At 39.5% G+C, this 142,166-nt stretch overlaps 12 protein-coding genes and 2 pseudogenes across 26 annotated transcripts in view; 7 read left to right on the top strand and 7 right to left on the bottom strand.

Moving 5' to 3' along the window:
- Window positions 1-2,449: 2,449 nt before the first annotated feature.
- Window positions 2,450-4,303, top strand: LOC103703158 (U-box domain-containing protein 27-like). The gene has a single exon (XM_039130716.1). The coding sequence runs from the start codon at window positions 2,741-2,743 to the stop codon at window positions 4,031-4,033; it is 1,293 nt and encodes a 430-aa protein (XP_038986644.1). The 5' UTR covers window positions 2,450-2,740; the 3' UTR covers window positions 4,034-4,303.
- Window positions 4,304-8,210: 3,907 nt separating this feature from the next.
- On the bottom strand, window positions 8,211-12,108 carry LOC103703159 (probable serine/threonine-protein kinase WNK6). 3 transcript variants are annotated; one of them, XM_008785909.3, is made up of 8 exons: window positions 11,910-12,108; window positions 11,591-11,759; window positions 11,423-11,460; window positions 11,070-11,297; window positions 10,753-10,973; window positions 10,012-10,169; window positions 9,367-9,829; window positions 8,211-9,267 (listed from the first exon to the last, which is right to left on the bottom strand). In XM_008785909.3, the coding sequence occupies exons 2-8, from the start codon at window positions 11,681-11,683 to the stop codon at window positions 8,453-8,455; spliced, it is 2,016 nt and encodes a 671-aa protein (XP_008784131.2). In that variant the 5' UTR covers window positions 11,684-11,759; window positions 11,910-12,108; the 3' UTR covers window positions 8,211-8,452. The 3 variants fall into 3 exon arrangements, with proteins under 3 accessions (XP_008784131.2, XP_038986643.1, XP_026658816.2); XM_039130715.1 differs by lacking the exons at window positions 10,753-10,973; window positions 11,070-11,297; window positions 11,910-12,108; XM_026803015.2 differs by lacking the exons at window positions 11,423-11,460; window positions 11,591-11,759; window positions 11,910-12,108 and having other exon boundaries at window positions 11,070-11,306.
- Window positions 12,109-18,035: 5,927 nt separating this feature from the next.
- LOC103703160 (PH, RCC1 and FYVE domains-containing protein 1-like) lies at window positions 18,036-27,292 on the bottom strand. Of its 2 annotated transcripts, XM_008785913.4 has the most exons (10): window positions 26,809-27,292; window positions 23,459-23,545; window positions 23,100-23,189; window positions 22,817-22,903; window positions 22,600-22,719; window positions 20,520-22,302; window positions 20,212-20,441; window positions 19,985-20,131; window positions 19,036-19,574; window positions 18,036-18,677 (listed from the first exon to the last, which is right to left on the bottom strand). In XM_008785913.4, the coding sequence occupies exons 1-10, from the start codon at window positions 26,854-26,856 to the stop codon at window positions 18,512-18,514; spliced, it is 3,297 nt and encodes a 1,098-aa protein (XP_008784135.2). In that variant the 5' UTR covers window positions 26,857-27,292; the 3' UTR covers window positions 18,036-18,511. The 2 variants fall into 2 exon arrangements, with proteins under 2 accessions (XP_008784135.2, XP_008784134.2); XM_008785912.4 differs by having other exon boundaries at window positions 20,212-22,302.
- Window positions 27,293-33,032: 5,740 nt separating this feature from the next.
- On the bottom strand, window positions 33,033-40,171 carry LOC108511147 (zinc finger BED domain-containing protein RICESLEEPER 2-like). Of its 7 annotated transcripts, none has more exons than XR_005513599.1 (7): window positions 39,678-40,171; window positions 37,535-39,248; window positions 37,194-37,443; window positions 37,023-37,105; window positions 36,862-36,914; window positions 33,814-33,913; window positions 33,039-33,668 (listed from the first exon to the last, which is right to left on the bottom strand). XR_005513599.1 is itself a non-coding variant. In XM_026803017.2 (5 exons), the coding sequence occupies exons 1-4, from the start codon at window positions 39,929-39,931 to the stop codon at window positions 37,032-37,034; spliced, it is 2,292 nt and encodes a 763-aa protein (XP_026658818.2). In that variant the 5' UTR covers window positions 39,932-40,171; the 3' UTR covers window positions 33,920-36,914; window positions 37,023-37,031. The 7 variants fall into 7 exon arrangements, 2 of the variants coding, with proteins under 2 accessions (XP_026658818.2, XP_008784138.3); XR_005513597.1 differs by having other exon boundaries at window positions 33,041-33,668; window positions 33,814-33,864; XR_603420.4 differs by having other exon boundaries at window positions 33,041-33,668; window positions 33,814-33,864; window positions 37,027-37,105; window positions 39,678-40,170.
- Window positions 40,172-41,967: 1,796 nt separating this feature from the next.
- On the bottom strand, window positions 41,968-50,027 carry LOC103703162 (annotated as a pseudogene).
- Window positions 50,028-56,904: 6,877 nt separating this feature from the next.
- Window positions 56,905-57,720, top strand: LOC103703243 (vacuolar iron transporter homolog 4-like). The gene has a single exon (XM_008786025.3). The coding sequence runs from the start codon at window positions 56,943-56,945 to the stop codon at window positions 57,561-57,563; it is 621 nt and encodes a 206-aa protein (XP_008784247.1). The 5' UTR covers window positions 56,905-56,942; the 3' UTR covers window positions 57,564-57,720.
- A 401-nt stretch (window positions 57,721-58,121) lies between these two features.
- LOC103703163 (autophagy-related protein 13b-like) lies at window positions 58,122-67,021 on the bottom strand. Of its 3 annotated transcripts, XM_008785918.3 has the most exons (5): window positions 66,797-67,021; window positions 64,832-66,437; window positions 64,534-64,712; window positions 59,454-59,863; window positions 58,122-58,349 (listed from the first exon to the last, which is right to left on the bottom strand). In XM_008785918.3, the coding sequence occupies exons 2-5, from the start codon at window positions 66,296-66,298 to the stop codon at window positions 58,324-58,326; spliced, it is 2,082 nt and encodes a 693-aa protein (XP_008784140.2). In that variant the 5' UTR covers window positions 66,299-66,437; window positions 66,797-67,021; the 3' UTR covers window positions 58,122-58,323. The 3 variants fall into 3 exon arrangements, with proteins under 3 accessions (XP_008784140.2, XP_026658819.2, XP_026658820.2); XM_026803018.2 differs by having other exon boundaries at window positions 64,832-67,021; XM_026803019.2 differs by lacking the exon at window positions 58,122-58,349 and having other exon boundaries at window positions 59,120-59,863; window positions 66,797-67,020.
- Window positions 67,022-73,089: 6,068 nt separating this feature from the next.
- Window positions 73,090-73,955, top strand: LOC103703244 (RING-H2 finger protein ATL78-like). The gene has a single exon (XM_008786026.4). The coding sequence runs from the start codon at window positions 73,107-73,109 to the stop codon at window positions 73,764-73,766; it is 660 nt and encodes a 219-aa protein (XP_008784248.1). The 5' UTR covers window positions 73,090-73,106; the 3' UTR covers window positions 73,767-73,955.
- Window positions 73,956-76,093: 2,138 nt separating this feature from the next.
- LOC103703164 (cytochrome b-c1 complex subunit 6-like) lies at window positions 76,094-86,827 on the bottom strand. Its single transcript, XM_039130714.1, has 5 exons — window positions 86,692-86,827; window positions 86,453-86,497; window positions 85,626-85,710; window positions 76,520-76,609; window positions 76,094-76,352 (listed from the first exon to the last, which is right to left on the bottom strand). Coding segments are annotated over exons 2-5 (210 nt in total). The 5' UTR covers window positions 86,455-86,497; window positions 86,692-86,827; the 3' UTR covers window positions 76,094-76,319.
- Window positions 86,828-91,706: 4,879 nt separating this feature from the next.
- On the top strand, window positions 91,707-94,636 carry LOC103703166 (actin-101-like). Its single transcript, XM_008785920.4, has 5 exons — window positions 91,707-91,853; window positions 92,756-92,840; window positions 92,931-93,324; window positions 93,405-94,018; window positions 94,233-94,636. Exons 2-5 carry the CDS (start codon window positions 92,781-92,783, stop codon window positions 94,296-94,298), a joined length of 1,134 nt encoding a protein of 377 aa, XP_008784142.1. The 5' UTR covers window positions 91,707-91,853; window positions 92,756-92,780; the 3' UTR covers window positions 94,299-94,636.
- A 1,749-nt stretch (window positions 94,637-96,385) lies between these two features.
- Window positions 96,386-97,688, top strand: LOC113462472 (annotated as a pseudogene).
- A 2,297-nt stretch (window positions 97,689-99,985) lies between these two features.
- Window positions 99,986-115,595, top strand: LOC103703167 (VAMP-like protein YKT61). Its single transcript, XM_008785924.3, has 6 exons — window positions 99,986-100,351; window positions 105,594-105,691; window positions 108,994-109,098; window positions 109,864-109,929; window positions 114,703-114,789; window positions 115,373-115,595. Exons 1-6 carry the CDS (start codon window positions 100,138-100,140, stop codon window positions 115,421-115,423), a joined length of 621 nt encoding a protein of 206 aa, XP_008784146.2. The 5' UTR covers window positions 99,986-100,137; the 3' UTR covers window positions 115,424-115,595.
- A 468-nt stretch (window positions 115,596-116,063) lies between these two features.
- On the bottom strand, window positions 116,064-131,898 carry LOC103703168 (ubiquitin carboxyl-terminal hydrolase MINDY-3-like). Its single transcript, XM_008785926.4, is given in 8 exon segments — window positions 116,064-117,173; window positions 118,153-118,224; window positions 121,222-121,407; window positions 121,504-121,627; window positions 127,103-127,257; window positions 128,529-128,607; window positions 131,147-131,303; window positions 131,306-131,898. Coding segments are annotated over 8 exon segments (1,872 nt in total). The 5' UTR covers window positions 131,589-131,898; the 3' UTR covers window positions 116,064-116,357.
- Window positions 131,899-135,533: 3,635 nt separating this feature from the next.
- Window positions 135,534-142,166, top strand: part of LOC103703170 (exocyst complex component SEC5A-like) — a 24,155-nt gene continuing 17,522 nt past the window's right edge. The window contains exons 1-6 of one of the 4 annotated variants that reach the window (XM_039130713.1): window positions 135,534-136,046; window positions 137,572-137,720; window positions 138,312-138,409; window positions 140,060-140,254; window positions 140,370-140,497; window positions 140,611-140,769. In XM_039130713.1, coding sequence (XP_038986641.1) covers window positions 135,639-136,046; window positions 137,572-137,720; window positions 138,312-138,409; window positions 140,060-140,254; window positions 140,370-140,497; window positions 140,611-140,769 — 1,137 coding nt within the window. In that variant the 5' untranslated portion in view covers window positions 135,534-135,638. The remainder of the gene's footprint in view (window positions 136,047-137,571; window positions 137,721-138,311; window positions 138,410-140,059; window positions 140,255-140,369; window positions 140,498-140,610; window positions 140,770-142,166) is intronic. The other 3 variants (XM_039130712.1, XM_008785932.4, XM_008785931.4) reach the window with 3 other exon arrangements.

Raw genomic sequence — 142,166 nt, 5'->3', positions numbered from 1 at the left:
AAAATTTATCAGGACCGCCACATGCATAGATGTCATAATTTCATTTACAACCTCGAGTGACCTTCTTCAAGTCTTTGGATTTAGCATCTACTTTCCCTAGAACTAGAAAATAGAATCATATTTAAGGTCTGACTAAGGGTTACCATGGGTGCAAGTAACGCAATCAAGGTTCAATATTTTTACTTTTGATGCAAACACCTTGCTTTTTCCTAGTAGCAATTTTGACGGTAAAAAGTCACTATAGTGCTAACAGTGCACGCCCCTCATCAAGTTAGCTAGGGAAGCAAAATAGATGTCACACCTAAACCTATTGAATAAAGAAAAAATCATGTCCAGAAGAGTCCGACCTGCATAAAATTACATACGTTTTCAAGACAATTTTATTATGTTAGGTTCTCACGTAATAAACTAGTAAGGTTCATGCAAATCCCAGACTCGCCTAAACTAAAAATAATAGCATGCATCTTTGACAGGGAGGAAGGCCAACAACTGAATATTATCACCAATCAGTTGCAAGTAAACAAGATATTAACACAGTAGCTTTCAAAAGGAAGATTAGAAAAAAGTGTTAAAACTAGTGGCAGCTAAAGGTATGTAGAATAATGAGCGTCAAGAGATGAAGAATTTTCTAAGCAATCAATAAGTGGGACAGTAGAAATCAAAACCATCATCCGGGCCAGTTGTATAAGTACTAGACGACTTGACTGACCTGTCCTCCGTTGAAAGTGCTCTACTGTTGGTAGTGAAACCTCCTGAATGCTGGTTGAACTATTAACGTTCTATACACAACAAGGAAGGTCCATTGCTTTGGAAATTTAGCATATATAGTTGTACGGTTGACCATATGTCCTGAATGCAGTACTGAACACGTGAAGTGAGAGATTGCATTCAGATTTCTGGCTAATAGACTGAGCTTGAGGCAAACAATTATGTTGTGTGTTTTCTAAACAAACAAACAAAAAAAAAAATTGTTGCATGACCATTCAACAATCAAAATATAAGATGAGATGTAGGTCTGGATTTAATGTTTCTAACGTTTACTCCCTTGATTTTTTTCTTCTTTTAAGGTGTCAATAGCTTGCAAGAGATAAATACGGTGTCGGCTTGAAGAAGAAATATATCAGTTATAACAAGAAAATGCTGCCTTCCATCTGTTCGCATGGTGCGACACCTTAGTGAAAGTGAGAGTTGTGCTGTTGATACAGCAGTAAATTGTGTGGCATGACTCCATATGAGCAATAGAAAGATAGAATCCTAGCTAAAAAGATCTACATTTCTAGCATGTTCCACAGATCAGAAGAGAAAAGTACTTGAATAATCTCAGAATAAAAAGTTACATGGTGATCAAATGCCCTGCAAACTAAGCAAGTTCTATAGCGTGGGATAGATATGGAGCATATGTGGACGATCAAGGTTAAGTTTAGACTACCAACAAGTTTATCCATGTTGTCTTTCATGTGAGAAGATACGAAATATATCAGGAAGAATATTAGAAGAGCATGGGTCTCCACAGATTCTTCTCTCCTTGTGCATCCTTGTGGAAAGACGTAATGAGTGAAAGAGCAGCAACAAGAAGCAAGATAGGAAAAAATTACCGAAAGAAATAAGGAGGAGTGGAAGGGCAGCAACCACGAACCAGTAGGCACAAGTAACGTGCAACTCTCTTCAACAAAGATTTGGATGGGAGCCGATCGACATGGTGGGCTCCCACGCACATCCTATTCAATGCTTTCCACGGTCTTCCCCCCACGACTTCACTTATTCTTGCGTTGAAGGACGAACACGGAATGACGGGAAAGACCGGCAAACCTCGCCTCCCTCCACCTTCTCCTCTTCCCCTACAATGATAGCCCACAGGCCCCACACTAATGTAAATATTGGCTGCACTCATAAGAATATAACACAATAATAACTTAGGCCCATCTCTCCCCCATTAGTAATAACAATTAATATTTTTTTTCATGAATACTGAATATTTTTTCAAAATTAATATTTGCATATATATCTCCGTAAAATATTTATTTTACTATTCTAATTTTTTTATCTTTATTTTTGCATATATATATATATATATCCACACCATCTAATGCTGTTAAAAAAAAATAACAGTTTTAAATTAAAATGACTAAAATATTCTTAATGAGCAGATGTACAAAAAGCAATATGAAGAACAAAAAAGTAATTTCAAAATTCTACTTTATATTTAATTAAAATAATTATGGGTTTTATTAATGATGTTAGAAGAACTGTTATATTAGAAGGATTTGTGCAAAAACAGTATTTTATGAGGATACAAAAATAAAAATAAATTTGAAGAGGATATTATGCAAATTTAAATTTTTTTAAAAAATATTCATACCAAAAAAACCTTAATTAATAATAGTTAATAATAATAAAAATAATTATTGTTAATAATTATTATTGATACAGAAAAGAATACCCCGCACGAAATGAGTTTAGTTGATTGCCACCCATCATCAAACTTTGACTTTGACCATTGACCGGGGAGACACTAACCTTTATACCACGTCGAGTTGGAGTATGCTTATTAGAATAAGTAATGAGATTATGAGACCCAACGTCGTCCTCCCCATCTTCTCCTTCGACCACTCCCTCCCCTTCAAAATCTCCTCCTCCATTGTTTCAACACAACTTCTATATTCATAGAAGCAGAAGATATAGAAACAGCAAAATAGAGATAGAGTGAGGGTTAGAACAAGGAAGGGAGAAGAGAAGGGAGATGGGAAGGAAGGGAGAGAGGTTTGTGAAGATACCGAGCTATTTCCGGTGTCCGATATCGCTGGAAGTGATGAAGTCGCCGGTGAGCCTGTGCACCGGCGTCACCTACGACCGCATCTCCATCCAGCGGTGGCTGGACTCCGGCAACACCACGTGTCCGGCCACCCGGCAGAACCTCCCCTCCACCGACCTCGTCCCAAACCTCACCCTCCAGCGCCTCATCCACCTCTGGTCCTCCCCGCCCTCGTCATCCTCCGCCGCCGCCGCCGTCCCCCACCTCAACCGCGGCGACGACATCCTCCGCGAGCTCCGCTCTTCCGCTGCGGATCCCCTCCCGGCACTCCGCAAGCTCGTCGAATTCTTCTCCGACGACGAGAACGACGAATTTGAGAAGAATAATCTCGTCAATGCCGGTGGTTGCGCCGCCGTTCTGGTCTCCGTTCTTGCGAGGAAGAACGACGACGAGGAGGCCGGATTGGAGACGTCGGAGGCGGCGATTAGGGTTCTTGCTCTGATCTTAACCTCCGATTTTATCGAAGAGGCCAACACGAAGATCGCGATCTCCGCCCTCGTTTCAGATCTCAACGCATTGGTTTCCACTTTGGTCTCCGTACTGAAAAAGGGCAGCAGTCTCGAATCGCGGATCGACGCGGCCACGGTTCTTGAATCGGTACTGGGGTTGCCGGAGGCGGCGAAGGCGAAGTTGGTGATCGCCGAGAAGGAGGAGGTCATCGCGGAGCTGATCCGCTTGATCGGGCCGTCGGATGATAAAGGGACGATGGATCGGAGGGCGGTGCAGGCAGGGCTGGGGTGCCTGGCCGGGATCGCCGAGGTAAGGCGTGCGAGGGTGCGGATAGCGCGGCTGGGGGTGGTGCCGGCGGTGACGAGGGTGCTGGCGGCGAAGGCGGAAGTGCTGCCGGCGGCGGCGGCGGAGAGGGCGATGAGGGTGATGGAGGCGGCGGCGGGGTGCGCGGAGGGGCGGGCGGCGATCTGCGAGGCGGCCGAAGAGAGCGTGGGGGCGGTGACGGGGCGGATGATGAAGGCCGGAAGGGAGGGGGCGGAGGCAGCGGTAGCGGTGCTGTGGACCGTCTGCCACCTCTTCCGGGACCGCCGGGCGGTTGAGGCGGCGGCAGCGGCGAACGGCGGGCTGACGAAGTTATTGCTGTTGATGCAGAGCGGGTGCTCGCCGGCGGCAAGGCAGATGACGGCTGATTTGCTCAAGATATTCAGAGTGAATTCTAAGAGCTGTCTTCCTGGTTATGATACAAAGACTATCCACATCATGCCCTTCTAAAAACCGATCGAGAGAGATCCTTTTTTTATTTTTTGCTCCCATTAAAAAAAGTGGATTTTTCTAAATGGATAAAGGGTGTTTTTAATTTTGCTTGATCAAAAGAAAGAGGGAAAAAAATTGAAGAATCTTCTAATCCAATTTTACGGACAAATTTGCAAGAGTCTGAATCCTCTTTTTCTTTTCACAAGTTTCCTTTTTTTTTTCCCGATTATGGGGAGAAATTTTGTTGTTTTTTCTCTATGAATGATGAGAGAGGAACCAGTTATCATAGATCGTGACATTGATTTCTTGTATTCAATATTTTGACAGGCTTACAAATCATGGAACTACTATATATTTACATAGTAATCACATGGTTATCAACCAAAGAACACGAATATTCACCCTTTGATGCTAAGAGTATAGGAGTACTTATAGGTTTAAGTGGTTAATTCCTAGTGTATCTCATTCTCATGGCTTGTACTTGTTTTCTGGTTTCGTGAGGGAACATTAACAAGCTTTTGATGAAAACATGAGCTAAACTTGCGTGAGTGTCATCGGTTAACATCCAGAAAATCTCTTTGATCTTTTTTGGTTCAACACCTCAAACGGACAATTAGACATGCAAGAGTGTGTTGTTGATTCAAATTCAGATGATCACATTTCCATCCTTATCGTACATACATATATATATATATATATATATATATATATATATATATATATAGAATAAGCAACATAACCTCTGCTTTTTATTTTTATTTTTATTTTTCTTTCTTTCGTCGACAACATAGATATCTTGATAAATTATGTTGGCTAACATAAAGAAGAATGCAGCCCTAGCCATCCATCAAAAAAAAGATTGGTGGCTAATCCTTTAACAAAATCTAACCATCTAATTCTAATCTAGTCCAAACTCTCCATCCCCCAATTTCTCATCCTCATTGTATCATATACTCTTTTGCAGAAAATATTGGACATCTCGATCTTGGATCAAACCAGTCTCCTTCACTTCGGCATGAATTGAGGTAAACAACCTCGGCGACGGCCGAATAGCCAATCGGCACGTGCCGACAGAGACTAACAGTTTTGGCAACCAGTAGTTATGACAGCACTGCTGTCGACACACGATCAGCACCGTATGTTGCCCCTCCAGAATGATTCCTACGCTGTAAATGTAGGATTAGCTATTAACACATGTCACATAACATCAGATGACAACAAAGCAGATTATCCTATATAAAAAGATAGTCCAAGGATCCTCAAGTATGCAATCTCTTCTATTCAGAGAACTCGACTTTGTTACAATTTTTTTTTCCATGTTATTGCCTCATTATTCTAATTTAAGCATCGGAGGGTCCTCCATGCTCGCAGACTTCTTGTAGGCTATTTTCAAAGAAGATCACCTCGCCGTGCACCTTGGCCAATCAGTTCAGCTCAGATCATATCGACCTCAGAGTTATCTGACATGTGTTCTGACCTCTATCCCAAGTTCTGGGGCAACAATTCCTATGAAGCAGCGACTGGCCCTTCCCTCAGCCAGCTCCCCTTTCCTCTCCTCTCTCCCTTCCACCTCAGCCACGCAACGTCTCCTCCTTACAAATAAGGACCTAATAATGAATCTGTATATGGCCTATTCTCCACATACGACTCGAGCCGGAAACAATTCAGAGGAGACTTTGAGTAGAGACCAAAAAAGATGACATTGATGATGTAGCCGAACAAGATCCCAACATGGGCACGCTTCCATTTTTCGCTCGCCATTATGAATCTGCTCTTGAAAACTCGAATCAAATCATATCTCTCACAGACTTGAGAGCCAATCACAGTTTCCGAAAAAGGAAAGAGATCATATCTGGCAGACTTTCCTTTATGTCTCTCCCCCAATCTTTCCTTCTTCATATAAATCTGGCGTCCAACTTCTTTCTTCGCTTGGTCTATCTACCGACCATGGCTAGAGAAAAGAACAAAGGATTGGATGAGGCCCCAAGAGGTACTCAAATAAGGTAAATGCAGCTGCTACTCAAATACATCTTCAGAAAGATACCAGCTAAAGGAGCAGAGAGAAAAACCCAACAGGAGAATACTTAGTTTAAAAAAAAAGGGAAGGAAAAATGAAACAGTCATGAGATCACTATAAGAGGAAAGGGAGGTGTAAGAGAATGAGCACAGGCATTGAAGACCAAGGCTTACTTCAAGAGCTCGAGGAAGACACAGAACTCACTGGTCACAAGTTAGAAGAAGATTCAGGGAGATATTTCATGATGACATTCTAGACCATGGCAGTGCTTCCACTTACTTGAGCTCCTTTTTAGTGTCCTCAACATACACCAAAAAGCAGGCTAACAATGTTTTTTAGTTTGTGCTATCAAACTAGCCTATAGTATGAGGTAGAAAATATTGGATGCCAAACTTCTCATATTTCAGTTTGCAATCTCAGACCTACTATGGTGGTAATGTGGTAAGACTCCGAAAGATCAACTGAGAAACAAGTACATCAAAAGGAACTCAAGAGTGGCAGAACTTGAGAATAAAATCAAAGAAAACCAGTTGACATGCTATGGTAGATGTAGTGAAGAAGATCTGAGGAAGTGCCAACCAGGAGACGTCCATAAATTTAGCTTGAATGATCTAGAAAGAGGAGGAAAACACCCATACTGACATGAACAACAGTGCGAAAAATAATTAAAGCTTGAAGCAACAATGGAGGTTACCTTAAAATGAAAAACTAATAGGATGATTCATCAAGTTGGCTCCAATTTCATTGAGGACAAGGCTCGACAGTCATTGTATGATTATGGCAATTTGATGCCTACTATTGTTACATCCTTAACACCAAGAAAATCATGTTCAACTGAGTGCACCTTGCACCCTAAGCAAGGAAAGAGAGTTGCAACACTAGCTATTTCACTACAATAAGCCCCCCGGAAATGCCCTGGTGAATTTTGTCTGTAATGGTGAAACAATGAAAGAAACAATCAAGCACACAATAACAATTCTAAGTGGGAACCATGGATTTCTGGAGGGAAGAGGACAATGCACTATTTCCTCATGCCATCACCACCACAGCACCACTCAGTCACAAGCAATCAGGCTGGCAGCAGCGATGACATGGGGCACTAGTGGACGAGTGAATAGCAGTTGCCAGCTTACCTCTTGTCCATAAAGTGGAATCATCCCCATAACTAATTCTTACCAAGAAGAACATTGATAAAACATCACATATGAAAAAACATTCAAGTCGTAAACAAGGTTGCATAAATAAGATTGGTTTTAAACAGACAAAACAAGAACAATTGAGCTACGGGTTAATAATCACAAACATTTCCAAAATGAAAGTAAAGTCACAAACATTTCCAAAATGAAAGTATAGTCACAAACATTTCCAAAATGAAAGTAACGTATTAATGGGCATATCTACATGATACAATATCTACCACATCAACATGGTGCATCAACTTAGTATTATTCAGATTAATGTCCAATCAAACACTTCGCACTTCTATTTCATGCAACATTCGAGTGCATGAGGAAATATAAACGAAAGTAGATAAAAATATTCCACAAGACACAATATCCCGAATCTGTTTAAGTTCACTTATGTTTACTATAAATACCCCTCAGGGTCCCAAATTTTGAACATTACTACACATACTCCATAAATTGAGCTAGTTCTTAATTAAAGGTGATCATGGGCCGGGCTCGGCCTAAATTCTATTCATTTTTAATCGGGCTTCAGGCCAGGCCTATGTAATATTTGATATTTTCTGTGTCCAAGCCCAGCCCATGATCAGCTATGTTCTTAATATAGGGTTTAACCACCCACATGTGATGATCAAACAAGTACAGGAGGGTGATTCCACTTCAAAGGGTATACAAAATATCAAAATGATACAGTTTGAGATAGCCTTTAGAATCATAATTAGCAGGCAAGAACACATACTGTGATGTCTATGATGGGCACAAAAATCTGAAGTTCTTGTAGAACATACTACAATGTATGGATGAAACTCTAGTGCAATGACCTGATACTCCAAAATAACAATCAATGCAGCAACTACATCTTGCTCATTCCACTCTCAAGGAAGTCCATTCCAGTGTTTGGAGCTGACTATCCAATATGCTAGCCTTTTCTAGCATTATAAGCAAATAAGCAATACAAATGCAGAGTTTCAGCAGATTAAAACTAAATTCTAGATTTCTGCAACTGAAGCAAGAACTTATAATATTGACAATCGACTAAGAATATATCGAGCAAATTAACAAACAACCACAGTAGCTCAAAAGAAAAAAGACACAGATCAGCACTAATAAATACACTTCAGCTATATGCTCTTAAAACTCTTATCTTCATACGATAGACAGAGGAATTTACTAGGAGTCCTGCTCGGAAAGCATTCTCTCATGAAAAGATTAAGAAGACAAATAGCAGAGGAAAGATCAATGAAGCAACAATTGCTTCCTCTGAGATGCTCTTTTCTTTGCCACTGCAATCGCTTGTTCTCTTTTCTGAGATATGTCCTTTATTGCCTGCTGATACTGCAATTCGATAAGTTCCAACTGGAGTCTCAGCTCCTCATCATTTTCATGTTGCTCAGCCAAAACCAATGAAGAACCATTTCTTGGAAAGCCAGAAAAGGTTGATGTGACAACATCATTGAGACCCATATCTTTCTGATCAACGTTCGTGCCATTTTCAACTCTTGAGAGTGCCCCTTTAACCTCTCCCTCCATATTTAACCAATTATAATCCACAAGGCTCCATGCAGAGGACCTACAGGAACCTGAGGACTTCTCACCATTTCCTTCAGAATCCTGATCAGCTGACACAAACACCACATCCCCAAAATCACCATTCCCCCTAACATGATCAAGTCTCTGATGGACCACAGCACCATGCACTGGCTGATCAGAGCCTTCTGTGGATCTGAAATCAACAAATGAAGGGGAGACGAAAACATTGGCTGCTTCAGAGATACTCTGAGAAGATTCATCAGAGCTTTTTCCACACTCAACCAACTGCAGATCCTTGAGCTGATATACAAAAGTTCGGGTTCCATCTAGAGTTACCAGCTGACTGATGGCAATGCATGGTTTCCACACAGGTATCAAGTTGATAATTAATGAATCAATTAACCCTGCTATGACCTTTACATCCTTCTGTGTCAGTTCAAGTTGCTCAACCATTTCACCAGCAACTGAAAGAGAAGTATCACTGTCCAGGTAAAACAGGAAATCAACATTCTTAGCACTACCTGCTTGCAGAAAAAAAGGAATGCATTGATGAATTAGCATCCGCATGTTTAAAAACCACTATGATGAGACCAGAATAGCTGCAGAAGTATAGGAATTACCTTCCCGATTAGCAATCCGTAAATTCAATGATACAGAATTTGTCTCCTTCCTCTCCCCTTTCAATCTAAAGTCACCATCTTTTCTTTTCTTTCGGACCTCCAAAATTAACAAGTGCGAACCTTTACCATCGGAATTTTCAATTACAGTGACAAGTGCAGGCTCATTGTCATTGTTGTCGTCATCACCATCTATATGAAACTGCATTTGTTGTATGCTACTCTTTGGCTCTTTTGAATGAACACAATGGTCTTCAGAGGCACTTAATCTGGTTTTGATTTTGACAATATCTGGCAAATGCAAAGAATGGCTTCCTTGATTTCCATTTGACCCATCCAAGAGAAGAAAAGGGTCCTTTAAAAGGTCCCATGCTGGTAATCGCTGAGAAGCTGGAACAAGGCACTTCTCTATAAAAGCTTTGACTTCTGGATCTTGTACCTTCGAAAGAGCACCAGGCTTTATTCCCTATAGAAATCGTTCAGAAAAAACAAATGTCAAGTTCATTGCAAACAAACAATCAAAATCTTATTCTGCAGATGACAATAATCATCATTTATGAAACAAGTAATCACATTTTAATTTTTTTTTTCTTGAATAACACTCATCTAAAGATAACTAGCATTTAAAGTCTTGCAGATGACACCTACAGATGAAACTTTTTTGTATATTTGAGCAGAATTAGAACATTCACTGTATGGGTACTCAAGGGTAACCATTTCCAGCATGCACATCCCAAAGGAGTATATATCTACCAACTCGTTATAATCCTCATCATAGAGTTCTGGTGCCATAAACTCAGGAGTCCCTGCAGTTAAAACAAAATATCATTAAAACCAAATTTAAAACCAAACTTGACTAGTATCCTTCAAATAAGTATTGACGGACCCTCAGATACACTAGAATGAGAACTAAAAGCACATCATAACACCCATATTCCAATTGCATCCAGTAATAGCAAAGAAATAATTTGGTAAGTCAGCAATCTCATTTTTTTTTAAAAAAAAATAAAAGCCAAAAAAATGATGCTGAACTTTTCTGTTGTTCCTCTCTTAATTAACTTATTTAGCCCATAAAGGAGTGCTAGGGAAGTGCAATATCTTTTGATTGCATTTTTTTAACTATCATATCCTTAGTTTCCTTCATTTAAATAAAAAATGTTGGCCAAATTGAAGAACATGACTATGAAAAGCAAAAAAAGGGCTGCCCAGTTCTCTCCGTTGCAGGGTCTGGAAAGGATCAGGTGTATGGAGCCTTATCTCTCGTATAAGGAGAGGCTATTTTCATATTTTCAGCCCATGACCCTCAAGTCACAATAGAGCAACCTTAGCATTGCACCAAGGCTGACCCTCTAACATGACTATTGCAAGAAAGAAAGCAAAACTTCGTACCAATTACACTCTGTGCATTGGATTGCTGCATGACAGTCGCCAACCCAAGATCCCCAATCTTCACCTCTCCATGGTTTCCATTAATGAAAATGTTATCACACTTCAAATCCCTATGTATGATGGGTGGGTTCTGACTATGGAGATAGTTCAATCCCATCAGAATCTGCCTCGCCCATCCCTTCACTGCTTTCATGTCCACCTTCTTGTGTTTTTTACGGTACCTATTTTACAGAAACCATGTCACCAACCCTAATAAATGATAAATGAAACCCATCATCAAAAAGCCAAAACAAGAAGATTGGAGAATTCGACCATACTGTCTCAAGCTGCCAGACATGAACAATTCCGTGATGATATTCATAGTCTTCATTTTATCATCAACCCATGAAGTATAAAATTTCATAATGTTCTCATGTTTCAGAGATTTCAAAAGATGCACTTCCGAGTACAATCTCTCCAAGCTTTCCGGAGAGTGCAGCAAGTCATCAATCCTAACCTGGTTCCAAGCTACCTCAATTCCATTGACTTCATCAAATCCCTTGTAGCTGTTATTACAGTACCATCAAAGATTATCAAGCATGAATCATTGCAAGAATTGATGTAAAACATCGAGCATAAATATAAACCCAATTATAACTTATTTACAAAACGGTAGATTGAAGAAACTTACACAGTCTTGAATGCGCCTTTTCCTAATATCTCCTTAAACTGTCAAGAAAATCAATAATTTTCACCAAAAAACAAAAAAAATCAAAGCTTTACTCAAGGAGAATACCAAAGTATCAAATAAACTAGTACGGAGAAAACAAAAAGGAATTCAGAGACAGAGAGTATTTACACAAGCATAGCGCCGGGTGGGATCAACATCGATAACGTCAGGATCCGGCGGATCCGGCTGCTCGTCGGCCCCGTCGGCCAGGACCTGGCTCATCGTCTCGGCGAAGAACCACCAATGCGAACTCTCAGAAGCGACAACAAAGCCGAAGACCGTAAAACGGGAGACAGTTCTACACGAGCAACAAAAACCCCCCCGGATTAGGCAAGGAACGAAAACTCTTAACCCAATCCCCACCGGATTCCAAACCAAAAAAACCGCGGATTCGAATCCAGAAGCCTAAAAAGGAAAGAAAGAAGGAATCGGTGAAGAGTAACCGAACCGTATCAGGCGCGCGCGAGAGAGATTCGATCGAAAGCCCCAGCGAGGGGGCCGGGGGCGAACCCTAATCGGAGCGGGGTGGGGGAGCGAGCGAGGGAGGAAGAGCCCTGGAAACCCCTCGCGCGACCCAACAAACTCTCGACCAAGGATCGCGGGACGGGCGCTTCTTTCGCTCCGCGGCTTTTACAGAGAGTTCCGTTGGAGAGGGGGATAACCGGCGTTCATTTATACGTTATCTCAGTACTGCGCACGCGTACGCGGACTCAACGCCGGTGACGTGACGCGAACGGAAGGAGCGCGAATTGCGTTTGAAGGGGAAATACAAATCCTAGCCTGCCATTTGGTGCAAGAGATTTGATGCAGGACTACTATGCCTGTAGGGCCATTAGTTTTTTACTTCTATATGCAACTCCAAATCTAGTAAAATTTATAAAATTTAATATTATGTAAGATAAGTTTTGTATTTGGATTTTTCATACTTTCATTAACGTTTGTTATGCTTTGTTAGTGACTAATTTTGAAGGAATAAAAGGTAATTTTGAAGGCATAGAAGGAATTGCATGAAAATAATAGGATCCATTTGAGAACCAGACTGGTTTCCAATCCAGCGCTATGTAAATTTGACCCAATTCATTTCTTATATAGGTAAGATATAGATTAAAACATAGATTCAAGCCTTTAAATAAGTCAAATCTGGTTAAGGCAATACTTTGTCCCAACCCAACTCGGTAGCACCTCATATTGGGCACTCTAGAGCATGATCTTCTTGCAAATTGTACCAAACTTTTTGCAAAAGATATGTATTTAGGATTCATGGTTGCTATCATCTCAAGCCAATCCTCATGCATTATGAATGATAGAGAAGTGACGCAATAGAGTTATTAATTTAAATCCTAGAGGATATTTTTGATGAACCCCCTATATTTTGAGAGAAGTGACATGATGCAAGTGCCTAGTAAAATCTATCTTCAGCATTGTTGGATTCATTGCTATGCAATTATAATAGCTGATAATAGATAGCATTTACAATGTTTCTGATATTGTTGATTGATGGATAAAGGATACCATAGTCAACACTAGCTTTCTATCAAGAAGTTCAAACATGTTGTGATGGCATGATTTCTGGTTTTGCATTGGTATGACAAAAAGCTTAGGAGATGATTATGAGGAAGAAAAGGATAAGAGAAAGGGAGGAATGGCAGTACCTAGAAGACTTTAACATGAGGACATGTACGGCAAAGTGGTAGATTTGAAAGACCGTTTTGTTATTATGCTACGCCAGGCGAGTGCTCCGGGCTACCTTGATCATATTGGAGGGTGACTCAGCCATCGTGATTAGTTGGGTCCAAAAAGACCCGAACGGAGGGGAGGGGTACCTCCTTACTTCGAGATATTCGAAATATGGTGAGAGATAGAGTGGCCTTTCAGACAAAATATGCGTATCGAGAAGCTAACGGGGCAGCGGACTGAATGGCGACGTATATGGCATGCCACTCAGGAGACACCCTATGGGTAGAGGAGGGCAAATTGCATAGGGCACTGTGTAACTTAGTTTTTGCTGATTCTACTGAGTGTATTCATTCACGTACCATATGAAATACCCATTTTTAAACCAAAAAAAAAAAAAAACATCTACATTACCACCACTACTGTCGCTCTAGCCTTTTACTTCGCAAGCCTCATACATTAGTATCCTTCTATTCACTCAATAAAGTTTAGGCTGTGTCTTCCTGAAAAAGAAGAGGGGAAAAATACACCTAAACGCACCTGAAATTTTTCCATCTTGCATTATCACCACCTTATCTCCAAAAAAAAATTTCAAAGTAGCCATATTGTTATTTTTTGTTACAAGGTGACCTTCTCCGTCGATCTCACTCACATCATTCATGAGCGTGCACAAATGACTGAAATGTCCCCGGAAAAGTGGCTAAATAGGTTTCTAAGACCCTGTTTGGGGAGCTTTTGGAGGGCAAAAAAGCATTTTCTGGCCCTCCAAAAGTACTTTTAGGTAAAAAAGTGCGTTTCGTAAAATTTCCAAGAAGCTGTTTCAGCTTTTGCGGAAAGCTGAAAACAGCTTTTTGGCACAAGCTCAATTTTGGAGCTTACCGAAAACGTTGTTTTCAGCTTTGTCGGGAAGCTGTATTTTTGACCAAAATACCCCCATTTAAAAGTTTATTTTTCCTTCCAAAAATCTCAATCCCACCGCCTCTTTCTCTCTCACCATCCCCCCCTCTCTCTCTCTCCCTCTCTATCTCCTTCTCCTCAATGCCGCCGGCCCTCCTCTTTTTTTCTTTTTTTTTTTTTGGAGGCAGCCACCACGCCGGCCACCCGTGGCTGCGCCCCCCAGCCCCCACCCGAGCCCCCCGCCGCTGCGACCCACCACACAGCAAAAAAAAAAAAGGAAGGGGCCGCCATGGTCGCTGCCTTCCCGGCCGGCCCGCCGTCTCGGCCCCCTCCCGAGGCCCCCCTCCCCCGCGGTCGCCGCGGCACGTCGTCCCGGCTCCCTCCGAGCCCCTCCTCCCCTGCGGTCGCCGCGGCACGCCGTCCCAGCCCCCTCCCAAGCCCCCCTCCCCCCGCGGTCATCGGGGCCCGCCGTCCCGGCCCCCTCCCGAGCCCCCCCTCCCCCGCGGTCGCCGCGGCACGCCGTCCCGGCCCCCTCTCGAGCCCCCCCCCTCCGCGGTCGTCGGGGCCCGCCGTCCCGGCCCCCTCCCGAGCCCCCCTCCCCCCGCGGCCATCGGGGCCCGCTGTCCCGGCCCCCTCTCGAGCCCCCCTCCTCCCGCGGCCGCCGCGGCCCGCCATCCCGGCCCCCCTCCCGCGGCCGCCGCGGCCCGGCCCCCCTTCCGACGCCGCCGGCTTCGCGGGAGAAGAAGAAAGGAGAAGAAGGAAAGAGAGGAAGAAAGGAGAAGAAGAGAAGAAAAAAGAAAAGAAAAAAAAAGGAAAAGGAAAGAAAAAAAGGAGAAGAAAAAAAGAAAAGGAAAGAAAAAAAAAAGAAAAAAAAGAAAAAATAAATAAATAAATATGTATATAAATGAACGAATAAATAAATAAATAAAATAATAAATAAATATATTTCAATGAAATAAAATAATAAATAAATAAATAAAAATATTAGTAATTATTTAACCAATTTTTTCACCTAGTTAGAAAATTTGTTAGAGAAATAAATGGTCATCAAAAGAGTAAAAAATTAATTTATACTAATAATTATAATATTTTATACATTTATTATTGTATTATACTATAAATATAATATTATGTTATGTTAAATAATTTAATATTATATTAAATTATTATCCTATAGTATACAATGTTATAGTACTATATTATAATAATATTATATTACATTACATTAATATTATACTATATTATATATTTATGTATTAATATATATTATATTTTATTATGCACTATTGTATAATACTAGTAATGTCCTTTATGGTCATTTTGTCATACAAAAGTACTTTCTCAGTTTGTTTACCAAACAAATGTTAAAGTGCCACAGCACTTTAGAAATGTAGTTACCAAACAGCAAACAGTTTTTTATAAAAGCTCTACTTCCAACAGCTCTACTTCTAACAGCTCTACTTCCAACAGCTCTACTGCCAACAGCTCTCCCAAACAGGGCCTAAGTATTTTAAGGCATACCTAATTGGCTTTAAGAACACCCCTCCATCTTTCTTAAAAAATTAAAACTCCCTCCTCAATCCCTTTGTTCCCCATCTCGCCTTGCTTCGAAGCAGCTCTCATCCATTGCAGTCCTAATAGGAGGAACTTGAAGCGCCCATACTAAAGCCTAAAAAAATCCCGTGCTTGGTTTGTTGAATCTCTCATGAAAAGTATATCTTCTGTCCCACTTAAATATTGTTTTCCTCCTTAAGCTCTGTTTGGAAAATTCAAAAGAAGCCTGTTGGTCTTCCCAGCCCATATTCTTTTAAAGGCTCGTTCTAATTAGTCTAAGTCTCGCCTGCAGGCCTGCTGGTCTCTAGAAAAAAAAAATCCGTGGAGGTCTTTTTTTTTTTTTTACAGGATTGAAGATAAGAGAGATATATGTTGATATGGTCCCTATCCAAATAGACTTCCCACTCCATGACAAGCCATATTTAAGGTTTTGTAATCACTTATTTTGTGGTGGATGTGCTTGATTTGTGGCTAGATGTAACAAAGATAAAAGTTTTTTTTTTTTCTGTGCTTGTTTAGTTTTGGAATGTGGTTTTGGTGTTTTCTTGTTCTTTTTTTGTCTTTATGCCGAGGAATATGGTTGCTACCTGATATGGGTTCATTACCACGTGCAGTGTGTTCCCTCTCTAGTTTATTCTCTTAGATTAAACCCGTGTTCACGTCCGCTGACTAAACAATGCTAAGCTCATTGCAAACTTTGACTTTTGTTCCTCGCATATTAAACAGTGCGCTGATTGATACCAAGAATAGTTCGCATGTTATTTAGTGCACTTTTGGTTTGAATTTTTAAGATAAAGTTAATGCCATGAGTAACATCTCTATTATTGGTGGGGAGCTGGAGGCGGCATGGAAGGGACTTTCCTTCGCAAGGCACGCTCTGGGTGCAGAGTATATCCACCTGGAGAGCGACGCGGCCTTGGTAATTGAGAAGATCTGTGGGCGACTCTCCGAATCGGATAGGCAGTCCTCCTTGACATACGGCGGATGGCAGAAGACTGCGGCTCCTTTAGGGCCACGCATGTGTATCGGGAGGCCAACTCAGCTGCAGACTAGGTGGCCTCCAATGCAGCACATCACTCGGAAGACTTTTTTTGGGTGAATCAGGCGGATGTTCCTTTTTCGCTTAGCCAGGTTCTTTTTTCTGATTTTCTTAATTGTACTCATATACGTTTGGTGTGACGAGCAGGTGTACTAAAAAAAAAATGATGATGAGCAGTCCCATAGGCTTAGCATCTCTTTATGATTTGCACTTTGAATTCTGTAGGCTTTGATGATTGGTTGCCAGGGGTGGCAATGCATCAAGGAGTATACATATCAAAGGCATAGGTATTTAGGGCAAAAAGAAAGGTTATTGGCATTCATATGAGGGTTAGGTATTTAGGGCAAAAAGAAAGGTTATCAGAATTCATATGAGGGTTACACGGGTAGAGTATTATGAAGTTATTAGATTGGAGTACTGTGAAGTTATCAGACATTTAAACCCTAGCAGCAGTATATTGATGAAGAGCAATCCAAGAGGAAATGGGCAATTCATTCATCGGATATTGCATAGGTGCATTGTAGCTTGCCGGAGTGGGTTTGCAGTAGGATGCAGACCCATCATTAGCTTGCTTGATAGTTGGAGCGATGGCTCGATTGCAGCTCGAATCCATGGCATTCAATCTCAATGCCGGCATTCTAGATTAGAACTCTTTCCTAGCCATTCCTAATCACAATACCAGCATCCCTAGGTTTACTGCCCTACACCTTTACTCATTTCCCATGCCCTAAACCGTCTGGTTCAAAACCCACACAACCAGAGTTTAATGAAAGAGAAGACAATCACAGGCAAGGCACATGATTTATTTAGTAGTCACGAGGAGGTATGAGTTTGCTTTCAAGAGTCATAATTAAGATTATCATTTTAATAACATCAATCCAAACTAGCACATAGATTGAAAGGACGGCATTCCATCTAACCCCCTTTTCAATCAGACCACACATTTGGGCTCCAACACTTGATCTGTTAATCATAAAATCGAGGCATTCAACCATACTTTTGAGTTGACCTGCTTGTGGCCCTAAACCATAGTTTCAAGTAGGAGTCGCCCATGCAGCCTTCGCCGCATTCAAATTACTAGAAAGCATGCTCCAAGACGTTGATGCATGAGATTTCATGTCCACGTTTGAAGCAATGTGTATGAAGAGATAACAGCATAATTTATTTGATTCCACCAAATTAACTGAAACAAAGCACACGCCAGAGTTTCATGGCTACTCTATTTTCACATACATACCTAACCATTTGGAGTTTCCATTGTGTATGTGCATTATATCTAGCACATAATTTGGCTGCACAAGCCTGGCAAAACTTGTCAGCACTGCCACACTTTGATCCCAGATCAAGGACAACACGGTTGATAACTACAGAATACAAGACCATCTTCCCTTATTTTAACATAAGAACAACTTTCAGAAGGAACAATTTCTTCCAAAAGTTTGGATCATGTTCCAAACTATGCTGTACAATTACAAGGATAATTTACAGATGTAAAACAAAATATAGACCTTTTCTTTTTGGTAATGCAACAAAATATAGACCTTAACAAAGGTAATGCAGCAGGAACAAAACATCATAAAGGAAAATGTGATGAATGAGAAGGAAACTTCAACTGCAATTACTAACGAAAGAAGGTGTACATAAAAAAACCCCCCTCCTTGCCCCATAGTACTCTCATATTTGATGATTTTATATACACTGCAATACAACAGGCAAGGGCAGATACAGAGAAGGTGTAATCAAGGAAGAAATGGTGCATAAATATACTACGTGTGGAAGGGAAGCATAGCTTACTCCAGAGATTTCCTGTATGCCATTCAGGATCAGCCCCGACTAATTAGAATTATCCAACACACTGATAGGCATTTCCTTCCATCTTGTTGCCGCTAAACTTTGGAAGCTGGCATGAACTCTTCTTCTGATCTACGTGCAGATTGGATGGACGCTGCTGATGAAGCCCTATCTGACCCACGAACATTGTACCTTTCGTACACTTTTTCACGGTTCTCAGACCACCAGGCTTCTGCTTGATGTTCTTTAAATCTTCTACGACTGAAATATAATTCCCACTATAAGAAAACAAGAAAGGTACCTAATTGTGACTGCATCCATATTGCATGCACACGTGAGAGTGCTAATAGGAAATGATCAACTGAGAATTGGCAATTTGTGTTATATAACAGAATATATAGATGTGCTAAACCTATTGGAACTGAACTGATTAACAAGTAGCAGCACTTCAGATAAGCACAAAAAGTAGAGGTTCATCCCTGTGCAAATTAATGGGGATCACCCAGGAAGTCAGAAGTGATGAAAACTATGGAGCAAAATTCATGCAGAAGGAATAGAATGACGATGGCAAACATAGTCACCGTATTCTTAGCTATATGGTCACAGTTTTCTTGATTACCTGAATCGTACCCTCTTCAGATCTCGAGTCCCATCACGAAGGGCCATGAGAGTTATATAAACACCAGGTTCATACTGTTCTATCCATTCTGCCTCGACTTGGACGCCAGATGGTGTGGGGCTTTGAGACTTGGAACCATTCTCGCCATTTTGAGGAGGCTCGGTTTCCTTGCTATCAATGTTCTCCACTCTACCACTTGGCATTGGCATTTCTTCATTACCATGGCGTTCTGTATTCAAATGCTCTTCTGCTTCGTTCACATTTACAACCCCATGGTTTTGAAATTGTGTACTCATTTTATTAACTTCCTGAATATCCCTTGGTGGGTGATATTGGTCTGAACTTCCATTCATAACAGCAGAGTGAATAGTCATGGGTGGAGGTATGTTTGGACCATTGCTTCCATTGTTTCTTGACTGGTGCTCCCCATTCAGACTGGAGTAGTGAATAGCATGTGGCTCAATGCCATTTGGCAGATATACTGGCCGTATCTCATTTTCGTAGGCACCAAGGGGCAATCTCTCTGCCATATCTTTAAGCTATATGATCCAAACAAACAAGTGTATAAGTAGAAGACTAAGGTACTAGTAAGTTAGGAATCACAGAAGTCCAAACAAAATTATGAAGCAAGCTTAAGGGGACCTATAGAAGACTTGAGGCAGCTATCTGATTATGGAAAACTTAGGCCAGAATGGATGGAAGTTTCAAGAAAGGATATGAAAACTTGGTAACAAAAAAGAATGCACCCCTTAGTTTGCACTACTAGCAAGAAATGATCCACAATGCCAGCACCAGATGGTTGGAAAAAGATTCTTGATTATAGTTATGGTCTATCAAAGAAAACAATGCAAGTCAGTGACTACCCCATGATATGAGCCAAGTTGTCAGAAGTTGTTATAAAGGATGGGAAAGAGGAGAGGAAGGGAGAAAAGATCAAGCAGAAAATTACCTGTGCTGTTAGTGCTTTTATAACTTCCTTTGCAGCTTTGGATTTTGCAGATTCCTCTGCAGCCAGTGCCATGGCTTCCTGAGCTTTCTTTGCTGATTTCTGCAACTCAAATTCTTGAAGTTCACAGCGCTGTCTCAGATTTTCAACCTAACCAAGGTCCATGTTAATGTTTAAGGATTCTGTATGCTAATGATGCTCAAATTTACTTCCAGAGAAGTCTACCATACCTGAGCACGCAGTTTCTGAACTTCTTGACCCAAGAGCTCATTTGTCTTTTTCAGACTGTCAGCAATGCTTTTGGAGAAAGAAAGGCCTGAGGTTGTAGGAACAGGCGTTGCAGAACGTGGAGGGCTAGGTTTTCTAGAGAAAGGTGAAACAGCCCTGGAATGATTTACAGATTGAACTGCTGATGTGCGGACTGCTTTAGGAACCGCTCGGTGCAAATCAGCTGCACCAGCTAAAGCAATATATTTTAACTGTAACAATGAATTAACTTGAGGCGCCCGAATCAAAGACAAGCTGTCAGTCCTCTTACCATGTTTAGCTGCCTTGATATCCAGACTTTTAATCAAATCCAGGTTACTAGGCAACAAATTCTTCGATGATTTCATATCTGCTTTGTCAAATCTATCCTTGCTTTCTCCTGAGAGGCGGGGCACGGCAATTCTCTTGTTATTGGTTCCACCAGATTCCAACACTTTGCTCAATTTCACATAACAGGAGTCACAAACACGATAAGGTTTTGCAGGATTAGGAGACAATGCTGCTCCCAATGCTTTTCTTGAACTGCATGCATGGCAGTGCACAAGACCACAGTTATAGCAATTATGCCTCTTTCGGGTAAATCCAAATGCTTGTCTGCAGGCTGAGCACTGAGACTGCTCTGCACTTGATACCCATTTATGTTGACATATGGCAGCCGTGATGTTTGCACCACAGGCTATGTGTTTAACGGCTCTGTCCTTCAAAGCTTCAACAAGTGTAGGTGTTTTCCGATCTTCAAGATCTCCATGGCCGAGTCTTCCATTGGCTCCTTTTCCCCATGTGTAAACTTCACTCCTGGTGGTTAAAACTGCAACATGGTATGAACCACAAGCAATCTCCCCCACAGATTCACCAACAAGCTTATCTTCAACTAAGCATGGCAGCTTCCCATCAGATTGAGGATTGCCAAGTTGACCATAAACGGTACTTCCCATAGTGAAAATATGTCCTGAAGTTGTCAGGCCCATTGTAAGACTATGACCACAAGCTAGCTTGTGAAAATTGAAGTCAATCAGTGAAGCCACACAGGTGGGTTCAAGTCGTGGCTCCTTATCACCATGACCAAGGCGATACTTGTCACCATCACCCCAAGTGAACAATTTTCCAGATGATACACTGGCACTAGATTGAGCAACTATAACATCAACTACTGCAGCAGTATGCCAAACGCCGCATGCAACAGCAATTGTCTTCAAATCCATCAAAGATTCTACCTCCTTTGGATATGAAACACTTTCTCTGTTTCCATGTCCTAATACACCAAATGTTCCATCACCAAATGTGAATAATCGCCCAGTGGAAGTTATCAAGGCTGTATGCCAGGTGCCACAAGTAACATAAGCAACTTTAAGCCCTTCCAATGGTCCTGAAACTCTCTTGGGTATCCAGTGACTGACATCAGTACCATGACCAAGAAGCCCTACATTATGAGTACCATCTCCCCAAGTATAAAGTTCGCCAGCCACAGATACAGCACAAGTATGGAACTCCCCACAAGCAACAAAATCTGCATTACAGGCTACTAAAGATTCAACAAGACAAGGGTGGGTAGCATCAGTTCCAACACCATGGCCAAGGCGCCCTCCAGATTCCTCACCCCATGTAAAGACCTCTCCCTGTTTTGTAACAAGAGCAGCATGCCTGACACCACAGGCAACATGGTGAACATCCAAAACTAAATTGGATTCCAAAGGCTTAGGTAGAAGGATATCTGTTCTACCACTAAAAGAATTAATGTTTCTATCAGCGCCAGCCCTTACAGAATAATCACAGACGACCTCGCCCCATACATACACATCCCCTAAGGCATCACAGTCATCTTGTGCAGAACCGTGACTGGATGTACTGGGGGCGCTAGAAACACTGACCCTAAAAACATCTGAAGTGGCCACTTTTGCTTGCATACTTGTTACATCTGATCTTTCTAAGCATGCCAAACTTTCAGATGATGAAGATAAAGTACTTGTGTTTAGATTGCTGTCTGGAGAGCTAACATCCACTATGGTGCCAATGGAGCTGTCACTTGGACTATTGGATATTAAGTCCTTTGCATCCTGATAAAATGCCATGGAACCATGCATTAACAATCATTACATGCAACTATATGGGTATAGGGAAAAGAATCATGTTGAGGGAAAAAAATGCATGATAAAGGAAAAAAAAAAAGATTGTAAATAAATGCCAAAGACCTAAACAATCTGATAGCTATGAAGGAATTTATGCTCCTTATCAATATGCTCAACAACCGGCATGCCTACCATTAACAGAGGGAGTGTATTTAAATCGGAAAGCACAAAGAACAAATAAAAAAGTAATAAACTTGCAGTAGTGGTTCAAAGTAAATTATTTACATCGAGGCAGAGTCCACCATCACTCCGTCCATCAATTTTTGAACGTCCACGTTGACCTGATGAAATCAATGCTGTAAGTCCTGCAAACCACACCTCTGCCTCAACTTTGTCCTTGCAAATCTAAATAAGCAACAACAGGAGAACCAAAATCATTAGCAAAAATGAATGTCAGAATTTAAGAACTACAAAAACAGAATGGGAACTTGGATATGCTAACCAGATCAAGTGACTGCTTTCCATTGTTATATATCAGGGAAAAGGACAAGTAGTCCTTCTCTGGGCGCAGATACCGTTGGAACACAGGCTGAGAAGCAAATTCAATAATCAATATATCTGTAAGGTTGTCAATCATAAAGTGCCAAATAAAAGAATTCCATCTCCTTCAGTTTATAAACATAATATCAGATAAATACAATGATCTCTATTACATTGTCAATGTAGCATGTTGCACTACATACAAATAAAGTATTAATAATGAGTGAACATGGAGATGAACTCACAGTTCTTTGGCCAGGAATAATGTTTGAAACAGATGCTAATCTCAAACTTCTTTCTCCACCACTTGACAACCAAATCAATGACGATTCATCCTGGGAGGCATAGATAGGATCAATAACTAGTGAACAGTTATAATCTCATAACAATAGACGACTGCAATAGGGTTGTACATGCATATGCAGCAAAATGATAATCCAAAAGCAGTAAAACTTGATTATACAAATCAAATAAATTATAAGTGAAGCTTAGCTAACATTAGAGGCATCCATAAAAGGATTTAAGATAGTACAGAGGTATGTAATAATGTAATATAATTATTAGATATTTGCTTTGAAATTAGCAGAGCAGGCAGTATACTTACATTAGATAATCTGAATGGGTAAAACTTCGGCTTCCCTTTACGACCATATTTAAGCAACTGAGTGCCCTTCTTCAAAGCAACAAGTACCTTAAAAAACACAAAGAAAGTGAGCCACAATCATAACCATCAAACCTTATGTCAACTAAGAGAAAGACATTGCAAATTCATAAATGCAGCAAAAAATGAAGACTCATGTTATTTTTTCAAGGGTCTTTGACAACAAAAGAAATTGTGATATAAAGTGCAAAGGAAAAAGAAATATACCAAGGGAAAAAAAGTCCTAATACTTAGGAAGATAAGGACTTATGAGAATGAAAACAAATCCCTGCATACATATTATCTAAACCATTCACTGTACCTCTAAACATGAGAAGGCAAACTCACAAAGAGAAATTTATGTAAAATACATGATCAAAAGTCATGATCTAACTCAAATCTCAAGACATCAGTCACAAGATGTGGCAAGGAGAGAAATTCCATGCCTAGAGGTAACAATCTATGTAACAGGGAAAACTCCATGCAGTAGTAGATAATTACACCAACCCCCTCCCCAAACAAAATAAAAGAAAAGCAAACAAAAGAGCAGTGTATACCAGTTTACAGATTCCATGGAACTCTGACATATGCAAGGAAATTTTGGTTTATTTTAGAATTGTACATCTCCATGATTCTGACTCTGATTCTTTATTTTTATGGGAAAAATTGAGAAATAATAAATTTCTACATTAAATAGAAAGGCAACTTCTACTTCCAAAACCAACTAGAATATGCATCTATACAGAATAATGGCTACCTTGCTGATACGCATAACATAAGATTACAAATGTATAATGATATGATGATAGTTGAGACATCAAAGTACAACCTTAGTGTTGATTATGTCTTGTCTTTTGCACCAATAATTATGTCAAATCACGTCCTATATATTTTAGATATGACATTCATACAAAATGTAATAATGTAAAGGATACTTCAGGATTTTTCAATTTTCAAATTTGCTATAGAGTTAAGGTTTTTTCAATTTCTAGTCTTATTTACAGATTTTGCATTTTCTTGACGAAGTTGTCAGAATGATCATTTAAGTATGCACAGGATTATCATTAAATAACTGCAAGATTCAAATCTATGTTTTCTTGAATCTTTCAGTTTTAGCTGAGGACTTCTTGATTAATAAATCCGACAAACCATGGAATGTTGGCTATTCGTTTCAGGCTAAAGTAGAAAGAATTTTTTTCTTTCTCTGTCTAATAACCAAATGACTCACTTAGAAGACCATGATAGCTTCATAATTGAGGCAGCAAACTAGGACAGGCAGCTGTTATATTTTTATACCTTCTGATGCATTGTTCTTGTCATTAACAAACACTAATCTTCAGCCACTAATTAGAGTGCAATAGAATTTCTGCCTGCACTAGGTATTGGAAGTTATGCCTTGGGGCTTTCCATTTCTTGACAAAGAGTAAGAATCCTTTTTGACTGATGCAACCCTGCCTCCTCAAATATAAGGAAGTGCTAAAAATAGAGTCACTATGCCATGTAGAAACTAGAAAATTGTGTAAGACCGAATGTTGCAGGCTTCTTTTGGTGTTTGAATAAGTAAGAGCCGGAGGAAGACAGGAGAAAGGGAAAGAAAGAAAAGACAGGAAATGAGTTCAGCAAAGTTATCTCGCAGATAATTCTCCTCGGGATCTCTTTTTGCACACGCCTTCTTATTTATAGTTTCTTATATAATTCTCTTGTTAATGATATTCTCTTGCTATCACACATCTCACAGCATGATATGGGACTGAGAGAGTATTAGGTACATGCACTAGTGATATCTTGCCGATGCTAAAGTACTAATAGTTTGTCGCAGATGCAGTACAGACAATGGGTGCAGACTAGGTTGCTTATGTGTTGTTGTAGTTTAACTATACTTTTCTACTTTCTAATAGGTGCAATATAGACAATGGGCAAGAACTAGCTTGCTTATGGCATTGTTGTAGTGTAAATGAAGCATGGCTGGGACTCAAGATAAACAACATTACTAGCATATTAAAATGTAAGGTGAGAGAAGGCATGTTATTGAAGGAGAGAGCAATCTTAGATTCTTTTTGGAGTTTGTAATCCTTGTGTGGGAAGACAAAAGTACATTTAAACTTCAAGGTTCTCTATTACCTATAGTGTTACTAATTATATGACCTTCAATCGACCACTTGTATCTTTGAATACTCTTTATATCATCTTGTTTTTTTTTCACAATTCTTTGCTTATCAGGATCTTTTGTGGGACTGTAGTGGATTCTAGGTGACACTGGGCTCCTAAAGATTTTTGAAAGTCCTAATGAGTGATATCATAACTTAAGTATGAAGATTGGAAGTTCTAGGTGTGACCGGGACTTTAAACATCGGTAACACATTATTTCAGGAAAAGCAGACAGAATATAGAGGTATGAGATGCTCGTAATTGATCCATGAAAAAGGCATGTCATGCAGATTCTAAGTATAAGCCTAGTAAAGGAACACAGAAAGGCATATGCATAGCTAGAAAGCTACCCTAGAAACCAAATGTGAGCAGAGGAAGATTCACTTACAGTTGAGGAGTGATTGGCTAGGGGGCAAGGCCTTTCCTGAACTGGAAGGCATCCTCCTTATGCTTATGGAGGTGCACAGAAAGATCAGTCAGATGCGTGAGGAGTGCAATCAAGCAGTTTGGACTGGCTTACAAACAAATGATGCAGACAGAGCATGATAAACAGTGGCCAAACAATATACGAGTGATTATGTCTTATAATGCTTTGAGTATATCATTTTCAAAGTTTGATAAAAATTCAAAGGGCAGTGATCATCCTGGTATAAAATTGTATTTGCTTCCATAGCCTCTTGATAAAATCCTTTCTGACTGCCACTAACCATAATCATAGAGCAATGTACGCGCCACTACCAACCCTAATCACCCTTACTTTCTCCTGAACCTCTTCTTTTAAAACATGTCCGGTTTGTTCTTTAGGGTTTGACATTTCCAATCAACACAACAGCAAGAGCTTCATCCACTAAACTAGTAGTTTACGATCCACAGATTTCAATTTGGACGAAATAGAGGCTTTAAGATCCATCGAAACTCGAAATCAACAAATTTAAGCGGTGAAACCCAAAAAAATCCCTCCTTTGTTCCCTTTTCCCATCAAAACATATCAAACTCATAGTTAGCCCATCAAAATCAAGACTTTTTGTTGGTAAGCAGCTTGTTTTGTAACCAAAACATATCATCCAAGAGCACTACCAAAATATAACAAAAAATACGCACAAAAAGAATCCAAGTTTTTTAAGCAAAACATTGAGAAAGAGCGCAAAATATAGCATCTTTCTTACCTTGTCGATATCCCTGCCACTGCTCTCGTTGCCGAAGAGATCTGCCATTCCATGTGAAAGCCACCTCCAAACGCCGCCAGCATCGATCGCCCCGGGGTTCCCGTCGTCATAGATGCCAGATCTTTCCTTGGATTCTCATCAATCTCCAAGTCCAAGAAAAAAAAAACAAACAAATCCTCCCCCAAAACTTTTAGAAATCTCCTCCGCCCAGATCCGTCCCCGATCTCCCCACCAAGCGAAAGAGAGAGACAGAGAGAGAGAGAGAGAGAGAGAGAGAGAGAGGACTTCGAGCTGGTATAAGAGAGGAGGGTTGGGCGGTTACCCAACCGGGGGGCGGCGGTGTCGGGGGAGGAGGTCGGGCTCTCCCCGGCGGTCGGAGCACCACTGCGCGGCGAACGGAGAAGAAATCGCGCGGTGTCGCCGAGGCGGAGAAAGAGAGCGGCGGACCGGATCAATAAGTCGGCGCCCTGCGTCCGTTCAAGTAATTCAACAGTCAACGAAGCGAGCGCAAACTCGCTGAACAGAGAAAAGGATCGGGTTCCGGTCACCGTGGTACGCGTAAGCGACCACTTCGGGTGGCCCCGGACGGCGGTAGCCTTTCGGTGCCCCGGCGGAACAATGGAGCCCCGCGATCGTATCGTCGTACAGATTGTTTCCGTCATCGGGGCGGCCTCGGTGGGAGTGCCCACGTGGGCGGAGCAGTTTAAGGAAGTTGTTCCCGAGGAGCGGCGTGTGGATTTTTTTTTTTGACTTGTTTTGTGTGAGAAAGATCGGATGACGAAAATGCCCTTAAGGTCCGGGCTGAGATGACGTGGTATTGTCCCGTGGAATGCGAGGTGGAGCCCGGGATGTTACCGTATGGGGGCATCACAATTGTCTCACCCTGTGAACCAGTTAGGCTCTGCCACGTGGACAATCGGATGCGTGGGTTCATGGGGCATCATGTCCTGGCTGCACTTGTCTGGCTGTAAGGAGAACAGGTGGGGATTTTGAGTTCAGCCATTACAAGGTTTTTGTCTTGGTCGAGATATTGGCTTGTGTAAATAGCAATACTCAGGTACAAAATAAATGGTATTTCAGCCTTCAGTATATCATCCTATATAATTTGATATATTCAAACATATCAAACAATAATATCCAAAACATACTTTAAAATTATGTAATCCCGATGAAAAATTCGAAGCCGTTAAAAACTACCATCGATGAGTATATTGCACTACGGAACGAGCAGAAGTTTCATGTAAACAAGCAGAAACTGATTTCTTATATTCAAGTCTTAAAAGTCCTCATATCATGCTCAAAGAAATTTGGTTCTTGCATCTAAATTAGTCTCTTTGCAATTTGTCTCTTCTGACTTTGCAAAGTAGGATCATATTTTCTTCGATTTTGAAATCCTGTATTACTAGATCTCTTGGAGGCTTTGATTGCAATTACATAGTATAAAAAAAAGATCACACACAACCAAATAATCCTGCTATGGTTAGAAGTCCTCCTTTGTGTAAAGAGAGGGCTTTTCCCACCTTTCTCAAGAAAGAGGGTGTTAAAAGTCACGAGAGAGGGCTAATCCCTATTGGAGCAAATATTGTTGGCGATCTATAACACTAATACATTTTTTCATACAAATTCTTATTTCTAGCAACTATTTTTTTACTTCTCGGGTTTGTTTCTTGATATGATATCCCTCATTGATAAGCAATTAGTCCAGGCCCATCTTTAGTTGGCCAATTCAGAATTGGCTAATTGAACATAGCATCTACATAATCCAATCTCTTTCCTACCAGATGGCCTTCACTTGGAAACCCAAGCACCCACTGGTCCTATATTTAAGTGGTTTGCATTTCTAATTGGGAGACCGAACTCGAGTGGACAAACAAATTAATGGACCACATAATCATAGTTTTTTATTTGGTTAAAACCATCTAATCATGGTCAATAACTAGACTTTGCTCAAAAATAGTTTATGAGAGGGTAAAGTAGAAGTTGTAATCAAGGATGAGCACACCATGCCAAGTCAGTGAAGTTTCCTCCTACTTTTCATTGATCTCTTGGTTGGTAACTCAAAGACATCATTAGAGCCATCCTTGCTGTTGCAATTTCAGAGCATAAAATGATGAGGACCATGGGCTTTTCTGACCGTCAGATCTCGATGCTTGTTCTCATCTGATCATTTTATGTATGCTTCCATCGAGACAACCAGAAAGACATGATGTTCATGCCATGTTTGAAAGTGTGGGCCAAAAAAGGTGGCTGGGGATCGCTCGTGTTTAATAATTGCATAAAAGTACCATATGATTGTGGAAGATTCTAATTTGGGGGACTTTTCCGTGCTCAAATTGTTGAATACTAATTTGTAAGCAGATAATAGTCCAAAAGATAACATTATATAATCCGCCGATGGTGATACTTTTGAGTTGTTCTTTTTTTTTTTTTTTTTTTGCTAATTGGCTGTTGTTTTTTTTTAATCATTATATTTTCATAATTAAGTTTGTACCTGGAGAAATATATGAAAAAGATTGGACTTAGGAGACAAGGGTTACTAATTCTTTATCTTCTATTATATATAATAAAAATTCTGAAGAGTGATCTTTGATGCTTAAATGTGCATAATATGACTGTGCGCTCACGAGAGAATGTAAAAGCTCACTCTCTTATAACAATTGTATCATGAATCTGCACCCCATATATTGAAATCTTATATTTAAACATAAGCAGGAGTTGTTGAGATGCCTAAATCATATGATTTAATTGTAAAAAATAGATTTTAAATCTTAAAATTACCTTCCTAAAATTATGGGGTGTGAGAAGAAAATAAATAAGAAAGAAAGGACTTTAAGAGTCAAAACTAAAATTCTAGAAAGAACGGGCTATAAAAACAAAAACATTTAGAAAAAAATCTAAAACATTAAAATTAAAAAAATATATATATATTTTCCCTTCTTCTCCGGTTGTTGCTGCTGAATACTAGTCAAAAAAGAAAGGCATTGTCGAACACCTGTTAAGCTCCAAATTGAGAACATTAGTCATGTTTAAGTTCCAAATCAAGATTTATCTCCTGGTTACCAATTAGGTTGAGACAAAGTAACAAACATGGATCAAGAAATTCAAAATATTAAGTGGAATTCAGCTTGTATGGTATTGAATAAACCCAAACTTGACTTGGATTTGGAATCATTCTAAAACTTTTTAAGTAAATGTGGACTAACTCTATAAACATTAAGCAAAAGGAGACCAGGCTTGGTTTTGATCTAGACTCATCCATTTGCATCCACTTACACCGAGGCATATCATTCAATGCCCTGCCTAATAGTTCATAATGTTTAGGTGCACGCGGCGGGGAGCTTGGTAATAAGTGCCCGCTTTGCAAAAGAAGTCACGGATTCACATGCCATGAACATGAACAAAAAGTGCATGGTCCGTAGGACAAAAGATGTTGCTTGGTATTGGTCCAAAAGAAGACTGCCACATGCAAAGCTTGTGGATGTTTGTGTACTTCAATCATTTCATGTGACTATTCAATGCATGTCATTTAATTCGCTTTTATTTGGACCACTGGAGTAAAGTATAACTTCCTATTTATTCCTTATAACTTCCTATTTTCCAATATTGGTTTTGCTTTATCTTGTCAAGACGGATCAGAAGTAATGCTAAAGATTTATTCTCAGTGGTTTACTCAAGTCCCATGACTTAGTAGAATTGTCAAGCTAATTTCAATAAAATGATGGGTGGGTATCCAAAACTTGATCTATTAATGAGCTAACAATTATTGTGCATTATATTTTCTAGAAGCGGTCATTACATACAATAATATAGTATTATAGTAATCATAATTGTTGAAAACATAGTTTTGAAATAACTTAATATTTTTTAAGGTGACCGCTAACCAAGTTGATTCTGTAGTTTAAATATTGTCTCTATATAAATTTAGGGGTTTACATTATTTGGACGAGAGTCACCCTTCCTCGCAAAATTATTGTCTAAGATTTCATCTTTTACGTAATACATATATATAAAAAATATTTTATTAGAAAGTACTATGGATAATGCTGAAGTTGTAACATGGATGAATGAGAAAACTTATTGAATCCACGGAGAATAGAGAATATTACTCGGCCATTTTCACTTTGAATTTTTCTACCGTTGCGTCGTATGATTGTCATGAATTACCAGCAAAATTTAGATGGCGTTTCCTTCATCCGTTTCCCATAGCAGCGAGAAACGCCCATATAAGTATCCATTAGCTAAAGAGGCTCTCAAGCACCAATGCTTCGCTGGATCCATCTGGGGAAGATCGTTGGAGCAGGTGAATTCCCGTCGCTTTCTAGCCCCAAACTCATGTCCTCTCAACCAATAGAAAGCTGACACGTACGAAAGAGACAAAGATCTGGGATGGAAAAAAGATAAAGGACCGAGTGGTGCTCCGAAGCTTGACAATTTGACCGCATAGATTGCCTGCTGCTCCTTTTTGTCGTTTTTCTTTTTTTTATATGCTTTATTTTATAGTTTATTATTTTTAGTTTAATTCTGCTGACGGCGACGTGACCACACTGAGATATGATGTGATAGAAGGATGGGATTATCTAATAGCCGTCCAATCAAGTATCGATGGCTGCCGTGTACAGGAGTATCCAATATCCATGATCCATCATTACTTAAAAGGACCCTTTCCGGCTCCACCTCGTAATGGATCTAAGAAGGGCATCGGCGGGAGATGATGGGTTTGTATGCTCATCGATGGGATGATGGATCTGGTAATGCTTCGACAGCGGACGTTGGATTTGGGTTTTTTTAGTCTAACGGCGGTGATTGACGATGAGTGTGACGGTGGGCTTGGACTGGGTTATGAAATAGTTGGGGCACTTTAAATGGAAGATTCCTGCAATTAGTTGATCGAATCCCTGCCAAGGTCTAAGCATACAGCAACAGGGCTTTTTGAGTGAAAATCTCTCTTCTTTTTTTCTTTTTCTTTTTTTAGTATATTTGTGGACTAAAGTCTAAAGTACTCCGCATGATAATAAACTACTGACAAAAGCTGGGCTCTAAAACATGGGACGTATGCATTAGTGTGCTTTATGAGCCAGTTGTCACAAAATGCGACCCTTCCAGTAGTTTGAAATATAGCATATACTATACCATACCGATCCAAACCAAATAATACAAAATATACCGTACCGTACCAATTTGGTACTAATACTTGGTATAGATGGCGTACCGAATATCGATACGTTAAAAAAAATTCATACCATATCATACCAATACTGTACTAATATGGCACCAGTACGAAGTCCAGTAACGAGACGACGAATCTTGATTTTGAGGTTCTAAGCATCTAGTTAGAACCCTCTTGTTTGAGTCAACCAACACTAGGATCAGGTTCTCTTCTTGAGCCCATAGTACAGTCTAGTCTAAGAATACAGTAAACTAAAAACACAACAATCTTGGTATTTGCCCCAGGGTATAATTGCCTGTAAAAAGAATAAAAGAGGAAATGGAGTATTCACAGTAGCCACCAACATTGTGTGCTGAGTGTGGTTTCTGACCCATGAACCAGTAGCTGAGAGAGACTATATAAACTTGGCTCCTCATAGGGGCATTTTCTGTGATAGAAACCCACAGAAGAACCGTGAGATTGAAATAATGGCACATTGCATCAGCTAGATTCGTGGCTCTTAAACTTCATTCACCACTACTGCCTTTAATCTACATATGGAACAGTTATTTCTCTGATCTCTTTAAACCATCTATTTCCTGTTTGCCTGTTTCCACAATTTCCTGCCAAGTCTGGGTGCGTAAATCAATGGCAAGTTGCAATCTAACTTTGAGGCAGTTGGAACATATAAATGAAGCACTCATCACAACTAAACAACCTAAGAAGAAAGAAAGAGCAAGGCAAAAATAAAATAATGGACCAAGTTAAATGAAGCAGGTTTTATCTTGTCATATGCCATCCTGACATTTCATAAGGTAGGCAAGGATACATAAGCCAAAGTCATCCCGGTTATGAAGTCCAAGATGATGCAAATTATGGAAGGAATAAGCACATCGACAGGCATATTATTCCAAATAGGTTTCATCAAGCTATGTTGTGAAGGGTACATATGCTGCATATTAGTGAAATATTAGTCTGTGATGATTGCAATATTAAGCTACAGAATTGCTACATAACGAAAGTATGCTATGTTTGCATGAGTCTACATCAACCAATGTTATGAACACAAGACTCCAGCATAACTGAATTAGCCCATACTACCTACATGTTACCAAAAACCATATAAAATAGAAGAGGTGATATGCTGCTAATTATGCAGAGCAGGGCTACGTTAGTAGACACAATATATTGTCTAGTGCAAGATCCTTTTTGGGCAATGTGATGAATCTAGAACATGATCTTTATCAAAAGGTATGATCAGTTCTAACAAAGAAAATTTTCATTACAGAAGGGTCTTTTTAGATATTTTTACAGATCAATAAAGAAGCAAGCAAGCAAATTGTAAATTGGACATTTATGGTTAATGTGATCTTGCATCCACATAATGAATGCATTTCCTAAGCTGTTCTCAAACATTCAATTCTTGCAATGTTTTAGAATTTGGAGGTTAATTTAATAACGATGCCGATTATCAGAAACATAAAAGTGTACCACCCGAAAAACTGTATCCTACTTCTCGCATGTATCCTCCTATAGATCAACCAAATGCAAGAACTTTTTCCAACCAAACGTATAGGATGCACAAGCATTCATTGCAGACTCTAAAAAAATATACATCTAGAGGCTAGAGCTTCAGAAGGTAATCATGGGAATAACTCCATGACTCGAATATCCAAGAAGCTTGAGGTCTGTTGTTCTCCTTAGCCTAGTCAATCTGAAGCAAAACAGTGGTAGCATTATATAAAAAAAATAAACAAAGAGCATGATCCATATTTCATGAAAAGTACAAGTGATGGAATTAATTATCTATCAATAAAGAAATTTGAAGGCCTTCAACTCCAGTCAACCGAGAGTGATACCTCATTTCTCGCAATAGCTGCCTCAAGTTACTAGGGCGAACCATCTGTATCCTGAGCATAACATTGCAAAATCAGCAACTTATGGACTTGAGAAAGATTCCTGTCACAAATGAAAATAGAATCACAATGCCCCTTAATTATCTTGAGGGACTCGCATGGTAAAGTTCCTGCCCATAGCGGAAAATCTATCATTTGGTCCATTAGACAAGAAAAGATGAATGATTAAGCTTCTAACAGCGATGTGTTTCAGCAACAAGTAGAAGACAAACAAGTGAACTTCAAAAATGATGATATATCATCAAATTTATGATGGCAGAGACCATAATCCAGAAATGGAAGATCGAGTCAACTTCTGTCAGTAAACAGAGGTCCACTTCATCTGAACTTTAAGGATCATATGAGGACACTTTTAAGGCTATCTTGATAAACTAAGTCTTCTTTTCTTCTAAAAAAAAGCTCTGACTCTTACAATACCCAATACAGAAAACGATCAAAACATCTTTGAGAGTCAACTCTAGTGCTTTCAAAATTTCCTAACACAATATACATCTAAAGTAGGACTTACAGACAGACACTAATCCAGCATTAAATAAATTCAAGAAGCTAATGACAAAATAGTTTTGAAATTTTTAGCTTGAAGTTGCAAGAAAGAAGAATTGATCTATCAATATTAACCTATGGGATTGATATAACACCACTAAACTTAGAAAAGAAGAATAAATAATTGAAAATCATGGCTCTCATCCTATGCAAGATCTTAGCCGAAATATCAACTTCAAATGCACTACTCACCAATAAAGTATATTTATAACTATTAAACCTTATTACCACAGCTGATAAACCAATGCAGCTTGAGAATGTTAAACATTAAAATCAATGTCCAAAACAAAATTAATCTCATCTCAAATACCCCCACTGATATTCCAATGCCTTGGTCATTATAGGTTGGTCAAGATCTCGAAATATCCTTTTTCTTAAAAAAAAAATTTCTCCAGCCATCGACCTTGGCCAAAATAATCCCATATTTTGGTCCATCTTGATGTCATTCACTCACCAAGATTGCCAAAATATAGCAAAATGTGAAAATCATAAAGTTATATATGGGTAGCATCAAGAATTGTCAAAACTAAGGGGGCAATCATGTCCATAAAACTTTCATCACAGAGCAAAGCAAGAAGTAGTACAACCATGAATCCTGCAATGACAACAGGGGCATAAGTTAGGATCTAAAGGATCACAATTAAATTCTTGGTGCCTTTGAGGTTCGTGTGGGCCATGGATTGGAGCTTGACTTCACCAAGATAGAAGCGCACAAGACCTATCAAAGTGGATAGGACAAATCAGAAAGGAACCTAAAAATAATGTTTCGAACACCAATGGACAACTACAAGATTCAAGTGATAAAGCTCAATGCGATGATAGATGAATAGAGGAAGCAAGAGGCAACCTGATATACTTCCCCATTCCTGGTGGGATTAGCCCCATTACAAGGCCCAATGAGCCAGTTTAAAAGGCCTGCAGGACCCTGCTAGGCACACACAGGACCCATACAGGAGAAACAAAACTAGTAGATAATACCAGACACATATGGTAACCACCAACGAAAATCAAACCCAATTTCAAATATCATGATACCTACAAGATCAAGGTCACTGGTACGGAGATAGTCGTATGGTGTTGGCCTGTGAGGACATCATTGCAAGCAAGGCAACCTCAACCATAACTCACATGCCTTGATGTAGCTTCTGATGGTCAATAACTTCCTAAGATGTGTTCTAGAAGTTGGTAACTTGTTCCTCTTTGGAGTTCATGCATTCCAAACATATAATTCATGTTTTGTTGGTGGTATGGATATGTTTGAATTCATTAAAAAGTAAAATACATGGATGTCAAACTAACATAATGTTGGGCCACCATGGTTGTCACTGTAGCAGCCAGAGGGATGCACAGGATCTGCTGGCTTGAATGCCTCAGCAGCCCATTGCGCTTGGTTGGAGGAGGTGACTGCCTGTTCTACAGCCATTTCTTGTCTATGGGCTTGTTTACCCACAATAAGAAACTACAGAACCATATGCGAATTCAAAGGTACTCTAAGATTATGAAAATGACAAAGAAGATGAATAGGAGAATAAGTAATCTCGCACCCCACTAAAAGTGCCTCACAGTGAGATGGAATTTCCACTGATTAGATCTCTAACTGACCTTGTTGAGTATGCTACAACAAGTCCATAAGAATTTATCAATTGCAGAGCACTCGACAATAACGAGTTTGGTCCTTGTCCTTCTCGTTACAGTGAAAATCAGCTATTTTGGACCCAAACCCAATCTAATTGAAGATCAGGTCGGGTCGGACTCATGACTACAATTTCTGATCCAACAGGTCATTCGGGTCGGGTCGGATTCATATATGATCCGGACCCAATCCAAAAAAAATTTGGTCCGGTTTGGGTCCGGGTCGGATTTGTTTGTTCGGGTCCAGTTCATCAAAGGACTATATAAAAAAAAAAAAACTCATCAACAATCTGACTCCTGATATATGGATAGAATCAAGAATTGTCAAAACTAAGGGGGCAATCATGTCCATAAAACTTTCATCACAAAGCAAAGCAAGAAGTAGTATAACCATGAATCCTGCAATGACAACAGGGGCATAAGTTAGGATCTAAGAGATCGCAATGAAATTCTTGGTGCCTTTGAGGTTAGTGTGGACCATGGATTGGAGCTTGACTTCACCAAGATAGAAGTGCACAAGACCTAATAAAGTGGACAGGACAAATCAAAAAGGAACCTAATAATAATGTTTCGAACATCAACGGACAACTACAAGATTCAAGTGATAAAGCTCAATGCGATGACAGATGAATAGAGGAAGCAAGAGGCAACCTGATATATTTCCCCATTCCTGGTGGGATTAGCCCCATTACAAGGCCCAATAAGCCAGTTTAAAAGGCCTTAGGCAAAGCCCTCACATGGAGAGACATACAAATCCAAACATTCATTACATGAGAATGAGGGAGAGAGAGATGTAATCACACAAGAGTCTCTTACTCTTCAGTTCGCAAAGTCGCACCCCAACGTTGTCTGGACTTGATAGAAAATAGCTGCAAAAAAATTTTCTTTTTCACTTAGATAATAGATATATAGTAAACTATGCATAAAAATTACAATATTCTTAACAATAGAACCATAATAATGAAGATGATTGTTACCTACATAAGCTAATCATCAGTGCTAATAACAATAGCTGTTTCGTAATCTTCAACCTTGTAATTAGTATGAGGAGGTGGGTCATCTACAAATGAAAAAAATATAAAATTAAAAATTGAAAAGTTTTAAAGCACTAGTATATGATAAAGTTAGAGATGTTCTAGAAATTGAACCTGCAAGATGAGGCAAGGTGTCTCGAAGCCAATCTTGTGTGCATATCAATGCCTCAACCATATCCGGGGATAGGCTGCTACGGAAATCATCCAAAACCCTGCCAGTAGTGCTGAAGGCAGACTCAAATGCAACGGTAGAAACAGGAATTGCCAAGATATCACGTACCATCCTAGACAATATTGGATATTTTGATTCATTGAATCTCCAATAGTCTAGAATGTCAAAATTTTGATCCCCTAATGAATGAACCTGCTCAAAAAAAGTACATTGCAAGTCATTTTTATTAGTAATATTGACTTATATTTTAATGCAAGCATCCAAATTAAAAATCGTAAAATACCTTCTCTTCCAAATACATCTCTATTTCTGACTTGGAAGGTTGGGCAACTTCTTTTTCTCGGATAAATTTTTTATAGTCTTGCAAAAAAAAACTCTCATCTCCTCTACCATGAGATGTAGACACCATCACCTCCACTTGAACATGAGCGACATTTGCACCATATAAAATTGTATAATCATCATAAAGATTTTGAAGAACATCGTACACTTTCTTGATTTCAAATGAAGCACGATCACCATTACCATAGATTTTTTGAAAGCAATACTTAATAAGCTTCATCTTATATCTTGGATCAAGAACAACCCCTACGGCAAGAATGTGAGAGCATTGCTTCCAATATTTGTCAAATTCTTCTTGCATCTTTAAGGCCATCATTGTCACAACTGCATTTGAACTCTTAGATTCTTGAATCAATAGCATATGTATTCTCCAAATTTCATAGAAATACAAATTTGTAGTTGGACTTTTTGTTTGTGAACAAATTTTAGTTATATGATGGAAAACTTTTAAAAAGTTACAAATAATAGTGCCTTGAGACCAATCTTCCTCAGTTGGTGCATCTTCAAAATTAGAATCCTGTGCCTCAAGTCGCATAAACACATCCTTGAATTGTATAGCATCATCTAACATGAGATATGTAGAATTCCAGTGAGTAGGTACATCTATGCATATCTTTTTCTTATCATTCATCTTTAATTGTTTCGCAATTTCCATAAATGTTTCCAATCTTGCTTGAGATGATTTTACATATTTAACAGCCTCACGGATCCTATGAATAGCACCCTCCATAATCTTCAACCCGTCCTTCACAATCAAATTAAGAATATGTGCACAGCAACGCACATGAAAGAACTTACCATCCAAAAGTAAATCTCTTCTAAATTTTCTTTGAAGTTCCATGGCTGCAATTGTATTTGCTGGCAAATTATCAACAGTGATTGAACCCAACCTTTTCTCGATATTCCAAGATAAAATGCAGCTAGCTATACAATCACTAATGACTAAGCCCGTATGTGGTGAAGGAACCATCTTAAAACTGATAATATGCTTTTTAAGTTTCCAATCATTAGTGATGTAATGTGCAGTGAGACACATATATCCTAATGTCTGATTTGATGTCCACATATCGGATGTTAAGCTGATTCTTCCACAGTTTGCCTTAAACAAATCATCAAGTCTTCTTTTTTCCTTTTCATATGCTTTAAAGCAATCAGATGCCAATGTTGTTCTTGAAACAACATGAAATTCAGGTCTAAGGTCCCTAACAAATTTCTGCAAAGCTGGGTGCTCAACTGTTATAAATGGCAACTCCTGTAGAATTATCATTCTTGCAAGATCCTCACGGCTTCTCTCTTGATCAAATGAATAGGGAGTCAACTCATTCAATACAACACCATCTTTTGAAGCCACATTACCTATTAACTGTTTCTGCCTCCTATCAAGACTTTTTTTGGACTTACAGTTCTTTGTGTGTCTGTGAAGATGACTTGTCCCATTTTTAAGATTGGCTGAAAAAATAAAATGGCAATAATTGCATTTGGCCTTGTCTTTTTGGTCTTCTACTTCACTATAATGATTCCATATCTCTGACCTCCTTTTTTTGCTCGCTCGAAAGCTATCTGTATTAGAGGGCTTCATAGCTTGAGAACTACTAGAGCAAAGTGTTCTTGAAACTTCAGCTGTGTTTTCATTGCTACCCATCACGGACATTAACCTATTTTCCACATAATTCAATAAAACTGTATAAGCATGAAATGCAAGTAAATGATTGAGAGCTTGTTTCAATTATGGATCGCTACTCGAGTTTTACAACTTTTGGAAAGATGAATCTTTCTTTCCCAAAAAAGTTAAATCAAAAGCATCTTACACCAGAAAATAGTTAAACAACTGCCCTAATAACATCTCAAAACAAGATTCGGGATGAAACTTAAAAGAAAAAGGAAAAAAACCAAGAACCAACAAGAACTGCTACAATCCCATGAAGATCTAAAGAACTACTAAATTCATTAAAGAAGATGAAAAAGAAAACAAAAGGGCATCCAGTTTCAATACCATATCCAAATTTAAACAAGCTAAATACGCATCAAGAACCCTAGCAAACAAAACCAAGAACCCATCAAGATCCCGGTCAGTTCAACCTCACCTGTGGGGCAATCGGCTGAAGCGGGCCTCAAGCTGGTCCTTGAAGTCGGGATTGGAGACGGCCTCCCCATTCCCGTTCCCCACCAACCGCGTGAAGATTTTGTTCTCGATGTCGTTCGCCGCGATCCCTCCCCCACCGCCGAGACCGAGCCCTCTCGGCGGAGATGAGCTCTCCCCGACCTCTTCGATCGCCTCCTCCGCTCCTCCCTCCATCCCGGCCGTCCGGAGATCCACCTCCCGTCGCGGCGAGCCCATCGGATGGAAGCCCAGAGCTATGGTCCCAACGACTGAAGCAATGGCGATAGCGAGGCGAGGGAAAAAAAGAGGAGCCTATAGCCGTGATATAGGGGCGGGCCGGCGGGGTGGGTTGCGGTGGCGGTAGAATGGTTCTTTTGGGGGAGCGAGTAGGGCGGGAGGCGATCGAAAGAGCGCGAAACGTTGGAATGAAACCTTTCTGGAATCTTCGAGGGCAGAAAAAGAAATAAACAAAGGAAGGTAAAAAGGTTCGGGTCCGGGGACTTGTATCGAGAGGAATCAGAGGGTAAGGTCCGGAATTCCGGATACACGATTTAAGGGAGAGGAATATGTTATACGGGATCCGATCGTTATCCTGGATAGCGGGAAGGAGTGTTGCCGAGTCCGGCCTCCATTCTTGCAAATGCGCACCGGCCGCCGAGGCACGCATTTGATTTGCAGAAAAATAAAATAAAAAAACATCATAAAAATATTTTTTATAAAGTTAATATATAATATCTAAAAAATAACATTTATATACATATTTAATATAAAAAATAGCATATTAATAAATAGTTTATATTTAGTTGAGCATCTATTTTTTTAAAAAAAAATATAAAATATATACTATGCTATTATTAAAAAAAAATAATCCTATCCAATCTAAATGCTTAAGTTTATTTTAGAAAAAAATATATCTTAATCTCTAATTGGTAAAAAATAATTTTTTTCATGTTCTATAGGTTTTTTTCCCCATTAAATATGAAAAATTAATGGTGGAAAAATTAATCAAATAAACAAGGATAAGACCCTTATTAGCTCAATTTTCTTTGGGGACCAGCTGGGATAGATTCACATCCCTCTTAGATGCATCTATACTGCCCTACTTGCACACTGCACAGGATTTATTTATTGGAATCTTAAGGATCCAAGAAGATATATCATTTTTATGCCTGCTGACATCTAAAACCGTCATTGCATGGCTCCGATTGAACCATTTATTGACCATTTAGGACCAACTAGTTAGCCAATCATCTGGACGAGATAAATAGCATATAGTCTAAGTACTATTCAACTGGTTTAGACAGGTCAGGTACCACTTGTGTTGAAGAATCTAAGTATTAATTTCCGGTGCCACTTGTGTTGCTCCCATAACTGACATTCATACTTGAGGGCCCATGTCTCCTCATGAGCATCTTCCTTCCTACAAACAACAAAATTATCATCTGCCTCCATATGTCAAAGCCAAAGGTACTAATAGGTTTGGTTTTGCATGAATGGATCCTTTCTGTCTTGCTATGATATAATTCGCTTGCTGTGACATCTTCATTACAGATGGCTGCAAATTCTTGAGGAACAGATCTCAGCAGTAGTAACACAGAGTTCTGATTCATGAGCATTTTGAACCTATGGTGCTGTCCCATAGCGGAACCATATTTTGCACTAAGAAGTGGACCAACAGTAGCATAATCATATTAGCATCGTTTGCTTTCATAATTTAGTGCCAGTGTTTTGTAAAATGAGAATAACTGGGGCAAAAATTTTAAGGTTGAAGTGTGCTATATTTAGTTAGAATCATTCGCGTTAATAGTGAGAAGAGGCACAAAGATGAGGTAAAACCATTTGAGATCAGGCATGCGAACATTAAGCACAAGAAGGAATAGAGTAGCAAGGCATGATTTTAGGATTGCATTCAAATTGAAGGACCAGAACATAAATTAACAGTCACTTTGATACACACGACTACCCTTCTCTTTTGTCAGAAGCCTTCCCTCCCTGTGTACCAGTGAATTTCTATACCTTCAAGCTCTACCACCGCACGCTGCAACTGCCGAGCATCTGCTGGCTCCCCAAAATCATTAACATGTAGTAACAAATCCAGTTAATATTTCAGCAGGCACTGCTGTTATTTAAAAGCTCTCCAGTTCAAGAAGGTGGGTTCATCTAAAAACAAGAGAACGTTGTTGAGGACGATTGACATTCAAAACCAACGAAATGTGTAGTTCTGTCCATTGCAACATTAAAGCAAAAATTCCATATCATGTGTTTGAAAGAAGGAAAAAAAATGCTGCCTCTGATAAATGTTAGATAGCATTTCTCATACCGCCTTTCATCCTGAAGAAGAAAGGTCTCTTAGCAACTTCTGTACGGAGTTACAATAAGCATAGAGAAATATCAGTCTGAATTTTTTAAAACAAACTTCCAATCAAATATCTTGGATACAGATATTATTGTAATTAACACAAAAGAACAACAATTCCCTAGGAGACATGCATTAGTATACATGAACTATGCTTCACATTGGCTGAATTCCTTTTGGAGATATAGTCACAGGTAGCTGAAACTGTAGCTACAGATGATTATGTCCTCACATGAAGTCCATCGAATCACTCAGGGAGGGACCACTCAGAGACTGGCCATTTGAAGAACTCTGAGATGGAGATTGATGGTGATGTTGAGCCTGATGTCCGCTCAGGTGAGGTAACTGATGTGAGTGGGAGAAATAGGGTGGCACAGTCTGTTGAAGTCCTCCATTGAAGCAATTCCCATTGATGTTTGGAAGCTGTCCAGTTGCTATCTTGAGCCGCTGCACTTCTTCCCTCAAAGCCTCATTCAAAGCTGTACAAGAACCAAACACAATCAGTAACATAAATGTAATAGAAATTCTCCATATTTAGCGTTGGTGTCTTCAAGTAGCAGATAGCAAGTTGTTTTTCTGTCAAGAGCCCCTGCACCAAATAACTGACCACAACCTGTGAATCTGAGAACAATAAACAAGATTACGGCGTGAAATTATTACAATCTTTCCATTCTTCTACTGAACATTTTGTGCACTAGAATTAAGATCTTGCACACTTTTTGCCAACTTACACCGCTACAATTTTCAGTGGTTGGTAAAAGCAGACAGTTTTTTTATTAGTCAAGCAAACACCACTGCAATCCTATCAATTTTGTCAGATTGATAAATGAAACCAAAGATAACGGACAACTTCGTGTTCAATGTAGCTAATCACCTAATCCTTCTAAATGTGGAGTTTACAGGAAGAGTTAAGGCGTCATATTAAACTAAAACTCATTATTACGTATCATGGGAATTTTATAATCTAGTTGTCAATGTGATGGCATATTGAAAATGCAAACACCAAAATTTTAAGCTTAGATCAGCATAGAGGACATTGAAAATGCATCAGAGACATACCATCACGAAGTTTTGCTTGTTGTTCCATGGCCTGCAACCGCAACTTGAGTTCTCTGTTCTCTGTCGTCAAACCAGTGGTGTCTCTCTGGAATATTATATAAATTGGAAATTTCATCGTTGCACTAATGCTGAGTTAAGTAGTCGTGCATATGTCAAGGTATCAAGGAAATTTTAAAGGACAGTAAGAAATACAAATAAAAAAAGTATACACTGCAGTTGGTCATCTATGCAGAAATGTAAATTGTTGAGTCTTACTGTAACAAGAAAGTATTCCCGATAAAAATACTTTTGCATAAGTTTTCAATCTCATAGGGATATAAAGTAACATAAATGATATTATTTTTTGACCATTCTGCCGTATATCCTGTCATATTTGGAAAAAGATACAAGTACAAGATCAGCCAAAAAATGTCTGAATCAAAATGCCAATGCCCTTAAAACTAAATAGATTAAAACCTTGACCTTTCCTTTTTAGTCAAGGCAAAACTTCCCAAGATAGTAATGGTGGTGTTATTGATAAATTACATCTAAACATAGGTATGATGATGAACAAGAAACTATCAATAGAAATCAGCATTTGGATTCGTGACTCTTCAACAGTACCCTGTTCTCCCATTTTTCACTGTTCAATCATTATTGATAAAAAATTACCTTGGAGAAGCCTTCAAGAAATGTCCCCAATATAATTTACAATGAGCCTGAATCCTGAGTACGATGTGCATAAGATGCAGTAACTGAGGGTTCAACAGTATTACCTATGGACCTGTTGAAGATTTGGTCTACACACTTCCTAGACACTTTTCTCTACAAAAAAAAGACTCTTCTGGGCCTGTTTGGGTAATCTAGAAGGAAATCCAGCCCAATCATGCTAGATTTGTGGATTAGGCAGTCCATTTGGGCACGGCCTGCATCAAGCAAATTCCTCCTAATTCATATCCCCGGAGGGAGGAGTGGGGGCCGCACGCACGGCGGGGGGGCACGGAGGTGGTGTGGTGTGGGGGTTCCGGGCAATATGGAATTTGGTTGATATGGGCTATACCCAAATAGGCTGTCTAACCATTGAATACAGTAGGTATAGGCCAGATCCCTTGCTAGATTATCCAAACATGCCCTTAGTTTTCTAAAAATACAATCTTTAGCATAGTTCTATCTTCGAATGATTTTTTGTTTTGTTTTTTTTTTTGTCCAAAGTTACCTCTTTAGGATTTGTCTAACATTATGCAATCACTGCCGACAAAGCCTTTTGATAATTAATATCAATGTTATGAGGTTTGCATTTCTAAATGATATTTTGGCTCGTAACTTGTGCCAATAATGTGCGGCAATGTGCGCACTGCTGTTCGTGAGTATGTATCAACTGAAAAGCATGAATTTTGGTTTTCAGGTCCCTGACACTTCCTGTTGATGGAAATCAAAGCTTGCATCTCCAAGTTTTTTTTTTTCTTACATGGACATAATGGGGAAAAAGATCTCATATCCTTGTCCAATTCATTCCAAATTTGCTTGCCACACCTTCTTTGCTTTCTCAATTTACCTTTTGATCTGATCAAACCTAACATAGATCTAATCTTCCTCTTCCTTACCATTGCCGATCTCATCAACTCTATAACTATAATAGCAACTAAAGTTACCTAAGTAATAAACAAACTTAATGACAATTCCTCCAATCATACCACCAATCCATTTTGTTGAAGCACCTTGACCATATTATCTATCACAATTAAGCAGTATTCTAAAATAACATTTTCACAACATTCTTTGAGAACTCTCTTTGCCAACACTGGTTGGTAGGATTACTCTAGCAAGAGCTAGGAATCTCCCCATGTCATGGATCCAAATTTTCCATTTTAGCTTCTTAACCGTTTGTCTTAGTTCAGTTCATGGTGCATATTCTCACAAGTGACGCAATTTTAAGGCCATGGCCTTTTATTATGCTCTTGCCTTGCTCTCAACTCTTCTACAGCTTTTCAAAGGAAAAGTGGCAGCAGTACCTTCCTACCCTCCCTGCCACTGTAGAGAATAGGCATCAGAACCTACATATATACTATTATAAATATGCATACACATACATCATGATAGTAGATTCTCAAAAGGTAAAGGAGTAAAAGGAAACAAAGGCACAGGTTGATTGACTTCAAGTCCTTAAGATGACATAATAGGTTGCAAGAGCTCCAATTTGCAACATTCCCTAATTATACAGCTCAAACCATAAGAAGGGGAACAATATCAACCATCTACCATTAAGGCACTTAGCAAATGCTCAAAAAAACTCTTAAAAAGTCTTAGCTTCTGTGATAGGAATCTTTGAATTAGGTTCTCCTTGTACTTTCAGCATTTTGCTTGGTTTGACGGTTGAAGTACCTGTACCAGTATACTTCAAAATTTGTCTTTTGGTAGATAGTCCTAAATGCTTCTTTTTCTTTAAGCACTCACCTTTCTTTATCCATACAAATTTATAAAACATAAATTTTCTTAAGACTAGTTCTCTTTTGACCAGAACTGCTAACATCAAGCCCATCTATTCTTACTGTAGATGCAACCAGTCCATCTTGCAGCGAACAAACTTTGGAATTCTTGATTAGATGATAAGCAAATTAGCTTCTAAAATTTTTCCAATAACCCCAAAGCCACTTTAAAAACAAGATAATATGTCCTCATATGCCATGTGAATGTCCATTCATATCCTGAATCAAAAAGATAACTTGCTATACCACTGGTGCATATCAAACGCCATATTTTATCCCGAGCCAAGTAAGATAAAAGAACTAGGTACGTCATTTATTAGTATCACATCAAAGATCCAATTTACATGAACTTTAGCTGCAAGCATACCATAACACATGTTAGTGCTTATTATACATTTATGTGCCTAAACCCGCTTATGAACCATTCATACGAAATTAAATATTTCATTAATGTAAATATGCTTGACATTATTTGGACATTTCTGGGTGAGGACTATGTAAGTAATCCCAACAAACACATATAGTCATTATTTAAAATCTAAAAATGAATTTAAGGGCAAGAGTGGAAATCTATCCGAAGAACAGATGCCAATATAACAAAAAGAACATTATAGATAATTTGATTCTATGTGCCTGCTCTTCTTTATGTGTATGTGCACGAGCCCCCACCGGACCTAGTTTAAGCGTGTTTAGCTGATCAGGTCAGTTTCAATCAGCTCAAAAATATTCAGATTAGATTTCCTTAAAACTTCTGATGCAAAATAGAACTATTAATGAAGTACAAAAAAGAACTGGAAGTTGTCACGGCATATATACCTTTTACTGCTACAATGATTTCAGAAAAAAACACATTTTCTGATCTGCTGACATCAAACTACGGAAAAACACCAGGGCTACCAGCAATAGAAGACCTTAGAGAAGGCATGTGGAACACTATACAGAAAAGTTTACAACTCAAGCTTCAAAACCGTATCATGCAGAAACCCCAGGAATGGCCTAAGTTGTAATACCAAAAACCAAAAACCAATATTCCACCTCCAACCAATCCCAATATTAACATTTGCAATTCAGCAACTATAATTTCTATAAAAAATGATAGCACCATACATATACAACCAACAGCTATCTATTTAAAAGAAGGAACAAAAAAAAAAAGACAGCCTATTTGATGGTAACATGTTTGTGTTTGCTTAAGGTTTAGACTAGGTGCATATACAAGAATGTAATTAAGAAGACCCTGATAGGATGTGCAGTGTGGAAATTTGCACCAACATGTTGCAGAAAGAAGATCAAATGGCTAGCAAAACCAAATGGTGTTAAAAACCACAGTCAAATTGTATGAAGAATTCCATACAAAACCAGGTATCAACCAAGAACAATACATATACAATCTACTCGAGCAATTATGAGATTACGTAATTCTAATGATGCAATGACAGCGTTCACCTCTTAACTAATATTTTTTTTTTTGGGGGGGGGGGGGGAAGCATTGAGTTTGATAGCTTATTCTCAGAGCCACCTTGGCAAGGTCCAACATAGATATACTTGGCACTTGCTATAGATACAAACAGAATGAACTATGAATAAGCGATTTAAAATGTAGCAGAATAATATCAGGTTGGAATATTGTAGCTGGCAGTAACAATCAGGGCCGACCCGAGCCCTAGGCGACTGAGGCGGTCGCCTAAGGCCCCGGGCCAATGGAAGGCCCCCGGGAGGCTGACCAAAAGGAAGCAAAGGCCCCGATCTGGGGCTGGCTACGAGTCTTCTCCCTTGATGGAAAGGAGGTGGAGAGTTTCCTGGCCTGCATAGGGGCAATTTGGGATGTTGGGGACAGTAGTTTTGTTTTGGGTGGGGAGAGCGAGAGAGAGAGAGAGGAGGGATTTGGTTGGCTTGATAGACGCCTGAAGCCACTCTTATCTTTCATCCATTCTCTTTTTTGGTTTTGGTCTTGGTTTTCCTTCCCTCACATTACTCCTGATCCAGCTGGGCCATCCAGAAGAAAGATAGGGGGATTGGAGATGGACTTCTTCGAGGGTGGAGATTCTTTTAGTTTTCTCCTCTCGGTTTCTTCTCCCCTCTTGGGTGGTAGAGAGAGAAAAGGAGGGAGGGGGTTTAATGGCTGCTGTGCTGTGATGTTGCAGTTGCCGCTTGGGTACTTACTTGAAGGGGAGATGGTGGGATGGGGTGAATTTCCCATAATGACCCTACTTTCTCTTCTAGAGAGGTTCTTTTATGGAAAAATTCTTTTCTTTACCTTGCCATGAAGTGCCATGGGATGACCTTTTCCTATTTGGCTCTTGCTTGACATGGTAAACAGTATTGCCAAGCATTATCTCAGTTATTTAATCAGTTTCATGGCTCTTCATTTAGTATAATTACTTTTATGTGCTTCCATTCAAGAATTATATTAAATTAAAAAGGCTTCTTGTCTATCTTTTGTTAGATTCATGTATCTTTGTTAAAATAGTGTACTTGATAGCTATCTATTTTTATATATTTTTTAAGTATTTTATATTTATTAAAAAAATTATTAAAAAAAAGGCCTCGTTCATTGGATTCGCCTTAGGCCCCAGAATGTATTGAGCCGCCCCTGGTAACAATCTTGATCAAATAATCAAGTGAGATGCAAACACATCATACAGGAAGCAAGCCTGACACTACTAAATTAATCATTTTCTCAAGTGCCACATTAAAAGAATTTTGCTCAGATAAACATGAGAGTGGAAGATGATAAGCAAAACAAAATGATTTATCAAAGTCTAAATGAACAATGAACTGTTGTAGCCAATTTGACTCCTACCTGTAGAAGCGTTAGCTGTGCTGACAGAGAGGTTGCCTCTGTCTGAAGTGTCTGCACCTTCCGTTCAAGTTCGCTAGTGTACCGAATCTTCCTCTCCTTTGATCTGGCAGCAGATTGCCTATTTGCAAGAATCCTATAGAAGGTAATCTTTACTTCAGAAATATAGTTTAGCAATACTATCACAGGAATCATACAGAATAAGCATGTCGAGTAAACATAAAAATAGCATACGAGACTAGTCCACCCTAAAGTATAGATCCCCTTCATTTTTCAGTACATAACATGCAATCGACGTTCTTTTCAACCTCGTAAAGTGAGGTACAACAGATGCTCACGCAAACTTCTTATTTTTAAGGAACAAGAAGGAAACTGGAAGTATGGATTTTTGAAAACCAAGCAAGAGGCAATATCCAAAAGAATATAAGGATAGCATATCTAAATTTAACAGTTCTCCGAAATCTCATCTCAGAAAGAAGAGAACATCGACAAAAATACCAAAAAAGAGGACTTCTTGGGAGGACGATATCGACAAAAAATCACAAAAAGGGGGGATTCTGGCAATGCGTAAAGCCGTTCACGTATCAGAACATTGGAAGCCCTCGACTTCGCAAACATTCGTGTAGGAAATTAATTTATATAACAAAGATATACAAAAATTTAGCAAACAAAACCCCTCAAATACCCCATCAAGTAAACCACGATAGGATATTGCTCGATATTAAAGAATCCCAATGGCAAACTTGATCCACAGAATTCCCCAATATTATATCTAAATGATAAGGATGGCAAGTCTCAATTCGAAGTTAATCGATAAATTACGACTCATAAAACCCCCACACAATTCGAACTAATCTGGATACGAGTCCCAGAATACAAATTCCCAATATCCTAACTTCAAGAAATCTCGTGAAATTCAAAGGTAGAAGAAAAGAAAGTAGAGAAAATCAAGCCTTTTCGCCCTCTTGGGATCGATCAGGGCCAGCTCGGCGAGCTTATCCGCCGCCATCGCTTTCTTGGCGTAATCCGACGACGACGAAGCCGACTGCCCTCGAACGGCGAGGTGGCCCCGTCCATTGATCCGCTCCGTCGGTGAAGCCCCCTGCTATCCTGTACCCCGTCACCGCCGCCGCCGCCGCCGCCGCATCCGCCAGCGGCCGGCGCCCCCTGGAACGCCAACCCCTCAAAGAACGCGGCATCGACAGAGAGGCTCCTGAGGTGAGCACCTCCAGCAGCCCTCCCCGCCCTCCTCTGCTCCCCAGCCGGCGGATCCGACCTCCTGGATTCGACCGGCGGCGGGCCTCCTCCTGCAGCGACGGCGTCGCTGGCGGAGAGGCTGTCGTCGGAGAGTGAAGGGAAGTCGATGTCGGAGATGCCGAAGTCGGCGTCGGAGTCAAAGAGGAGGTCATCTGGCAGGTGGAGGAAGGTCTCGGAGTGAGCGCGCCGGTGGCCGCCAGCGCCGCCGCCGACGCCGCGTGGGTTGGGGGGGATCAGCCCGAAGCGGTGGTTGGATGGAGGGAGTCCGGTCGGGTCCATCGTAAGCGCCCACGGAACGAGCTGCGGCCGAGGGAGGAGGAGAAGAAGCAGGAGGAGGAGGAAGCGGTGGAGATGATGGGGTGGCGGTGACTTGTTACTCCACTGGTCGCGGTCAGTGGATTCAGCATGCTGTAAGTCTAATGTTGCCAACTATCGACCGTTTGATTGGAAATGGATGGTGATGTATCATGTATCCGGATGGGGCGACATAAAGAAGTGGTTCGGCACAACTCATACGGTGATCGAGGACATGTACGTACGGAGAGTTCTAAAGAAGTGGTTCGCTTCCCCACGTATTTCGAAACCGGGGCGTTATTCTAACGGATCCTCAACAAAACCGTTATATCCAACGGCCGTTATTCACCCTGAAATGCATGGCTTGGAATTTCTACTATTTAAATAACAACGATTATGATAACGGCAGTTACAACCAACAAGAAATGGCGGGCGATAATGAAAAATAACAGCGTTATTTAAATGCCTTTATAAATATTTCATACCGTCAGAAAGGTCTGCAGGTGTGAAATGCTGGGGGAAAGAACGGGCGTTCCGTATGTTTGACTGTTTGTTATTCTATTGGTGGCAGGGTGGACCGGCATGATCCGCTGATGTAAGGCTTGGAAACTTTTGATCCCCTCTTCTGGGAAAAATTTATTGGTTGGCCCACATGACAACATCTATTGGCTCGATGGACCAGCACAACCACAAACCAACACACACAAATCCATCACTATCCCTCCATTTTTTATCTCTTTCTTTTATTTTTCTCCACGTGTATCAACATTGGTTTGCAGTTGGATACTTGGATTGATCCACCATTGTGCTAGTAGACTTAATCCAAAAAAAAAAAAAAGCGATACACATTAAACTGGTTTGCGGTTGGTATTGTAACAACTGAAGATCTGTATTATTTGGTTTCGGTACCTTCGCTTTTTCTATGATTAGATTGGTCGGCATTTGGGAAGTACTTGCTATTGAGCGTAAAACAACTTTCCAACAATCTCTACACATCTAACTCTAGCGTTTGCTTCCGATGGGGAGCGATAACCAATATTGGCTAGCGAGTAAGCTGCATGATTATTGTTGCTGGAAACTGGACCCGAGGGTGACCACGGACTGAGGAGGAGGAGATCCGGCAGGGGGGGCAGCGGTGGACAGCTTTCTCCGGAGGATCTGCAGAAGCCGATGGCCAGGAGTTCCGGCGCTGATCCTCCAATGCTTAAGTCAGAAGGAGGTTTTTGGTGGAGCCAGTAGAGAGGTTGAGTAAAAGAAAATATCTCTTTTTAGAAGGAAGAAGTCCCTTTTTTATAAGAGGGGTGTAGGGGTTACCTGTGATTGAACGTGACTGTGCGAATTAATGAGTTACCGTAATGATTAGACGTGATCGCGTGAATTAATAAGTTGCCGTGGACGGCCCGAGATTTTAGACTGGCTAGAGGTCCGTTGAGATCGTGTACATTTAATCGTTGACAGTCGCTGGCGCGGAGATCGCGGGATTGGACCCCGGACGAGGAGGAGGGGGACTTGATTTTTGGTGGACTGGAGGGGTCTGCTTCTTCCTTTGACTGGGTCTCCTTTGGGCTTGAGGTCGATCGAGCTCAACTTAACCGAGATTAAGGCTGCAAACTCTGAGGCCGGGCGCACTGAAGTTGGGCGTCTTGAGGTCGGGCGCCTTGAGGGTTGCCGCCGTCGCGCTCGCCATCAAGTGCCGGCGATATATCCACGTGTTTTGAGCAATCCATTTTTTTTCCAACAATTATTTATGATAATTATTCGTATACTACATGATGATTTATGATAAGATAGATGTATTTCATGTATTTTACATATTAATTCTTTTTCAACCGAATCTCAAAACTGGTGGTTTCAAGATATTATCTCATCATATGTTATTTCTTTTGATTATTTGTTTTTTTTTTTTTTTGACATGAATGTGAAAACTGGTATAGCAATTTATGTATCTTGCACAAATTTCAATGCATTTCATTTTTTGTTATAGATTTTGAAGTTATAATTATGCGAACCAATATTTGGTGTCACCAGAAAATCATGCAAAAGATATAACCCAGATGTTTGATAAACAAAGTTAATTATACTAATACCAATATACCATATTGTAGAAAAATATCATTTACAAGATGCACCCGCGTCAAATTGCTCGAGGGTCCCATCTTTCCAGTCTACGTCTGCTGGTCTACTAGAGAACTGACACGTCAACATCGGTAGGTGGCAAAGTTTAAAACCTGGACCATCCGGTCGTGGAAAAGTATTCAATGTGGGTCCCAATTAGTCGGAGCATTGTGAAGCACAATATATCCTTGGTGACGGCATCATTGGTTCAGAAAGTCCAATAAAAGTGGACGAGTGAATGCTACAAGATTCCTTCTATATGTGTAACGGAAGCAGCTTCACCAGTGAATGTCCATCGTAATATTTCTTCACACCCGCCAAGTATTTTCATGAACTACAGGACTGATTTCTATGTGGCCTGCATTCCTGTTCAATAAGCAAGTCTTGTACTAGGATGGCTTATATTGCATGGTCCAGAAAATTTTCTTGCTTATTGCCATATATAAACAAACTTTTATATCTTATAGTTCTTTCTCTAAAAACTTAATCTTATAAGCTACGGATTGAGCGGCCGCTTATATGGCCAGCCATACGGATAGTACCGTATGGGCTGGATATGAAGAGCTACTTCGGGCACTTCGAGATATTCTGCTTTCTAATTTTATTGGATATATTTGTACTTGTTAGAAGAAAAAAAAAAAAATCTTGCAGCCTGAGAGGAGATTTCCACTTGCAAGGTTGATTCAGGGCTAAGAATGAGTTTGGAGATCAAACTATGTTCTTTGTAAGTTCGTTGCTGCAGCCCGATGATGCGATCCATTCGGATTTGCTTCAAATTTTATTGGCAGATGCGTATGGTGTTTGTCATTAGAGATGAAGTTAGCTCATTGCATTCGGTCTCTAGCTGGATGTACCCAAAAAACCCATTAAGCACTACGTTTGAGTTTGGCGATCTCAAACTATGCCTCAAGCATCTTTAGCCTAACCAACATAACCCCTTTTTTTTCAAAAAAGAAAGGAAAAAATCATGGATGGACTGAGTATATATGTGGCTTAGGAGGAGCTCAAGCCCAAATTGATCTGCGTTCCATTTTCTAGTGTGCACCCTTCGCTTTTATTGTACTTATAACTGAAAAAAAAAGATTAGGAGGGGAAAAATATAAAATAATTATAACATTGCTATCATTTGGTGGTCGCCCGTTTCAAATCAAAGTCACTTCTCTCGTTTTCAGTAGCAAGTATTCCATTTCCATCATCATCATTGCAGGCGGCCAGAATCACACATTGGCTATTAGAATTCTCTTGTTTCATTGCCTTAATAAATTATCTAAAATCCAAATTAGAGAGTTGGATTCAATGAATCCTGATGGCTTTTCCATCATTTTACATAGAAAAAAGAGGGTTGCGTTACATGATTGCTTACGGCAGTTTGATGTTTTAATTTTAGTGTATATCTGATAGCAAGCAAAATTCAAGTATCCAAATCATTCAGAAAATTTTTCTTATCAACAGAGGTTCTATTTGTCATTTGAGGTAACAACAACCTACAAGGCCACTGATGAAAAAGATGAGTAATAAAACACCAAACTGTAGAAATGAAGAACCCATAAAAAAAGAGATGCTTAAGCCCAATCATCTCTTATTCCCCCTCATACCTAAGACATTGGCAATAGAGACTTGCAAAACCTAACCACATCCATAACGTCTCCCAAAGATCGGGTTCGATCAATGCCCTGCGCACCGTGGTTGAACATGCCGTAATCTGAGACCAATTCGCAATGTCGTCAATTAAGCTGTGTCTGGTTTAGCCATGTCACAGTGAACTCAAGTTATTATAAGTATACCATGATGTTACAGTGAAAATGCATGTCTAGTTGGGTCAAGGCCTAGCTATTGGGCTTGCAAGTTGCAAGTTGTTGTTCCAAGATGGGCCACATCGGGCTGTATATATTGTAAGCCCAAGCTCAGTCCAGTCCAATAAATATTTAGAGTAGTCTATTTATATCCCAAACCAACTTGCAAGTGTAGGGCCTTGAGTTGGGAATCCGCTCACCCTTTTCCACAATCTGGAAAAGAAGAATAGCAGCGAAATTTTCTAAAGAAGAACATCTCATGCAAACAAAGAAGCTGGCAATAATAACGATTGATTGTGAAGCGATCTTCCTAAGACTTTAGGAGAAAGAGGAAATGTTGACAAGGCCTTTCTTTGACCAAAAGAGCCTTCTTCTTCTTTTTTTTTTTTTTTCTTGCTAATTATAGCAACCTTGAACCTAGAGCCCAAAATCCCACCTTTTCTTGACAAAGCCCGTCTTTGACTAAATATAGATTTCCCCACCTTTTTTCTCCGCCTTTCTTCTTCCTCTATTTTTTTTTTTCTTTTCTTTCTTTTTAGATGTGAGAGACTACCTTATATCCATCCCATTCCATCCCCACCAAATTGGACCCCATATACCAAAGCAAGTCAATCCACTCCTGGCATGACTAGGAGGAATTATTTGGTGGATTGGGTCCGCTGTGGACCCAGGGTGAACTAAATTCGCTTAATAATTTCACCTTAAGATAAAATAAATCCACTAGAATGATTTCACCCTAGGTCCACGATGGATCTGGTCCACCTAATAATTTCTTTAGAACTATGGCTCTTATTATAATCGGAGCTGAAGCAAAAGGGGGAAAACACGCACGCGCGCACACACGGAGGGCCTTATAAGTTCTCTGAAGTATTTTAGCTCAACAATTCTAGTGGCGTGTCTTTGTTATCAAATTCAAGGAAGTAATGGTCCCTAGGGAATCACACCATATATATATTGACAGATAAGTTCTGAAAGCACTATGGAGAGACCATTGCATGAGGGGAAAGGCCATCAGTTTGTACTGCAATTCCCCAACTTATTACAAGATAGCAAGGAAGTCATAAAGGATGAGATCCATCAAGAAGTGCATGGTTATGTTGCTACGACAGCTTATCCAGTTATTTTTATAACAATATTACTATACCTAATCTAAGGGTGTAACAAGTAAAACTCATCTAATATCATGAATGTGTTCTAGAGACCATAATGAGTACGAACCGAAATAAACGTTGTTCATTTTATCCACACAACTTTTTGAATGTTCAATCACATATATGTACACCAACCAAAGTAAACACTATCTTAACTTTTACCATACTTCTCAATGAGTCTTAGCCAGTTCAGCTAACAAACTGGCATTCCTCTCCACCTAGAATAGACCTAGGGTTCAAATCTTTGCGTGTGTACGTGTGTTCATATATGTCTAGGTGTGCGTTCAGATGGATTGATGGTTAGATAAGAGAGATGAGGCTCTAGACTGCAATGTTAAATGGGTTGAGCTCAAGAAACACAGCAATATTGGACCTTTCATGGCCCAATATTATTACATTAACCTAATATCATCCTAACATTTTTGCAGCTGTCCAGAGAATTCTTTCATGCTAAGTTTGCTACATGGAGCGCGCACTCTTTTCCACTCATATAAGATAAGGAGAGATAACCAATGTGGGAGAGACCTTGGCCCAAAAAAGAAGGAAGTATGGGTGCCCATCATGGTCGAATACTTGAGCACTAACCCAATAGGAACAAATCCCGGATATAGATAAATTTTGGTGGGTGGTAGTCGTGTGGAATGCACCCTCCCTTCCAATTTACTAATGTTATCTGTTCATGCACTCTCTTGAAGAAGTGCTCATCTATTCAGCAATCCATGAACACTTATTTGTAAGCTTATAAACAAATCAAGAAAGTCTTTTTGACAAAAAAAAAAAAAAAGACAAAAGGAAGGAAACAATGAGAATCGATCCATATTCTTTTGGCTGGAATCCATATATTTTGTTTTGTTGTTTTGCCCAAAAGATGTTGAGTAACTTGCTGCCCGATCATTTGTTTGTGGCAGAGGAAAAGGAGTTATGGTCAATTACTTCATATCAATTTAGAAGGCCAGAAGAATGCTAAAGCTAATGCATTAATATTATTTTGAATGAAAATAGTAATCGAATGACGATCTAGTCATTATTCAAAAATGTTATTTGATTTGCTTTGCCATTAGTGTGCTGCTCTCACAATTAGCATGCGACATTTCTTAATCGTGCCAGAATTGTATTCAGAAAGAATCTGTTATTTGGTGCAATTCCATAGCTGCATGCAATTCCACCTTTTGTTAACTCTACTAGATTTTCTTTAATGCAACAATGTAATGGTATGGGTTCTAAGAGTTGTTAGTTCATCAATCTATTTGCTCGAGTGTTTCCAGATAAAGGAGTGAGGTTTGAGTGCTTTTAGTTAGGTATCTATTTATGTGTTCAGTGAAAAACGAATGATGGAAAATAAACCGAGCCAACCAGAATGCTCTCACTTTCTCATGTATTATCTCACCAGATCTGCCGTGAATTATTTTTAATAGAAAATCCATCTGCCACAAATTATAGTGGCATTTTCCTTGAGAATATATATATATATATATATCTATAGGGGCACAATAATTTGCAAGTCCCTGAGATTCTCTGCATCTCTTTAAATTGCAAATCTTTTCAGATTTTGCAAATCCCAGAAGCATATCTAAAGGCTGAAATCGATATATAGCATGTGAAGAATTAAGATAAACATTTAAAGCTTCACCAAATAAAAAAACAATAAATATGAAATTTTTTTGTGGCACCAAAAATCTGATGTGTAACTCTCTCGTCGAGCAACAGAAAGGAGTGGCAGATCAGATATGTGACGTTTTTTACGTGAGCTTTTGTGTTCCTCTCGCAATACTCGAAATATACGAAAGAGTGGCGATTGTTAAATGGCAGTCGAACGGAGGACTTGATCTTAAGTTTCCCGAGCGTATCTACAGTGTCCACCTACCATTATATAACATGAATCCAGGGCGTGTGTTTTCCACACTCTCTCACCATCTCCAACCCTCGTTACACCTCCATTCTTCTTCCTTCTTTTCCTCATGGCCCCCAACGACACCAATGTGACAGTCGACAGCATCGAGAGCCCCGAACCAAAGGGTAGTGAGGAGCCTGACTACTCACGGAGGGGACAGTGGCTACGAGCTGCCGTCCTCGGGGCCAGCGATGGGCTGGTCTCCACTTCCTCGCTGATGATGGGAATCGGGGCCGTGAAGGGCGAGTTGAAGGCGATGGTGCTCACGGGCTTTGCAGGCCTCGTGGCCGGGGCATGCAGCATGGCTATCGGGGAATTCGTGTCGGTGTGTTCTCAGCTGGACGTCGAGGTGGCCCAGCGGAAGAGAGAGCAAAGAATCGAGGGTGGAGGAGAGGTGGACGGGGACGGGCTGCCGAGCCCGGTGCAGGCGGCCGTAGCCTCGTCCCTGGCGTTCGCGGTGGGGGCGGGGGTGCCACTGCTGGCAGCTGGGTTTATAAGCAGCCATAAGGTGAGGCTGGGGGTGGTGGCGGCAGCGGCGAGCGTGGCGTTGGTGGTGTTTGGGTGTGTCGGCGCGGCGCTTGGCCGGGCTCCGGTGGGGAGGTCTGCGGTGAGGGTGTTGGTCGGAGGGTGGATGGCCATGGCTGCGACCTATGGACTCGTCAGGCTTTTTGGGTCCACTAGGTTGTAAAGACCATTAGAGGATTTTATTTGCAGGGTGTAGGGGTGGCCTGCATGCTGTATTCTCAGATCAGCCTCGGCCCTTTGGATTGAACCCCCCTACCCCAATACCAAATGGCTTTGTTTCTGTTAAAAGTGCATGGAAAGAATAATATGCATTCAATTGCTTGCATCTTCATATATGCTAGCGTGAAAGATTATTTTAACTCGCATCTTAGAGATTATAAATTACACCGGAACAAAGTCTGGGATCTCTTTATAATGGAAAAACAAAAGAGAGACAAAAAAAAATATAAGTAATGAAGCCCTGAATAGCAGCCATACATATCATCCGTCTTGGAGATAAAAAGTCTATTCTTCATCTTGAAAATATGAACAGGATGGATTCAGTATGATGCATGATATGTTGTGAGATAAAGAAGAGCCGTTCATCTTCAAAATGGATGATATGGTGGCTATTATACTTAAATAACATAGAGCCGGATGTGATGAAATAAAGCCATACTGTTGTATGGAAAAACTAGAAACAGAGACAGAGATTTTACTCTTTTTTTTTTTTTTGGTAAAATGAAGCGCTTTGCCACTATATACAGTGGAAGATAGGTACACACCAAGAAGACCGAAGGTGGAATACAATTGTCACTGTCAAACAGGCTCTAACTTCATGTGCACCAACATTTAAAGGGTCTGTGGAATCCACTCCGGACCCACGAGGTGCCCATTTTGCCTCCTAACCAAACCAGTTTCCTTCTGACTTTGTGGATTCCGTGCTAACTTTTCTCTTCCAATCCTCCGCCTGCAAAAAATTATGAATGGTGATTTTGTTCAGAAGGAACGCTTGCTTGGAAATTTCAATGAGGATGGTTATCACTGGCATTGAAGCATGCATCATGGAACTCTAGCAGATGCAGGGGATTAAGTTTTTGGTGTTTCACAAGCCTCATAGATCTAGCATGCCTATTGTGCAAACAGCTGCTCTAAAGATGCTGCAGTTTCCAATAATTGAGATGCATGGCCCTTGTATTGCAAACATTCGAACATCAAATATTGGAGGTGTCACTCTTGGTTGTAACAAATAACCCGTTTAAATCCTACTTTTATCAGGATTGATCAAGTCAAGGGCCGGTTACAGTGGGCAACTCCATTGTGCAAACCATTAGCCATGGACATCTTTCTACAAAATAAACAAAAAGTAAAACAACAAAAATAATAAAATCATCTAGCAGCCATGGCTCTCCTATTTAGCCTAGTTTATACTAGATTCGAAAGGATTTGGCTATGTCCTCGTTTGGTGATTGGTCATATTTCTCAGAGAAAAAAAGTAATATTTCTTAAGAATTTGATCCTAGATGTCATAGAAGGTACCTCATAAAACTCGCAAATCTGAAAGTTCTCGGCTTAATCTTATTTAATGAGAAATTTCTTGTATACCAGAACTTTGCAGAAGAAATAGCCCAAGTGCTCCTAATGTTATAGAAATCGATTTATAAATGGGATGATCCCGGCTATAGTTTTCTTTTTGTAAATCTGCCCAACCAACAAACCGCTATGTCAATGACAATGTCATGAATAACTCCATTATATTAGATAAGCAACTCAAAATAACTAAAAATAACAGTATATCAAAGGTATCAAGTCATAGCTATAAAAATGTGCAACCAAGCTACTGACTTTGAATTACAGTTGTCAGCACAAGAAAATAATCAGCGCAATGAGCAACCCTGTCATGAACTAATGAAGTATGAAGAAAAATATACATCAGTTCTGTTATATATGTACTTTCAGGAAACAGCACCAGTACCTCAATTTGTATACTAAGATTCTACTTCCGTAGTAAAATGAAATACTGTATATATGTACATGAAGGAATCAAGATGGTTAGGTTAGTATTATGAAGAACCTCCACATGCAGGTTTGTCCTTATGGCTGTCACCCAATGATTTAGATCCACCTTTTTTAAGTAACCATTCTTTCATCTCCTTGTAAATCCTCAGCTCTTCTAGTGCATCTGCTGTAGTCCTTGGCTTGAATAGCCCTGAAGCTGTAATTCCTGAATTTGAAGCAGGGCTTTCAGATCTTTCCACCTCAGCTTCCATGCATTCGTTATGCTGGAGCCTCGGGTTCCAAAAGTCCCCTCTGAAGACTTGGGAAGACCTGACCGACTTGGAAAGATCTTGCCGCAAAGGTGGGGCAGTCTTAAGCATTTGCACAAGCGCACCTACGGCAGCATCTGGAGACCTTTGGACTGGTACCAGGCCTCTGGATTCCGAATTCTCGTTGATTTGATCTTTGCCTTCAGAAAGTTTCACCCTAGAAGAGGAAAAGTTGAAAAGTTTCAGACTGCATATAGAGAAGTGTTCATGCATGCAATTTATAGGTTGCCTTTGAATGTGCAATTTGTGCATTAAGTCTCATCAACATCTGGAGTTTTTACACCAAATTTTCATTAATAAAACCACTTGGCGAGGAGAATGTTCCCATCAAAATACCACCAAATAAGGTGACGATGTGCAGGGGGAGGGGAAAGGTGGGTGTGGCTGGAGAATACTGTTCCCCCCTTCCTATCTTATACAAGAAATACGCTTGCACTGGGTTTCAATGTCAGAGACGGAGGAAACAAACATCCTGGATGCATAATATTTGAGGTTAAAAAATATCTTATATGTGTGAAAAATAGTTCTTCAACATTGCTACATCAAACTTCAAAAAGCGATATCAATCTTAACATCCTTCTTCATGCTTTATACGATAATCAGATGAGTTATCCCATGGTTATCATAGGATAGGTTGAGTAAGACTTATACAAGTAGATATTTACATCTTCTAAATATATATAAATTTATATAAGGAGGTTCAATCAGGGTCGGCGGAACCGTCCCGGTCCCGAACCAGGCGGTTTCGGTCGTACCGAGCCGTCCCGGCGGCAGACTGAGACGATTCCGGCAATGGAAACGAAACCCGTCGCTGGAGGGAGAAAAAAAGAGAAGAAAAGAGACACCAAGTGGAGGAGGGAGGGAGAGGAAGAGGAAGGAAGAGAGAGGGAGGCGAAGGCCAGCAAGCTGCTCAGAGGCCAGCGAGCCGCGCGGAGGAGGCTTCTCTAAGGCTCCGCAGCTGGACCTCTATTCAAAATGGGGGTCCGGCCATGGAGCCCTCCTCCGCCTCCTCTGCCCAGGTCGCCGGCCTTCGCCACCCTCCTCTCTCCCTCCCTCTCTCCCCATTCTCTCTCTCCCCCCTTTCCTCTCTCTCATTTGCTCTCTCCTCCGCCTCCTCTACTGTGTCGGTACGAGGACGGCACGGAACGGTATAGGGGCGTACCATTTTGTGCCGCCGAGCAACCGGTCTGAGCCCCGATTCCGACACAGTAGACCTTGGGTTCAACTGTTGAAGTTATGTTCTTTCTTAGACAATATATCACGAGATTAGAAAAAATGCATTGATTTATAGAAAACTTTAAACCATAAGAGTTATTTAGTGAATGTTCCAAAGCAATGCTTCTCCAATAAGAATAATGATAACAGGAAGCATGATGAATGTGGAAAAAAAAGCTGGAACATATCAAATAGGTCAAGCCAATCTGGCATACAAATTAAATTTCTGCAACTAAAACCCTCAATTTATCCATGCTGTACAGGCTCATATATCTCTCCACCAAATTCACTGAGATCTGATTCTATCAATTCACTCTTCACATCTCTCTCCTTTTTCCATATAACATACTTGAAATAAGAAGAAGAGATCAGAATGTTGTTTCTTTTAGCTATTAATTTTAACAATGGTCAAGTAGAACATACAGATTTAGTGGAATGCACAAAGAAAGGACAATTTAGTGGAATGCACAAAGAAAGGACAGAGACTGATTTTGCAGAGGGCCATGCTTTTGCATGCAACAATTAATTCTTAAATTGAAAAAGGGATCTTAAAATAAGGAGCCCATCAATAAGGGAGAGTATTGATAAGTGTGCCCCCCCAACCCCCCAGCAAAAAACAAAAGGCTGAAGATTCCTGATTCCCGCCATGTGGAGACACGAAAATATTGGATAATGAAAAGAGACAGATATGCATGATAAACTTCACACACAGAAGAATATTCAGATGAATACATGGTAGACTAGGAAGGTCAAAGTTACATGGTGAGTTAAGGAAAAAGGAGGGTCAACCAGGGTAAAGTTTGACATAACCTGGAAAAAGTTGTAAAAGATGTCTGGGAGGTGTTATTCAAGCAGATTAATCCATGTGACTTGAATGGACAAAAACAACTCAGAGAGCCGACCAATCATGAAAAAAAAGAAAAATCTTGTTCATAGTCTTGGTTACAGTTCCTACATGAATGACAGACCTCACCAGACCTAACTGTAGTACCTATCAGTATAAGCTAAAAACCAACCAATGATCCAGAACTAGAGGTAGAGAGTTAATGCTGTAATTTTGGTCATTGATCATTTTTGAGTAGTAGGTAAATAAATAATATAAGAAGCTTGTCTTTTTTGTGAGAAAATATTTACCCATGATACTGCTAATGTAATATGGATAATAATAACAAGAAAAGTTCCTCGCCAGCAATGATTAATATGTATTATTAAGTATGAATATGTTTTCTTGCACTGTCATGTCATATTGTTATAGGTGTTCCTTCTCAAATCATAATGAAACAATGCACAACAGTGATGCAACATTGTTCCAACCATTCGGTTTATTTTTCCCAAAGTGCTGTAACTAGGTGCAGTTTGAGTACCCTGTTGTTTTTATATAAATCAGTTGTGGAGGAGCTCAAACAGTCGAATATAGGATTCCATAGTTATGACTATTACAAGCGCATTATCAGAAGAAACATACTCAGCAAAGAAAAGAGAACAGGAAAAGCAACAGCAATTTATTAGTGCTTTGGTCCTAACAAGTTCTGATTTGGTAAGTCTCAGCATTATCATATCAAAAATAAGGTTTCAGAACGAAAATAAACATCACACAAACCCACCCGAGATAAACATTAGCTTTACTCGAAAGCATATTTAATCTTCCAGTCATCTAACGGAAAGAGAACCACAAAATGTGAAATAAGGTGTTTGATTGTAGCCACTTAGTATAATGATTAATTACATTAAAAGAAAAACCTGTCTTGGTACTCCACAAAGTGAAATATAAACAGCGGTCTCTTATTTGAAATTCCATAGTTCATACAATATCAATTGATGTACGGTGTTGTGGACCTTCGAAGCATATCAGTATTAGAATTATCTATAATGTCTCTGCCTCATTCTTATCCTCAACAAATTAGGTAATCTAATGCAAGAATATACTGGAGAACAATTTGCAGAAAAGTGAAATATGTCCCTAGACATCATTCATATATGTGAAAATAAAAAAGAAATGAAATCTAGAGAGGAATTCCATTTTTGTGGGGCTGGCCAAGGAATGGAATCAATCAAGCAACAGATCCATTAAAGGACTGATGGTGTCTGTGTCCCAATATTTGAAGGGAATTCATGCTATACAAATTGTGTTTTCTCCTATACTCTTTTCTTTTTGCATCTTCTGTCAGAACTTTCATTCCAAAGCTTAAGAGAATTGAGGACGTGTAAAACTAGATTCAAGGTTGTCCGCTTTCACATCAGTGTTTTAATCAAGCAAATTTCTTTCAACTCGATGGAATTCAGACTCTACGCGGCTTACCACCATTCTGTTTCAGGTAGAAAACCAAGTAACCGGAATCCTCTACCTAGGGCAGCCGAATCTTCCTGGAATTTCGGCCCCAAGACCCGCTTCCTAAGTGCTTCCTTACTAAAAGCATTTCTGATGTATTTGCTTCCCCGTACCAAGCCCATAGCCGCTCCTGATTCGACCACGGTCTAAAATAATATAATTTAATATTTTCCCTTGCTTTGAGGTCCAGACAATTACCTGGACTTGTGCTTTAACTATCCCACACCAAGCTAAGTGGGCTTAAAAGTTTTTGTATAGAGTTAATAAACATCATATTCACAAGGTTGATGGTGTATGATTTCTAATTTATGGCTACTGCCAAATAATTCATTTTCACCGAGCATCTAAATTTTCAAGCTGATTGCGGTAGTATGAATAATTTGGTCATCAAAATACATAATTAACATGCTTGTGGCTTTTTGACTAGTAAAGTTCAAATTAATGCACATAAACAGTTAGGATTTCAAAGAGTATATTGGTAGCCCTACTATGATGGATCATACTGCGGGGTCTGAATCACATGCAAGTCAAGCTAATGGAATGTCCTAAGCTAATAGAGGGAATTAGACGGTATCTTATGATCACATACTAATCATGATCATGAGATCTATGGTTAAGGTAACTGCCAACCAAGTGGTCCTGGCCAACCATGTGCAGATTAATCTGGCTGAGAGACCACAGATTGAACAAACAGTGCATAATAACAAGTATAGTTTGTATATAACATAACCTGCACTTGCACTTATAAAGAGATCAGAACTTCACCAGAATGCAGCATGATGGATGCAATGAATATTTGCACAAAATATGATTTAATTCCATATTTTCCGAATTCAAAAAAAAAAAAATATTTGCACTACATTTTGAAGGGAAAATAACAGACAGAAAGCCTCATGGCACATATGTTTCGCATGATATTGGAAGAAATAAATTATTTTTGACAACAAATTTCCAAGCAGCATGTTGCAACATCCAGAAAAGCTGAAATTGGATCACTGATATGCAAAGACACAGGTTTGCCAACCATACACATGTCACGAGCGTATTATCCATCCAGTGAAGAACCAAAGCAAGAAACAGCCTCTCACCTCAGCAAGAATAATTATATGTTCTATAAAATCAATTGAATCATAGCTAAGCAGAAACAAAACAAGCATGTAGTCTAGCTTGATAAATGCAATGTTTACAATGATGTACAGAAAATAAAACACATTTCTGCACATATTTAAAACATCGAATGATAGGTCACATTAGCAACAAAAATTCCAGCAATGGAACAGTACCTGTTGCATGACTCTGTTATATCTTCATCATCAGCAAATGGACAAGCAAATTCTGAATCATCAAACTCGTCCAGGAGAGACAACCTACTAGAACTTGTCGAAAATGGGATGTGCGGCGAACTGCACTTTAGTCCAGGTAAACTTCCAACTTCATCTTTCCCAAAAGATAATGCCTGTAACTGAAACATCAGAACTTGATTTGAGAGCCAATACTAAGATTGCAATTTTTTGCTTCCAATTATGTATTCAATAGTCCTAAAACTGAATTCCCGGGCTAAGGTGAAACATAAGGTATTACCTTTGCCAGAGATATGACAGTCTCAAAGTCCCCCGACCTTAATGGTTCCTTCTTGGTTCGTAGCTTACCTTCAGGGGAACAAGTCTGAGATGCAGAGGGAGTGGTAATTTGAGCTCTGAGAGTATCAGTGCGAGGAGAACACCCAGGTCTTTGAGGCTTAGGAGAAGATGGAGGCAGGGCCTGGTTAAGTAAGCCACTATTTCTTCCACGCCTAGGTGAAGGAATGTTGACCGGAGCACTCTCAGAGCGTAAGAAAGCATTTGGGGTTGGTGCAGAAGGGGAAGACATAGGCGAAAATGGAGAAGATGACAAGTAATCTTCACAACTTGTATTTTTCTTATGAGCTACTGAAGCATTGTGCAGTACTGAGCTTGCAGAAGGAGACTGATCATGCAGGTGATGAGGAGGAAAACGTACATTTGGATCACAATGCATAGCTTGAGAATCAGAGTATGTTGGTGATGGAGAGGGAGATCCTGAACGCATGAATCCATGGTCATTGCTCCAACTATGTTGCCTAGTAATTGAGACAAAATGAGGCAGTGGTCCTGCTGACCGGACAGACTGGAACATCTTAAGAGGATCGGTTGTTGGACCACCAACATAATCCATTATAAACTGTGTAGACAAGGGTGTGGAAGGCTCCGAACTCTTGTCTTCCAATGCTGGGAGGTATGAGACTGTCAGACTCAGCCTGCCACATGGGGTGTCAATTGGCACAAAACTGAATTGGTTCATTTCAGCATCCTCTGCCCGAGTGAAAGGCTCGACGAAAGGAGTGATCCTGTGGGAAAGGCTAAGCGGGCAGATTCTGCCAGAAGAATTGAGCTCCTGAAAAATTTTATAAGCAGGTAACAACTTGACAAACACATACAAGGACCGGAGCATTACGATCGTTCTCTTGTATGTTTTCTTGTACAGAGTTGGGATTTCAGAAGAGTGAGAAGACGCAGCGGTGCTTTTCCTACTACCCGAGTACACTTCCCTTCCAAAGCAGCTTTCCTTTCGACTCTCATACTGTATAACCCATCTCTCTATGGTCTTGTCGCTTTTAGTTTCGAGTTCCTCCATCCTGGGGCTCATTGGAAACCTATCCTTCCCTGAGAAATTCCGCAGTAGGCACCCACCAGGAGACAGGCGGGTCGCATTGGAGGCCGATGACCGGTGGACCAAGAGCACATCAATGACCAATGGCTCAAGAATGCTCTTCCGCCAGAGGTCAAAATTCTCAAGTGCCGCCGGGCAGTCCCGTAAAGCCAAATTGAACCACTTATCCCTTGGTCGGCTGCTTGATGAGGAGGAAGAGGAGGAAGGCGACGAAATGAAATGGTCCACACTATGATTACGAGAGGAGGCGTAAGGGGACCTCGACTCGAGTATGATATGAAGGCTCTTGGCAAAGAATTCGGTGATCACTTGCTCGATTATCGGAGGTTCGGAGTAGGAGTTGCATGGAGACGAAGCCATATCTTACCGGAGATTTAAAAGCAGCTTCGAATCTGTGAACTCTAAAAATTTCAAATTTTATCCCTTTGGAGACCAGGAATTCGATCATCCCGAGTTGAAACAGAATGCAAAGTTGATACTTCAACTAATTATTGAGTTCCTGCAGCGAGAAATCAAAAGAAAAGTGTAGTGGCATGGATTTTTCATGATTATCAGTTTAAAAGTCTAGGGTTTTAGAAGGAACCACGCTGCTGGTTTTGCAATAGAAGCTAGTGTCCCAAAAAAAAACCGAAAAAACAACTCAAATCAAACCCTTTGAAGTATGAACAACCAATTAAAAAGGAACAGAGCACGCGAATTTGATCAAGCGACAAGAAAGAATTCAAAGAGAAAGCATTAGAGAACCCTAACATCAGCGAAAAGGATCCAAAAAAAAGACGGATTCAGGAGCTAATTAGCAACCAATTCAAGAAAACTTCAGTTATCTCGAAGGCGAAAAGATCCAGAGAAAAGGCCTACCTTGAGGAAACTCTATACGGTTCGGTGTTTGAAAACTCGGAGCCGTTGGGATCGAGGGCTTTATAAATATATTTCCCTTTTTTACCAAAATTGGGAAACTCTAGCTTGACGGATTTGGGCGCAAAAGGCGGAGGCGAGCTCCGACGATGACGGATATGCCACGGGCTATTTATACGAATTACGGATGAGCCCTGGCGATTCGGAGGAGAGGGAGGAGGGAGACAGAGAAAAGGGTGCGAACAGACTTGAGTGTTCGCTTGGGGTTTTGAGTTTATTAATGTTGACATAATCCAGTTGATTAAGTCTTTTATTTATTTTATTTATTTATTTATTTGTTGCTAGAGCAGGCTATTCATATTTGACGAGTACGAATGCATCCAATAAAATCAAAAAACAAAATATCTCGCAATATCCAAGGCAGCTCTTCATCCGAGCCCCAAGGTACTAACATATGGCTGGCTGCATAAGCGGCCACCGAGTCCACAGTCCCATTAGCTTCTTGGAATATATGCTTGGCCGAAAAGGCCTCTTCATCCCTCGTCATTGTCCAAATATCTCGAAGTAATAGTGGTCGCGGCCAGCACCCCTTTGGATCCAACTGATAATCGTCGTCGAGTCACACTTCAGGATAACTGGACTGGGTCTTTTAGTTAATTAGCGTGATATTGTGATAGAAAAATCAAATTTATAAATTGCATTTCCATTAAATAGTATAAAGGATTTATTTTGATCTATAATTAGTATGTGACTATACATAGATAAACCATTTAAAATTTGGTATACATGCGCTTATCTTCAAAGCATGCAAAACTAGACAATCTATGTGGATAGCCGGTTGGGATAACTTAAAGTGCCTTTGGACCCAAAAATAAAAGGAAAAAAAATTAATTTTTTGAGATCTAGGAGGATGGAGTTAGAATTGGACCCTAAATTAGAATCCAAGCCCTCCATATGTATCACAAAAGAAGCTTTTCTAGAACGTTATTGGAGAACACAACAACAATGAAACGATACTGTTGTCCAACCTATGAAATTTGTTGAAAGACCACTTTTGTTTATTAAGCAATGATTTTTTTTCTTTTAGGATTCTAGTGAATATCCTTCAACATCATCACTCTTTTTTATTGAGGCGAAGTTCATTATAGAGTACAACTTAGAACGACAATGAAATATAGTTGAGCAAAATATATTGAATTAGATATATTTTTCTTCAGTTTAGATTAGACAAAAGATATGGAAGGTCCAGCCTTACCAATTAGCAATCTCGTTTATGAAAAAAGTTTTGCCAATATCATCATCAAGCTATACTCACTCTTAGTTTTATTTATTTATTTATTTTAGCAAAAGAGACTCCTAAACAGTGAATTATGTAACAAGCTAGCGGTTCCTTAATTATCTCTATCCTCTAAACTCTAATAAAGGTGGGATTTCAGCTAGGTTTCTAATTTGACAATAAAAATATATTTGGTTACTAGTCAAATGATGCATAAGGGGAAGTTATCAATTTAACCCACCAAACATCAACAAAAAAGTGGTTGATAAAATTATTCAATCAAAGAGTGAAAAAGGTACTTAACTTAGGTACTTTATTTCATGGGGGAGATTAAAATAGAGTTAACGATGCTTGAAACCCCTCTAGCCCCTATTTTTCCTTCTGTTTTTACCCCTAGGAGCTATTTTTATCATTAGCTTTCACTATCTCTTACTTTTCCCTTCATTAAGTGCTTAATTAGTTACGGGATGGTTGCAAAGGGTCAAATCTATTCACCCCTTCGCTAGCTATTTGGCATGGAAACATTAACTTTACTGGCTTAGTAAGTCAATACTTTCTAGAACTTAGTTTTGTTGTCACTATTTAACTTCTATTCATTGGCTCTTAAATAATTTTTTCTAGATATACATCAACCGAGGGACCTACCTTTGACTCAATACATTAGAATTGGTAGGTAAGTAAAGTTCCATCAAGCAGCCTATATATAATTTTTAAAAAATAGTTTCCATGTTTGGTAGCCATCATATAACACAGGAGTCGATAATATAGCATTTGGAGCACCATTTAATAGTTTTAACTCAATATATTCCATGTAGGAGTTGTGAATGTTTACAATATCTAATTAGATATCTAAGATTTATCTGGTCAAATGACAGAATATCCATGTCTGCTTTGAGAATTTACTTGAGGGGAGTGATGGAAGGCAGAATTTATTGGCACTGTATGCATGAACAACATATCCAAATTAGATCACCAACATGCTCTCTCTTAGATAACCATTGCAGGAGGGTATAATTATCTGTTTAACAACCCATACAAAAGATAAATACTAATACATGAAAGTGGAGAACTTAAGTTTCGGAGGTCTAGTATGTAGGAAAAGCCAGACACTTCAAGGCCATTTTGAAAAATAAGTTAGTCTGCATCATGCTCGAGCCCTGATGCCTGATGGAGATAGTTCAGTATTCGTTTTCAATAGTCCATTTGTTCTTCTTCTTTTCATGCATCATTTTTTTTAATCCGTACTACCAGATTCTAAATGCTTGAAAGTTTAATGGTGTTCTGCTTTTATCAACTACAGTCCTAGATTTCTCTGAAACTTGGGATTTGAAGCTGACTCCGTAAGTATCAAGGGCATCGGAACCATGTTCTGAGACCGAAGATATTAGCAGTTTCTTTGGTGATTATAATTTTTTTTGTATGTGGATCAATATGGCAGTCATATATCTCATACAGGATCTCAAAATGATGGTGACGTTGCATGTTTTCGACGACCATGCAAATTTTTGAAATGCATCCATTTATAATTCATTTGAATTTCTGGAATTTCTTCTCACCTTCCAGTTTTTTTCTTTTTTGGTGAATCACTAAATATAATTGCTTAATATGTGTGAGAACTGACGACTGACAGCAAACTATGACCTCGTTCTTGCATGCAGTTCGATATTTCAATACATAAAAATAAATAAATAAATAAATAAAATGATGCTTGTGGCCGTGTATATAGTTTTTTTTTGAATAATTCATACAATTTTAGTATAGATACATCTAATAAAAGTCAAAAATAACAAATCTTGAAGTGCTTTTGGCATCGGCCCCTCTTCAACCAACGGAGCTTTTTCGGAGTAGTCAGCCATATAAGAGGCCGCCCAACGGAAAGAACAACACATAGTTTCTTTGGCCTACCCAGACTGGGATGTTTGAGAACAAAATAATTAGAACAAGTTTTGGGATATTTGGATCCAGGTTTGGACTAAAAGATGCAGGATGTCACATCCCAATTCTTGCTAACAATTCTATTACACCTCTCTCTCTCTCTCTCATGCAGGCACTATTAGCTTTATTTTTCTTTATTTTGAAAGAGATTGCAGCCCCTTCGCTAGTTCCTAACTTGCTTTTTGGATGACTGGATTTTCCCTAGCGCTAGACTGGTAAAGGATATCTAAGCATTTAACCCTGGTTGCAGGATGTCAACAAGAATTAAGAATATGATAAAGACTTGTTGTAGGTCCAAAAAATTGGAACTTTACATGCAAACAATTAGGTCTCTGAAAAGATATGGGTCAGCTCAGAAGTTTCCATTTTGACATTCAACATGATGTAGACGAGGATAAACCATGATTGATTTAATCATGCATTTGCTGCAAACTCTAGCAGCATGGACAATCTTCTTCTTCCTCTTTGTTCTTTTCCCTTTTTCCTTTTTTCCTTTCTTTTTTTTTTTCCTTGGAATCTGGCATGAACTTCGATATATATATATCACATGATCTAGCTTATTGACTACCATTGCAGGTGGAAACTTCTTCTTCACCAAGGTTTTGAAAAACAAAGCCATGAAATTTGTTGCACTTACCTTCCAAAGTTCAAGCAGACTCGTCTGGTGTAACGATAGTTTTATCATATCGAATCTGTTTGAGAGGAATAGAATCAAAAGTATTTGCCTTCTAGAAGAAAGCTGTGACTCCCAAATAAACTGAGAGTTCATAGGCCAACTGATCAATATATCTAAAATACAAAATCTTTAATGAAGATCCCTGCAATCTAATCCAAAATCCTACAAGTTGCAGTTGGAGGCGGCAACGCATGCCACAAGTTTCCCCACTGCAGAACAAAAGCATCCAATCCTATAATTTTAGAATAATCTGGAGCCACACATAGCAGATTTTGGAGCCCACACCAAAATCTCCACGCATGATCTAAGGTTAGTGGGGTTGATAATTACCATATAACATAGATTAGTGAGGATAAGATCTCAAGAGATATGTGGCTCGCGCGCGGTGTCTACAACTGGGTCAGTGGAGCACATCAAGATACACAAAGCACCGAAAGCAGGAGGTGATTTTAGGAGGAAAAATTCCGTGAACCACTCGTACGGACTGTACTCGGAAACTTTCCACGGATGTTTTCTATTTGGCCCATGTAAAGCTCCTTTCATATAGTGGCTTTTCTATCGTTATTTTCATATAAAAATATAATATAATTAACTTATTAATCAAAATTCACTGTCTCGGTATCGAATTTCATTATAGTGCCACACTAACATAGTATTGACACGGTTCGGTATGAAGTTATTTTGGTATACCGAGTATCGGTATACCACCTATATCGGATACCGTTACCAAACTGATACGATACGGTGAAGCTTGTATTGTCTATTCGCCCGATTCGGACCAGTACAACATATCTTGCTATCAATAGATTGCGATGTGGAGCACCCATATGATATGGCTAGCACCTGAAGCCAGATGCAGATACTGGAAAGAATAAATCTAGCTGAATTTTCAGATATATGACTCCAAATGCAATTGTTGTGGCACTTCATTACTTGTTAATGTAGATCAGCCAATAGAGACAGAGAAGCACCAACTTGAGCATAGAAGGTTTGGCATCTAATAGGCCTTTTCCTCTGACAAAGTGAAAATTTGTGGATTCATAACCATATATAATTATCAAATCTTGTCAGTTAATTGGGATCAACTTTAGCAACTTTCGTCTAGGATTGTGATCTTAGTATTCCAGTTAATTGGGCCAAAAAGATATCAAGCTCGATACGCCAGTTTGCCAAAGTTTTCCCCACTTTCCAACTCGAATCCAGAAAGGATTCTCGTTGGAAGGACCCTAGCTACCAACCCTATGAGGACACGTGTGCCTTCGTGAGATTCATCCGTGACACACGGCACCGTCTCTTGCGTTAAAAGTGGTGGAGGGCCCTTGAGTACTATGACAGCGTTTGTAGTGCGTTCAAGAATTTGTGCTTTTCCGAGGCTGATCCCCTTAAGATACGCTGTTCCCAACCCTTGTCATTCTTTTACAAACTCACAATAGGGTTCAAAGAATTCAAAATTAGATCAAATTCGTTGGAATCATTGATGGCAAATAGATGTAAGTATGAATATATGAACACTTGATCTCTGCACAAATATATCCTAACTAGATTGTAGAGACAAGTTCTGATAGTATTATTATGATCATGGGTATATATGAATACATGGACTTGCACAGCACCTACAATTAATACTACTTGTGTTCTTGCTTGGTTAGCCAAATATCATATTTCTTTTTTTCCCAGCATCACTATATTAAAAAGAAAGAAGAAAATATAAAAACTATCATGATGAGCAATGCTAAAACTTCCATGAAGGGGCCTTTCAAGATAAGTATGTATTCCATAAAGCCAATGAAGCTGCGGATTGGATGGCTGCTTATGTAGCTAGTCATTTCGGTAGTACCCGTTGGGCTGGTGATGAGGAGTTACCCCGGACACTCCGAGGTACTCTATTTTTTGATATTATTGGGTGCATCTATACTCGTCAAATATGTTCCTCCCGTCTAAGCAAAAAAAAAAAAATCCATGTTACTGTAATTTTTTTAAAAATAAATTGTTTAACCTTTTGACTGAGATCTAAATTGTTTAAATGTTTGGCTGATAGAAAGGACCTATGATTTTTTTTTTTTTCCGGTTAAGGGAGTGTACCAAAGGCTCTAAGAATTGATGAAAATAGAAAAATAATTAAAATTACCAATAAAACATCTCCATCCCACAGATTCTGGTGCTTAAACTTTGGACAAGTATACTAAGAAGCCACAAATGAAATGCACATGTGGTATACTTTTCATTTAAATAAATAAAAAAGCATAATTTTGATGTTCCTAGCTTTGTAAAGGATGGCATAGGTACCCCTGAAGGTACAAGTTACCCATCCACCATAAACTAATCCAAAAGCTGAGCCACCTTTATCAATCCCCTCCATATATATATATATATATATATATACACCCCTTTTGAAGAAGCCCACCGGAACTGTAAGTCCTACAACCATGTCTTCTACTTCCTCCACTTCTCCGGCTATCGTCCATTCTGTAATTAGAGACTTCTACTATAGAAGGCTTCTACTCCACACTCCCCTCTATAAACAACCCACTCAACTAAACCCATCATGGACCGGCCTGGGCGGTTCTGAGCCGGATTCCGGCAGACCGGTGAGTAGCTTAGATGCCAACGTCGTCATGATCCTCGCCGTCCTCCTATGTGCTTTAATATGTGCGCTAGGACTCAATTCCATCGTCCGGTGCGCACTCCGGTGCTCGAACCCGATGGCGGTCGAGCCCGAGACCGACCCGGTGGCCCTCCGGTTCGCCCAGACCGGGAAAAGGAGGAAGGCCCTCCGAGACCTGCCCACCCTGGTCTACTCGGCCGGGCTCAAGCTCGATGGGGCTAACACAGAGTGTGCCATCTGTCTCTCGGATTTCGTGCCTGGGGAAAGGGTCCGGTTCCTGCCCAAGTGCAACCATGGGTTCCATGTTAGGTGCGTCGACCGGTGGCTCATCGCACGGTCGTCGTGCCCGACCTGCCGGCAATGTTTGTTTTGTTCGAACCCGAAGACCTCCGATTGCGCCGAGGTGAATCAGCCCGGCCGAGCACCGGTTCAGGAAGTCCTAGTGCCGTTGGAACCAGAAGGTTTGATTACTAGTTATTAATCTTAGCAAGGGATTGTTAGTTGGATTTTATATAAATATATTGGGCAAAACAGGGCTGTTGACGACTTGAATTCACTTCAGAGTTCCAAATGTATGTAAGCCGTATATACTGAGCAGCTGAAAAGTTTTGAGTGTATGTACAGTAAAAGAATATATATAAAGAGAAGAGTGCTGTGCTTACTTTTTTAATGATTTGCAGCTTGGGGTCCTTTTCTATACCGTGTGTTGTTTTTCCATCTTAATGCGTTTTAAATATACTTGGAAAGTAAATGTAGGTGGACTTCGATCTTTCAGCATCATGTTTCTATACTTGACTGCATTGGATGTGCATCAGAAATATAACATCAGACTGCAATTTAGCAGCCAGCTACATTATCTTCACTCAGAGGATGTTAAGATTTACAGGTTAAACAAATGAAGATCAAACTGAAAGCTCTTCTTAGCAACAAGGATATTGCTACACTTAGTAGCATGATTTCCTATCTAATTAGCTGCCATCAACACGAGAAATTTTGGTATCGCAAAGCCTATGAGTGTTGCGAAATTCAAGAATGATGCTCCATTGGCACTAACTTCTCCATGACAAATCCTTCTGCGTAATGCCTTTCAGCATCAAAAGAGCAAAAGTTCTTGGCCCCTACAAAGTCTCACAGCATCATGTAGTACTAGCTGTCAAATAAGAGTGGGAACAAAGAGAAATTAACTGAGGGTCATTTAAGCCTATGAAGTTAGAGATGAATGGAAATCTGAAGTGAAGCCCACTAAGCTCCTAGGAGTATCCAAGCCTCAAAACGGCAGGTTGGATCACTTACGCCAAAGCGTATCTTCAGCAGATTGTCTCAATCTTTCCTTCCTACGTGGCAGTCTCCATCGCTGCCACCTTTCCTATAGTGGATGCCACTAGCTGGAGTAGTCGGGGACAACAAGAGAAGGACCCTCAGCCAACCTTGACAAACTTGAGTTGAAGAATGACACAGCACCGCGTTCCATGCTGGCTCAGATCTCATAAATTAATGCTGTTTTAACTTTCTTTTTTTTCTTTTCATACCTTTTATTTCTAAAGCAAAAAAGGTATGTTTTTTTTATTTGTTTGTTTGCTTAGGCAGCGTGTAGCATCAGCCTGAAGCACAGAATTCCATATAACATAAACCTGAGTGGTTAGCCATATAAGAGGTCATCCAGTCAGCTGTCCTGTTATCTCTCAGCAGATATGAACTACCTCAAAATGTCTCCCAGTCGAAATAACTCTCATCATATCCTTAGAGTTAGAGATAGAGAGAGGGAGGGAGAGATAGAGAGAGAGAGAGAGGGAACCTGGACTGCCTCAAAGTATCTCGAGAGTGGAAATAACCCTCATCGTATCCTTCGAGATAGGGTGAGAGGGTACCGGGACGCAGGATGGCACTCTACACCCACCCAATGACAGTCCTTGGAAAAGGTATGCTTTGCATCATTTGAAATTGATTCAATTTCATAACGCATATGCCTGACTGAAAGAAGAGGATACGAGGAGGCTCCAGGAGACACAAATGATCTCAGGATTCATGCCATGCAGGCGACAGGATAAGGTTTCATCACCATCCAATAGCATGTAGGCGAGACAAGGTTTTAGCATTATGGGGATCCTCCCTGAAGTAGTGCTGTCCCAGCCAATTTTGTGGATAAGAAAAATTCAGTGGCATGAGCAATTACTCGTGCAGGCCTGCACCTGGCATTCTAGCATCGAATGTGAATTTTGCTCCTCATCTTTCAGTTCCTGCAGGACATATAATGGATAACCAATTGTTGGCCTTGCAATTCATCTCCATAGACTTATTTCGAACCAGAGTTGGTATTGCTTAATTCATCCATCAAAGTGCAATTAGTATATGTGATTGCAAGCATGTCCAGATCCGCATCAAGGTAAACACAGGCATAACTATCAAATTAGCAAGCTAGGAATTTCAACCTTCCAATTTGAGGTGCATTCGATGCCGCCTGTAACACTCCCATAATCTTAGAAGAAGCTCAGGTTAAGTTTTGTTTGGTTGCTTGAGAGGAAAGTGGAAACTAAAATGGACAAAGAGTGAGGCTGCTGACATTCACACAATCCACACCTATTCTGTATATCATCATATCTCATACGAAAATTAGTAAGTCCATTTCGTCACGCCTGCTTTACGAATCCTGCCTCCACGAGATGGGGATTAATGAAGTTTCAAATAGAGAAGCTTGTGTGCAGGCTGAAGATTTCCAAATGAACACAATTCTTGGGAATTTTTTGTTGTAGATAATGCCTTTTGAAGGTAAGCATAACACACCGACGCATACCTCCACAACAAACAGAGTGACCGCCAATGACAGTAAAAATTGACATCCAAGCAGTTTAATATAGATGCCAGCGTAACAATTGACTGACAAATAACCTCTTGAGGAAAAAAATTTTGAGCAAGAAAAAACCATACAAACATGCATGGTTCAGGCATGCAGTGGCCAAGAGAGATTTATTAGGGGTTGATGAATAAATAAGAAGCACAAATTACATTGTCCACCAGAAGTAACATCCCTTTTATATCATTTCAGTTTATCAAAAAGCTTCTCCGCAGCCTGCATTTCAAGTGGAAATATTCAACATGAAGCAGTCTCACTCTATAACGCATAATGAAGTGGCTTGTTGCATTTTGTTGTGTTAGGCATTCCTTTTTTCAATGTCAGAAGATTAACTAAATATCATAACAGGTGAAAAATAGAAAACTAAGGGGAAATTCACTCACACATTGATCAACGCATTTCCAATAGTCAAAGTATTGACCGGTACAGTGCTTGTGCCCGGTTTCATCATCTTGGATTCTCTTGACACACTCCTGTATATCATGACAGTAATTAAAACCGTAATTCTAGACAAAATTGGAAATAAGCGAAGGGAAAAAGATTCAACAACTGCATAACTCTGAAGAAAGTTGCTTTTGAATCACAAGATCAGTAAAATCCTAGAAATAGAAGAGAGAGGGAATTTTCACCCTCATCCCAAGAAAGAAAAAAAAGCTGATGCTCAGCCTCAAAAATCAGATGTAAGCATGAATTCTTGAAATCATAAAAATTTTAAACTACAACAAGCGCATGTGCCTAAGAGGCTTTGGAGAGTAGGAAGCAGCATTGGAAATGCGTGACCAGGTTTCCTTCACATATGGTGGGTCAGTCAATCAATAGGCCTTGGGTTACAAGTCCTTGTGAAAATAAAAATTGGTCTGGCCACTTTTTTTTAACAACCTGATGCAAGTAGAGATTATAACAAAGGAAATGGTTACACTTACAAATATATTATTAGTACAGATAGCATGCAGGTACAAAAGAGATAACGATATTGAGCATATTTCATCAACCATGTAATCTATCACCCGCGATATTCAATCATTTAAATCCTTACAATTACACTAGAAAATGCATCAAGTTTTTTTTTTTTTTTTTTTTTTTTTTTGCTAAAACAGGTGATTCATATTAGACGGGTACGAATACACCCAGAAGCGTCTGCAAACAAAATGTCCCGAAAAGCACCGGGTAAGTCATCCTCACCAACCCATAGGGTATCTCCCGAGTGGCGAGCCACATATGCCGCCACCCAGTCCGCGGCCCCATTGGCCTCCCGATATATATGCATAGCCCGAAAGGTGATCCCCTCCCCTACTATCGACCCTATATCACGAAGCAGAGGATGCACCCCTCCTCCGTCCCTGTGAGGGCCCTGCTGGGCCCATCTGATGACCGTGGACGAGTCGCCCTCCAGAAGGATAGCGTTCGCCCGAAGCACACGCCGCGCATGTCGCAATCCCAGCCAAGCCGCTCGCAGCTCAGCCCCTGGTACCGAAGTATCAAAGATCTGACACCCCCCTGCTGCCACCATGGTAGAGCTCGGCCCTCTGATAACAAAACCTGCCCCTCCTCTCCTGCCTCCATCCAGGACCGAACCGTCGAAGTTGACCTTGAGGAAACTCGGGGGTGGGGGCTCCCAGGTGAAAAACACCGTATGAGAAGCTGCCGTAGCAGTATGGGGGCCCCAGATGTCCCGGGCTATCAAAGGTCTATCATCCAACCCTGCAGAGAGAAGCTCTGCTGCCTGTGTCCGAGCCCGCTCCATCACGAATCGTGGGGACGGGCGGAGCTCGCCAAATACTCGAGCGTTCCTGGCCAGCCAGATCTGGTACGCTGTGCAGGACGCTCGAATAGCCGCAAGGCGCATCTGAGGGGAGCTAGACCACTGCCGAACCTCCTCCAAAAAACAATCCCTCCGGCTCCAGGCACTCTCCGGAATCTCGGACAGCCTCCAAGTCCGCCTCGCCCAAACGCACTGGAATAGAGCATGATCCACTGACTCGTCCACCTCACAGGATAGGCACACAGGTGGAATGCTGACCCCACGTCGGCTCAAAATCCAGCTCGTCGGTAGACGATCCCAGGCTACCTTCCAGAGAAAAAGTGCAACTCTCTGGTGTAGCCCAAATCTCCAGACCCAGCCACAGTCCCTGCCCCGCTCTGATCCCTGCTGAAGGACCCGAGCAACATCGCCCACCCTGACTCTGACACTGCAGGTGGTGCTCCATACCCTGACATCTGGCCCTGCTGATCCCGGAACAGGAAGGGCCTGTACTCGCTCGGCTAGGTGCTCCCCAAATAACTGGCCCAGCCTATCCACATCCCACTCTGCCTCCCCCGGCATCATAAGGTCGCAGACCCGTAGTCCCTCCGCCCCCTCACCGCTGATCATCGTCGGCCACAAACTCAATGGAAGTGCATCCACCCATGGCTCCTCCATCACGTCAATGCTCCGACCGTCACCAATCAGCCATCTAGTGTGCGCCAGGGCCATAGGCAGATACCTCCCAACCTCCCGCCACATAACAGAGGTCCTACGTCTCCCCATCGCCGGGCCAGCAGGGCCTGCCCGGCCATATCTCGCTATCATAACCTGACTCCACAGTCCCTGGGGCTCCAGAACAATCTGCACTGCCCGCCGCGCCAGGAGCGCCTCCCGCCTCACCAGCAGTGACTGCACCCCCAAGCCACCCTCGCCCAGAGGCGAACAAACTCTCCCCCAGGCCACCAAATGTACCCCATGGCCTCTCCCCAAGGAGCCCCACAGGAAGCCACGCATAAGCCGCTCTATCCCCATCAAAATCGTCTTCGGCACAACAGTATGGGCCATAAGGTAAATAGGCATGGAAGAGAGAACAGACCTGACCAGCGTCAGCCTACCCATCATAGAAAGTGATGAGGCCCTCCAGCCCTCAAGTCTGCTCTGCATCCTCTGCACCAAAGTAGAGCACTCCGCCACTCGCAATCTCCTCCCAGTGATGGGGACCCCAAGGTAGTCCAGAGCTCCCTCCTGCTCCTGCATCCCCAATATCACCCTGATCTCTCGGCGTACCCTCCGCTCCGTGCGTGGGCTGAAATGTATAGATGACTTCCGGAGATTGATCCTCTGTCCGGACGCCCCACAGTACTCAGTCAACACTCTCTGGAGAGCTCGTGCATCCCTCACCCTCGCCCTGGCAAGTAGCAGGCAATCATCTGCAAAAAGCAAGTGAGAAATGGGGCGAGCAGCCGGGGCTGGACTATAGGCATCCAACTCCCGGTTCTCGCAAGCTACACGTAGTGCACGGGAAAGGGCATCAGAGCATAGGATAAAAAGATATGGGGACAAAGGGCATCCCTGGCGGAGCCCCATAGTGGCCCGAAAAAAAGGCGAAGGCGTACCATTGACCAATATGGAGAACCTAGGTCCCTGCACAACGCCAGAAACCCAGTCAATCCAGGTCGGGTGGAAGCCAAAACTCTCCAGTGCCCATCTAAGGAAGGCCCAGCGGATCCGGTCATAGGCACGCTCCATGTCCACTTTCACTGCCATCAAACCCCTCCTCCTCGGGGCTCTCTGTAGGTCACCCATCATCTCCTGTGCCAACAAGATGTTATCTGATATGCTTCTCCCTCCCACAAATGCTCCCTGCTCCTGACTAATAATGCTAGGCAACACAGTCTTCATTCTCCCAACCATAAGCCTCGTCACTATCTTATACAAAGTGGTGCACAAGCTAATGGGCCTATAGTGGCCCGGTTCCGATGCATCCTGACGCTTCGGTATCAGAGTGATATAAGTAGCCTGCCAGTCATCTGTCATCACCGCCCGACTGAAAAATAGCTGCACTGCCTCTACCACCGACCTCCGTATAATACTCCAATATCTCCGAAAAAAGAAGGGTGGAAACCCGTCCGGACCTGGGGCCTTATCCTCTGCTAGAGCCCATACCACCTCTTGTACTTCTTTATCAGACACAGGTCGAATCAATGCTTCATTTTCTGCCTCCTCAACTCTGACCGCCGGCCTGGGAAGCCGGCCAAGCTCCAAGGGCTCCTCTACCTCCGTCCATCTAGTCCTGAAGAAATCAAACAACAACTGTCTCACTGCAGAGTCCTCCTCCACCCGCTGTCCCACTCCCACTCTCAGTGATCGTATCATATTCCTTTGCCTCCTGATGACCGTCGATCGGTGGAAAAAGCTGGTGTTTCGATCTCCCTCTTTGACCCACTGAACTCTCGACTTCTGCCTCCAGAAAATCTCCTGCTGATGCAACAATGAGTGATGGGATGACAGATGTCGTCGTAAGTCTGCCATCTCCTCCTCCTCCAGCTCCCCCTCACGATCCTCCCTTCCTTGGAGATTCGCAATCAACCCCTCCACCTCCTCCAATCTCCGGAACACATTACCCACAACATCCCGATTCCATCTTCGAAGGCGACGCTTAGTAAGCTCCAAACTACGCGACACCCTCTGCATAGCATTTCCCTGTACTGGCACTCCCCAAGCCCCCCTGACCACTTCCCAAGATTGTGGGTATGACAACCACAGCTTCTCGAACCGGAAAGGGCTATAATGACTGGATGTCGAAGCTGTAGAAATCAAAAGAGGGCAGTGATCTGAAGCAATACGAGGAAGATGACTAACCTGGTAAGATGGAAAACGCTGAATCCAATCCGGGGATGCAATAGCTCTGTCAAGTCGCTCCCACACTCTCCCTCCTCCAGACTGATTGTTGCACCAAGTGAACCGCGATCCGGTGAAGCCGAGGTCCACCAATCCATTTGCATCCAGAAACTCCCGAAACTCCCTCCTATCCACTGAGTCAGAGTAGGTCCTCCCACCTCGTTTCTCATTAGGGCCTAATACACAGTTAAAATCACCCACTACCAATGTCGGCACCCCCTGAGTCAGTAAACATGACAGCTCACCCCAAAGGACTCTCCTAGTCCGGTAATCAGTGCTGGCATAGACACCACACAAGACCCACGGGGGTTCATTTGGTTCCGATATAACCATCACCACCTGCTGAGTACAATGGCGGAAAACATCAATAGAGGCAACACCTCGCTTCCACAACATCAAAATTCCTCCAGACAATCCCTGGGATTCAACCTCAAATGAATCCCAATCAGCTGCTAAACGTCGCTGCACCCGACGTAGCCCATCTCCGGACACCCGTGTCTCACATAGGAAGCAAATATCGGGGCAATGAAGCTGAGCTAGTCTTTTGAAGGACGACAAAAAAGAAGGCTTGGCCGCCCCCCTGCAATTCCATGCTATTATCTTCATTTAACACTAACAGTTAAAGTTTGGCCCAGGCCTCGTGGGCTGCTCACTGGCCACTTCCCCTAGCTTCTCCACCCCTTCCTGAATCACCGCCCGCAGCAGACTCACAACCCGCCCATGATCCTGTATAGGGGAATTAGGACCCTGTCCCGAGCCCCCATGAACTCCTCTCATCACCACAGGGGAGTTTCTGGTAGTCGCTGGCAGGGAACCTTCCCCCATTTCCGATTTCCCCAACCTTCTCAGGCCTGCTGAGGGGTCCTCCACATGTGCCAAGACCACCTCCCGCGGTTGAAAGGTAGACGTCTGCGCCTCCTTCGGTCCCTTTCCCTTGGCCAGAGCCGGCTCGCCGCCAGTGGCCACGGCCACCCCCGACCGCTGGGTCCCGCCCTCCGTCACCAGCCTGCACGGCCTGTCTGCACCGCCCTCAACAAGCGGAACCCCGGCCGTCCGGTCAGCAGCGTGAGCACGGCCTGCCCCGGGCCGGGTGGGGGCTCTCGCCGGCGGCAAGGATGCACTCCGGAAGTGCCGTCGTCCCTCCTCTCGCCGGCGTAGATGCGAATCCTCGAGTGAAGCCGACGACGCCGAACGGAGGAGCTGAGTCGGCTCAGTCACCCCCGAGCCCCTCGAGTGAATGCATCAAGTTTTCAGTTAAATAAATGACTGACTTTCAAAGGGATAAATATGTTTACATTATTTTACATTAATATTGCAGTCCAGTTAACAATAAGTTTTCTTCAGATTAATAATTATCATCAAGCTTTCTGCCATTTCGGTATATATTCAGAATTGATGTACTCAAAGAATATAAAAGAATTAAGCTAGATTATACCAATGAAGAAATTACTGGCCATGAAGCATCTCAAAACTAGGGGAATAGTGAAGCTCCCAGCTAGTGGAATCAAGGATAAGCTGATGTTGGAGGAAGCTGAAAGCTTTCGTGATTAAGGGCATTGATAGCAAAGGCAACGAAATGATTAAAACTTATGAACATCATGGTTGGGACTGGTGGATATAGATTTGATTAAACAATGATAAGGAGAAAAATAAGCAGGCACAGGCAATAAGATGCTCAAAAGGAAAATTATGGCTGCAAACTCGATAACCAGCACAACCTACCTTCCCCGATGACAAATCAAATTGAAGCTAATGACAACAACAATAGACCTGGATCATTGCTAAAGAGTAAAACCAGAAAATAAAAGAAATCTAAGAAACCATTTGACTGAGTGACAACTGATATGTAAACCACCTGTGATGCACATCAACAACTTGAACAGCATGTGATCATGTCTCTAACCCTTATATCCACTGGTAGGGAGATAAGAACGATATTTCCTAATAGGCAAGTGATTGCAAATAGCAGGGATTGATCCTGTCTTACATTGAGAATTATGTCCTAAAAATGAGGAAAGAAACTGACAGCAAGGAACAGCAGTCACAATTTTTGGCCCGACTAAACCCAATTTGAACATGATTCAAGTCATGCAACATGTCAGATCTATATCAGGCATCACGACAGAAATATTAAGCAGGCAAGATTTAGATCAAGAAGCCTGATTCTTGTCCAGTCAATGCTTTTAAGCTCGGTGTTGTAATAATAAAACGCATTCTAGTGGTACAATAATAAAAGACCCAGTTACAAAGTGTGACACTCCAGGCTCCATGAACCAGAAACAAAACTTGCCATCTCATTTTATGCATCAAAAGGAACTTCCAATCTAAAATTATCAGCAAAAAGACAATGGTCAAGTGTGTGCCAGATACACTTGCCATCTCAAAATGGAAATGCAACACGCTGCAGCAAGGATACATGGTTTTTTAAAAGCCTGCTCTTTCCATCTCCCTTTCTTCTCCTTGTATGTTTGTCCCCCTCCCCTCTTTTATTTCTCATTTTTCTCTGTTTTTTCCTTCTTTTGTTTCCCCCTCCAATTGGCAAGATCAAAATCACCATATACCCCTGATGTAATCATTTAGTAGCAACACCAATGCGCAGATCAAAGTCAAGGTAATCTTCGTATAAATTCTATGCAAAATTGAATTTGTTTTAATAATTGTGAACATGATTTACTTTTCTTTACTTTTTTCTTATATTTGTTGCTCGTAGGATTTCATTCTTGGGTCATTTGTGTGGCCAAAGAAGAGGGTTGGTCAAATGCTATGTAAGCTGTTTGTCAACCTGCTGCCCAGAAAGAACTTGGCAGTGTCGACCATCTAGTGGTTCGGGTTGGGTTTGAGGTGAGCACATAACAAGTTGTACACGAAGCTGACTGACCTGCCACTTTCCATTGGAGTAACATATTTCGGGTTGGCCTTGTTAATGGTGATTAGTTAGGAATTAGATGTAAAAAGAAGGCTTTCTCTTCAAAATGGATTCCATTTTAGCTTTACTTCAAAAATGAATTTCCAATTACCCTTAATATGTTTTGATTGGGTGACCAAGAACATCAATGGGTTACTGTCTCCTTCAAGGGAAAATATCATGATATCCTAACTGAATAATAACTTGCACATGATATGCATCTTTTAGTACCTTAAAAATGATATTTTCCAGCATATGAAATGGATAGAAGCCCCTGAGTTTTTACAATGAAAAGACAAACATAGACAGACCAAATATCAAGATATGTCCCACCAATGGCTCATGTAGTTACCAATAACTCATCTGTCATAGTGCTGGACAGACAGAATGGATGGATGATATGGTAATTGTCATTTTTTCAGACTGCATATAATATTTATTTAAACTTTTATCACCAGATAATTACGATAATAGAATATGCTTATGCGACTAAAAAAATTGACTACTATGGACTATCAACTCAAAAATTAACAACATGGCATCTGATAATATGGAAATATTTTCAAACAATTCATATTTTAGACAAGTTCCATGAACAGCCTAACTAGGGTTGGAATTGGGACTAGGCCAACACGAGGCTTGTCATGCAGGGTTAGCTTCGGGTCAAGATTCGGAGCCCGATGCAGCCCAAAGCTTACTACCTAATTCCCCCAATCCTACCTCTCCCTCCCCATGCAAGCCCCATATCCAATACCACCTCTCTCTCCCTCTCTCTCTCTCTCTCCCTCCCCCCCCCCAAGCTTTCCCCTTCCTCCTCCCGCCCTTCCTCTCAACCTCCATCCCCTCTCCCCTATCACTCAATCAATGCTACCACTACCTCCTCCCAATGTCTTTCCGTTGCTCCTCTATCCCCCTCTCATCACCTCTATCCCCCTCTCATCATAGATGAACACTGTAAGTGCCAGGTTCCAGATTCACTGCCACATCCACTCCCATGCCCCCCCCCCCCAACCTCACCCCCTCAATCATGGTCAAGCCAGCACCAATGCCCAATTCCAAATCCGCTACCACCTCCACTCAAAGAAAAAGAAAAGCCACAGGTAATCACTTATACATTATATTCTGTTTTCTGTTTCATCTATCACTATGGAATTTAAGGTGCCAAATTATCAGTTGTTTTAGTAATCACACGAGCTACAGTGCCCAATTCCAAATCCGCCACCACCTCCACTCAAAGAAAAAGAAAACCACAGGCAATCACTTATACATTATTTTCTGTTTTCTGTCTCATTTATCACTATGGAATTTAAGGTGCCAAATTATCAGTTGATTTAGCAATCACACAAGCTACATGGCACCAGATGTCAGGTTAGCACACCTCATGCTGCTGAGAGCTATTGTGTGAGTCAATTTTGTGGTTGCCCCATTAAGATAGTCATTACAATTAACTAGAAAATTAGAGATGTGGAAGCGGTTCAAAAGAAGTGAGAGATTAAAGCAAAGCTTGTCAATTGACATAAGCTTTATAAGAGTGCTGGCCTTGCAAACTACTGTATCACTGTAGCCAAAAAAGAGAGAAAAAAAAAAGCACCATGATATGGGAGATTTAACAGCACATCTAAGTAAACTTTATGCCCAAAGCCACTTAACCACTTCCTTTGGCACCAGTCTTTCTTTATTGATATACTAATATTCATTTTCTGATAATATTTTTTATGTTGAAAATCTCAAATGCACTGTTTAATAAGTCCACTGGATTATGACAATCATCTCAAATTCATTCATCCAAAGTTTACTCCATTAATGGTCATACACAACATGCATGCATGCAAATATTTATACACGTTCATTCTGTATGTATGTATGTATGCGTGTCTGTAGGGTCTGTGAATTTACATATGTTCTGTGCAAAGCTGTTTAAGAAAATGCTATGCATTACCCGATATTCATATAAGGCTTTTACACATCTAGGCTGGCAACGTTCCTCAAGATACTTCTTCGGATCAACGAGCTCCTCATCGGCCCTGAACGTACAAAAAAACAAATCCCGCATATGAATTTGAAGCACGAACAGGAGTAGGCCTCGGTGCTTTTTTTTGCTGAATGACTATACCGTAAAATACAAATCTTATCACAACCATGTGAAGTTCTCTTTATAAATTTATTTACAGAGTTCAACTGCTACCAAAGGATGCCTTCAAAACAAGCTTTTGATTCTTTTCTTGAAAATTCCTTGTCTGAATGTGCAACAAAGGAGCAACAATTTGCCAGGGTTGAGATGTATGCAGTCATCTAATTATAACTAGGTCGGTCAAAAGCCGTAGCCAGTTAAAGCAAACGTTAAAGGTTGCTGGAGGCAGAAATGAGTTCACAAAACATAAATGTACGAGAATCAATCTAGGAAAAGCTCTCATGACAACAAATAATTCCTTCCAGATTTATGAAACTATAGAAGATCCTCCTTGTCAACTCTCTGGTCCCAGGTGCACATTAGATTGTTCTGTGCTCAAGACCCCCGATAACAATAGATCGGAATCGAAACATTGCATCCTACAATATCTACTGCATTCATTATAGTTGTCTTCCATTTGTTTTAAATCCAATTATCTATACTCCCCATGCCTATGGATTCAAGAAGATGGGAAGAAAAATACACGCTCATAAAACTTTTATAAAAAAAACAATCAACAGTGGACGGGGAAATTTTTGTTTTTTTAACAAAAAAGAAAGAAAAACAAAGGCAATGAGCTAGATTTAAACACTCACATGGAGAACAAAATCAAGAACTGGCAATTGACCCGGCGATTCCTCCTGAAAATATTCAAGAAAAAAAAAATCACTTCTTTTACAGTTTAAGCATCAAATTCCATGACAATTTCGCATAAACAAAAAGGGCTCGATCTATGCAAATCTTTGATTGCCGGAATTGGAATTGGGATCGACACGATGAAAATATTTGAGGAACTGAGATCGTGGATCGTGTGAATGCGATCAGGAATTCTTACCTTTTTGACTGGATGGCTTCGGGCGCGGACTTTTGGACGGCTCCTGAACTGCTTGGGGAGGGGCGCAGATGAACCCTAGAAGAGGCGACCGATTTATTATTCTCGTCCGGTAGATCCAATTTGGTGGCGTTCGATCTGGACCGTCCAAACCGTGGATTTCAATGGCTGCGAGGACACGGTTCGATCCGGTAACTCCGGTTCGGACTTCTGAAGGCGGAGTGAACGGAACCGAGAATAAGTTACAGGCACGGAAATTTTACGTCCGACGTGGAGAGCGAGCGGATCGATTGCCACTTGTTTTATTTCGTGAACTCAGATGAAACGGGGCCCTGAAAAAGCTACGGAAAGCACCAATCTTTTTTTTTTGTCACATAAATTATGGAAATGATGTGAACGAATTCTGCGCATGCCATGCACATGCTTGTTTAAAGGAGAGTATTGCATGGATAACTATGAAAGCATCCTTATTTGAGCTGGACTTGGATAGAAATGAAGCATATTGCACAAGCCTTCTTTTTTTTTTTTGGAATAGTTATGGAAGATATAAATAGATGTGATCCAAAATGAAGTTGATGAACATAAGTACAAAATTGTATGGGCTTCTTTATCCTCAAATCAGATGTTGTTTAATTGACCCTCATTTCTTTGTGCACTTTTTTTTACTAAGATTATAACAACTTATAGCCTCATCCAAAAAAACTAGCCAAAATGTATTATTTGAATTATTTAGTCTCATATAAGTATCCATAATCTATCCATTGCATAGTCGATGTGAGACAAAATGTACATTCGCTCCATTGCTTCGTGACATTTGGATGATAACAAGGGATGGAAGTGTTGTTCTGGCTAAGCATGTGTTTAAAGAAGCTAATGGGGCTGTTTATTGAGTAGCCACCCACGTGGCTGACCATGCCAGCAGTACTATATGGACAAGGGAGGAGGAGCTGCTTCGGAAGCTCCGTGATATTTTGTTTTTTAACTTTATTGGGTATATTCGTACACATGTTGTAGGAATTATCCGTCATAGCTAAAAAAAAAAATGTACATTCACAAAACAGATCTTCACATTCTCCTTTATTTAAGTTGTAGTCTCCTTTCCATGCTAAGAGTTCAAATTAATTCACATCTAATCATAAATACCACAAATCTAATTTATGCTTATATTTCATTGTCATCTAGTCTATATGGATCATTAGGACGAATCTACTCTAATACTATTTATAATACTCTAGAATCATACCCTAAAAAAATTAACCGAAAAGTATTATTTAAATTTTTTATTTTCGATAAGCACAGAGGAAGGATTAAATATAAATCTTCTGTATAGGCTCTCACAAAGATAAAAATCAACTCATGCACTATAAAACCTAGCAGTAAGAAAATCTGGGAATAGAATAATAAATATGAATCCACTTGCCTTTGTCAAGCTCTCCTGGCTGCCATGGTCTCTATCTCTTAAAAAATACATAAATATATTCATATTTATTAAAATCATATATAGTGAAAGAGATATAGTTTCAAGGATTTTAATTGGAATTGCATGCTATCAACATCTCAAGTTTTGCAAGTCAAGATGCAACCGCTGCCCATTGGAATGCTTTTCCATTTATTTTATTTTATTTTAGTTCGATAGAGGCGGGCCTAAGAAGTAAGAAAGAATCAACGTATCAGGAAAGGGCACCCTGAAGAATTGATATAGAAAAGCAAAATCGCAAGGCAACATATAATCCCTTGTAAATCAATTAGTAGATTGATCACCTTCCCTAAAATATGTGTTGCTTGAAAGGATAGTAAAGCATTATTGATCTGCAAAACATCCTTTAAAATGGGAAGATGATGAGAGAAGACATAGAATCTCAATTTACCCAGTGAAAAATTATGAGATTTTGCTTCGAAACGTAATAATTTAACCTAGAGTAAATAGATTAGTTTGCTTCTACTCCTCTTAATTTACTTCATTGTAAATTACTCCATCTTGCATTGTAGAGTAATTTATTCCTAAATTTTGTGGAGTATACGAGGTTGAAAAGCAAAAGTTGCCTACCAAATTTTCATAAATATCCCTTTTATTCTTTTAAAAAAGTAGTTTAACTCACGTACTCCAATAAGTTTTTTGATTGAAAAAATGGTGGAATAGCTAAGTTAAATGAATTTTTCCCTTTTTCCATTTTCAAAAGTAGCCCAAGAGAGTCCCCTACTCCCCTTCAATCTATACATAAGAAGCTTTGAATATATACATCCCTACACATAGCTCTTCTCATGTAGCTTTTAATTCTGCAAGGGGCGCAAAAAAAGATTATAAAACAAAGAAAAGCAAAGTAAAAATACTCATGTTTATCGTAATAGTTACATTGTCCGATTTCATAAAATGATAGGCAGGCATAGATGAAAACTTCATATGGTAGATAATGTATGATAGCTTCTTGTTGGAATGGTCCCAAACTTGTTCAAAAGAGATATTTAGTGTTTGTTGCCATAGTCCCCCCATATCGACTAGACTAGGGACACCAAATGGGTTTAAAGACGAACGATCCTCCATCCAATAGTTTAAGCTCTCAACCTGCAAGTCTATGACTTGCGGTATAAGAATTAGGCTCAGTCTATGAGTGAGATGGATTCTTACCATTGAGTAGGGAAGAGAGGGGACCTAGGGAGCATAGGTGTCCCCTCGCTGCAACTAATGAATGGTTGTATGGTCAAGTGTGACCTAGACCACATTTGTAAGAAGTGAACGGAGTAGATTGGATGGAGAAGCATCATAGTCTCACATCAATTGGATTGGGAGTACCACATAGATTTAAAGTTCTAATAGCTTAAACTTTTACCATAGCTTGTTTCGCAAAATTTGTTTAGCAATCGTAAACTTGTTTTAAATCAAATGCTAAATGAATATGATATGTGGTTACCATAGTTGGCCTTTCTTGGAGGAAGCATTACCATGTCCTTTATATTAGTGAAGTAGATATAATTATTAGATTACTTAATAAAAAAAAGGAGATATGACCTCAGGGATCTTCAATTGCAGGCACGCAGCACAAGTCCCAACTCCCAAGCCATGCACGTTTCTGACACGATCACCGTCCATCCGGGGAGTAAAAGTACCACGTGAACAGAAGCACGTCGTGAGCATAATGCCTATTGAATTTGGAGCCCAGCTTTGATTAAATTAAGCACGATTAGACCGAGGAGAGTGGATAAATTAAAGGCCAAAACGTGGAAACATCGCCATGAGACGCCTCGTGCGCGCCAGCCTTCCCGGTTCCCACGCACCCACGCACCGATCATGATTCCAGCTCTTTTTAGTCCATGCGCTCTGGGCACATGAGCTGTGAATTCCACAAAACCATTAAGCCTGTGAGGAGACGGGTCTCCGACCATTCACTTCTGGGGAACGTCATATAATTATTATAAGAGTATGCTGTGTTTTATATTGGCTATGTATTTCAGAAGATGAACAGAGCTGCTGGCTGTATCGTCTTCTTTGCTACTCATCATTCTGAAGAGATTTTGTGGACTCACTGTGTACCTGTTCCTCTACCGTTGTAGAGTATTTTGGCTTGTGACTCTGTTGGTAATGCTCATGCAAAATTAGTGTGAGCGGTCGGTTTATCTAAAAAAATAAAAAAAGCACGTAAGCAGCTCCACTCTATCTTAGATTACCAATATATTGTTACAAAGGAGAGAGAAAATGAAATACATTTGCATAATCCTAACTTAGATATACAATATTCTATATCCAATTGATTTTATATTTTATTCTTTTTGACCGTTCTCTTAAACAAAAGATTCAAAGTTAGACGGAAGATATTATGTGTAGGATGATGCAGTAGTCATGTATGTTTAAATGAATAATCACTTTTCCAGCTATTTTCTTATGGATGATTGGCTCCTAAAATGCTACGTGAACATATTTTTGCAGTCTACCTAGCAAGGCAAGTATGGACCCAAACTTTAGCCAAATTCGATTTTTCAAAACTATTTAATAGAATCTAAACAATATGACATGATTAGATGGATTAATTATGAAATGATCTTTTGTAGGTGTAGAATCTAGGGCACCTACATGCCCTATACATTTCCAATCAAAAATTAAACTAGTTTATGGGACAAATGGGTAAATCTAAAGCACACTCTCAAAAAACTAACCAACGGCTTAACTCTGCTTATATACAAAAAAATATTGACATAATGATAAATCATCTCCACTGCCTCTATTAAGATTTAAATGATAATTACCCAACCACATGTATGGGATCGAAAGGATGTTAATAATACTAAAAGTAGACATTTTATTTCGGTTCTTTCATTCAGAATCAAACGTTTGCAGGAGTATATGGCACTATTAACAAAAAAAGTATTGAATAAGAAAAGATACAACCCTATATCATCATACGCGTAACTTATAAAATGCTCTAGGATGCTTAATAATTTCATACACATGCAATTATTATTATTATTTTTTCAATATTTTAAGTACAAAATTTTTTTTTGGGTCCATCAATAATTACTAGACGACTTAACATTCTGCAGCTACCCGTTATGTATGCTGCCAATTTTTAGATAAATACTAATTTCTTTCTGCTCTTTACAAGAGAACTTTTTGTATACGAATAAATAAGAGATTTATAGAGTTTTTTTTTACATCGGCTACTCACACTAATCTCGCGTAAGCACTAGCATAAAAAAGATACGATACAGAGGTGAAAAAATAGATACAAAATGGGTCCAAAATTTTTTTCTAAAATGATGAAACCCAATCTACAAGCAAAAAAATTTTTTTTTCTCTTGCACTCCATGCTCTACAAGCAAAAAAAAAAAAAAAGGTACGGTTCCGCTCGGCCCACACCCCAGATGACTCGCTATAGCTGATCCTACGGCCGATACCTCTCGAAACTTTCCCATCCGATGGCGGTCTTTCCGCAGGCCTATCCACGCCAGCTCCCCACCCTCCTCCCCCCCCCCCTTTTTTTTATTAATATTTTTTTAATTTTTAAAGCGCGGCGCAAATGATTCACTCAAAAATTTTGTGGAAGAAAAGTTTAGGCAAGTTCATTCGAATTTTCCTCCACGCCTCCCGGCTCTATATATAAGGCTCTCGCCTCTCTTTCCCCTTTCGTATAGCCGTTCCTTCGGAATCGCCCCCATTTTTCTTCGGAACAAAGGTTAGCTGGTCTCTTCTCTTCTACTCTTCTCTCCCGATCTCTCGACTTCGTGGAAAATAGCTTCGATTTGGAGGATCTGTAGCTTCTTTAGTGCTTGATAAAGAAATCTATTAGTTCATGATGTCATTTTGGGATCTGTGATTGTTTTAGATCGAGAAATCGGAGATCGAGCTCCGATCGAAAGGATATTGGGCTGTGAGGGTTTTCTTTGGAGTCTTTCTTTCCTTCCTTTTTTTAAATCTGCTGGTTAGATCGAGTAATTGGAAGTGAGATATCGAGACAGGTTGACGGTCCGTTTGTTTAGCTTGCTTTTTATGCGAAGATTTGTTGTTTCGTTGACGGATTTTTGAAAGCTCTTGTCGAACCGGTGGTTCCAGTCAGAGGTACTTTTTTTGGTGGATTTTATTGACTCTGCTTGATATTTTCAACTCTACTTGCCTGGTTTCTTTCGTGCGTGCACGACTTTGTTGATAAATTTCTGATTATTTCTGTTGGTGAGCTCGTTCTATACTGTTTTGCTTCCAATTTGATATGTTTTCGTGAGGACTTGCTTTATTGATTCCTATGAAATCATAACACTCTTTCAGTATTAACAATGGATCGAAGGCTATGGTCTCCTGATGCCACCAATAAATGAGATTATTGGTGCGGCATTGAAAATTGCCAGCAATTCTTTCTTGTGTCCCACAGAAATTTGCTTATAAGTGTTTCATTGTATTTTCGCTCATCTTATAAGGCACATTTGAAACACCTGGGATTGCTATTTGAATATTTAGGTTCTCTTTGTGTAAGGAGACTCGATGCTTTTGATGAAAAAGATAAGATTTTTTATCTTTCGGTTTAACATCAAAACAGAAGGTAAATGTCCATCACTCACAATGGTATATGTTGCTTTAATGAAGTGCACGTTCAGCAGATCTTTGGCGGATGGCTGATGCCGAGGATATCCAACCTCTCGTCTGCGACAATGGCACTGGAATGGTCAAGGTCAGGCAATCAATCCCATCTCTATATTGCTCCCATATGATTGTTATCAACTGCCTGGCTACATATTCATGTATCTCATTCATCCTGCAGGCCGGCTTTGCTGGAGATGATGCACCTAGGGCAGTTTTTCCTAGCATTGTAGGCCGACCTCGCCACACTGGTGTCATGGTTGGGATGGGCCAGAAGGATGCCTATGTAGGTGATGAGGCCCAGTCGAAAAGAGGAATCCTTACCTTGAAGTATCCGATCGAGCATGGTATTGTTAGCAACTGGGATGACATGGAGAAAATCTGGCATCACACCTTTTACAATGAACTCCGTGTCGCCCCTGAGGAGCACCCTGTGTTGCTCACTGAAGCTCCTCTCAACCCCAAGGCAAACAGAGAAAAGATGACCCAGATTATGTTTGAAACCTTCAATGTGCCTGCCATGTATGTTGCCATCCAGGCCGTCCTCTCCCTCTATGCCAGTGGTCGCACAACTGGTAAGCATAATTGTCCGTGAATGAAATCTTCTGCCTCATGTTCTTCTCTGTCTGAGTTGGTTGCACTCTTTTGCTTGCAGGTATTGTGCTGGATTCTGGTGATGGTGTGAGTCACACCGTCCCAATTTATGAAGGATATGCTCTCCCTCATGCCATCCTTCGTTTGGATCTTGCTGGTCGTGATCTGACCGATGCCTTGATGAAGATCCTTACCGAGAGAGGTTATTCCTTCACTACCACTGCAGAACGGGAAATTGTCAGGGACATGAAGGAGAAGCTTGCCTATGTTGCCCTTGACTATGAGCAAGAGCTGGAGACAGCTAAGAGCAGCTCCTCTGTCGAGAAGAGCTATGAGCTGCCTGATGGGCAGGTGATTACCATCGGGGCAGAGAGATTCAGGTGCCCGGAGGTGCTCTTCCAGCCATCCCTGATCGGCATGGAAGCTGCTGGAATCCATGAGACCACTTACAACTCCATCATGAAGTGTGATGTGGATATCAGAAAGGATCTGTACGGCAACATTGTTCTCAGTGGTGGTTCAACTATGTTCCCTGGTATTGCCGATCGTATGAGCAAGGAAATCACGGCCCTTGCCCCGAGCAGCATGAAGATTAAGGTGGTTGCCCCTCCCGAGAGAAAGTACAGTGTCTGGATTGGAGGTTCTATCCTTGCCTCTCTTAGCACTTTCCAGCAGGTAAATACTCATACCTTCCCAGCATGGAAAGCCTATATTCTTATAAAACAGTCAATTTACCATTTTGTCAGATTTTGCTTCCTCTCGTATGTTTTCTTGTTTCCTTTTGTTTCTAGATCAAAGTTATAGGTTTCATTTTGTACATTAAAATTGGCATACATGGCTGTCTCCAACTTGTATAACACTATTCTGTCTGTTAACTTTGGATCAACAGATGTGGATATCAAAGGGAGAGTACGATGAGTCTGGTCCTTCGATTGTTCATCGGAAGTGCTTCTAAATTCCCAGGGTTATTGTCTCTTCTCTCTTCAAGCGGCTTTTGAGTGAGTCATATAAGCTTTTCTAGTTGAGATTGTTGTGGTTTTCTTGAGGATCTGTTAAATTTGCTTGGGTCATGTATACTTAGATATTATCAGTATATTTCATGGATGCCATTAGATCAGCACTCGATCTTCATTCTTATTTTGTTCCAGCTGTGTAGGCTGTTGCTGTATGGTAGTACTAGCACAGTATCTAATTATCAAATTTGGTTTTTGGTTTTTAGATCTAGCAGCTTGATGTACCTGTCTATTTATTTTTAATTGCTTGTTAATATATTGTGTGTCGAAGTTTGAGGCACTGAATTTTTATCATTCACCTACAAATATATTTGTGATGGTATGTGTAAGTCGTACACACAGGTCAAGATATATGATCAATGACGATGGAACCCTCTTTTTGCAAACAATCCTATTACTGGAAATTTAACATTATTTGCCTACCATCCTTGAAGGTGTCGTCATTATTTTTTAACAGCGCGAATCAATGATGCATATAGCAAAGCATGCAACTGGTGCATCAGCATGTGGCAGGCTGTATTTTTGCACCCTTGCCTGTCCGACCTGATGAATAAGACTTTTTTTTTCATAGAGGGGACCATGAGGCAGCGGCTACAGCTGCATCTTTAGTAAGGTAAGGGGGGACGGATTGCTTGGTCTAGAACTATGGACCACTAGGGCATATGTTCTTCGTTTGGGAATCTATTTGATAACTCCATGTGTGGTCGTATTCTGAGCTGTTGCTAACCAAATCCTGCTGCTTTCAAATAATAGCCACAATGAGATTTTCTGGTTCCCATGGTTCTGGTTTCATGATGCTTCCTGGAGATGGAAACACGTGGCATCATCAGGCTTCAGCTGAGGCTTGGAGAGATGAAAGTAGTTTTAATTCTTGGTACCTAGAAGGCTTAGATGCCATTTGATCCTCCAGTCAAACTTCTCCTGCATATAATTAATTGTCAGGCAAATAATCGCCCTTCTAGCTTGGGATTTGGGTCATAAGTCTGCATCTTGAAAGAAGAAACAGGATCACTGGACCTGCAATTAGATTCGAGCTGGTCATTTGGGAACAAAACCTAGCTTGATTATAGTGAGTGATTACCTTTAGGAAAGGTTCCGCTCACTTTCTTGACTCGCACTGTCAAATGTTGAATCTGTGGCTGATGAGCATCGTGCATTTCCTGCCTGTGGGAACTGCGCCCTCACTTGCATGACTTTACACTGTAATCTTTAGGAAAGTGAACTTAGCCTGTATGAAATTGTTAAGCTTGTTGATTAGTTTAATAGGTTTCACTATCTTTTGTAAAAAAAATTTATTATTTTTTTAATTTTTTCTTGCAAATTTTTTATAAATAGTTTTTGTAAATTCTATTTTTCTAATGAAGGCCGGGTAGCTTTGCCTCCTTCTTCATCATCATAAATAATAAAAAAAAAAACTGAGCCTAGCATGAGCATCTAAAGTTCTGAATACGAGTCCCATGGTCTGCTGTGTATTGCATCGAGTCCCAGTAATGGATGTAAATCTCAACCATGTTTCAGAGAATGATGTATTCTGAAGGTGGATTCCTCTATCAAAATGAGATATTATGTCTGTTATGCTGTAACACCTGATTCCACAATCTTCTGCTACATTCAGGCTGTTTCAACACCACTCCATCATGTGTGCAGGAAAGTTGGGACTGTGGCTTTTTTAGTTTCTACATGCTTTCTCGGCAACTCCATACTGGATTCAAATTTGAAACAACTCGTAAAAAAGGTTCTGGGATGCCAAAAGATGGCCAGTCATCAATTTTTTCTTCATAAAGAAAAGGGGTCAACCGGTCTGCATTGCATTTTTCATTTTATGCAAGCCCTCAATATATCAAAAAATAGGCAATTGTTCCAACTCTTGTCAGGATCCTCACTCCACTAAATGGTTGCCTCTCGGATCTGGTCTATTAAGCTTTTTGATGAACATGCTTCAGGGTTGAAGCTCCACCTCTCTTTATTAGATAAAAGTAGACATCGGGCTAAGTTCTTTCGTTCAAAACAAGAAATTTCACCAAATTAGCCAATTGGTGTTTTTGTGGTTGAACTAAGTGAAATAATCACTTCTTATAATCAATCTTTTGAGTCAGCAGGATTTGTGCAGAAGAAGCGTTTTTTTGAACAACATAGACCTGCATAGCTAAAGAGGATTGGCTCATTGTATGTTTGATTTTTTGAAAACTATGGAGTGGGAGAAAAAAAAAGGAGGAAAAATGTTTTCTTGAAAGAGAAAAAATCTAGTTAAATTTGGAATTCTTTTGTGTTATTTTAGCTTTCTATTATCTAAATAGTTAGAAAGTTCAACGTTTTCCCTACTATTTTGGTATTCCAACCGACTTTCGAAAGTAAATAAAAGAAGATCGACAGTGTTGATTTTAAGATACTAGCGATGTGGAGTTTCCTATATTAATCAATCTTTTAGCTTCTCACTAGTATCGCCACAGTATTCTTAAGCCATTGCGCGGCCAAACGCAAGACGCAACATGCTATTCCTATATTACACCAGCCATCACAATGCCATACGTGCTATTGTCATTGTGAAATAACATGCAGCAAGACGAGTAGACACGGAGGATGCAGCAACAGGACACGAAGCTGGGAACACACGCCGAGAACATTAAAACATAATCCTAGTATCCTACATTTGACAACATAAAAACTGATTAAAAATTTGCATCCCTTCTCGAAGCCCTAATCTCCAATCCTCTAATTTGAAATTCTGATCGTAGCTTTCATTGTTTGAGATGGCAACAACCAAGCAGACGGCTTGGAAGTCCACCGGCGTCAAGGCCCCCCGCAAGCAGCTGGCGACGAAGGCAGCCCGGAAATCGGCTTCGGCCACCGGCGGTGTGAAGAAGCCCCACTGCTTTCGCCCTGGCACGGTGGCATTGCAGGAGATCTGCAGGTACCAGAAGAGCACAGAGCTCCTCATCTGCAAGCTTTCCTTTAGCGCCTCGTCTGTGAGATTGCCCAAGACTTCAAAACCGACCTCCGCTTCGAGAGCTCCATTGTTGCTGCCCTCCAGGAGGTCGCCCGGGCATATCTCGTCGGTCTCTTTTAGGATACTAACCTTTGCGCCATCCGCACCAAGCGCATTACCATCATGCCCAAGGACATCTAGCTCGCCCATCGGATCCGCAGCAAGAGGGCATGATCTCGTTCCATCTTAAAGCAATGGATGTTTCCCTTCAAGCCTTGTATCTGCTTTGAATCTTCTTGAAATTTTAAGGTTTTCAGATCCCGCCATTGTGTTTCGTGGTGGTAGTTTCTCAATTGACTATTTCAGCAATGGGACCGACAGGACAATCTTATGATAGCTTGTTGCCTACTTTTCCTCCGTGTTTTTTGCCCCCTTTTCTCCTCTTCTTTCTCACCTTGTGGAGGGAAATCATGATGTGGTGGCTTGGTTTGCTTTGTGTGACATTTTATGTGTTTTTTGTGCTAGTGAAGTATTTCCATCCAAAATTACCTTTCGCGATCTAGTACAGCTTGTTGGTATGAAATTAGTACAGCCCGAAGTTCTAAATAACAAATAATACCAATTGCTTTTAATGTGAAATGATGTACTTTTTTTTTTTTTTTTTTTGAAAAAAGTAGAAGGAGAGAGAGGAAATCTTACCCGTGTAGCAGCCCCACTGGGCTCCTCTTCCATAAGAAAATATTCGATGTAAGCTACAAATTTCCACGTACTCTCTCCGACCCGTGGGTTTCTTCTACTGAGTTCCTCACCCATGTGTGAGTATGTCATCCCAGCGCCACCTCGGTAACAGCGGACCGGTAGCGCTTCCACCGAAAGCATTCAGACGTGGGACATTCGGTCTCCAAATTTAACCGACGCCTACGTGTTTCTTATGTACGCCTCTTTGTGTTTGTCTTATGTGCACGTTAAAACTCCCCCGTCTATTTGTGCATGGTTCCATAGCATATGGGATTCATACTTTCGCATGAGTAGTTGAATAACATTTGCCCGCTTGTCATCCATTCACCTTGGTTGTGTCCCCACCTTTGAATAGCATTATCAAATTATCAAATAATTATGAGCAATGTTGTTCTTCCGGTTAAGATCATAGACACGATATATAGTTTAATGAGTGACTTATCACCAAAAACAAAGACCGGTACTTTGAAAAAAAATATCTCCTATGTAAATAACCCTTTGCAGCAAAAAAGTAATTATTAGTTTTTTTTATTTACATAGGCAGCGCACACTAATCTCGTATAAGTACTGCCATGAGAGTGATACATCTTAGAGGTGAAAGAATAGATACATGGCGGGTCCAGAAAATCCCATCGGAGTGGTAAGCAGCAAAGAAGATGACTCAATCCGCAGCTCTATTATCTTTCTGGTAGGCATGTATAATTTGAAAGGCATCAAACTTTTTCAATAGCATCCGAATGTCGACTAGAAGCAGTTGGCCTGCCTCTCATGTCTTATCCTGTAAAATCTGTTTAATAATCTCCAATGAATCTCCCTCCGGCCATGGATGTTTCTTCAGGCCCTTTAAGGTCATAACGCCGTTCTCAAAACAGTCGATCCCAGCCGGGTCCACGTCCGTCGCCAAATTGTACCCGACCGGATGAAAAACCGGTTCGATGATCACAGTTCGGGTAGTTCTATATACACCCCCCTATTGCTCAGGACACCCCCCAAAAACCAAAAAAAAAAACCCAAACTAACCTTTAGTGTAATTACCATATTGCCCTTGAAATTTTCTCATACACCCCCCCTTCCTCCTCCTCCGTTTCGTTTTGAAAAGAAAAAAAAAACCCCCCCTCAAACCCCCCTTAAACCCCTCGATCCATTTACATCGTTTAGGCGATCTTTGAAGGAGATTTAAGCCCCATTCGAAGCATGGACAAGCAACTAGTGATTTGGGACGAAGAATCGGCCGCAAAGGTACGTGTTCCACCTTGTTTCGAAATTTTTTTTTTTCACGGTTCGTGCTCCGTTCGGCACTGGATCGCCGAACAAAAGGCTTCTGTTCGGCTGAACAGTGCCGAACAGAAGCCTTCTGTTCGGCAACCCTCAACCGAACAGATCTGTTCGGCTGAACAGTGCCGAACAGAAGGCTTCTGTCCGGCACTGTTCAGCCGAACAGAAGCCTTTTGTTCGGCGATCCAGTGCCGAACGGAGCACGAACTGTGAAAAAAAAAATTTCGGGAGAAGCCGGCGAGGTGGTTCTGGGAGAAGCCGGCGAGGTGGTCGGAGATCGGGAGAATGCCGGCGACGAGAGGGAGAAGGGGGAACGGGGGGGTTTTGGGCGTTGGCGAGGTGTTTTGGAGGGGAAGAGCGGGGTGGGGGGGGGGTTTGGGGGGTGTAGAGAGCAATTTAGGTGGGGGGGGGGGGGTGGGGGGTAATTTAGGAATTTTTAATTTTTTAGGGGTGTCCTTAGCAAATTGGGGGGGGGGGGGGGGGGGGGGGGTGTAGAGAGTATTTAATTTTTTTTTAATTTTTGGGGGGTGTCCTGAGCAATAGGGGGGGTGTATATAGAACCACCCTCACAGTTCGCCGCTTTAATGACACCAATTCCCCAAAATACCCCCAACAACAGCCAACGGAATCAGGAAACACCGCGCATCTTGCAAGCATACATACAAATATAAGTGTATATAACTATGTATGTCTCCGTCTTCTTCGTTTCTTTCTCATTAACTGCTCTTCTTTCCTTCTGTGTTTTTCGCCCCGCTCCGTCGAGAACGGAGAGAAGATCATCGCCTACTCTTCCCTTCCGCTTCTAGGGTTTTTTAGCGGGCGCCGCCGATCCGTCGACGCCGATGAAGATCACCGCCCTCCTCGTCCTCCGATGCGCCGGCGCCGGCGGCGACTCCTCCTCCGGGACGGTGGATCCGGTGGTGCTGGCCAACGTCTCCGATGTGAGCCACTTCGGTTACTTCCAGCGGACCGCCGCCAAGGAGTTCATCATCTTCGTCGGCCGCACCGTCGCCAGGAGGACGCCTCCCGGGCAGCGCCAGTCCGTCCAGCATGAAGGTTTCCTCTCTAGATCTCTCTCCCCATATATTATGGTTCCGTTCTTGTTAGTTATTATCTAGAGCGCGTGTCGTTCTGTTCTTATATTGGATTCGAATTGCTGCTGGAGTTTGTTTGTGTCTGAATCTTGGGATGTCCTGCTGAGGATTTTGATTATTTTGAGTTGAATCCGCTGATTCAGGGTTTCCTATTGATGTATAGCTGAATCTTGAAATATGTACAAACTCCGAACACGTAGTCACCCCTTGTTTACCCTTCTCTGCATTGATTGGGTGCAAGGTACAGCATGAGATGTGCTTCATCAATTTGCCGTCTCTGATCAGTGCAATTATTCACTGAAAAGCAAAGTGAGGTTGGAGGAGCTTCTCGTGTTGCTAGTGGTGCGTGTGACTTAGGATGACGTGAATGAGGGACGGCAAGAATGGCGTTTTACATACATATATGGGAACATGCATACCTAAATATCGGTACCATTAAAGGTATGTATTATGTGGGAACAATGCAAACTAGGTACTTTGCTTGTGGCAGTAGGCATGTAGTGAGGGTCAGTTGTATGCCCTGACCTTAACTCTTGTTAAGGAGTTTCCTTGAGGCATATATCTCCGTCAGTGATAAAAATTTAGTGGCATCAAGGAACATATGACTGTTAAGTTGGAATTGTGAGAGAAATTTTTGATAACAAGATTGTGATATTTTTAGGTCATAGATTTGTTATTTTGATTGGGTTTTGGATGCGTTTGGGCCTGCAATTGTTATTAAGCAATGTGAGATTCACCAATTAAACTTTCTCATATCTTTTGTTGCCATCTCTATCCATGTTAGCATCCTACATCTTTCATACATACATTAAAATACCTGCCTTTATTGGAGCCTCCTTGGATTTTACTTTATTTGATCCGGTCGGAGAGAAGAAAAGGATTTCTTTCAACTTGCTCAATTCAAATGTCTTAAACGAATAAGGAAAAATAAAAGAATTGTCAAAGCAGGTTTTAGGTCCTCTTTTTCTTTCATTAATTGATTATAAAATGGATTTAATCGCTCTATCTATATTAGTAAGGTCTGCCCTTATAGAATCTAGCTTGGATTCCTTTTCTAGTTGAAAGAGGTTACAACATTTTCAACATAGCCATAGCTAATGAAAATAATCATGAAAATAAAAGTGCTAGATCTTGACTTCTGCATTAATTTCATATTCAGTTGCTTCCTGTGGTTCTTCTTAAATTGTGAGTTATGGCTCGTCAAAATTCTTCTTAAAAAGGAAACTTTTATTTTGATCAGACTGTTTTGAGATTTGAACATCATCAAATTCTCACGATCGCTTTGTTCATAAAACCCTTAAAGGGTAGATTTATTTTCATAGGTCTCGAAATTGTTTAAGCTATAGCTCAGCATGAAGCTTGCAACGCTTCTCCTTCATGTGCCTACTAGTCATACAATGATTCTAGTAATTTTTCCAAGTTGTACTGGCTTGCTTCTTGATTTGCTCCCTTTTTGGCTCGGCTTTCACAACTTTTATCTTGGTTTTTTTGTCTTGTCACCCTTCCTTCCTTTCCTCGGTTTATTCTTCTTTTTGATCCTCATAGCTTTTGTTGCTAGTTTGATTCTTGATCCTCATAGCTTTTGTTGCTAGTTTCATTGATTTCTTCAACTTTGAAGAGCTTCAGCTCCTTTCGGATGTTCTTATGGAGACATGCAATGTACTTCGTAAAACTACATGATAATCAATAGAGATCTCTAGAGAGAGAGCTTATTTATAACACTTGATGGTGTAATCTTGGATAGATTGATCTTATTTCTCTATTGTAGGTACTATCATTTAATCCATTGATCTTGCTCATGGTCGATTGAGTAAAACTGTTTCTTAATCAAATTCTTGAATTTTCTTCATGTCATTTCAGGAATATTATTATTTCTCTTGTAGGAAAATCACTAGGTGAAGGCATGGCTAGAAATATTCAAGTGATGCAAAAATTACCTTCTAGGCACTAGCATTTCTATAGATAGTGAAATGCCTTTAACTGGTGTAACGAGTTGTTCAGCTTCTCTGTGTCGATAGCTCTATCATAAAAAAAATCTCGATTTGAGTTTCGACTTCGAAAGGCCAAAGAGGAGGGTGACTTTGAGTCTTAGAGGTTGCCTATCCTCTTGCTTGACATTTAATTTTTGTCTTTGTATAAAGATAGCTTTATGACAGCAATTGTTGGTGCATGAATTGAAGGTGCTCGCTGAGATATGAGTTCAGTGTGCTAGGCAATCTTTTTTCTTTAGTTGAGTGAGGCATCCATTCATATTATTATTTGCAAAGGTAGAAGCAACAAGCATCCTCACTTTTATCCTTCAATGTACTTTGAGCACCGGCAATTGTTCTCCCATCTGCTTGTATTTCTGATGAGTTTAGACTTTAGACCATAAACTAGGCATTTATTGATTAAAGGACCGAAATACTAATATCATTTTGATCTGATTGAGAAGAAAAAAAGATTTTTTGTTTAACCTGCTTAACGTAGATTTCTTAGAAGAATAAGAAAAAATAAGAGAATTGTGAAGGTAGAGTTCTGGATCCTATTTTCTTTTATTAATTGAATAATTGAACGGATTATAATTCCTCTACTTATACTAGAGATGTATGTTGTTCCAAAATCTTGGTTGGATTTTTCTTCTAGTTGAAAGGATTTATAATTTTTCCAAAATAGCTTTGACTATTGGAAGTAATTATTAACATACTGCTGGACCTATATCATGACTTTTGCATTAACTTTGTCTTCAACGTTTCATCTTATTATTTGGAGATTTATAAATTACCGCCAAATGGAAACTTTTACTTTGACTGCCTTGTTTCAAAGCCCAAATGTCATCATATGCCCCCAATCACTACATGCGTCGAACTCTTTAGGGATCACGTGGTGTTGCAGATCTTGAAAAGTTACCCAATATCAAAAAAATGGTACTTCACTTAGACGTCGTAAGAAAAGTTGTGGCTTTCGGAAATTTTGATATGTGATGTGGTGGATTTTGCTCCTGGGCCCTATTTAGATATACCCAAAGTGGTTAGAGTGGTCTAGGGCACCATGGCTTTTCTTCAATTTACAACTCCCACAGTCTCAAGGGGAGAAATTTAAACAGCATATATTTTAAATAGTTATTTTAATAAAATGCTATTGGATATGATTTTCTGGATTTTGAAAAGGAGGAATTACCCTAAAATTTGAAGTGTTTCTTTGAAGTGTGAAAATGGTGGAGGGGCAACATTAGGTTGATAGATAGTCTAGAAAAGAAGCTGAAATTTGAAATCCTAATAGAAGGTAATAGCTAGGTGATAAGACGAAAATGTATGCATGATGAGATATGTTTTAAGTTAGTGACAAGCATCAATTATTATGGGGAAGGAAGTGCTTTCCAATTCAAATAGGTCTACACCAGGGATCAAAACTTTCTTTAAACTTTTCGGGGATGAAATATTGATAATGTTCGAGAAAACATGCTTTCATTCATGTTTTTCGTAAATATTATAGTCTCGATTGATGAGGCAATGGTTAAATGCAAAAGTGAATTTATGGAAGAAAACCTTCTAAGATAAAGGTTCAAAATTTAGTTCAATGAAATAAAATATGTGGAATGCAATCCTAAACGAATTGGAAATGAAAATTAAGCTATAGTTGAAATTGATGGTCAAGAGATACCATCGTATAACTGGTTCTGTTGTTTCCGAATCTATCATGCAAAAGAATGGAGACATAGATGAAGACTTATCTTGTAAACTCAGAGAGTTTTCCTTGGCAACTTAAAAGGATTTGTAGAATTGCAATTAAGCTTGCAATTTGTATATTTAGAATGTTGGCAGTTATGCATAATAATTAGCAGCAGCAAACAAGATAGACATAGCAAATGAGGATGTTGAGATGGCTTTGTTGTAAGCTAGGAAGGATTGAGTGAGGAACAAGTATCATGGAGGTGTGGGGGGTAGAATGATTGAGGGCAGATTAATAAAGAAAATATTGAGATATCATGGCCCGTGCACTGAATATTTGGGGAGAATTGGTGAGAAGAGGTGCTTTGATCTATGTCTAAGTGTCTAGAAGGAGGAAGGGAAAACCTAAATAAACACCAATAGAAGTTCTAAGAAAGGATTTAGAAATGCCTGCAGCAATGCCAAAGTTAGCCTTTGCAATTATAAGAACTAGTATTTCACATTTGTGCTTATGGTTCGTTCAAGAGAAGAGTGCGTCTGATCAATGGACGTGGTCCCAGAAATCAATGCTGTTTGAACTTTGAAGTTGATTTGATAAAGACACCTCCATTTAGTCTGATGTAATTTTTTCTTTCTTTTCTTGTTTGTTTGAAATGAAGATGAGTGTGTATTTATAAACAGGTTGTTGATATAAAAATAAAAAAGAGAAGACACTGAGGGAATCCGGGCTTGAGAAGTCACTAGGTGAGGTGAAATACATTAATGAAGCTGAAAAAGTAGGGTTTCATAACTTATATCTTAGGTTTGTGCTTGTCCAGACCAGGTCATGTTAAATTTGTTAAAAACCTAATTTGGTCTAAGAGAGATTTTTAACACATTTCATTGTAGAACTATAAATATTTTCCATTATTTTATACTGATTTTAATGAAATATTTGAGAATGTTACTTGAAAATTAAAGGAGCTGACATCGATCAAGTATTCTGATGTGAATAGTCATATAGGCCACCTATCTGTTCCTATCTTAGAGGACTTTATTGTGGAAAATTTTATGAAGTCAAATAACAAGAAATTTGATTGTTGATTTTATTTAATGAGAAAACTATTTTGAGCTGGAGGTCAGTGAGTCAGCATGTGTACTGTTAAACTAGTGTAAAAAGTAATATATAATATTGTGAATAATAAAAATCTGTAGAAAATAATTTTGAAATTTCTAAAAAGTTCTAATCTTTTTCTGTTTCTCTAAGTTTTGTTATGAGTAGTTAAGAATTCTAATTTACCACTGACTCTAAAAAAAGGTGAATAATATTGTTTTTTCCAATGATTTTGTCTTTTCGTATTGGTTGAGTTTTCAAGTAGCTGAGAATAGCATATAATATCTGTAATTTAAGCTTTATGGCATATTTAGTGGGGCTTGACATCAGTAGACTTGTATCTTCTTCTTCTTCTTCTTCTTCATCATCATCATCATCATCATCATCAATATTTGGGATTAAGTTGCTAACCGCAGTCAAGGGATTATTTTAAAATCCATTTTGTTTGACTTGTCTTGTAGAATATAAGGTACATTCTTACAACAGAAATGGCCTCTGTGCGTTGGCATTTATGGATGATCATTATCCTGTGCGAAGTGCATTTTCTCTCCTGAACATGGTAAATGCCTTAGGCTCTTGCTAACTATATTTATATCTGTTTCGTTAGCTGGAAATGATGAACATTTTAGCTTTGCAGTAGATTGCTTCTCAAATAATGTTGATTATCTGGAACTGGTAAAATTTTAGTAGCAAAATTGTTTTTGGATTATGTTGAAATTTTAGTATTCACTGGCATGACTCTGCTTCTTTTCAGTTCCCTTTTGTAGTCTTTAGTTCTATTAGTTTTATGTTAGTTTTCATGATTTGTGATTCTTTATTTCAGTTTGATCCACTATAATCAAATTGCAGTTTTCTGTGTGGAAAACACTCTTAACAAAATTTTTATTCCCAGTGATCTGGGCCCGATATGTCACACTTTGTTGATCATGGTAGACATTTTAAACTTTAGAGGATGCATAATAGTAAAAGAAATAGGTCAGTTCTTCTCAACTGAGGAGTGGTCATAGTAGGCTTCCTTGACCACAGTCGTGGAACTGGCATCTTGGTGTTAAAGATTAGAGCTCACAGCATATTCTTTGCCATTCAATAAAGACAAGATATCTTCTTGAAAATTAATGAATGTATTGTTATGAGATATTTCAGGACAGTTAAAAAAGGATTTATAGTGGTTAATTTATCATCATTATCATTATGCAAGCCTCTTTTTAACAAATTTGGTGTCCACAGATGAGTGCAACTCACAGTTGACAAGGCTCCATGGAAGGATTGAGCAAAATTTTCAACTGGTTGTTAGCTTGACATCAACCCTCTTATATGCTAAGTATATGAGAGTGAAAAATTTAGGGGAGAGGGAGGAGGATGGAGAACTTTTGGTGAAAGTTATTAAGGAAAGAATACCGATCATCTATGCTGTCCGAATTTATCTATGTGCAAAGTGAATGAAGAATGAAGTTACATGTGCACATTTTGGGTGGAAGGAGGAAAGGAGGAAGAATTTTATCTGATGAGTGTTAAAATTTCCATTAAGAAACGCTGTGCATTTGTTTATCCGTTAAATTCTTAGCAATCAGAACAAGATGTCAGTCTATGATTACTTCCATATTAGTGAATGTGAGTCCATTTGATTATTCTGTTGATTTGGTTAATATGTATGCTGATCTTTTAGGCACGTATTTTGTTTTAGTCCACTTAACTATGCTTCTTGAAATTTCAGCAGTTAACACACCTTCAATCAGGAATAGGAGAATTTTTTCGCAAGCTACCTCTGCACCTAATAGACTGCATTAGAGAATATTATATTGAAGTGGACTCCTAGTGGGCAAACTCGTTTGATATTTAAAACATAATAGTATTTTGTCTGAAACTTGTGCATTGCTCATTTCTTCAGTCACTTCTTCAAATTCTTTTCCTTGATTGGCCTTCCTAGAAACACACTCTTAACCTATATCTTAATAGTTGGATTTGATATCTTCAACCTTGATTTTTCCATTTTTACCAGCTACTGGAATATACAACACTACAAAATAGTCAGGCATGCTTTAAAGATTTGGTTAACACTAATTTTATAACAATTTCCCATGACCTTCTTTTTAGGTTGGAAGCTTGTACAGCTATGCTCCTTTTTAGTAAGTCTATCCATTTTCATATAAGATAAGAAACTACAATTGATTATATGTTACTGTAATTTTCTCTCTATTTACCCTTGCTTCTGCCTCTTACCGTTCTTGGTAAGAGATAGACATAATTCCAGTGGTGTTGCTTTTTCACTCTACTAACTTTTTAAACATAATTTGTTGCACCTAAGAGCAAGTGCTTAAATTTTGTTCTCCCAGATAGTCACCTCCATGGATAGTTTTCCTTTTTGTTTTTCTGATTTTTTTGGGCGCCTCAAGCCCATTATATGCTCTCTGCACCACACCTAAATTTTTCTTAACAAACATTAAATCTAGACAATGCTTCAATGGCAGCCTGAAGATGTTAGTCATGATAGGGAAAATTGGAGGGCTAATTTGGCTGAATATGTAAACTTTTCATGCATAGGCTTTCAGATACTGCTGTCTGTTGGTTGTTATTTGACAATGTTTAACAAAACATATCTGATGCCGAAGGTTGCCGAAAGTTCACTGCAGCTTGCTCTTGATATGTTTGGAAGTTGGAACTTTGTAGGAGGTCCCTTACTGAGAATTGAAAAGGACAGTTCAGGTTAATATGTTTACTGATTCACATTCTCTAGATTCTTATCGATATGGTAAAGGGTTAGTCTTGAGGTTACTTTTTGATTTCCCCCCTTTTAGGCTTCCTCATGGGTAATAAATTGAATCTTCAGAAAGCATTAGAATGGCACATTTTTTATTATACTTTAATGATTTTTTGAAAAAGTATCACAATGCTGAAACTGTATACCCAAAATTTCCAACTTCCAAAGAATGCAATGTACTCTAAAATGGCACAATTCTAACTTGTTTTATTTTTTTAGCTCTGTTTTTTTCACTCTTTATTATTTTTTGACTGAGAGTTTATAGTTGAAGAAAACTGTTGAAACTGTAGAAATCAGAACTTATTTGGCCCAACTCAGTGTAGCTTGAAAGTAGAAGTCATGTGCAGTAAAGTTTTGATTACAATTTGTTTCTCATCTTGTATTTGAAAGTAGTATTCCTGATTTCAGCCTTTTGAACTGCCCTCTGACAGACATGCACATACACGCACACACAGATAGAGAGAGATCGAGAGAGATGGTCCTTAAGTTTTTACATGATTGACACCAAAGCAATATAAGCTTTGCAAGATGTCTTGAAGGATTATTGGGTTGCAAATTTTGCTATTGGTAGCGAAAAATTTATTAGGGGCCATTGATTGGTGCGATGGTAAAAGGTTTGGGTTGACGAGCAATGGCTTGAGTTTGCCCTTGCTAGGACCCTGAATTGCCGGAATCATAACCAAGTAATGACCTTTTGTAGCAAATTTTTTTTTTGTTAATTTTTTTGACAAACCGAAGTTAGAAGAAAGAAAAATGATAGTTCTTGGTATGATTTGTTCATTGCATAAACACCTGCCAGCATAGGTGCTTATGTGCTTCTGTGCTCTTTATCGCAGAAGGGCTCTTCCAAATATCAATTGTTGCTTGCAGCTACTTGAACATATAATAAATATATCATTGCTTATAATTGATTCTTGGGGCTCCCTTCCAACCTTTCAGTTATGAGAGCACAAACATAAACTAATGATTAGCTTGGTTGCTTATCATGATATGGTAGCTGCATACCACATATAGATTTGATTAGGATGATTGTGTTTGCAATATTCTGTCTTTGAAAATAAATTCAAGTTTGTGAAGCTTATATTCATGGAAATGCTACTTAGGTACTAGATGAATATCATAAGACTTTTGGGGATTCATGGAGATCAGCACAGATAGATGCCACTCAACCATGGCCATACTTAAATGAAGCATTAACAAAATTTCAGGTTTGTGTCATTTCTTTGATATTTTTAGATACAGGTAGTCAATTATAGATTGGTTTAAATTCTATGCCCTTTCTGCAAGGAGTTCTATCGGCTCCTTATTTTAACTCCCAAATACCTTGATGCTGGAGAATAGGGTCTTGTTAAAGTTACAGCATATGCTTATTCAGTGTCATAGTTCATAAAACTTTCTATAAAAGAAAGCATTGTTTTTATATTTTATGTCAGATGGGACTTGATACCTATATCTCTGAGTTTCCTCTTTACATATTTCTGGAAATTATGAAAACTTTTATTTGCTACCAAAATGATGGCCCCCTTCCAACTTTTTGATTTTAGCTAAAACTGAATTTTCTTTGCCATCCATTTCAGAATTCATAAAAACTCCTTATAAAAAATATCTTTTTTAAAAAAATGTTACTCTAGTGTTGGGACCCATTCCTCTGAATTTCCTCCACATTTTTCTGTAGATTGTGAAAACTTTACCAAAACTAGTGGCCCTATCACATTATGTATTGGCTTATACAGAACTTTGTCTTTTATTTTTATCATTTCTATCATGCATACATACATACATACAGAAAATATGACTCTTTTACATTATGTTCTGAAAGATTTGTTTCTTCACATTATAAAATTGAAGGTTTTAATAGATGTTAGTCATTTCTTGTTGGAGTCCAAAATATTGTGCTTCATTTTTTTATTTATAATAAATTGAATAAATTGTATTTAACTGTTTTTACTGCATGCACATTATGTTTGCCTTAGGACCCTGCGGAGGCCGACAAGTTGCTGAAAATTCAGAGGGACTTGGATGAAACCAAAATTATCCTTGTAAGTATTAATTATGAACCACATGGATCATATCATGCTATGTACTTTTACTTTTCAAGGGGAAAATAAAGCAGCCACTATCTTACTGACTATCCATGTGATGAAGAAAGTAAGACATGACTGCTCCACTGCTCTTATGTCCTGAAGTATGTGAATGATGAAACAAACAGAGAATAAACAATTCTAGCCAGAAGATTATAATTTGTTATTGTATGTTCATAAATTAATCACAAGCTTATATTTAATTTATGAGAGTGGCCATATAAAATATAGTTTGTACATAGTTCGTGTTTTTTCTTGTTCCCTAGAAAAGTCACTGATGCTGTTAAAAAGGATACTTCTAGAATCTGCATGAGTGGGGAGCTATTTGTATGAAAAGATTCCAAGGAAGTTGATGTCATCATAATTACCTAGGGGCGTGATAAATGCTGAAGTGATTATAGAAGAAAGCACTATTCTAGAAAATAACTTCATGGATGTATCATGCTCGTATGGAAATATGGTAGGATGGTTTTCTTCAAAGAAAACAATACCTAGTAAAGTGTCTTTATTTGATCAAAAAATAATGCACCGTCACAATGACACGCAGGAGCACATGCACAAGCGCACATACATACAAATACAGATGTTCTTTTGCTTTAAGCAGAGAAAAATACTCGGTTTTAAGAATCAGGAATGGCCACAAACAAAGTAGATTGAAAGACTTTTATAATGGAGGAGCAGATTGCAAATTGGGATTTTTAGGCAGTAATTTGCTATATAGCTTGCTAACTAAAGAAAATCTTATAAACAGCCATGTCATGGGTCACTTGTTATGACTCAGCTCTATGTCCAGTCCCCAAATCCTTCAACCAATATGTTTTCCCCCTCTATGAGGAAGAAAAAAAATAGCTAGAAGCTATACTGACTAAAAATGTTAATTTACGTTTCCATTTGCAGATAACATAGAGTCGACCAGTTACTATCGAGATGATCTGCAATTAAATTTGGAAAAGAGATGCAGTTACTACCGATGATTTTAGTTCGTTACAATTGATGATTTAAGGATGATATATAGGGAGTAGTAATACTCAGAAGTTCAAATTACATCTCCACCCTGCTTCTCTAAGCTTTGGACAGGAGTTTATGGGAGTTCTATCTCAAGATACATCCTTTAAAAATTCTGTGTTTTGTAATATAATATGAAGATAACAAATCTAAATTAAATAAAATGCCAGACCTAACATGACATTTAAAATCTAGTCATATAAATGTTACAAAGTCTATCATCAAGGTAGATGGATTTCAGGCAATGCTATGTTGGTGGATCAATGCTTCATCAAGGTTGTGAATGAATTGTTGGTATGATCTGCAAAGAAATTTGGAAAAGGGATGTAGTTACTGTCAATGATTTTAGTTTATTACTGTTGATGATTTAAGGATGAGATATAGGGATGGTAAAACTCAGAAGGCCAAGTTGCCTATCTGTGTTCCTTCTCCAATCTTTGAGCAAGAAATTATGGGGGTTGTATGCAATAAATCATAAGGCCCTCCCAAGTGATCCAGTTTCTTTTTTTGCTCATTTGTACATGCTGTTTTTAGAAGCTTGTCATTCATAGCTTGGACACATATCTGGTAAAAGTATTTCTGATCCTTTCACTATTAATCTATCTTGGGTTCGTACCTTGTAAAGAGTTTCTGGGATCTGAGCCTTCACAATCAATCTGTTTCCAGAGCGCTCTTTGCAACATATCCTTGGAGGAGTTTTTGAAGATAACAAATCTAAATTAAATAAAATCCCGGACCTAACATGACATTTAAAATCTAGTCATATAAATGTTACAAAGTCTATCTTCAAGGTAGATGGATTTCAGGCAATGCTATGTTGGTGGGTCAATGCTTCATCAAGGTTGTGAATGAATTGTTGGTATGATCTGCAAAGAAATTTGGAAAAGGGGTGCAGTGACTGTCAATGATTTTAGTTTATTACTGTTGATGATTTAAGGATGAGATATAGGGATGGTAAAACTCAGAAGGCCAAGTTGCATATCTGTGTTCCTTCTCCAATCTTTGAGGAAGAAATTATGGGGTTTCTATGCAATAAATCAGGCCCTCCCAAGTGATCCAGTTTCTTTTTCTTGCTCATTTGTACATGATGCTTTTAGAAGCTTGTCATTCATAGCTTGGGCACATATCTGGTAAAAGTATTTCTGATCCTTTCACAATTAATCTATCTTGGGCTCGAACCTTGTAAAGAGTTTCTGGGATCTGAGACTTCACAATCAATCTGCGGAGCACTCTTTGCAACATCTCCTTGGAGGAGTTACTTTAGTATGGCTTACCTATGTGTTTGAATTGATTTGAGCCTTGACTATTATTACTAGTTTGGAGCACAAGAAGTGCGTATAAAAGGAAATGGACTGGGTTGGTCAACTTTTGGGGTTTTAAATATTGAGCTTTCATGTGGACTATGACCGCTAGTTGGTAACTGTTTTATGGGAGAGTTGGCAGGCGGCTCTTCACATGAAAAGAAACCTCTTATGTTCATTGCATGCATGCATGCAAATCTGTTCTTAGAAGAATGGCGGCTTTGACCAACGGAATAGGGTGCCAGGGAGAGGGTTTCACTGAAGAAGTCATAGTGCGGAGAGGAGCTCACCTTCATCTAAAGAGGGAGCCTTGAAGCCAAAGCCATCTTGGATCAATTGGGAACTTCATCGGGCACGCACCTTTCATCGTGAATGATTGTGCTCCGAGAGGTCAAACTATAGCCATTTCCTTCCATAAACAACCATGGAAAAAGAAAGAGTAGCTCCAGTCAGACAGCAACGTGGCAAAGGTGAAAGGGAGAACATCGGGTCAATCAGTTGATGATCAGGTCGATCAACTCATTAGTCTTGCAGTTGGTCAAGCCAAAGACTGAGTCGACTAAGCAACTGTGTAAGGAGTCGATGATCAATAATTCACAGCAAAAGTGGATACAAGAACCTCGTTCCGTAGTCAATGTTGAAGTCGTGCAAGTACTGATCTCTAAACCAGAAGCAGCATACTTGTCGACTGTTGTGACCAATACACACCAGCAATGGTTAATCTTTATAAATGCCCTGTTTAAAATGGGTTAGCAAGGAGAGTAGGATAGTGGTAAACACACTTGATGATCATATTGGTTTTGGTAGCAATTTTTGATGGGGCAAGATAAGTATTAGATTATCCTTCTTGTATGTGGAGAAATATAATGAGGATTAAGGTTTTCTTTAGTGAACAAGGATGTCACTAGAGAATGTTTTAGGTTTCTAAAAAGGGGAAATTGCTTTGGGCCCCCTATTCTGACTGCCATTTAGTGATCAGCGCTTGTTGACCACATATTTTCTCAGTCCCTTGTTTTGATGTGGATTTATTTGCTAGCCCCTGTCCTCTATAACAAAAAACTATAAGCGCACGAGTATGTATTAAATAGGCTAATTAGGTACAAATTAGGCACGAGTGTGTATCAAATAAAGCACAAGTGGTTGCAATGATAGACCTGGGACTAGCAGATAAAGGAAACATGGCCAGGGACTGCACTTGTCATTTGATTGCCATCAAACCAAGGACCTGAAGACGATTTATCTACAAAGATCGCATTTTGACTGGATGGCAGAAGAGAAATAGGGATTTTTTTTGAGAAAAAAAAGAGAGTGGGTATTAAGTATATTCCATCTGGGCTTTAAGAGAGAATCCTAGTGTAACTTTTGAGCTTGGATCCTCTCTAGTTTAGGGTTGGTCTGGATGAGTCTAGTATCCTAATCACAGCTGTTTGTGTATTGCGTGATGGCCAGGATGGAACGGTCATGCTGCATGGAGCCTGCTTGATCGTGAATGTCGTACAATACATGGGCAGTCATGATTGGGAGACCAGACCTCTCCTATTCAATCCCAGACTGGATAGGACCCGATTCGTAACATTTTGTGCTGATTTCACGACATTTGGCTCTTCCCTTCTAATCTTACCTTACAAGCATGGTGTCATAAACCGTTACATTGATGACAGTCTCTGAAATGTATTAATAAACGATGCTTTTGCAGGCAGCAGGAAATGCCTATAGAGAGAGAGAGAGAGAGAGAGAGAGAGAGAGAGATTCCATCATATTAATCCCTTTAATTCAAGTTTTTAATCAGTGTCTATTGTTTAGCCACACTATTTCTTTTTCTCTTTTGGATGTCCTGGAACTTTCTTTGTTATATCTGGGTGCATTTTAGTTTTGACAGCCATTATAGCAAATCTTTTTGCCATCACTCATGACCAAATCTTATTAGCTAATTGGTTTTCTGTGCCTGATTCTTTTCTGATTCTTCTCTTTTAAAGTTTGTGATACTTGAAAGTCGGCACTAGGATCTATTTGTTGCATATAATTGCCATGGTGATCTTTGTTGGTTTTGCTTAAACCCTTGTGTTACTTTCAGCTATGCCTTTTGCTTGGTTTCTCGATACAGGTTTTTCTTTTCAGTTGGTATTTTTGTTTTGTTGTTTGTTTAAGTTATTCTAAAGAGAGAAAAGGTGGCTAATTAACCAAATGGACAATTTACTGTTATGGATATGAAAACTCAATGATACACATCAATTACGCGTACAATGGGTCTAGAAGGATGATGAAGGGTCATTTGATGTCCACTCCCTATTTCAATGAGTAGGAGAGGTGTAATATTTTTGTGAAAATCCACTCTTTAGATATTGATATGTCAGAGATATAACTACTACATTGTTTATTCTTCTGGTTGATTGGTTTTCACACATGCTTGTTGGAACTTATGCAGCATAAGACTATTGATAGCGTGCTTGCACGAGGGGAGAAATTGGATAGCTTAGTGGAGAAAAGTTCAGATCTGAGTGCTGCCTCCCAGGTATGAATTCACAAGGCCACTAGCATCTGCACCAATATTTTATTCAAGCGCATACAGATACAAATAGGAATTAATGGTAGTTTGATGCTCTATGCCTTCCCTGTTTCTTGGATGGCACACCTTAGAGTTATCTCAAACTTCGGGCCATGCAGATGGCCTGTTTATCGATATTCTGATCACCATCGATGTTATCCTCACAAAATTGTCTGCCTACATAATGGCCTCATGCACACTTTAATTGTGAGAAGTAAACTCGACACTTTGCAGAGTGCACAGTGAGGCTGTTTTGAGGAACAAGTAGATGCCAGTCAGTCATTTGTTTGCTACTATTATTATAGAAGCTATGTGATTACTTTGTTGCTTTTTTACTTTGTAAGAGCAGATGATTGGAAGACCAACATTATAGAAATAATAGAAACATTGCAGATTGTAGATCAGAGAGTACCTTTTTTTTCAGCGCTTATATTCATGCATTATCGTTAATCCATTAATATATTCCAGAGTACATAGTCAATCCACACGAGAACCATACTCTAAAGCTTGTTTTTTGACATTATGGTTGCTTTTTTGCTGCCTTCCACAGATGTTCTACAAGCAAGCCAAGAAAACCAACCAGTGCTGTACGATACTTTAAAATCTTGTGAGGTTGAGTGATGAACAGTGTGATCTATTTCTCAGTAGTCAAATCCTGATAAAACGATGGTTGTATTCCTAAAATATTATTCATTGAACTGCCTGTGGAAAATTCATGACCTTGCACATTCTTTTAAAAATTTATTTCTAGTAGGTAAATATAGTGTTAATGACTTGTGGAAGCTCCATTCAATGAGATATAGCTCATCTCCAGGCGTACCAAGTTCTTCAATTCTATTTGTATTTTGTTACAAATCTTTTTGATAGATTTACGGTCTGGCCGTCTTTTTTTTTTTTTTTTTTGGCTAGCATATGAAATGTTCTAGTAGGATTTAGGAAGCTAGGATTCTTTGTAAAATCATTTTAGAAATGCTGGGGTATTACATGTTTTCTGTCCACGTCACTGGAGCTGTACTCGGCTAAATTTCGGGCATCTCCAATCTTTTTTTAACCTGCTTGCTGTTCCAGATTTATTGCTAGCTGCAGGGAAAAGAGCGCAAAACTGTGACCGGTGGCTTTTCACTAGGTTCTTACCTTCTGCAGGTGTTTTTAAAGAGCTGCTGTTGCGGTTATAAAATTACAGAGCTCCATTTTGGCCACGACAGGATTCCAGCTCAGAAGCACCTGCAAGAAACAATCACTCAAGATATATCTTAAACTTCCATTCCAATTGAAGTTTGAGATTTCACAAAATCACGTATACGATTTGACAAGAAAACTGACATTTCAGTGCATCATAATATAAGCAAATAAACAGAAGCCATTACAACAATCAGGCACTTTCAGTTCGAATGTAATCGCCACAAGCTGGAACAGCCCTGCATTAATATGGCCTCCAAGCTTCACGTACCGCCCCCATACGCCGGTGTTTGTGGGGAAAAGAAGAACATACCTCAATGGGACCCCATTCACGGGTTTGCACGGACTCTTTCTTACTAGACAATACTGGGAGCATCTCCAACCCAGCAACAAGTGGCACGGGCCCACCGAGTTCTAATGCAGTCGACCAGTGGTGCATGCTGAGAAGGCTGATTTAGCTCAACGATTCCACTCTCTTTCCCACTGGTATCGCTGCTTAAAGCAGTCACCATATCAGCCAGAAACTCTTCCTGGGTCCACCTCGGAGGAACCGACACGCTCAATTTACAGAGTCTTGGTCTCTGCAGCGGATTCTCGCCTCCTGCTGCTGAATTCCCATTCAATACCGACTTGGCAATTCCATTGAAATGGTAGATGTCAAAAAGCTTCTTGCCCATTAACCCAGATGAGTCCTTAAAGCCTCCCATGCTTTTATCCAGATCCAGCAGGGCCTGCCAGAATTCGCTCCATACAATAAATCCTGTACAGCAGAGGCTTTCAAGCTTTTCGCGTGGCAGAGTTATGTTGGCCTCCGTGAGAACTTGCTGAAATCCTTCCACACTGATGAAACCTCCCCCTCCACTCTGGTCCTGCGCATCGAATGCTCTCCTGATCTTCGACGCCCGTACTTCCAGCTCGTTTTCTTCTTGCACCGAGGGGTCGAGCGCAAAGAGAACCGTGTAGTGGGATTCACTTCCCACCACCCATATTGGCCACTTCGGGCATTTTAGAAACTGACCAACCTTGCAGAAATTAAGAGATTCCAGGAGGGAAAGGAACCCAACCTCCACGTTTGTGGGTATGCCTTTGAGGAACATGCCGCCACCAAGATCCATTCTGCCATCAAATACATTTGGGACAGCCCGTCCACAGAGCAGTAGATTCACGATTTCCTGAGGAATACAGGATTTGTCAGCAATTAAACAGGTCTTCCATAAGATCGTAGAAATGCTCTGCAACCAAAGCGCATAACTAAAATATTATTTTATTAGGGCAATCCTTTTAGCAATATAAACTAACTTCTTGCCCTTGCACATGATGAATGTCAATAGTACAAACCTTTTCTCTGAATACCAGAGCTATCTATCACTCAAAAACTTTTGAAACGTTATTAGCTGGATTTTTGGCTCTTATCATCTTACTACCATTTTGAACTTCTTTTACCAACCAAATACCTGCTGAAAAATCTCAACCATCAAAATCAAAAAATCTGAATTACAAAATAGAACAAGATCATGACTTTGAAATGTAAGATGCCCTAGAGCAGCCTCAGGGTTTAGAGTCGGAACAGGAAAGCAAAAGGCAACAGGCAAGACCAGAAGTTGACTTAAAATACCAAGAATAGGAAATTGTAGAAGAGAAGCAAGCACTTTAGGAATAGATATCTGAGTGTAGGAAACCCGTAAAGTTCTATTAGCTTGGAAGACAAATGATGGCTCTTCAAACCAGAATTAATTATCCACTTAAGCCACGCAATAATACAGCCCCCATTTTGATACAGATGACAACATTCTCCTCTTGTACCAAATTTGGACCTGAAGATATTGAAGGAACACTGATTGACAGTAAAATCATCAAATGTAACTAAGATTAAGGCAGAAATGTCCAAAAGGAGCTTAGCATTGGCATGAGGGATGCTTGTCCATAAGCAATATTTATTCATACAAACAGATACAATGGGACTTAACCTGATGCTTCAGAGTAGGATAGTAGGAGGACATCCATTGCTAGTCAAAGCATTCTTATGAACCATCACATGATCCCCCCCCCCCCCCAACCCTTTCTACAATATGAACTTTACTCTTTATCCAAAGAAAAAGTAAGTTGATGAACAATGCGTCCAACAATAAAAATTCAAGTTGCATGATATACCTGTGAGGCATGCCCGAATGGAGCCGTGACCAGCGGTGGGTTAGGATCATCCCTATCTGCTTGAATGGATTCCTACATTGTGATAAGGTCAGTAAAGCTTCAGCAACAGCCACCCTTAAACAACAGGTTCTTCAAATTCAAACTCATCAATTACTAGTTAGCAAGCATCAGCAATATATAAACTGAATTTTTGGGATTGTTGCTTTTGAAAAGATATTATGGCAAGGATAATAACCATTTATTACTGTAAGCGATGAAAAATGTACAGCTAGCTTGACCAAAAATATCCATAAGAAAACGAGTTTGCATATGTGAATTGTTATAAACACATGTTAATGATGCTCAGTTCACTTCTATTTTCCACAAATTTCTCACGTTCCAAAAGTGAGTAACTTTAATCATGAAATTACATAATATCATTGAAAACTGAGTTTTGCTTTTAGTACATTTAGAATTAGTGGCTTAGAAAGGCCCTTAAATTGCTGGATATAGAATAATATCTTCCTGACATCATTATCTCTAGTAAATAAACAATGAACAAGTGAAAGCTATTGGAAAATATTCTATTGCCCCTAAGAATATAGTTCAAAGATGGTCATCACAATCCCAAGGTTAAAAAATTTACAGTGAGAGAATGATGCAGCCTCCCTTCCACTGAATTCAAAAAAAATGGTAGAGGAGATTCTAAATAACAGATCCATCTTCTCAAAGCACCGATAATGGTATTTCAGAGGTTTTACCCCGGATCTGCTTGCTGAGTAAATGAAGGCTAGGATTTTTTGTCATAGTTGATCCTACCTATTAAGCATTTTTTTTAAAGAGTGAAAGACCCCCAACTAGGTTTTGGTGTGCTTCCTTCTCCTCTTCCTAGCAGACCCCACTCAAATCAGTCAATTTGATTCCACCTCTATTGTTTCACTTCCCTTCAACCTTCAACTCTGAGCCAACTTTCTTCATTCCTTAGATTCCCCTGGTATTTCCAAATCTGACCCAAATTATGTAGGAGACTAGTTTTGAGCATCTATTTGTTCCCAAGCATTTCAGTGGCATGCTTTAACTTTAGTTGGATTTATGCCCTTCGCGTTTTATCCATGGATTTTGGCTCTCCTTTTCTTGGGCATGCCAATTGTTCAGTGCCTGTATTCTTTAGGGTTTTTTTTTTCTACCTACTTGGCACGTCCTTCTTTTGGCTCTCCCATCTTGTTGTCCTATAGAAAAGTTCATATCCTCTTATCCCCCCACAATATAATTTACTGATTTTTAAAATAACATTGACCACTTTCTTGATGACTAGTTTGTTCTCCCATTCTCAAATGCTGATAAATTTTTCAAGGACATAGCTTGTAATTTTACAAAATCGACATCTTCTGTTATTTTATGATTGACTTCAACACTTTAACATGAATCCATTTCTTGTGTTGACCAAAAAAAAAAAAACATTCATGTTCTTTTGCTTCTATATAATAGACAATCCCCTCTTTTGCTTCCATGCTAAATTGATTCCTTCTACCATTTTACAACGGTCATTCAAGAACAAAGTCCCCCTCCCCCCAAATTTTTCCTTCGATGAATTTACAAATACATCTTAACCCTTTTTGCATTCCTGGGTTAATATCTATCTTTTTGGTTGTTGCATTGTAGATAATCTAAATGTGGTCTCCTAGCAGGCATCTCTGCTGTTCCGTCCCCTAGCAGGCATCACTGCTACACTCTCTGCTGCTTGTTACATCTCTCCGTTTTTGAAGTTATTGCTAATATTGTTCATTTGTGACAATGATTTGGAGAGCCTCATTTCACTTCGCTTAGAAACTACCTTGAGACTCAAGCAGCACTATATGTTCTCTCATCATGCATGCACTAGGTTTTTGGCCTTTTTCCATCTTGTTTACTGTGGAACCCCCCTTAAAATTTCAAATTTGCCAATTTTCACATCATGCATAATCAATGCTACTCGGACATATGGCAAGGTTAGAAAAGTGCCCAAGCATCTAAAAAAAAACATGACATTAAAAGCCTTAATGAAATCCAGCATGGGACACATCTATATGTTATACATGTGTTTGTAATTAAGTATGTATATATGCATATGATGAATATTTAGTTGGAGTGACTGCACTGCGAATTTATGAAATTGATAAAACATTTGCTCATAGTTGTGTTAAACAACTTAAATGTAGGCATGTTAAAAGTATACATGTAATGGTGATGACACCTTGATTCAATAATCTGAAGTGTGAAGGAGTGATATAAAGTGTTCAAAGTGTCCCAGTGGCCCACACATCAAGGAACCATACTTGGAGTATCAGGTAACAAGCTGCCAGAAGTTCTGCCTTGGAGGGATCATCATATCTTAAAGTTCATTGGCTGTTTGTATCAACAAACCTTCCAAGGCTCCACTAACTGAAAATTCTATACAGTAATCATCTCATCGCTATCATTTCCCTTGTCACCTGATCATTATGCAATAAGTTCCTCTCATACCATGTTATTGCTCAAAAAAAAAAAAAGCTTCTACTGTACCATGTCAGCTTGCCTTTTGTCCCTAATCACCAGCATCATGCTATTACAATCTCCACATCAGTCAATCGGGTGTCACTTAATATTTGCAATCATTCACTCATGACCACTCATACACAAGCAACACCTGAAGTCATCCTGTGATTCGATGTTTTTATATCCACTACTCGTACTATTGTTACCATGCTACCTCTCTAACACTTTCTTTTTCCTGTTAGTGGATTTATTATATATTGAAAACTTAATTATCATCTTCAAGATGAAATATTATTGTATAATTCAAAAATAGGGTTTTCCCCTAGAGGCACTCATCTATTCCATGCATATACTGTAAACGGGTGCATTATATACATTTGAATTAATTCCCAGAATGAAAATTGCAATTGCAAGATTTAGTTAGTAATTTCGTCAATAAAATAAGTCTTAGAAATGCCAAATATACTAGTCCAAGAAATAAAGTTAAGCAACATGTTTCTTAAGACAAGGAAAAGCAGGGGCACTAAATTCATAATCTAGTATTATAAATGAAAATAAGTAGACTGCTGCACATACCAGTCCTCGTGAAAGTAGAGCAGATATAAGGAATAGTATTGCCCCCATACGACTTCGAAATACAGGAAGTGTCGCAATAAGATGATGAAAAGCAGCTGTCCGTGAATCATATGCATTGACCCTTAGAACTTTCTGCAAATCTGAAGCTGACTCAATTGATAGGCCATCTAAGGCTTTAGATACCATCTGTTTAAATATTGCATCAACAGCGTTAGTAAAACTGAAACAGCCCCAAGTGAGTAAGCTGAAACTGACTGCCAGAAATTTAACGATCATTATCACCTCATTCTGATCAACTTTAGATCCATCATCTGCATGGTGGCTTAAAACTCCTAGGGTTGCAATCACAGCTCTTTTTTCACTCCCACATAAAAATAATATTTCAACCATACTGTGAACCAATGCTCTGAAAAACACACTTGTGGTCAGCATTTCATACACAAAAACATATGATATTAACTATAAAAGCCAGCAAAACTATCCAACTGGAGACATCAAAAGGTAGCCCACAATGATAAACAAAAAAATAAATAAATAAGTAAACTCCTACCGATCTGGGCAGAAAAGCTTAAATTCTTGATGAATTTTAAAAAGAATACAAAATCTAGAGTAAGCTCCACCATGGCTGCTTCCACATTTCATGTGACTATACATTGACATATAACTCACATTCTGACATATAACTAGCACAACAATTGAACTAATACATTGAGTGCATTAGAAGGAAACCTGGGCATACTCAGCACCAGAAGCCAGCTCAATAACCAACAATTGGTAAATCCCGCCAACCTACACACTCCGCTGCCTATCACTGTTTCTCCCTTTCAACCATTGTCAAATGAATGTATACAATGTAAAAGAACTTCTCACAGGGGTATGGGAGGGTATTAGTCCCTTTATTGCACGTAAACCCCAAGTTCGCAACCTTTCTATTTAAGGAAAGGTTACTTCAGTGTTTCTTCCATTTTCACCTGAAAAATAAAGAGAATCTTTTGAAACTGACAGTTGTATCAATTTGGATGGAAGCACTGTCTTATTAGTTTGGACTTTCCATCTGTAAATGAGCTATCTTGCCCTATTTTACCCAGATTCATCATATTATTCTTAAGCACCAGTAGGCAGCACTTAAACATAGATGGTATGAAACTTGGATAGAAGTCCATGAGAACAAATTTTTAGACATTGGAAGGATCTAACAGAGACATGTGCACAAGTCCATGCAAGAAGAATAATTGCAACGAGAAATGGAACGACTACTTAAAAGCATCAGCAACAACTATGTATGCAGGTGGCAGCAGCACCACTAACAAGCAACTAGTGGCAAAGATGCATGAATTCCAAGGAGAGATGACTGACACTACAACACCAGTGGTATATTAGGTCAGCACCATCATCTTCACTGGGATCACTAATGACAACAAATGCAAGTTTTCTTCCATTCTTTCTCCCATACACCCTTTCTTCCTTATTTACATCAAAAGAAAGAATGTGAAGGCCTCAAATTTCTATTTGCTTTTTTTCAGTCAAATTTTGTTGCATCTTTTGGAAAATTCAAGTGCTAAAACTCTCAGAGAAAGATTTATCATGCCTAGACATAGGGCAAGACCTGGCCACCATTAATTTATATAGAATTATAATAAAGGCTAATAATCTGGCTCATCCAAAGCACATAGGAGAAAAATCTAAGATTTAGATCATGTTATATAAAAAATAAATTCTTGTTTATCAATTTGAGATAATACAGTTAATCCACATGTGCTCATTATCTAGTGTACCATAACAAAAATTAGAAGTATTGCATAAAAGAAAAGAATGTTAATTATACATAATCAGTAGTTTAAGTAAGAAAAAATTGACAAACCTCCTGGCAATTACTTAAATGTTTTTAAATATGTAGAATTTCTAAAAAGGAGAGAGTTGGGATATCCTAACTTTTGAAGACAGTTTTAGTTATTCTATGTGTAATTTTAAAATTTTATTTGGTTTTTGTGTAAAAGAAACACAACTGCTAGTTGTTGTGTGAGGAAATGCATAAATATATCATTAAAACAGAATTCAATGCCAAAAATAAGTGCAATAAAAATAATTGAAACGGATAAATGGAATGGTCATGAAAAATTAAGAGAGATCCATGGCAGTTTAGAATGCATAACAAGTAAACAAAACATTACCAACATGAACTTTAATTTAGAACAGTGCCAAAAAAATGAAAGAATACAAAAGATCAGTCATTAAACAGGTAAACTAATAAGAAAACATAGTTGTGCTGTCACATTTGATAGCGGCAGCAAAAGTAAGATCCGAGCAGACCTAAAAAGAAACATAGTGTATGAATGATGTAAAGCGAAATATATTCAATAAATACCACCAACCTCTTCATGCATTAAATGCGAAACAAATTTTATTGCCAGTAGAAACTTGCCAAAATTAATCCTTTTATGTAGTTACAGACTTCCCAAGTTTGCGAGGAAATATAAATAGGGAAGTATAGTCAATTAGCGATCATCATCACTATGACCATCATCCAAGCCTTCTCCTATCAAAATTAGGTTGGTCATGGAGCAAAACTTTGTTGAGAAGACTAAGCAGATCTCTACATCCAGATGTCAACCTGATTGTATCCCATCACATATACTGATATAAAAAGTAAATAAGAAAGATATAGCTAAACTATAAGTAAGGATTAATGATGGATGGTTCTAGAAAGGAGCAGAAATCAAGGTGTGAGAGATGTAGAAAGGATAACAGCAAGGATCCATCTGAATGAGAGCTGGATAGAAGCAAAAAAGCAAAATCTACCATGTCCGGTATAACTATAAAAAAACAGAGAGGTACCAATAAAAGTATTACTGATTAAGTTGACATATATAAACCATGAGAGAACATATTTTTACTAAGATTTGCCTATGGTATTTAATAGTCCTCAATTTATCTAGAAATACAATATGATGGGAAGGTATTAAATTGTTCATAAGATTTTTAATATGAGTCTAAGTGGTAACCCATTGCAGGCTGTCATAGACGTAATATTGTAATAGAGTATTAAATGGAAAGTCAATCATGGTGTCATAGGTGTTGCAGAAAGTAAAACAACGCTAGAATTAATTGAATATTAAACAGAAACTTCAACTAGAATGAGAGGAGTCCTGAAAAAGAGATTGTAGACAAAGGAAGATAGTGCAGGACAAGGAAAGGGTACAGTGTGATTATTTCTAAAACTATAAAGTCTTCGCTAGAATTATAAATAGGGATTTAAGATTTTTTATTTGTGAAGGAGATTTGAATATGATTAAAGAGATACTCAAAATGCTAAAGCAGGTTCTTAAGAGTTTTAATTAAACTCCAGATTGAAAGGTCAATGTGCATTGAGAAAGATATGCTCAATAAGAGACCCTTTACAAGCAGATAGAGAGGCATACAGGAAGATCAAAGAGCAACGGAAATAAACATAAGAATCTAAGGAAAATTTGCCAAATGGGAAGTTCACGTGGGGCATAATTAGGATGTGTCATAGTTTAACTAAAGTTTAACTAGGAAATGTATTGCCATTTCGAGGATAAAAAATAATAGATATACCTATTCAAATACCCAAAATCATTATTTTTGGAGCATAAATCTTTCAAAATTAAAATTTTCTTTTGATATTTTTTTATTCCTTTTTCTTTTATGGGGAGGAAGTGCCTCTTGGGCTTCAAGGTTTAAGTATCAGTGCCAATAAGCATGCCGGTCACCCTTCAGCATGGTATGTCAGCATGCTTGTTCCACATTGTAGGAAAAAAGCTTCAAAACCCTTTTAATTAAAATATATGAAAAAGAGTTCAGGATATGTCGTGCCAACCAATGCTTGGCATCGATACTGGCTCAGCACACCTGACACTTGAATTGAAACCATGTTAGGCTTACAAAAAAATAGACCCAACCATGGTCATGTTTATTCAACGTGCCAAGCAATTAGTTAAGAATAAAAATTCAAGCAAGACATGCCATGACAGCTCATATAGGACTGCAGCAAACCACAAAGGCCAACCATCTCATCGTTCAATGAGTTTCTACCACATTCATTTCATGTTAGTGCTCTAACTTACACTATGCCACTTAGGTGGATATGACATTATCTACTTGACAATGAAGCATCTGAACATAGGCACCTGCACCAATGGATTTAAGTGCTAGCAGCATGGCATGGCATGGTAGAGTAAGTTTTATGCCAATGCATTACCAACACCGGCTGCATGCTAGCACTTGGTATACCATCGTGCCTGTCTGTGCCAGGCCACCTAATTCTCACATGGAATAACATGGAGCAAAATGGTATTTACCATGCTAGTGTTGTGCTAGCAAACCAGTAGCATGCAATATTTCAATCTCTTTTTGCAACACAAGCACTAGTTCATGAAGCAGCATACTGAAAAGTGAAAACCTTTTAAAAAAGGAGGTTACTCACCGCTAGGCTAAGCACCATTCGGTTGCTTTTATCATTTTATTATTTTACAATGGCATGTTCAGAATAAAAAGTTTTCCACTTGTATTTGAAGGTGATCCACTTTAAGGAGTTTTTTTTAATAAAAAAAAACTTTGTAATTAGTCACCACCTCAAGGTTTTATATGGTTTATGGGTTAGAAATGTCATATAAGTGCAATGCTTTTATTTGAAAAGCAGACTAGATTTGATGACAGTTAAGGAGCAATTTGGGCTAGGTGATATCGACAAGTCCAAAAGACAAGTGGCATAACAAAGACTGGAACAAGGTTTTCTGTATGAACCGATACAACCAAGTACCTGACATACTGTAATGACCCAATAAGATACCGGTGGACTGAAAATAATACTGTATTAACAATATGGTATATCTACTGTCTCGCCACTAGCAGCATACCATGTGTCGGTATGGGAGTGTCTCATACTATCCTGACCCATATCAATAAGCTACAAATACAGGATCTGGTATTAAGACTGAAAACTTTAGTTCAGAACATCCAAGTAACCATTAAGTGTCAAAACTATACCATATGTAATTTGCTTAGAAAATAAATGAGATCAAGAAATCATAGTTTTATTTCGAAGAAAAATTCTCATTAACTTCATGTGTCTCCCTTCCATTTTTGCTTTCCTTTTTTTCCTCACACTACCTCCTCGCAGATACATATCTCATTTCGTTTTCCACCATCAATTGCTCTCTCCTTCCCTTTTTTTAGTACATTACTCTTTCTTTTTTTTCCTATGTAAACACACCTTCCTTTCTCACTTAGTGGTTCCATCATTCTTTTCTTCCTAGTAGTCCCCTCCTTGACCAAATCACAGCTAAGCAGCAGTGAGACAGACCACTCCTATTTGTATTCTTTCACCATTTTTTGCATTACAACTTTCAACCATGCATGTTCATCATGTTTTCAGTTAGGTCAAATAACACTATCGAAAATAGAATGAAACTATCTTGATAAAATTTCAGTATTCTCATTTCTTTGTCATGAATCCAAAAGGCAAAGCATAACGGATAACTCATTACAAGTATGATAGAGAATGTTGTTGCAATTATTTCAAGTCAAAAAATATCTTTCACAACCTGCAGCTTTTTGAATTTAATAGTGACGGGCTGAGAAAATAAATTTGTTTTTCTCAGAATCAGCGTTGATATTCATGTAAAAGGAAATCATCACTTCCAACAGAGACATTATATGATACATACAAAACAAATTGATGGGTCTATAGAATCCGTAAAGACAAAAAAAAGCCCTAAAGAGTAAACAATAACAAGTTCAAAGAAGAATATAATAACAAATTAGCAACAACTTGTTCTTTAATAAGCATGACTACAATCCTTAAAAATCAAAGGAGATATGGTTACAGTCAGATAAGAGTTGTTATGGGCAGAGTAATCACCTTTCCTTTCTATCATCAGTTATAGATGCAAAATTATCAGTTGCCGCAAATGAACTTTGATAAAATCTCCTTTGACCTAAACTATACAGTGGACTATTGGCTTCAAGTTTAACCAAATCATCTGGAAAAAATAAAAGATATTTGAGGACATAGGCCTGCAGGACAAAGAGAAAAATTAATGTAAGAAAGGACCTTAGGAAAGGAAAAGAATGCTTAAAGCCAGTAGGCATATCTAAAAGGGTCCTTATACAGAATAATAGTTCAGCACATCCCTAGTCGCTGCTACACAATGTTCTACATTGAACTTACAAATAGCAACATTTGAAAGTTAAGATGCTATGAGCACGTAATCCACTAAAATGCATACAAAACTTTATAAAATTTTGGTGAGATTGCATCACAACAACCAATTGCAGCAAATTGTTGCCAATTGGAACATCTGCTTGCCAGCCACATCTTTATATAAACTGAATTGTTATGCAAATCTGGAACAGTGATAGTCCTTTTGTGGGCTTCATACAAGGCCACCTTACCATTTGATCACACATGCCTGCACATGCCTGAGCTAGTCCAGTGAAAGGTAAAAGAACAAATGGTAACGAGAAGGAAACATAAAATGGCAGCAGTACTTAACTGGGCAACACCTTCTAGAAAACTTGCAAACATTTCCAGGAACAGATATAGGCATAATAAGCATTGGAAACTAAAAACAAAAGGCTATGAAGCAACTCAAAAGCCAGTTGGTAATGGAGGCAGTATACTGCTAAAGTTTCATAGACATATATCAGTTATTGTTATCTAAGAACAACTCCATAGCATAAAGGTCGGAAAGAGGATCGAAACAGTATGAAATCCATAACATAAAGGCAGATCAACATGTTCTCTTAGCAAGAAAGACAAGGGAATTATGCAGAACATTCAAAAAGGTAAAAAATGTGGATAAGAGAAAATTTCAATAAATGCAAAAATGATCACAGAGATAGTTATCTTTATCTAAATCAGTATAAAACAAGGGACAGGGGAACACAAGTAAGAAAGGAACTAAATAAGTTTTGCACTAACATACACTATGGAACCTACAAACTGTAAAAGCAAGCATTACCCAACCATATGGTCATCTAGTAAGTTACTAAGCAAGATATAGGTGTCCTTGTACCGGTAACAAATGAATTTGAACTAAAGAATTTTGACTTTTTCCAAGCATAACGTCTTATAAATTCAGGGTATGCCATCTTTTGCAAATTCACAGGAAAGAAAACTCAAAGATTAAGCAATCCAAGGGCAAATAAATAAGGGAATACAAAATTATTGAAAGACAAAATAATCATAAGATATAGACAAAATGCAATAAGGTTGGGCAATAAAATGTCATTGCGAAGCAGAAATCGAGCGTCACATGTATAACAACAAGCAAAGAGAGTACTACCTGTAAGGTTGCCAAGACACCACAAGGACCTCCCTCATGCTGGACCAGACCTATGCATGTTTCGGGATCGGAGCTAAACCTACAAGCATTAGTTCACAGAAAATCAGCAAAATAAAGGAAATATAAGTCAGGAGTTCATTAGTACTATGCAATAAATTCTCATAACTTGTTTATTTAAGGATTATTAAAAAATATTTGGAAGTTCTAAAGCAATTAGAAAAAGGTTGAATAATAAACTATTAGACAGGTTACAGATCAAAAAGCAAAAATCCAGTGCTTCTAATAACAAATGGCTTTATAGCTTGGTTGGTAATGATATTTGTTAGTATGATGTCATACCAACAGACCCAGGTAAACACTAACCCTGCTAAGATAGGTCACGATAGGTGTGACCTGGGTCATAGAGCTGTAATTAAAGGCAGAGGACTCGTTGATGGTACAACACCATGGATGGGACATTTGAATTAGAAGAGTAAAAGTAATAAGCATAAGAATGGTTACTTCCTGCTTCTACCAAAAATCAACACAAATGCCTACTTATTGTAAACATTGCTTTCAGAAAGAAAGAAACCATTTAAAGACTTCTAATCAAGTTCAAAGCACAACGAGAATCAACAATCCAAGCCCCCAAAGAATCCACAATTCACTCAATTAGAACGTGATAATATAATCCCATCACAATATTAAATGAGAAGCAAGTACTTTGATGACAAATCAACAAACCCCTAAAGTCAATACTTCCAACCAATGTTTTAAAACCCGGTATTGGAGGGCGTACCACTTTTTGGAGAACTGGTATGATACTGGGTACAAACACATGGTATAGGCTACAACCCATACCGATGCACTATGTACCGGTACTGGTTTTCTATTGGAATGGTGTGTTATTGCTTGTGTCGTCCTATTCAGCGGTTTTCAAACCTCGCTTCCAACATTGCCTTAGCACAAGCAAGTCAACTACCAAAATCAACAACGATTAGGCCAAGCATCCCTTAAAAGTTGTACTAAGAAATCTGAATCTTACAATATGGCTCAAATTATCTTAATCATGTTGAAATTCCAGAGTTCAAATGAGAATCTTATAATTTGAATCTTGAGTTCCATGTTGCAAGCTTCAACTTTGAATATGAATCAATGCCATATAAGTATAGCTCAATTTTTCAAGTAAATGATTTTGATGTAACACATTTTTTTAGTTATGAACACTATGAATACTAGATTGACTTTTAGGCAAAAGCTTTATGGATGGAGCATATTTAAGGTTAATGTTTAGCAAAAGGATTTTCCATTGCCAGCATTGAAATCCATACCATTTTGTGCTAGAAAGTATACATATGGCAATGTGCATTAAAAAAAGGGGAAATCACTGGTAGTAGATGGCACAGTGGTGACTTAACTTTAGATTCTATCCAAAGCCTAAAAGCCTAATGGACAACCTTCATGATTTCATCCATCATGACTTTATACAACAATTATCAGACCCAGTTGTGAGACACAAAGCACACAAATCTCCAAATCGTCCCATTCTCTCTTAAATCAAAATCAAATATGGTGCACCACTAATGGAGAAACACCCCACATTGATTATTCAGTAAGATATCAAAGTCTATTCCTATGACCTCATAATTTCCTTCAACATTATCCAAACTTTGTATCCGACAGGACACAGGATCACTATAAAAAGATACGTCCTCTCCAAATCAACCATAATATTTTTGACAGCTGTTAACTCTCCACTAAAAAAAATGTTTTCCAAACGCCTCCTATAATCCTATCTTCATATACACTAAATGACATGGCAACGTTATTCTACTGAACTGACTTTGTACTCTCTCCAGTGCTCAGATGCACAGACCTTTTTGCTTAGTTCGAGGTTTGCAATACATCCAAGTTCCCTCATCTCTGACACCCTATGGGAGCTAGACTATCCAAAAAGAGCCAAGCATCCTAATCACATTTGATGATGCAATGAGGAGCAGGAGATGGACTGAAGTATCAATTAGTTCAAGGACTGGAGTTTAAAAAACCAGTATTCGTACTGAGTTAAGCTGTTCAGAATTCATTGTAAGTACTAGCATAGTCCATCAGAAGTGCATCATAAGTTCTTATCAGGACATGATAAATTCGATTAAAATCATCCATGACTATCAAATTTTAATTTAATAATTTCTCATAATATGAAGACAGCAGAAGCTAAGGTCATCCATCACCATTTTCTTTTTTTCGCTTGAAAGCCTTCCAACAGAATGTGAACCCAGTGACATTATAAATAGTATAACTCTGAAGTGTTCATGGTGTAGATGATGTCCCTCTGGGTTTTCCTTTAACACCAATGACCGACGAAAATAAAAATGAAAAAGAAAACTTTCATATATTATTTCCTGGTTCACGGAAAATTACTTAGAGATCAAAGAGTCAAGACAAATTTGCATTCTTTATTTTTTTTAAAAAAAAAGTGGTGAAATTATATACTGAATTTCCATGCCCATACTAAAAGATAATAAAACATGAAAAAATCTTTTAGCAGAGAGAAACGAAAGACTGGAAAAATGACTGAAAATTAATAAAAAAATGAAAAAAAGAGAGTAAACTTTGACAGATAGACCAGTTAGACTCGCCTGATACCCTGATTGCTCCACTGTACCAGCACATCCCTCGACACGCCACTCCCAAATACCATCAGAAACAGCTGGTCAGCGTCCGAGGGCGACAGCTCCTCCCCAGAATCCAAACCCGTGCGCTCTACCTCCTCCACCTTCCCCCCAGCGGACCCCCCACCTCGGCTTTCGGCACCGCGGGCCCCGCGGCCGCCGCAGCGATCTTGTCCACCGCCTCTTCCCTCGCGCCCACCGGTCGCGCAAGGCTAACGCTCTTGTTCTCCATAGCCCTGATCCGCTTCTCTGCCGCCGACGCCAGCAGCTCCCTCTGCAACCTCCGGTTCCGAGCCTCCACCGACTCCTCCGGGCTCTCCCTCGGTTTGCTTCGCTTCGCCTCTGGCGGCGAGCTCTGGAGGCTCATCCGCAGTGCCATCTGAAGCTCCTCATCCTCGCGATCCGCCATGGGAAACGATACCACCTACAATCCACAGAATCACAACCGGACCCTAGGGAATCGAAATCTAGGGTTCCGATGGATCGAATTAGAACGCCTCGAGAGACCGAACCAGAAGGAGATCAATCCTCGTATCGATCGGACTGTATCTATCATGGAATTTGATTCGAAAAGGGGTTGGTATTGGGATCGAGACTGGGAACCTACGGGAGGAGGGAATTAGGCGGCGAGGGTTCGTTGAGGCGGAGACTGGACAGGCGACGGGAGGCGGAGGAGGAGGCGAGAGAGCATCGGGGAGTTAATTACAGCCAAGGGTGCGCCACTTACGGGGGAGCCTTTTTCCCTCACACTCGGTTGAACAGATTTACTAAAATACCCCTAAACGCACTAAAACTTTGTGTTAATTACAACCATCCCCAGCCGTCCATCTGATTGATTACGTGTAAGTAAGCGGAACATGGCCGTTTGATGAGGGTAGTTTGTCCGTAACGAGGCAAGGTGATGGGGTTTCTTTCAAGTGGAGCCGGTCAGAACGTACAGCTAACACTTGGATGCCTGCGGGAGTATAACATTAACTACTTGTTCTGTCAGGAATAAGTCGGGGAATGATGTTAAAGAACGCAGATCCATCACCAAAAGTGTCCAATCTGATGTGGCGCCCTCTCAGTGGCACCAATCCCCACATGTCATGTGGGTTTCTGGGCTCAGTTGGTAATTGCATTGTGTCATGCTGTCATACTCATTGCTCAAACAAGGGTGCCACTTAGGCATGGAAAATGATGAATATTTTAATTGGAGTAATTTTGTATAAAACATATAATTGTTATAACATTGTTGTAATGAAAATTATATGCAATAATAGAAAAAAAAAACATTATTTTTCAAATCATTGTTTATTTAATATTAAACTAATATTTTTTCAAATAGTGTAGAAATGTGTTTGAAAAAAAGTAAAGTTTAAAAATTGTTAGTCTACTTAGAGTTTTTAGATGGTAGGGGCCCTATTTTTCTCTCTATAAAAATGCTATTTTATTTAGAGGAGCAATGCAGATGCAAATAATAACCGTTATTTTTTGTTATAATGGTCTATTGTAATACTAAATAGCTTGTTATAGTTTTCCATTACTTTAAAATATATAATGTAGTGGAGGGTCTGAAATCATCGAAACAATTATTTTGATAGTATAAGACGATCATTTTAATTATTGGTTTAAAACGATAACAAGGTTGCTTGTAAGTGAGAGAATAAATGTCTAGCATCGTAAGATAAAAGATATCGATCATTGCATTCTATGTATTAAAAAAAAAGACCATTAACTATTAGTCGATATGGTCCTCTTTTGAATAACAAAAATATTTCAGTGATTCAAAGTTGTAATTCAAAAAATCACTCAAGCAGTGTGTTGTATTCTTATTGCTCCTTTTATATTTGCATTGTGAATTATGTGGTGGAAGACCTCATTGAGTGATTTTTCTAAGTTATCATAAATACTGCGCTTTGAATAAGGGTTTGAAACTCGATTTGTATATAATGTCCATGCCCCGCAAATCCTTAGTAATTGACTTTGTCTTTGCCATTCTAGTTTAATAAGAACTAAAACTGTGTTTGGCTTGAAAATGTTCCAATTTTGTCTGGACTACTCTTGATCAATTTTTTGTCGAAATTTTTTAGACTTATTCATTTTTTTTTTCAAGTTTGAAGTTCAAAAAGGATAGAGAAGCCAGGCAATTTTCAAGCAGTCAAAGAAAAAGCAACAAGCCTTATTTAATACTCTTCTCTATTTTATTTTTAAAAAAAATAGAAACATGGAATCTGATGTAAAAAATATGTTAGATTGCTATATTTTTATTTATTTTTAAACAACTTTTATTATTTATGGAAAATATGAAAGTAAAAATTTCAACTTTTATTTTTTTTAATGGGTTTTCACCCTTCTTCTCGCGACTTCTTTTCTTCTGCTCGATCTCTTCCTCAGCCCCATCAGCTTCTCAGGCCTCGTTGGCTATCTCTCCACCCGACGCTGAGCTATCTCTTATATTCACCTGTGTTGCCGGCCCCATCTCCACTCTCTTTTTTTTTACCACTCTTTCGACTATTTCTTCGCTGATGTTGGGCTCTTCCTCATCTCCAACCATGTTGCCAGCCATATTCCCCTTCAATCTCTCTCGTAGTCGACTTTTGCTGTAAAAAAACAAATAAAAAATAAAAATATATTTTTTTTTTTTGCCAATGATGCCAAATGTTGCCTAGAATACTTATATGAGTTTAGAGTCACTATTTTTTTTCAATATGGCGTGGCAATTATTTAGCAAGAGGGGATTGAGTTGTCCAGCAATGCTGCAGTTACTAGAAACTACTATGATTGATATCTCTCATCTCCGTAAGGCATTTTGGACTGAAGTTTGAATATAATTAATCAAAAATTAATATAGTGAATCAAATTCAAAGGGTGGTATATAACCACCAAAAAAAAAAAGAAAAAAAAAGGTGGTATATAAAATACCCATCCATGAAATATTATCTAAGCTTAGAAATGATCCGCTTAGAATAATTTATCAACTCTTACTTTAAAAAAAAAAAATCCTCCAACCAAAGGAATTAAACTACGGATGGAGCCCATGCACGATCTTTTCATTTTTTTTAAGAAAAAGCCTAAATAGTTCGTGGAGAAATGGGCGATCCTTTAGAAGATTTATAGGACAATATTGCAGCAAGAATTCTTGATCTTTAAAATGATAATTAAAAAAAGAAAAATGAGAGACTTTAAGCTTTAAGAGTCTAAAAACCAACATCAAATCGTAAAAAATGCACTGTCTTGATCCAATAAAAGTGGAGGAAGAAAAGATCGTTACCAGAAATGTTAGACGAGAGAGAGGAGGAGAAGAAGGGTGCTTTGTTCTCCGGTTTGTTTGGTGAAATAGGCCTCCTAGTCTTTCTTCTTTATAAAAAACTCACGGAACAAGCGGCTGGACCATTGGAGGCGCCATTTCTCTTCTTCTTGGAAGATCCCGCTTGCTTACCGTCACCACCCAGTGTGAATAGCTTGAATAGTTCTAATCTAAATATTTGAATAATTTTATGTCAAACAATATTCATTCCCCATCAATCCAGAAAAGCCATATGGTCTCTCTTTCGCCAATAGTATTAATCAGATCAAAATCCAATAAGTGTAAAGTTAAGTGTTTTTCGCTTTTCTGAAATGCCAAATATATTCTTCGTTGTTAGGGATTTATTTGGATGCTCAAAAAGTTATTTGACTCAATAAAGTTGAATAAAACTAATGAGATAGAACTGGGAGGAGAATATGAGGGGTGGAAAGGAGGCGGTCTTGATGCAGTGGAGGCACGAAATATCTTTAATGGCAGATATATAAAAAAAATAATTAAAATATTTTTAATGATAGTTATGTAAAAAAATATTTATGAGAGGACTATAATAAAAAAAAAATAATTGCAAAAGTTTATTTTATTTTTATATAAAATAAGTATAGTTTTTATTAATAGTATTTGAAGAGTTGTTATATTGAAAATATTTATAGAAAATAGTATTTCATGGGATACGGAAATGAATATAAATTTTTAAAAAATATTTTAATAAATTTAATTTTTAGAAAAATATTTCTGAAAAAAATCTAAAATATTTAAACCAGGTCGCATCATTGGACCAGACACCTCATGTCTGTCGTCATCCCTCCTCCTCCAGCCCTTGTAAAATTCATACAACAGCGCAAAATCCACCGTCCCTTCTGAGAAGTCGAAAACAGCGGGGGGAGTCTGCACGAATCACACCACCGCCAATAAATGTAAGCCTTTTTGGTCATAGTGGGCGAGGCCCGAGGCAGGCGACCAGTCGAGAAACCACAGGGGACCCACTCAGGACTGCCAGGCGAACCAAAGCGCGTTTAAACTAACGCGAGTGCTCCGACCCCAGTTTCTCTCATTTTTTTTCTCCATTCTTGGAAGCCACCGCCAGATCTGGGCAGAGGGCAAGAAAGAAAACCGGAAGCGAAAGAGAGAGAGAGAGAGAGAGGGAGAGGGAGGCAAAGGCGAGAAGAAGAGATGCCGAGCGATAGCGATATCGACGAGGATGAGCTCCTCCAGATGGCTCTAAAGGAGCAGGCGGAGCGCGATTTGAGCTACCAGAAGCCGTCCAAGGCCTCGAAGCCCGTCGTCAACCTCATCCGAGCCCCCCCGCCGCCGCCCTTCATGGTGAAGGGCCAGGGGAACCCTAACCCTAATGCCAGGGGCGGCGCCGCCATGGGCAAGGGACAGCGCCGGCCGGGCAGGGGCGGCGCGGACGACGACGACGACTCCGAGGTCGAGTTGCTCAGTATCTCGTCCGGTGATGAGGATACCTCCAGGGATCGCGGGCCCCCGCAGCGGAATCGGGGGCGAAAGGCTTCGAGGGACGAGGGGGATGGGGACGGGGACGAGCCGAGGAGCTGGAAGAAGGTCGACGAGGCCGAGGTATTCGCCCCCCGTTCTTGATTGATTGGTCCTTTTGAATCTAAAATGGATTACCTTGTATCGAGGCAGACACATTCTTGCCCCGACTTTTATGGATGAATTCTTAAATTTGAGATGGACTTGTTAGTATTTCTTGGTAATTCTTGCTCCCGTTTCTGATTGGTAAGTTCTTGAATTTAAGATGAACTTGCGAGCAGTTATTAGGATTGCATGCTCCCATTTTTATTGACCAATTCTTGATTTTGAGATGGGCTTTTTAGGAGTTCTTAGACCTTAGTAACACATCTCTTGCTTTTTATTGGTTAGTCCTCGAATCTGACATGGACCTCGTTAGTCTTTTGTAACAACAGCTGCTGGTCTCCTTTCGAACAGTTTGTGCTAATGAGTCGGAGTCACGCTTGATAAATTTTCAATGAACTATGGCATCATGTTTCAGCTAATTTCTTGGTTTGTTTCTGCTGAAGAGATCTGTGCATCAGAATTTGTTTTGAATTATGTTGAAGAGTTTTTGGAAGCTCTGTATCAAATGTGTTTGTTTATATTAAAGTGGTATTCAATGTAGAGTTCTGTCATGGATCTTGCTAAAAATTTTGTTGTTCTCTTGCTTTCCAGGGGAAGCGTAAGCAAGATACATATAATTTGACATTTTTTCTGCAATTATCAACATTTCCTGCTGATAATTATTGCATATGTTCTTTATTTTTCTTCACCACATTATAGTTTTTCTCCATGCTAACGATCATAGTCCCTATTCCATCAATAGCCTGAGGAAGGAAGTGGGTTATGTGTCTTGACAGGAAGTGAATCAGCTGGCTGATGTGATTTAGAAAAAAAGGGATCAACTAGCTGATTCCGTCTCGAAGAAGGACGTGCCAACTGGCACTTTTGTAGGAAAGAAGAAGTAACTTATGCACAGTTAGCAGGTGCTAAGTGCACCAATTGTTTTTCCACTGTAAGGTCTGCTTCCACAATGGTTGGGTGGCATCTTGATGTTTTTTGACTTATTAACAGTGATCATGAATTTGGTATATGCCCCGTTTAGAATTTGGTTTGGTTCATGTGTTGTAATTGGCTTGGTTAAATTTCTGGTCATTCAATCAAACAGCTAACCTGCTTTCAGTGTAAGAATATCGGTGAACTTATAAATTGTGTTTTCTGTAACGGTAAATTAAACATCAACAAGTTCACTGGTATATTACTAGTATTTATTGCCAGTAAGCTATACTTGTAAATTTAGGCTGGTGTAGTGTATTAGTATGATATTTTAAACCTTAAAAGGCTCTGATGCTTACTTATTAAGGACAAGCAGTGGTTGTTATCACTAACTCCTGTCCGGTCCTTCAGTATCTCTGCACTGTCAAGATCTTCACTGTTCTTTTTGGTATCTTTTGCATCATTTATGATCCATTCTGAGTAGCATCTATGCTAGCGGATTTGCAATTTAACTTCTCATTTTTGCTCAATGATATATTCATGACTGATAAGGTGAAAGATGAATGATCTATTTATCTTTTCTTATTTCCAGCTTGCTCGCAGAGTCCGAGAAATGCGCGAGACAAGGGCAGCACCTGCTCAAAGCTTAGAGCAAAAAGGGACAGCACTAGGTCGGAAGGCGCTTACCAATTTACAATCCCTACCTCGAGGAGTGGAAGTTTTAGATCCACTGGGACTAGGGTAACATTTCATATACATGGATGGTCATCGCCAATAATTTTGTTCTTTTTTTTTTTGGCTTTCTTAACTCATGTTCTCAGCCTTGAATTGCTTCCCCCCGAGCTCTGGAACCCCAGTTGTGCTTTTGGATGCATTCAATTCTAAAATGTTGCTCTTATTAGAATTTAATTGAATGTTTCAGTTCATATATCCATCCAACTACTTCAGATGATGTATCATGTTCCAGATTGCCACTTTGCCACATTAATAAATTAGTTATTTTTGGCTGTTAAATCTTGAAGCCATTTAGTCTTAGCTATTATTTCTGTGATCATGCTCAAAGTGAAGCTTCGTACATACATAGGTTTATGCATGTGTATATATGTATGTATTTGTGTGTGTACCATGGAAAGCTCAAGCGATATTTGCAAGTAAATTTTTCTTTTTCTCTTTCCTTCTTTTCAGGCAGTCTTTGATCATTGACATGTAGCCTGTTTTGAAATTTTAATTAAAATTCATGAAAATGATTCTATCCACACTATCATATGCTACCCTTTCTAGGTTGTCATTATCTTTTCTTTGCCTTATTTAGTTTCTGTTGTGAACTGACAGGGTAATAGATAACAAATCTTTGAGGCTAATTACTGCAGCTTCAGTAAGCTCACCAGTTTCTCGAGAGAGGTCTGATCCATTGGATCCCAGTACTCGAGGTATGCTACTTTTGGTTCTAGTTTACCCTTATGATGAGTGATGAGTCCCAAAATTGTTGTGGCCTGATTGTTGCTAATCCTCTTAATACTTTATATAGGTTTGAAATGCTAATATACATTGTTAATTTCTAATATACATGGTTGAACTTGTGCTTTTAATGATCAAAGTGAATCCACATGCAGGTTCATGGGTGATAGTACTTATGATGAACTTTCATGCAAAATTATGGAGCTGTGTAAACCAGATTTTTTGAATAAGCTCATCACTTTAGTGGATTGCTTATATTAGCATGGTGCATTTCACTCCAGAAGGTTTTTAATGCTTCTAGGAGTCAAAACACTTATTAGTAATTTTTCTGACTGTTCCTTGTAACCTTTCCTATTAAGCTGCAAGAAGAATGGCCTATGTTTATCAGGGATATTTTGTCCATTTCTGGGACATAAGTTGTTCCATGTGCTTTTTAGAGTTAGAGGAGTTAGGTTTTTGCATATTCTTAGTAGGAGCCATTGTCAGTGTTTTGTGATTGACATCTACTAATGATTCTGAAGGTTGTTGAGTTGGTACCATATTCAGACATGGTGATTAAGGCTTTTAGGTGCCTGTTTGGAAGTCAAATACCTCGAGGATTAAAGTCTCTAACCGGTCCTTTTAAGAGGTGATTGTCAACTCTCAACAAAATAAGCAGGTAAAGGATCAATGTACCCCTTGGAGAATAGTGAATTTGGTGGATAATGTGAAGCATTTATTTAGACTCTTGTTTAGGAACATGATGATTGACAGCTATGTTGGCAACTCTAAGAGCAAGATTGATCAACTTCAGACCTTGCATTTTCAAAATCTGGGCAATGGTTGGAAATGGAAATTTATAGGTGAAAGGCAGCTGAAATAGAGAAATAATGCAGGATGCATATGGTAGAAATCACCTGAGTCAATAAATGGGCAAATTCTAGCTGACTGTTGAGTACAATGTATAGAAATTGTAATGGAGTCATGAGACATTTGCATGTGGAGTAGATATGTACACTCCCCTTTTCTTAGAACCCTGCATTTCCATGTAACACGTCTATAGAGTGAAACTCTAAAAGAGTGCGTAACTCAAAGAGGATAGTACATTTATGAACCCCCAAAAGAAATGTTGCAAAAATGAGAGTTGCTAATGCTTAAAGTAGTAAAAGTAGATGTCACAGGAGTCAGGAGAAAATTGTTCCAAAAGCAAAATGTCTATTTGAGACTTTAATTCGTTTTACCCATTATATCATCAAAACTAGGCCCTCTTCCACCTTCTACGGTTCAGCTAGATGGCGGACTACATTAAGTCAATTTTGTGTTTGTTTCGTCAGATTTTAATAACTGAAACAAACTGGTTCTTTCATTACTTCTAGTTTTCCTTTATAATTTTTCTCCAACTACATGCTTATTCTTGGTTGTGAGTATGCCATTGTCTGAAATTAATTTAAGGTTAGAACCACAGTATTAGCTTGATTGCAAGCCAGAGTTTATGGGCTAATGTATCTATATCTGTAACAGCAAAGGAGATAGTGTTTTAAGCACAAAATAATAGTGGTAGGATTTTGTGCTTTTATTATTACATTGATTTCATCTTCACTGCTGTTGTTATTTAACAAAAGCTTGTGTCTTAATTTTTGCAGAAAAAGTAACATATTCTTCTTCAAATTTTGATCCCAAGGTTTTTCTTTCCCGGGTTCACCAAGAAACAAGTGCTGCAGATTTAGAATCTGGTGCCCTTACTTTAAAAACTGATCTTAGGGGAAGGACAGTGCAGAAAAAGCAGTTGGTGAAAGAGAATTTTGATTGCTTTGTCTCTTGCAAAACCACAATTGATGGTACTTAGTCATCTAATTTCAATGTATATTTATGGTGTTTACATATGTAATTTGTGGGTCGGGTTTCGATAGATTGCTTCGAGATGCTGGAAGAGGTTACTTTTGTTCTTTGCAGATATCGAGTCGAAACTGAGGCAGATAGAGGAAGATCCGGAAGGTGCAGGTACTGCTCACTTGCATCAAACCACACAAAATATCAGTGCAGTAGCAAATCGTGCATTTGAGCCTCTGTTTGAGAGGCAGGTAGAGAACTGAATACTTAGTTTTAAAAGTTTGCATCTGTGAGGCTTGCAGTTAATCAATGGTTCTATAAATTTGATAAACTTGATTTCTCATCCATCTTGACCATAATTTAGGTGCAAGCTGAGAAAATCAGATCAGTTCAAGGAATGCTTCAGAGGTTCCGCACGCTGTTCAATCTGCCGAGCGCAATTCGTGGGAGCATTAGTAAAGGCGAATATGATTTAGCTGTTAGAGAGTACAGGAAAGCGAAGTCAATTGTGCTTCCTTCTCATGTATGTCAACCTTGCCAACTTATTCATTTTAGTGTCTTGGGCAGTAAAACTGCTCTGTTTTTTATTGGGAATGCTTAACTTTCATCATTGCGTGGAAGTTCTTGTTATTTCTTATCTCTTGTAGATTGGTGGTACATTATGGTTACAAACTTAGAATCATTCTTGATGACAGATTTATGGACTGTAGTATGATTTATTTTAGTCAGAAGACTCAGAACTAGACAAAAGAGGAATATGGAAGGATTGAGTCTTGTGGTGGTAAACCATGGAAAGCCCTAAGTATGGGTTCTCACCCGCTATAAAGAGGAAAAAACTGAGAAACATGGGGAAAGTTTCATTTATATCCACCCCACTCTGCCTTGAGAAAGGAGGAAAAAAGGGGTCTTCCATTAGCATTATGGTGGGTCAAAGTGGTCCTTATCCTTTTAGAATCCAGATAAAAGTATCAAAGTGCGTCTGTAATAGTGGTCTGGGGCTCATTACTTGGTAGAGGAAAACAATAAAGAAAACTTTTAGGGCCCGTAAAGAGACACACTGTTGTACAAGCTAAAGGCTCTGTAGGCATTAAACGGCCTCTTGTACACTTTTCAGAAAGCTCTGCATTCCCTTTGTTTTTCCCTCTTGTTCCTCATAGTTTTTTCTGTATCTTCTTCTGTCATCTTTTCTGAATTTTGCTCTCTTATCTTGGCCAGACTTGATTCCTCCCATCTATTGCCGCATGGCCTTTCGATTGCCTTCATACTTTTCCGTAAGAGGGAGGAGCCACAATATTGTGACCAAATATCTTCAATGCACACAGCCATTTACTTTCTGCCAGAACATAAACATAACTGCAAATAGAAGAAGATAACTCAGAAAGAAAAATGAATAGAAACTTAAATGATAAATCTAGGCTCCATGTAATACGTAATTTCAGTAATATAGCAAAGTTGTGTATTGGCTGTATTGTTGTCACCGTGTCTTATGCCTTATTTATTTTTAAGGTTGAGTCTAATCTTCTAGTATAGCATCAGGATGTTATTTTTTCGTTATAGCTGGATTTACCTTTGAGCCATCTTCTATTTACTTGATTGTTAAGAACTAGCATCAATAGCTTTGTGGTTGTTATATAGGTTATTAGGTATGTTGCGAACAAGGGGTTCAGATGAATGTTAAACAAAAGAATAGGGATGTCAAGGATTGGTGGAATTTTATGGTAACCTTTGTCAACTATGAATTAAATCCTCACTTCTAAGCCCTAATAGAAATGCATGAAAAAGGAATCAGTAAAGTTACTTTCAGTAAATGTCACTAGAATTCTTTTTTCAGTTGTGGATTGTTTTGAACATAACACTTTGTTTTTGGGGTAACATAAATTATATGTTTTTTAATCCATGTTTTTGCTCGTCGCAAACGAA

This window comes from Phoenix dactylifera, chromosome 10, assembly GCF_009389715.1.
Source record: "Phoenix dactylifera cultivar Barhee BC4 chromosome 10, palm_55x_up_171113_PBpolish2nd_filt_p, whole genome shotgun sequence".
NCBI classification, from domain to species: Eukaryota; Viridiplantae; Streptophyta; class Magnoliopsida; order Arecales; family Arecaceae; genus Phoenix; species Phoenix dactylifera.
This window is presented reverse-complemented; position numbering and strand designations above follow the sequence as displayed.

What these genes read in the sequence shown, in the direction of transcription:
- LOC103703158 (XM_039130716.1), top strand. Translation starts at nt 2,741, where the DNA reads ATGGGAAGGAAGGGAGAGAGGTTTGTGAAGATACCGAGCTATTTCCGG.
- LOC103703167 (XM_008785924.3), top strand. Translation starts at nt 100,138, where the DNA reads ATGAAGATCACCGCCCTCCTCGTCCTCCGATGCGCCGGCGCCGGCGGC. An exon ending in CCAGTCCGTCCAGCATGAAG is followed by an intron (nt 100,352 to 105,593) that starts GTTTCCTCTCTA and finishes CTTGTCTTGTAG; the next exon opens with AATATAAGGTACATTCTTAC. An exon ending in ATCTGAGTGCTGCCTCCCAG is followed by an intron (nt 114,790 to 115,372) that starts GTATGAATTCAC and finishes TGCCTTCCACAG; the next exon opens with ATGTTCTACAAGCAAGCCAA.
- LOC108511147 (XM_026803017.2), bottom strand. Translation starts at nt 39,931, where the DNA reads ATGGGCTCGCCGCGACGGGAGGTGGATCTCCGGACGGCCGGGATGGAG. An exon ending in TTCAGCCGATTGCCCCACAG is followed by an intron (nt 39,249 to 39,677) that starts GTGAGGTTGAAC and finishes TGTGGAAAATAG; the next exon opens with GTTAATGTCCGTGATGGGTA. An exon ending in AGATGTATTTGGAAGAGAAG is followed by an intron (nt 37,444 to 37,534) that starts GTATTTTACGAT and finishes TTTTTTGAGCAG; the next exon opens with GTTCATTCATTAGGGGATCA.
- LOC103703166 (XM_008785920.4), top strand. Translation starts at nt 92,781, where the DNA reads ATGGCTGATGCCGAGGATATCCAACCTCTCGTCTGCGACAATGGCACT. An exon ending in ATGGCACTGGAATGGTCAAG is followed by an intron (nt 92,841 to 92,930) that starts GTCAGGCAATCA and finishes TTCATCCTGCAG; the next exon opens with GCCGGCTTTGCTGGAGATGA. An exon ending in CTCTTAGCACTTTCCAGCAG is followed by an intron (nt 94,019 to 94,232) that starts GTAAATACTCAT and finishes TTGGATCAACAG; the next exon opens with ATGTGGATATCAAAGGGAGA.
- LOC103703160 (XM_008785912.4), bottom strand. Translation starts at nt 26,856, where the DNA reads ATGGCAGATCTCTTCGGCAACGAGAGCAGTGGCAGGGATATCGACAAG. An exon ending in ACCCATTCAGATTATCTAAT is followed by an intron (nt 23,190 to 23,458) that starts GTAAGTATACTG and finishes TATGCCTCCCAG; the next exon opens with GATGAATCGTCATTGATTTG. An exon ending in ATGGTGGACTCTGCCTCGAT is followed by an intron (nt 22,303 to 22,599) that starts GTAAATAATTTA and finishes GCATTTTATCAG; the next exon opens with GATGCAAAGGACTTAATATC.
- LOC103703244 (XM_008786026.4), top strand. Translation starts at nt 73,107, where the DNA reads ATGTCTTCTACTTCCTCCACTTCTCCGGCTATCGTCCATTCTGTAATT.
- LOC103703243 (XM_008786025.3), top strand. Translation starts at nt 56,943, where the DNA reads ATGGCCCCCAACGACACCAATGTGACAGTCGACAGCATCGAGAGCCCC.
- LOC103703163 (XM_026803018.2), bottom strand. Translation starts at nt 66,298, where the DNA reads ATGGCTTCGTCTCCATGCAACTCCTACTCCGAACCTCCGATAATCGAG. An exon ending in ATAACAGAGTCATGCAACAG is followed by an intron (nt 59,864 to 64,533) that starts GTACTGTTCCAT and finishes TTCCTCTTCTAG; the next exon opens with GGTGAAACTTTCTGAAGGCA. An exon ending in GGACAAACCTGCATGTGGAG is followed by an intron (nt 58,350 to 59,453) that starts GTTCTTCATAAT and finishes AATTTTTTGCAG; the next exon opens with GCGGAGGATTGGAAGAGAAA.
- LOC103703159 (XM_008785909.3), bottom strand. Translation starts at nt 11,683, where the DNA reads ATGAGCCAGGTCCTGGCCGACGGGGCCGACGAGCAGCCGGATCCGCCG. An exon ending in CCACCCGGCGCTATGCTTGT is followed by an intron (nt 11,461 to 11,590) that starts GTAAATACTCTC and finishes TTTTCTTGACAG; the next exon opens with TTTAAGGAGATATTAGGAAA. An exon ending in ATGTCTGGCAGCTTGAGACA is followed by an intron (nt 10,974 to 11,069) that starts GTATGGTCGAAT and finishes TCTGTAAAATAG; the next exon opens with GTACCGTAAAAAACACAAGA.
- LOC103703164 (XM_039130714.1), bottom strand. An exon ending in AAGCCTTATATGAATATCGG is followed by an intron (nt 76,610 to 85,625) that starts GTAATGCATAGC and finishes CATGATATACAG; the next exon opens with GAGTGTGTCAAGAGAATCCA. An exon ending in GGAAATGCGTTGATCAATGT is followed by an intron (nt 76,353 to 76,519) that starts GTGAGTGAATTT and finishes CTTGAAATGCAG; the next exon opens with GCTGCGGAGAAGCTTTTTGA.